The following is a 122,990-nucleotide window of genomic DNA, read 5'->3' as shown; positions in this document are numbered from 1 at the left end:
TTACTAAGTTAGCATATATTCCTTCACTTTTTCGTGTTTGGAAAATGCTGAGGGGACAAGATCTTGGAAGCATTGCAATAATTTCCTCTTCTTCTTCCTCTTCCACCACAACACCTAGAATGGTATCAGCATCCATGTTGTGAACTCACGTGCGTGTTCCTTTCACAGAGATGACTCACTGACTGGCGTGGCTGCTGCGGTCAGCAGTCTCAACGAAATACACAGGCAGTGACGGTCGGCAGTTAGGGCTGGCAGTTACTGTCCTTTAGAGGAGATTAGCCACAGGAGAGGACAGTACTTGGAGTACTTTTGATACAAAATTGTTAAGGCTTTTGTGACCACTTGTTGACAAAATGCCTGTTGGCTTCTGTCTCAGGTTCTTCTGCCGACGTTCATCTGATGATTTTTCTGACATTTCGCCAGCATGAATGGCTGGCATTGTTAAAGTTTAATCTTCCATTACTGGTGCTGGACTGGAACTGAGCTCGCGGCTGCGAACTATTTGTACCTGATGCATCATTGTCCAGAGGCTTCTCTGCGGTCATTTCCGGTGTGGTTCTCCTCTTGTTATCTGTGACGGTCGTTCGCTGCAGCTCAGGAAGCCAGGATGCGTTTACGTTGAGACTTTCTTCTTTCTTGTTGAAGCTATTTTCACGTTTGTGTATTTCTGTAGTTTCTCTGGACAAGCAGGTGTGATAGTTATTCTCTACAGCCAGAACTTCCGTGTCAGCGAATTTTATTATGTGGACGGTCTCACACAACGTGTGCTCTGCCACAACCGATTTCTTGACCTGTCCCAACCTGCAGTGTCGCTTACATTCTGTGATCACGATGTTGATTGATGGTCCAGTCATTCCAACATAAACTTTTCCGCATGTGCATGGTATGCAGTATATTCCTGACATTGTAAGTGGGTCCATTGCCAATCTGAGACACTGTTTGACTTTCTTTGTCAGTTTGTAAATAATCTTTACGCCGTGATTTCGCAATATACGGCCGATCTTGTCTGTCACTCTGGGAATGTGCGGCAGAAAGGCCATGCCCAACATTTCTGTTTCTGGCTTGTCACTTCGCTGAGTCTTTGGCTCTGTTATACCTTCAATATAACTTGTGGAGTACACGTTGTTCCTCGGAACACTTTCCAAGTGTTGTATTTGCATCTGAAGTGCAGTGGCTCACATATTCGTGTTGCTCTTGCGTATGTGAGCTGCAGCACCTCAAACGCAAAATATAAAAATCATCAGACAAACATCGGCCAAAGAACCCAAGACAGAAGCGAACAGGCAATTTGTCAGTACTTTTGATGAAACTTCCTGGCAGATTAAAACTGTGTGCCCGACTGAGACTCGAACTCGGGACCTTTGCCTTTCGCGGGCAAGTGCTCTACCATCTGAGCTACCGAAGCACGACTCACGCCCGGTACTCGCAGCTTTACTTCTGCCAGTATCTCGTCTCCTACCACAAACTTTACAGAAGCTCTCCTGTGAACCTTGCAGAACTGCAGTGTTAAGTGCATCCCCTGAGTCACTGCATACCCTCGCTGCTACTGCTGCCACCTGCTGTCTGTGAGTAGTTATTGAATGTTGACACTGAACATAGACAATAGTTCCATTAATGTGACTAGACCATGTACGAGGGCTGTCCACAAAGTACATTACGTCTCCATTTGTGTCTGTTAGGGGCGGGGCTAGCGCAGCCATCTTGGTGTCATGGCATTCCGCCACTCAGTCGGCATCCTGCCGTGCTAGTGAGAGGTTCGTGCTGTACTCCGTTGAGTTACTGTGACAGTTTGAAATGTCAGCGTTAATTGAAAATGCTGCGAAGTGTGAAGTGCGTGCTGTAATAAGGTTTCTGACTGCAAAAAACTGTACACCGATAGAAATCTATCGGCAGCTTTGTGATGTGTATGGGGACAACATAATCACTGAAGGTGGAGTGCGTCAATGGGTCATAAAATTTAAAAATGGCCGAACTATCGTTCATGACGAAGAGCGAAGTGGAAGACCCAGCATAGTGACTGCCGAACTTGTCGAAAAAGTCGATGCCGCGGTCCATGAAAACCGTAATTTCACAATAACGGAACTCTCTATGAGTTTTCCACAAATTTCACGAAGTTTGTTGCACGAAATCGTTACCGAAAAGCTTGGTTACCACAAGTTTTGTGCAAGATGGATACCAAAAATCTTGACAGAGATTCACAAAAATCAGCGAATGGCTGCAGCGTTAATGTTTTTGGATGGTTACGAGAAAGATGGCGACTCATTACTCGATCGCATTGTTACTGGTGACAAAACATGGGTTAAGCATGTGAACTGCAAGACAAAATTGCAGTCAATGCAGTGGGGACACACAAATTCCCCCCAAAAATCCAAGAAATGCATGCAGACAATGTCGGCAAGAAAGGTGATGGTGAGTGTCTTTTGGGACAGAAAAGGTGTGATTTTTGTGGATTTCCTGGAAAGAGGCACTACAATAAACTCTCAAAGGTATTGCCAAACTCTGCACAACCTCAGAAGAGCAATACAAAACAAGCGCAGGGGAAAGTTGGACTCAAAGATCTTGCTGATTCATGACAACACCTGGGCCCACACGGCAAATGCCACTCGTGAAGTTCTTGAATCTTTTAAGTGGGAGTTGTTTCCTCATCCACCGTACAGTCCCGACCTGGCACTGAGCGACTTCCACTTATTCCCAGCAATGAAGAAGTGGTTGGCTATGCAGCATTTTGATGACGACGCACAGCTTCAAGGAGAGGTAACCATGTGGTTGAAGGTGCAGGCGGCCGAATTTTACGATGAAGGAATTTCCAAGCTCGTCCATCGCTACAATAAGTACCTTAATTTAAATGGCAATATGTAGAAAAGTAGTATTTAAGTGTGGCTCTCATCTGTATATAATAAAAAAATTTTTAATACTTTATTTATTTTTAATTCCAAAACGTAATGTACTTTGTGGATAGCCCTCGTATTAACTCCAAGGCAGTAGCTGCAGATATTTGTATATTGTCTAAAATTACCATGTGTTCCCTGTATCTTTTGACACACAATCCAATTGACGTAGTTGCTCTTGAAGGCCTTGTTGATCAACTTCCCTACCCTTTCTCTTCCTTGGAGACTACACTGCCCATCACAAGCAGTGGGGCTCTACCTGCACCTTTCTCCAGGGTTACACAATTGAGAGTTTTCTCTTACATGGCAATGTCTATCTTCTTAACACAAGTAAGCCAACACACATCATCACAGCAACAGGATCATTCTCAGCCACTGATTCATCATTTACTTCTCCTTCCATAGCAAATGTAATGCAGTGGTGAGTAATATAAAACCTACATTTGAGTGACCTCTTTCCCAATTGACTTACCTAAAGCAAAGGGTACCACCCGAAATGAGTACTCCAAAATGTATATTCAACAGAACCAACTGGGCACTATTCAGCTAACTCATGGTCTTTGAAAAAGTAGACAGTGTCCAAGGCAAGATGGATCAAATCACTAGGACGAATTGGGCTATAGAAGCATCTATTCCAAAGTCATTCTGGAAGCATCTCCAGATGCAGAGTCCTAAGGTGGAATGAGGAGTGATATACAGCAGTTACGAAAAGATGAAAAGTTCTGTGCTGATTCCCCCAAACACCAACAAATGAAAACCTGACATCATCTCACGTGGCAAGAGCCAGATGTGTTATCAAGATCAGCAAAAGAAAGTCATGATAGGAGTTCTTGAAGCCCATTAATCATTCTACACCATTTGGAAAAATATGAGAGTCTAAAGAGATGGATTAGTGATAAAGGATGATGAATGCCTAAAACCGAGCTCTTCGTCCAGGCCATGAAGGCCCAAGGGATGTCTACTGGCCATCATGTCATCCTTTGCCCTGTGGTGTCAGAGAGATGCGGAGATGCGGTATGGAAGGGCATGTGGTCAACACAGTGCTCTCCCAGCCATTTTGCAGACTTTCCAGAGTGGAGCAGCTACTACTTGGCCAATTAACTCCTCAATTGGCATCACAAAACTGAATCCATCGCATACCAGGCCTCCCGCCAAAGAAAAATCCTTGGCATTACTGGGAATTGAATGTGGGTCCTCCAAATGTGAACATTAATGCATTACACTTTCGTCATCGAGAAATCCCATCTAATTTTAGTTCAGTAAATTTAGAGTAATACAATTGCCCCTTTCCCATGTGGGAGCTGTAGCATGTGTTGGCCGGCCGCTTTGGCTGAGCGGTTCTAGGCACTTCAATCTGGAACTGCATGACCGCTACGGTCACAGGTTCAAATCCTGCCTCGGGCATGGATGTGTGTGATTTCCTTAGGTTAGTTAGGTTTAAGTAGTTCTAAGTTCTAGGGGACTGATGACCTCAGATGTTAAGCCCCTTAGTACTAAGAGCCATTTGAACCATTTTTAGCATGCGTTGCCTGTAGCCCACAGTACCATACTAGGGCAGATGGTGTGTACTATGAAATATTAAAAAATTTCAACAAAACTTTAAAAGAAAATCTCCTCACCTTTTTCATCTAAATTTAGGCTGAAGAAAGACTGTACCAATCCCCATAGTCATTGAAATGGAGCTCTCACCCGCTGCATTGAGAAGACTGTTCAGCACATGATCAAACTGCTACTTAGTTTGGGTCCTTGAGTCTAGGAAGGTGCTAAGCCCTGCCCAGCGTGTTTCAGGAGACGTTGCTCACCACTCGATAACCTGATCTCGCCAGAAGTGACAAAACAAGAAGCCTTTGTCTCTAGGCAGCATTTAATGGACATATTCGTTCATACTGGAAAAAGGCCTATGGCACAACTTTATTGTGTAACTTCTTACAACAGGTACACAGTTAAGCAGCTCCAAATTATATTGCAATCATTCAGATTTGGAGTTGACAGTTCATTCTTGGACCTATACTCACAAGAATGTTGAGGTCCTCAGGGGAGTATACTAAGTGTCCCACTCTTTTCTGTAGCAACTGGCAGTATAGTACCAGAGAAAGAAGTCCTGTTAAAATCTGTCTATTTGTGGAAAAGTTTACAAACTTCAGTTCTGACTTCCCTCCCTTGGCCACTGCCTGTCAAATGCAAATGATACTGAGGAGACTAGAGGTTTTGGCAGAAACCACAAATTTTTATGTTTTCCCTTGAGAAAAGTATGTGTTAATTTGAACATACCCATCTTGTTTTTAATGTATTGTTGTTGCATGTAACAAACACTCCAACAAGTAAGTGCTTAGCCTTATGTTTGAGTAGAAACTTAGTTGGCTCCCATATGCAAAAGAGCTTAAAACAGGAGCTCTAAAGACCTTAAAATTTTTTAAATATCTGAGACAACTTAGGGAGCACACAGTTTTTTCCCTGTGTTATAAAGCTTTTCTTCAGTTCCAGCTAGACTATGTCTACATGATCTATGGATCAGCATGGCAACTGTGAAACAAGCCCACAGACCCTTACCAGCACATTTACTCTGCACCATTGCTTCTTGTCACACTGCTCACTTCAATCCTCACCAAGCAATCATATCAAGTTGGTTTGAGTTTCATACTGAAACCATTGTCTCTTGTCCTCAAAATTGAGCTGTGATTGGCTGCTTTGAGGTTACTCTAGCAGTGCCGTGTTTGACTGCTCCACATTTCTCACATTTTCTCGGGGCCTATATGCAGACAGTATTGTATGAGCAATGGAGACAATATCAATAGTGAGAACTATGAGTGATGATTTTAAACAGTTAATTATTCTGAACTATGGAAATTCCAGGTTGGAATATGAACAGTTATGGAAAGGACAGATTGCTACTCATCATGAAGATGACACATTGAGTTGCATACAGGCACAGCAAAATGACTGTTACACATTAAGCTTTCAGTAAAAGCCTTCCTCAGACAGAGAGAACATGCACACATTCACAAAAATAATAGCAGTAGGGCCATGGGCATGAGCTCATGAATGCTACCTCTCCCTATGCCCTTCAGACTCCAAACCCAATACCTCATTTCTCATACACCTTACTAACTATATCCTCACACACCATTAATTCTCCTCTGAAGGGATGGTACAAAAACAAATCTGCAGCACAGCCATTGGGACCCGTATGGCCCTCTTCTATGACCTGTTTATGGGCCATCTAAAGGAAACTATCCTAGCCCCCCCCCCCCCCCAAAACCCCAAACCCTTGATCTGGTTCAGGTTCATTGATGATATCTTCATGATCTGCATTCAGAACCAGGACACCCTGTCCTCATTCCTTCACAACCTCAGCACCTTCTCCAATCCACTTCACCTGGTCCTTTTCAACCCAGTGTTGATGTTGACCTGGATGTTGACCTCCTCCTTTCTGAGGGCTCCATCCACATCTCAGTTCACACTAAACTCACCAATCACCAACAGTACCTGCATTTTGACAGTCATCCCTTCCAAATCAAAGCATCCCTCCCATACTGCATAACCGCCCTGATACAGCATGTCTGCAGGGATGCCAGTTCTCTTGCCCAGTATTCTGAAGGTGTCACAAAGGCCTTCACAGACAGGCACTATCCACCAGACAAAGTCACAGACAGTTCTCCCATGTCATATCCCCACACCCCAAATCCTCCCACAACCCCCAAGAATTAGCTACAAAGGAGTGCCTCACTCGTCCCCTAGTACCACCCCAGACAGGAACAACTGAACCACAGCCTTTGTCAGGGTTTTAGTAATCTATCATCATACCCTGATATTAAGGAAATCCTGCCCAAGATCGTTCACCCACCCAACCTTTACAGTACTTTTGTCCATCCTTATACCACTTCCAATTCCAACCTCTTGCCACAAGGATCATATCCCTGTGGAAGATCCAGTTGCAAGACCTACTCAGTCCATGCACCCAGCACTGCCTATTCAAGCCCTGTCACAGGCTTATACTACCCAATGAGATGCTGGGACACCTTTGAAAGCAGCCATGTTTATGTACCGGCTCTGATGCAGTCATTGCTCAGCTTTTTATAGTGATATGACTTCCAACCAGCTATCCACCAGGATGAACGGCCACTGCCAAACTGAGGCCAAGAGCAAAGTGGACCATCCTGTTGCAGAACATGCAGCTGAACATAATAAGCTTGATTTCAATGGCTACTTTACAAGTTGGGCCATTTGGATCCTCCCTTCACCACCAACTTTTCTGAAATGCACCGGTGGAAGTTATCCTTACAACACACACTCTGCTCCCAAAATAATCCTGGCCTCAACCTGTGGTGACCCACTGTCCTCACAATCTCCACCCAACAGTTTCCACTGCCTCTGTCCTATCATGTCCTCCCAACTCACATTCTTTCATCCTCATTGTGCACTGCTCTTTGCCAATGCACCCACTGATCTAGTCTCTAGTCCTTGCACACTTTGCCAGAAAGCACTCACTGTCTCCTTTTCCCCCATCTGTACCCAGCTATCTCCTTCCCTACAATACATTTCAGTACAATACATTTCAGTTTCAGAATCTAGACAATTTGGGAACTGTCATTTCTTGTAAAACATATCAGCTATTCCTTTGAATTCTTCTGCCAGTGGCGGCTTCATATTTCATGGTTATAAGATTTGCCACAGGACTGGTGAAATCTGTTTGACAATCTGAGAAACAGTAGTTGTTCCTTCTCCAAAGTTTCCTGCTAAACTTGCATATGTGTTCCCTGCTGCCAAGAACCTGAAATTGAAATAAAATAAAATTCTGTTACTCTCAACTGTCTATTTATGTAAATGCTTCATCTACTTCATAGAAATGTTTTTTTTTTTATTTAATGTTACTACAAAGATATTTTTACACTCATTCCAGCAATCTGCAGTGTTAAGAAATAATGGAAAAGTCTTTAACAGCAGTCCCAAGAAAAGCTGAACATGCATTCTAGATATGCTTTAAGCACTGCTGGTCACACAGATCCAGTACAATGGGCATATTTCGAGGCTATGTTGTTCCTAAAAGATAATTTTGAACTTAGAGCACCTAGTGGGAACTGGGATGTGGTGGAATCCAGTGATAACAGTGAACAAATCAGTGATTATAATTCTGATTCTGGTGAAACAGCCAACCAACAGCACGTTTAGCATCTTCACTTCTCCATTCTCACCAGATCTACCTCAGCAGCAGCTGAATGTTCAGGCTGCAGCAAGAGACCACAATCTGTAGATCCAGTTGGCATTCCATTAACAGAAATTGGAAAGGAGAAGTTGTGTACATGCAAAGAAAGAGAGTTGCAGCTATCAGACAAAAACAATAAAGATGTTACATTTTTCACAGAGCTTCTTCCTCACATGAGATGCACGACTCCTTCCGACAAAATTTCATTCAGAATAGGTGTACAGGAGAATGTTATGGAATAAGTATACGGATCATTAGATCAGAATTACAGAAGGAATGATGCAGCTACTCAACAGTGTGCAGATATTTATCCTTCAACATGTGCAGTGAACATTAGTAATCACCATGTATCCAGCAATTTTGCACCAGAAACAGCACTTAGTCACCAACATTGTACAGATTTTGGTGGCAGGGACTCAAATCATGCAGATAAGACTGAAGCAAGTATCATGAATGACAAAGACTCAATTAGAACTGTCCTTAAAATGGGACTAAATAAACTTTTTTTTCTATATTTTAGTTCACTTCTGAAATGTTGTTAGAACTAATTAAAATAAACTATCATAAAACTATTTTATTGTTATTCATTGTTTGTAGAGGGCAAGGAAAATAAAAGTGCCCCAGAGAACAGAGTTCCACGGTACAAAGAAACACAGTAGAGGAAAGTACTAACGTGACTATAGCAGATGCTGAAAGTAGACTGAAACTGGACTGCTGGAAACCTTAGACTTGAGAGCTCCCCACAAAAAGTACTCGCACACTGACAGCTCACATGATCTGGGTGACCTGCTAGGGTCATGACCCGACTGATCTATGTTAACAAATCTGTCAGGTGTCAGGATTATGTAAAAGCGCTTCAAGGCTTAGCTGGCCGTATGGATAATTGCTCCATCTTGTTTGAAGTAACTGTAGGTCTTTTCCTCCTCTATTAATGTTGCCACAAATTCACGTCCAATCGCATCCACTCATTCAGGCCACTTTTACTTGCCTCACCCTGTATGATAGTTCTTAAAATCCCTGTAATACAAAATCTTCTCATAGGAAGAAGAGTTAAATAGGACCTGTCATTAATAATTAGGTGCAATATTGTTAGACATTAGCACCAATTTCATCTAATTTATTATTTTTGCTGTAAGTGCAAAAATCTACATGTCAAACAATGGAAAATCCAGGATGGAATGTAACAATACCAGAAAAGGAAAGTCGCTACTGACCATATGGCAGAGAGACTGAGCCGTGATAGGCACAACAAAAAGATTCACACAATTAAAGCTTTCGGCCATTAAGGCCTTTGTCAGCAGTAGACATACATACACACATGCGCACACTCACACACACACACACACACACACACACACACACACACACACACACACACACACACACACACAAACGCAACTTGCACACACGTCTGCGAAAGCTTTAATTGTGTGAATCTTTTTGTTGTACCTATCGCGACTCAGCATCTCCGCCATATGGTCAGTAGCAACATTCCTTCTCTGGTATTGTTACAAAAATCTACATGTGATAGATGTAGCACATAAAGGAAATATAATTAAAAACTGGTGAATTGTTACCTCAGAGTGAACACAAGTCACTCCACAACAGAAATTACATTAACAATGTCGGTCCAAATTTTTATCCATTTGGCTATTTCTGGTTCGATAACATTTAAAATATACTGGAAAGTTCATTGCAACATTCGTAACTGTTTGAAAAAGTGCCCTGGATATTTTTTAAGTTTTTGATAGAACTGTTGAAAGTATCTGCAGAATGAACTCTCAGCACTCATGAAACATATTCCATATCACTTCTTTTTCCTGCCAATATCCACATTTCTGCAGTGAACAAACCACAATCACCATTGTCAGATTGATGCAGGGAACATGTTTACACTTCACATCACAGTAGGTAATGCACTCTGAGTTGTGAACAGTTGCATGTTAAATACTCCCAGTGAGCAGCAACCAGTGATGTGCCAGCAGTGAGGCTGCAGCGTAAATGTAAAGAGGGTCTGGTGAGTAGCGAGGTGTGATGTGCAGGCAGTGAGCAGCAAGGTGCCAGCAGCAAAGCTGCCATTCTAAATGTACCCTTAGATCAGCTACAGAAGCCTACAGTTCAAGCCCCCACATAAAGCGCATGTGCCAAAGCTAGTAAGCTATCACTCGCCAACCAGCAAAGCTTCTTTAAGGTATGATGTTCTAAAAAAGATCAAGTTATTTTTCTAGTTGCTAATGTTTCATCTCATTGTTCAAACAACAATTGATCAGGTGCTTCTACACTCCTGGAAATGGAAAAAAGAACACATTGACACCGGTGTGTCAGACCCACCATACTTGCTCCGGACACTGCGAGAGGGCTGTACAAGCAATGATCACACGCACGGCACAGCGGACACACCAGGAACCGCGGTGTTGGCCGTCGAATGGCGCTAGCTGCGCAGCATTTGTGCACCGCCGCCGTCAGTGTCAGCCAGTTTGCCGTGGCATACGGAGCTCCATCGCAGTCTTTAACACTGGTAGCATGCCGCGACAGCGTGGACGTGAACCGTATGTGCAGTTGACGGACTTTGAGCGAGGGCGTATAGTGGGCATGCGGGAGGCCGGGTGGACGTACCGCCGAATTGCTCAACACGTGGGGTGTGAGGTCTCCACAGTACATCGATGTTGTCGCCAGTGGTCGGCGGAAGGTGCACGTGCCCCTCGACCTGGGACCGGACCGCAGCGACGCACGGATGCACGCCAAGACCGTAGGATCCTACGCAGTGCCGTAGGGGACCGCACCGCCACTTCCCAGCAAATTAGGGACACTGTTGCTCCTGGGGTATCGGCGAGGACCATTCGCAACCGTCTCCATGAAGCTGGGCTACGGTCCCGCACACCGTTAGGCCGTCTTCCGCTCACGCCCCAACATCGTGCAGCCCGCCTCCAGTGGTGTCGCGACAGGCGTGAATGGAGGGACGGATGGAGACGTGTCGTCTTCAGCGATGAGAGTCGCTTCTGCCTTGGTGCCAATGATGGTCGTATGCGTGTTTGGCGCCGTGCAGGTGAGCGCCACAATCAGGACTGCATACGACCGAGGCACACAGGGCCAACACCCGGCATCATGGTGTGGGGAGCGATCCCCTACACTGGCCGTACACCACTGGTGATCGTCGAGGGGACACTGAATAGTGCACGGTACATCCAAACCGTCATCGAACCCATCGTTCTACCATTCCTAGACCGGCAAGGGAACTTGCTGTTCCAACAGGACAATGCACGTCCGCATGTATGCTGTGCCACCCAACGTGCTCTAGAAGGTGTAAGTCAACTACCCTGGCCAGCAAGATCTCCGGATCTGTCCCCCATTGAGCATGTTTGGGACTGGATGAAGCGTCGTCTCACGCGGTCTGCACGTCCAGCACGAACGCTGGTCCAACTGAGGTGCCAGGTGGAAATGGCATGGCAAGCCGTTCCACAGGACTACATCCAGCATCTCTACGATCGTCTCCATGGGAAAATAGCAGCCTGCATTGCTGCAAAAGGTGGATATACACTGTACTAGTGCCGACATTGTGCATGCTCTGTTGCCTGTGTCCATGTGCCTGTGGTTCTGTCAGTGTGATCATGTGATGTATCTGACCCCAGGAATGTGTCAATAAAGTTTCCCCTTCCTGGGACAATGAATTCACGGTGTTCTTATTTCAATTTCCAGGAGTGTATATCATAGAGTGGTAATGAGAACTTTTGTGACTTGGGCACAGGAGCACCTCACAAAACTAACTATGGCAGGCACGAACATCCTAATCCAGTGTTGGAGTAAATATCCCCCATTGTTATTGTTAAAACCAAGACTCATACTTAAATTTGACAGAGTACAGGACATCTGACACTCCAGATGATGTTTCTAGACTTCATTTTAAGAACTTTTAAATTATCATTGTAATTTTAAATACTTTTTAAACTAGTGGCTCCAAACAATCACAGACACTCGGCTGTGTGCTGTCTTCCCACAGTGTTCACAAGGTTTGTCTGCCAAATCAGTTTACCGTCTTCAATTAGGAGCTCTACGCCATCTTCAAGGCACCAGTGCAAATGAGAAGGGATTGAGGCAAGGACTTCCTCCTATGCTCAGGTTCCCTTAGTGGCCTCAAGAAGGAAGGAAGATCAGAGTTTAACGTCCAGTTGACAGTGCGGTCATTAAAGATGGAGCACAATCTTGCATTACAGAAGGTTGGGGAAGGAAATCATCCATGTCCTTTTCAAAGGAACCATCATGTGAAACCAAATTTGGATCATGAAACAGGCACTTGAACCATCAAACCTCTGAATGAAAGTCCAGTGTGCTAACCACTGCGCCACCTCGCTCAGTGTGTCCTTCGGAGTATTTCCCAATTGCAATCTGTGAACAAACTGGTCCAGAATATTCAGTATAACCTGTTTCTACAGCATCACATCCAAGAGATATCAATCCATTTGGCCCCACAGCATTTGGGAACCAATGGGAATGAGGGAGCTGACAATGTGGCCAGGAAGAGCAGTGAGCGACACGTGAGAATTCAGTGTCACACACTATTACCTCACACTCTCAAACAAAGATCCTGTGTCAGCGGAAAGATGAATGGCTGGCAATACAAACTGATAAACTACACCATCATCCCAGACACTCAGATGGAAAGAAGCGGCACTCAAAACAACAAAGAATAGGGCATTTCCCTGTGATGTGCAGCCACCTCATGCTGGAAGGAGAATGCATCGTGATCTACCATCTAGTTTTGAGGACAATGGACTGATGTTCAAAAAGATGTGTTTTTCATGTGGACATAAACACAAAAACATAAAGAAATTCTGGAATATTTTAATAAGTTCCAGAGTGGCTGGTAATACTGTCTTTCTTACAAGGGAACATTCCCAAGTGTAAATGAAACTTGGCAGGTATGCAGATTGGTCAAAATAATTCAATGAGTATTTTTCATTTTTGCCCATTTTCATGCTCAAGGGGTAAAACATACCCTGAAAGCTAATATGGCATATTTGGTTTAGGGGGAATATTTTTGAAAGCATGATATATAAAAAATAGTGTTTTATATAGAAGGTGAAATGTAGTTAACATTCTTGAAAACTGTATAATAAACTTTTGTACTACTGTAATTTGAAATTTTGGAAAATACCTCTCCACCATTAACTAATTTTGAAAAATGGAAACTTTTGTTACAACTTAAATTAAAGAAGCTTTCATGTCACAGCCATCCATGTGTAATAAAACTGGTTTCTAAAATATTATTTTTGGAAAATAAGCTGTACACAATGTGCTGCTGGAGTATTTTCAGCATACCTAATTAAAATATCTAAGTGTTCATTATTATTCTAATTATTTGTTTTACTTATTTTTGTTTTATGTTTTAAATTGTTATTTTCCCATTTTAAACTCATGTTACTTTAGTTTACCATTTTAGACATGTGTATTTTGTTAGCTGAAAATAATAAGTAACTTATTATTATGATACAAAATCACTACAATAATGACAAAAGGAGGGTTAGGATTGCTCATTGATGTAGAAATCATTATTTCTGTTGCAAATCAATTTCAATCACTGCATGACCGTCATCAGTCCTAGTATTAAAGCCCTGTGTACTCACAAATACAAGCAGTAAAATTGCAATCTCTGCACGTGTCAATGAAGGTACAAATGCAGATCAATTGCAAATTGATTTGCAATGTAAAAAAAATTATGCTTCCATGACCAATGGTGACCCTCCTGCTTTTGTTAATACTGGTGTGGTGGTCGTGGTGCACCAACTTCTGATAGAAACTCCATTAAAAAAAAGGCAATAATGATTATCTCTAGAGAAATGCTTAAAACATTACATTTTTATACCATGTACATAAAATGAATGAAATTCTTCCACATAATACACATGTTTGACAACATAATATAATTTGTTTTATATTGTGCTGCCCATCGCAAGATTCTCAAATTATGGTGGGCAATCCTCTAAATATCCTGATTTGCACCAGACATAGTTTAGGACACTGGAAAACTTTGGTGAATGAATTGATCATCTACTAGTGACTGCATCTTGGTTATATTGTTTCTCAGGTGGGGATTGACACTGTAATCATTCGGCAGAACTAGATCTGAAAGTCTTCTCGCAAAGTTCTTCTAACTTCAAAAGCTGTATTTTTCCCATGGCTGTACCTGTGCCATTGAGCCCTTTGGGATCACCAGATGAACAAGATCCTTGTTTCCTGTATGATGATCAAATCAGTTCTTTCACTTTGTTCATCCCAAGAATCTAACAACAATACAAATGATTTCTCCACAGTGGTAATGGAAACTGCTGTAAGATATCTTTTGACATGGTCAGACATTAGTTTACCAGATTCTGATGCTGTCACAAGAACATTTGGGACTTCAAAAAGATATGATCATGTTCGGTTACACCATAATTGTGGTGAATGTCTGCTCAAAATATGCATTGAGCCAAGGGCGTAGGTTGGTGGGGGTGGTATTATGCTATGGGGGCTTTCAGGAGACATGTAGTAATTGGAGGCACCATGACAGCTGTAGACTATGTGAACATTGTTGCAGACCATGTACAATCCTTCATGCCTGATATCTCCCCAACAGCAATGGCATCTCCCAGAAGGCAAGTGCCCATGTCACAAGACCAGAACCATGCTACAATAAGAAACTTCCAGGAGTGCTACTTCTGCAATGTTCGCAGGACAGCTTCTGTGAAGTTGGGAAGGTAGGAGATGAGGTACTGGTGGAATTAAAGCTGTGAGGACGGGATATGAGTCATGTTTGGGTAGCTCAGTTGGTAGAGCACTTGCCCGCGAAAGTCAAAGGTCCTGAGTTCGAGTCTTGGTCTGGCACACAGTTTTAATCTGCCAGGAAGTTTCATATCAGTGCACACTCCACTGTAGAGTGAAAATTTCATTCTAGATACATCCCCCAGGCTGTGGCTAAGCCATGTCTCTGCAATATCCTTTCTTCCAGGAGTGCTAGTTCTGCAAGGTTTGCAGGAGAGCTACTGTGTAGTTTGGAAGGTAGGAGATGAGGTACTGGTGGAATTAAAGCTGTGAGGACGGGATATGAGTCGTGCTTGGGTAGCTCAGTTGGTAGAGCACTTGCCCGCGAAAGTCAAAGGTCCCAAGTTTGAGTCTCGGTCTGGCACACAGTTTTAATCTGCCAGGAAGTTTCATATCAGCGCACACTGCATTGTAGAGTGAAAATTTCATTCTAGAAACATGCTACAATAGTTTGAGGAGCACAATAGTGATCTTACATTGATGTCTTTGTCATCAAATTTGTTTGATCTGAATCCAGTAGAACACTATTGGGTGCCAACTCTGCACCCACAAACTGCTGGTCCGTAATTTACAGGAACTATCTGGCTTGTATGTAGACATATGGAATCACATATCTCCAGAAACCTACCGAGGATGTGTTGAATCCATGCTATTTATGTGTTCCACAGGTGGACCAAGTAGGTGGTCATAACGTTTTTGTTTATCAGTGTATTTACGTGTAATAGTTCTTTTTTAATCAGACACTTTGGACTATGCAGATAAAGAGTATTGTTAACTTTCACATGCAAGTAAATCTGGACGTGGAAAAGGATTCTGTTGCTGCTAATTCAAAATATACGCAAAATATTAGTTTTCATTAGATGAGTGTATAAAAGCAGTCTGTGGTAATTGTCTCATTTTATTGAAGAATTTCTGAATACATTAGATATTCCTTGGTGTTTCTTTTCAAGTCAAGATATAAGACCATCATAACTGAGTATATGTGAAATATGAAAAAAAGGGAGGTATGTGCTATAAGTAATACAGGCACAGAAATTCTGAACACTTATTGTTAGTGCAGCAGATCATACAGATACCTTCTGGATGAAAACAGAGGCATGGTGAGGTGAAGAAGAGATCCCCCATATATACGTAATCAATTTATTTGTATAAAACCCCTCTCTCCTTTGAGCTTGAGCATTGTTCATTGTTATTTCGAACAAAAACTTGATTGGGAATTGAAGTCACTTAAAAAGAATGGATAAATCAGTTGGAATCATTGGTATACAGGGTATGAGACAGACCTCTCCAGCTACTGAATCTGTGAGGATAACAGCTTCAGTGATGCTATTTTGCACAGCTGTAATGTGCTAAAGGATAGGATTACAAAGTTTTGGATGACTGAGATTCCATAGTAGTATTCTTATTTTAATACACACACCAAAAAAAGGTTTTGCGTCACCTCGGTTCTGAGAGTTCTCGAACCTGTACAGAAAATTGGTATAGAGATCAACATAAACATCATTTCCATCCTTTCTACTGCTCATGAAAACCACACATGGCATGTTATACCACCATACAGCAAGACCTCCAGAGGTGGTGGTCCAGATTGATGTACACACCGATACCTCTAATACCCAGCAGCACGTCCTCTTGCATTGATGCATGCCTATATCTGTCATGGCAAACTATCCACAAGTCCATCAAGCCACTGTTGGCCCAGATTGTCCCACTCCTCAACGGCGGTTCGATGTAGATCCCTCAGAGTGGTTGATGGGTCACGTTGACCATAAACAGCCCTTTTCAATCTGTCCCAGGCATGTTAGATAGGTTTCATGTCTGGAGAACATACTGGCTACTCTAGTCGAGCGATGTCATTATCCTGAAGGAAGTCATTCACATGATGTGCACAATGAGGGCGTGAATTGTCATCCATGAAGTTTAATGCCTCGCCAATATGCTGCCGATATGGTTGCACTATCAGTCGGAGGATGGCATTCATGTACTGTACGGTCGTTAGAGCGCCTTCTGTGACCACCAGTGGTGTACGTCAGCCCCACATAATGCCACCCCGAAACAGCAGAGAACATCCACCTTGCTGCACTTGCTGGACAGTGTGTCTAAGGCATTCAGCCTGACCAGATTGCCTCCAAACACATCTCTGATGACTGTCTGGTGGAAGGCATATGCGACACTCACTGGTGAAGAGAACGTGATGCCAATCCTGAGTGGTGCATTTGGCATGTTGTTGGGTCCATCTGCACCATGCTGTATGGTGTTGTGGTTGCAGAAATGGACCTCGCCATGGATGTCGGGAGTGAAGTTGCGCATCATGCAGTCTATTGCACACAGTTTGAGTCATAACATGACGTCCTGTGGCTGTGCGAAAAGCATTATTCAACATGGTGGCTTTGCTGTCAGGGTTCCTCTGAGCCATAATCCGTTGGCAGCGGTCATCCACTGCATTAGTAGCCCTTAGGCGGCCTGAGCAAGGCTTGTCATTGACAGTTCCTGTCTCTCTGTATCTTGTCCATGCCTGAACAACATCACTTTGGTTCACCCCAAGACACCTGGACACTTGCCTTGCTGGGAGCCCTTCCTGGCACAATGTAACAATGCGGACATGATCGAACCACAGTATTGACCATCTAGGCATGGTTGAACTACAGGCAACACGAGCCGTGCATCTCCTTCCTGGTGGAATGACTGGAACTGATCGGCTGTATGAGCCCCTCTATCTAATAGGCACTGCTCATGAATGGTTGTTTACATGTTTGTGTGGGTTTAGTGACATCTCTGAACAGTCAGAGGGACTGTGTCTGTGATACAATATCCTGCCAACATCTATCTTCAGGGGTTCTTGGAACTGGGGTGATGCAAAACTTTTTTTAACGTGTGTATTTGCACAGGTGTGACTATGCAATAGGTGCAGGTGCATCACAGGCTGACAGTGGCTCAATAATACTCAGAAAACAAGACCCTATGAGAGGAAACAAAAGCTCACCATGCTGGTCAATCTACAGGACGCAGAAAGTGTGAAACCACATAGAGAAGAGCACAGGGTAAACTTGGCACACCGTTGGTGCAGGGGGCTGAACACTCAGCAACAACAGTCGACATGAAGTGCAAGATGAGGTCTGCACTGGCTCAATGCAGGATAAGCCCTGCCCACCCAGCTTTCTACCATCTGCTGGCAAAAACTTCTATCAGCAAGTCTGCTCTCATGTCACGTGCACCTTCCGTGGGAGGTTTCTGCACTATTTCACCGTGCTGCCTGTGCCGTCTCTTCTTTTTCCATCACAATGCCTGCTAGCAGGGATTCTAAACTAATTTAGGCCAATACACCATAAATACAACTTTCCTACTTTATGTTAAAACCCAATGCAAGGAAGAAAACAAAACAGCACATTGATCTGTATACAATTCTTATTTAAAATTACATGTTACGAGAGAGAATACAGGTTGTCTAATGGTTTAAATCCTCAGCTATTGCACTTAAAATCAACTGCAAAAAAGAAAATACAGCCATACATTTTTACAGCAGAGCACACTACAGCATTTTCTTTCTCGCAGTCAGTTTTAATGAAAACCTGTAAATTGTTGTTTACAACAGATATGTAGCGTATGTCCATCTGAATGTTTATTAGAGTATCATGTAAAAATCTGAAGTAAATTGATCATTAACTTTTCGAGATTTTGGCAACATTTTGCCTCAATATAGTAGTGTAGCTGTATACTAAACAGTAAAATACAATGCTCTATCTTAAGAAAAATACTATAGTAAAAAGTTAAATTCAGTACTGGCTCTTAAAGTTACTGACATTGTTTCGCAAACACTGTGCTGGAAACAAGTTATTTTACAATCACAGAAAATAAAAGCAACAACCAACCACTGTTAATAAAGCTTTTTATTAAGAACAAATACTATTTTTGACAAAGCAGCATTTAGTTATTTTACTTGTGAAGTATTAACTTTATGAGCGAGAATTTCATGCTTCTACACAATCTACATATGGTTTCATACATATAGCCTCCTCTTTCTGACTTCACATATGCAGCTGATTATGTCTGTTTTCCTTTCCCCACTACTGTGTAATTTCCTAACATTGCTCAGTATGGACACAATCTACTTCAGTTACGCGTTAGAGAATTTTGCTGCCTGTATCAAGATTTACAGGATTTTTTGAGCATTAAATTTTAGCTGATACAGCAGCCTCAAAATGCTTTGCACTTAAGTAGGTTTCACAATTTATTATTTACATTTGCAGCTCAGAATTTTCCCAGCTAGCATTTCCCCTATATGCTAGTCTCAGGATACAGAAATTTTGTGGAATTAAATTTGGGATTTTTCCCTCTAGAGTCAGAGGTATTAAGATTTCTGTACTGTTATCATCTATAAATGACTAAATGTGTTGTAAATTAATTTTATGTTAAAAATTATGTCTTTCAAATGAAGTGCAGGTGCGCGTTTTCACGTGTATGACATAATGTGTTAGTGCAAGTATTTATTCTGGGTTGTATTGCTGTTTGTTTTCAGCCTGCCTTTAAACTAGTGTTCATCTCTCATTGATCTGAAGATCTGCCTGGAACGACATGTGGTTCAGGGTCCACATTGAACTGTAGGTCCTCTGTTCCCAGTAGGATTACTGGGGCAGTGAAGATGCAAGTCACCAAAGTGGCATCTAGTTGAAAGACTTGCATCACATCATTGAGCCACACAAAATAATAATAATAATAATAATAATAATTATTATTATTATTATTATTATTCATGTCATAACAAGTATGGCACAAAGTGACCAACACAACATGGAATGCTTATGGAGAGCCTGATGGTGGTTGATGTTAAGACTTGTCAGTCAACAACATTCATTAACAATGAATTAATTAATTTTTCTGTAAAGTATCTGCCAAATGTTTTAATGTTAATGGTATCCCCAGACTGAAACCACATCTTTAATGTTGAGGTAATGAATTTTTTTGGTCATATAAACCAGCTAAAAATCATTTCAAATGTTTGAAAGAATAGTTAACAAGTAATGCACTAAAATTAAATACATATTACAATTTCTGCTGTGAAGAACCCTCTTACTGTGTAACTGCCTCAATATGTTGTTTGTGTAGCTTTAATCTCTATAGTAAACTATACTAAAGGTGCCAGGACCAGATGAAACTACAAGCACCTATCCATAAATGTGAGTTCTTTGATTGCTCTGGGAGGTGGCTCATTGGAACTACAACATATGAAATATTAATTCACTTTATTACATGAACAATAAAAATATTTACTTTAACAGATAAAATCCTTTGCCACAGGAGTGCTTGATAATTTACAATTGCCATTGACTATTAAAGGATCAGTTGATTTCCTAATTAATACACTGCTCACTTGAAGTAAAGTGTTCAGCATTTACAAAAGTACATTTTCATCTGGGACTTGAGTAAGTCTTTAGTCATACACGGTGATGTTGACTGCTTCAGATGAGATTACGAACTGATGCAGAGCACTTCCATGCTCAGCTCTATATTGACCTACATGTGACGGTACTGCAATACTGAGAGAGATGTGATCTTCTGGAGCCCCTCCCATTCATTGTTGCGAATTGAAGCAAGACCTCACTAACATCTGCCGTACCGATGCGTATTGTTGACTTCGGTGTGGCACCGCTATCTCTAGACAGTGTCATAAAAGATTTGTAGCTGGCAGAGCATACAACAGTTATAACAGTTTCTGATATCCCTCAGAAACAGAAAACAAGAGCATATGTCTGTCCTTTATAAGCTGCCACAAATTTTGCATTTTTTCCCATGAATGTAAAGTGCACTTTTAAAACAGCAAGGAACTATGCAATGTAAAAACACTTTTTACTGCCCATATAACCTCTATTTTTTTTGTAAATGCACTGAATTCAAAGTGTAACCTTTAGTTTGGAACTGACAACACATATGGTATTGATAAATAAATTTAGGAAATCAGTGGCAAATATTTTGTGAAGCCACCTGCTCCCATAGCAGTGATGTGTGGATGATTTATGTAATGCCAATTACACTGAACATAAAATTAGGTGCTTCAACTCTTTATTCACAAATACTGGAAGTCTACAACTGTTAGAAACACACATAAAATAGTTCTTCACCAATTTGGGAGTTTTGGTCTTTTGATGAAAACTGTCTCATGCTGATTTGCACAGTTTGTCCTGTCAAAATTGTTTTATTCACTAATAATGCTAAACAAATCCATAAAAACTGTTGACCTGGCAGTGTTCGAGAAATTACTGGCACAATTTTGTATTAATTTTGCATTAACTTTGTCCTCGGCAGCAGTATTTTCTTCAGCACCAACACACATGGTCTAAGTGTCTGTATCCAGTACATAAAGAAAGCAATCGAGATGTGTGTGTTCTGCTGCATGGGTAGATGCTGAAGAATCCTGAGTATCTCCTTGGGAATCATAGTAGTCACCTGAGAAAATAAAATTTAATTTTGTTATGGTTTATAGTACACAATAAATATAGACAATAGCATCACACACACACACACACACACACACACACACACACACACACACACACACACACACACACACACAGGATTTGCTACAGCTGAACATCATGATATCTTCATCTAGGTGTTTTGCCTGTTTTTTAAAATATTTTACCAATATGTTACTCAAAAATATTCTCATCATACAACTACGGTAACACTACAGCATCCTTCTGAGCTCTATGTAAATGTCAGGCTTATAATCACTTGAAGCTACAGTTGCATAGCCTTAATCCTATATATTTTCTCTGGAAGAAAGAGTGGAGACAAAATACGTAGGAAAGAAGGGTAGTGTTTATGCTCCAATCTGTGATGTGATGTTATATGCTTTTCAAAACTCTGGCTTAAAGCTAAGCAACCTTTCAGTAACTCATATTACAAACTATAATACTGGCTCCAACTATTTTGGAACTTTCAAAAGAGGTAATACTTCTACAATATTACTTAGGACTGATACCCAGTTCTCTGGGGAAAAAAATGGGGTTGCCTTACAGTGGGGAAACACTTTGAGAATTCTCTTGTTTTTATTAGGCAATAAAAACTAACCACGAATCATGTCTACGAGTACCAAATGGTATATCAGGATAAACTGGAGCAAATTACAACCCTCTAGATGAACAAATGTGAAAAAATTATATTATATGGTGACTTAATAAACTTACTTGTCTACTAGTACATTATGTTTGTCAAACATGGTCAAGCTACATACAAGAGTTGATGCAATATTTATTAATCCTATCCCTACATCAGTACTGAGTTTACAAAATTTGCCCAACAGGCTTTCTGATCATGAAGGTTCTGTACTTAAAAAATAAAACAGGTGGACATGAGCAAAAACAAATCCTAATAATCAAAAAACATGTACAAGCCTTCATAAAAGGCTCTGGCAAGTTAATTTCATATATGTAACTTAAGAGAGAACAGGGTGCAAACAGATGTGGATGGTGGCCCATGTTTGAACTCTGAGATCACTCAGATCATTCCACTGACTTGTAGAAATGAAAAGATCAGTCTTGATTATGGGATTTCAATTAAACGAGCTGCAGCATTGTCCCCAGACCATTTAATAGTGCCCTGGTGGTGACACGAGTGGAAGCTTCAAACAGAGAGTGAAGATTCTGTAAAAAGTTAGAAAGTAACTTCCTAGACTTGTACCATAACATTGAGAATTGTAGGGTCCCCTTAAATGATCAAATGTACACTACACATCAGAGGCTACTACTAAGGTAACTGACTGAATATCAGATGCACATAATGGATTTTTTAATCACGAGACTCTCCATCCAGTCCAAATAACAATAGCAGTTAGAGACCCCCAAATACTAGAGTAAGATCCATAGAAATGCCCCGCCAGGTGAGAGTATTAAAATCTTAGTGATTAACTGCCAAAAAAATTGCAGCAAAGTGCCTAGGTTTCAAGTGCTCCTAAAAAGCTATCGACCTCACATAATACCAAGTACAGGAGGTTGATTAAAACCTACAACTGATATCAGTGAGATTTTTGAGTGAAATTTAAGTGAAAATTGGAAGAGTAGGGTAATGGGAAACAGAGGTGGAGTATTCATTACAGTACAGTCTCGGACCTGGAGATAAAAACTGAAGCAGCATATGACATCCTTTGGGCAAGACTTACCATCAATGGTGGACGTACACTGAGTATTGGCTGCTTCTGTTGCCTGCTTGACCCACTTCCAGATGTAACTAAAAAATTCGGTGGAAATCTCAACTTGCTAGTACACGTTCCAAAATCACGTTGTCATAAATGTCTCTACTATTTCCTTTACCCCTAAATCATATACATTCTGTCAGAACTTTCCAACCATATTGAAATGTATTAGTAATTTTTGCCATCTCCCCTGTGCCTTAATTTAATGATTATTAAGTGCATATATTTCCTTATGGTCGTATTTTCATAATGCCTTAAATTATCCTACCTTTTCTGCACACACAATAGTGGACATTTACCTGAGAAAGCGACATATCCTGTTAGCGAGGCACAAACTGTGCCCAGAATGTAGGAGCTGTCTCGATGACACCAGGAATGCTGCTGTCTGCCAGAGACACACCGTCTGACTTGATTGAAAAGTTCTGCAGGAGTGTTGAGAATGTGAGGAACAGGTTCTGCCTCGAAAAAGTCTCTCCAGCACACAGCCGCTTACCTGCAACATCCAGGGGAGCAGGTGTGCATACTCTTCTTCCATTATGTGCAAATGGCTAGAAAGTCTTGATGTTTTGCAGTAAGATACAGGCCAAACATTGGGGTGTCAATACAACATATTGTTCAGGCATGAACTTGAAGTACAGGTAAAATCAAATTCAACTGAGTAAGAAGTGAATTTATACTTTTATCCTGCATCTTTTTTTTACAAATTGAGTGATACATATACTTGCAAATATCAAAAACAACATAAATATGTTACATTAACTTCCATTGTTATCATTTATTATTTAGGTCCATCACAGTCCCACCAGCCTCAGACATGATATTTTTGTTTATACATTGTTTGCATTTACAGAATCACCGTATTCTGGATTTGCGCACAAAAAACATCTGCTCTCCTCTCTGTAACATCTTAACTGAACTCATGGCTATCCTGAGGACATGAGCAGCTGGTGCTGTCTGTTTTTGTTTTCATTAAGATGTTTACTAATACCTTTAATATCTTTAATTCTTCATACAGCCCATTACAATCCTGAACGTCACGAGTAGCATGAAGAATGTGGATACAATGTTTTAGACATATGGACTGCTGATAATGCTTTATTTTGTTTATATACACTAGGATGGGGCAGGAGGGGAAAACACACACACACACACACACACACACACACACACACACACACATTTGAGAATTCAAAAATACAATAAATTTCTTATTGAATTTTGAAGTACGAACAAACTTGTATTGATGTTTGCACTTACAAGCACACTAGAGAAGCAGTATCAACATCTACATCTATTCTCTGCAAACCACCATGAAATGTGTGGCAGAGGGCACATTCCATAGTACCAGTTATTAGGGACTTTTATCCTCTCCATTTGCATATGGAGCATGGGAAGAATGATTACTTAAATAACTCTGTGCCTGTTTTGTAATTAGTCTAATCTTGTACTAACGATTCCTATGTGAGCAATATGTAGGGTGTTGTAGTATATCCTCAAAACTGGTTCTTGAAACTCTTTATGTAGGCTTTTTCAGGATAGTTTATGCCTATCTTCAAGAGTCTGCCAATTCTGGTCTTTAAACATCTCTGTGACACTCTTCCATAGGTCAAACAAACCTGTGACCATTCACGCTGCCTTTCTCTGAACAATGAGGTGACACAAGCCATGGAATACCTCCTAAGATCATGTCTGACCTCCTTTTGCCCACCATAGTGCAGCAACTTGATGTGGCATGGACTCAGCATGTCACTCGAAGCCCCTGAAGAAATAATGAACCTTGCTGGCTCTACAGCCATCCATATATATTGAATTGTGATTTATTTGTCTCATAACATACATAACCTAAATCATTTGATTCAGGTGCAGGAGGCATGTTAAATTGTGGTAAAATTTCACCATAAACAAAGAACAGCTGATGTTAACGGACAACATAATAATCATAAGACAATACATACATACAATAAAATCTAACATTTAATTACACCTTGCTCAAATGATAATTGTGATATTAATGCCAGTGCAGGATTTTTGTGCAAAAATTGACCTCTCGATTATATTCCATAAATGTTTGATCGGATTCATGCTGGGTGACCTGGGTGGCCAAATCATTTGCTCTAAATGTTCAGAAAGTTCATTAAAACTATAATGAACAATACCAGAGAAGGAAAAGTTGCTACTCACCATATAGTGGAGATGCTGAGTCACGATAGGCACAATAAAAAGATTCACACAATTAAAGCTTTCGGCCATTAAGGCCTTTGTCAGCAGTAGACACACACACAAACACAACTTGCACACATGTCTGCAGTCTCAGAGAGCTGAGACCACACTGTGAACAGCAGCACCAGTGCATGATGGGAGTGGCGACTGGGTGGGGGTAAGGAGGAGGCTGGGGCGGGGAGGGGTAGGGATAGTAAGGTGGGAGTGGCGGACAGTCAAGTGTTGCAGTTTAGACGGAGGGCTGGAGAGAAGGTGTGGAGAGGGAAGTGGGGTAAGTAGCGGAAAGGAGAGAAATAAAAGAAATTAAAAGACTGGGTGTGCCGGTGAAATGACGGCTGTGTAGTGCTGGAATGGGAACAGGGAAGGGGCTGGATGGGTGAGGACAGTGACTAACGAAGGTTGAGGCCAGGAGAGTTACGGGAACGTAGGATATCATGAACAATTGTGTCATCCATAAAAACTGGGAATGTGAATCCCATGGATGGCTGCAAATGGTCTTCAAGCAGTCAAACATAACCATTTCCAGTCAATGATTGGTTCAGTTGCATCAGGGGACCAAATACATTCTATGCAAACATAGCCCACACCATTACGGAACCACCACTAGCTTGCACAGTGCCTTGTTGACAATTTTGGTCCGTGACTTAGTGTGGTTTGCACCACACTGTTCAGCTGGATCAGAGGATAAAATCCATTCCATGCAAACACAGCCCACACCATTATGGAGCCACCACTAGTTTGCACAGTGCTTTGTTGACAACTTCGGTCCATGGCTTCATACAGTCTGCACCACACTCAAACCTTACCATCAGCTCTTACTGACTGAAACCAGACTCTTTGGACCAGGCCATTCACCTAGGGTCCAGTTGACATGGTCATGAACACAGGAGAGGTGCTGAAAGCAGTATCATGCTATTAGCAAAGGCACTAACTTCGGTTGTCTGCTGCCACAGGCCATTAATGGCAAATTTTGCCACTCTGTCCTGACGAATATGTTCAGTGTGCATCCCACATTGTCACCTCAGTGCACACACTCAGTATCTGCTATTAGTCCTATTTGGTATGTGTCCCATGCACTTGAGCAATATTCTAGGATGTGTTACACAAGTGATTCCTAAGCAATCTATTTTGTAGGCTGAATGCATTGCCCCAGTATTCTAACAATAAACTGAAATATGCTACCTGACTTAACCACAACTGAGCCTAAGTCATCATTCCATTTCATTTCCCTACAAATTGTTACATACAGGTATCTGTATGAGTTTACCAATTCCAACTATAACTCACTGATACAGTAGTGACAGGATGCTATGTTTTTGATCAATTCTGTGTCTAGTTTATACTGTAGTCATAAGACACTATGTTTTTTGATTTTGTGAAGTGCACAGTTTTACACTTCTGAGCCTTTAAAGCATGTTGCCAATCTTTGCATCATTTTGAAATCTTATCAAGATGTGACTGAAGATTTGTGCAGCCTCTTTCAGACTGTACTTCATTACTGATAACTGCACCATCTGCAAAAAGTCTGAGGCTGATATTAATATTGTCCACACAGTCATTAACACAGGAACAGAAGTACAACTGCAGAGAGCCAAGATTGCTGTTATTGATTGTGATGGCTGGTGTCAGCAAACTACATTGCCATCATCAGATCTTCTGCAGTACATTACACTGAATCTTGACCAAATGCATCTTACATAACATATCACAGAACGATATTTCATGAACATGAGAATAACAGTATACCAGCAAAATGAGCCTGTATACTCAGTGCAATATGTATGTATGTATGTTTATTACACTTGACTCGCTGATATACTATTGAACGCATGTTCGTATAATATTGTTCTATGATAAGACATGATGTAAGATGCATTTGGTAAAGATTCAGTGAAATGTATTGCAGAAGACATGATGATGGCAATGTAATTTCCTGAAACCAATCATCACCATAAATGCAGTAAAACAATGATCCTGGCTGAAGTTGCACTTCTGTTTCTGCATTAATCTACATTGCCCCCTAACTTGACAAGTCAAGCACAGATGACACTCATTAATATACAACACAAACTGCAAGGGACCCAACACACTTCCCTGGGGTACAACTGAAGTTATTTCTACATCTGTTGATGACTCTCCATCCAAGTTAACTTGCTGTGACCTCACTACCAAAAATTCCTCAGCTCAGTCACAAATTTCACTTGATGCTTCATACGATAATACTTTTGACAATGAGTGTAAACATAGTAATCAGTCAAATGCTTTTTGGAAATTGAGAAATATTGCCTCTATCTGACTGCCTTGAGCTATGGCTTTCCATATGTCATGTGAGAAAAGTGCGAGTTGGGTCTCACATGATCAATGTTTTGAAATCCATGATGGTTAGCATGATGGAGGGCATTCAGTTTGAGATACCGAATGCTGGAGCTTCAAAACTATGGAAATTGCATAGGGAGAGATCAGGACTGTGTGGAGGATGTGCAAGGGTTTCCCAGCGAAACTTCTGCAGCGTGCTCAAAACAGCCTCGGCAACACGTGGGCTCTCTCGACAGCCAAATGCATTTTATCCGGCATCTCTCTATCTCCAGTCCTATTCTTTATTTTATACCTATTATGCAGTAATATTTTTAGATGCACATACCGGCTCCAAATGGCAGAGTAAAGTCTTTCTTGATGAGTTTTCCATCACTGTCTAAAAACCTCTCAGGTCTGAAGGTGTTTGGGTCACCCCATAGATCTCCATCCATGTGCATGCTATATAAGCATGTTATCACAATGGCACCCTGCAACACGAAAGGCACATGTTCAGTTTCTTCACACAGTGTATTCACTTATAGCTTGCATACAAGGAGGAAATTTTTATTTTGACACAAACATCACTCTCAAATGAAAGTGACGCACCATTCATTAGGATGTAGCATCAGGCTTTCGATATTCACTGGAGCTGAAGCCTGTAATGTAATCCCTTGAATCATGTTAGTTATTGTAAAAGAATGTTGTTCCAAAGATGACAGAAAGAGGCTCAAAATGAAAACAACAATACACACTGGTGTGCAGAACTTAACATTGAAAGTAGCTTTCACATGATGTGCCACAGCCAAATAGCATATCTGGATGAAACTTAGACTGTGGTATACACCACTTCTAACAAACACTGAACAACACGCTCCGGCCGCCAAATACTTCTCTGGGCAGCCCGCTGCTTCCATCGCTGGCCGTCTTCAGATGTACGCTCCCTTACGTGGCCGAGAAATACATTGCTCGCCGCACTTCTCCGGGCGGCTCGCGGCTACCATCACTGGCCGCCTTCGCGCGCACATGTTTGTCAGCACGCAGCAATTGGCTACGCCAGGAAACATTGCGACTGGTTTTCCCTGGAAAACAGCGACCTCAGCCGACGGCTCCATTAACTAGCAAGCCTTATATAAACCCGGTCACCACCGCAAATGACAGTTCTCATCGGGAAGTGCAGTACGCCGTGTTCCAGCTGCTTGTGGATGACTCGCAGCACCACTCGAGGTTACCTGGCTGCTCGGCGGAAATCTTGAGACTTCACTTGGAGAGACTGAACTTCACTGGACTTGGGAATAATTACGGGATGTGCACCCCACCATGCACATTTGGATATTGGTATAACCAAACTTTAATTATACATTACTTCTGAGTGTGAGCCTGGGTAGACGGTTGGCTAACATAATAGTTAAAAAGTGATTTGTGATTTAATAAACCAGACTGAAGAGGTTATTGTGTTATTCCTGGTTATAACATGGACCATAGTAAAAAGAACTGCTACAGCATAGTACACAAAGTAACTGAAAGAAATACACAATGAGACAGCAGAAATGACACTTTTATTCAAAGACAATAATGACACTGGTATCATTGCAATTTATGATGGTCCTCTTGGCATTACAAAAGGTAAGAGATTGTTCTTAATGGGGTGTGTGATCACCACAGACAGGAACACATTCTCTGCAACATGCTCCCATATTGGCTGCACAGCTGGTAAGGAGTTCTTGTGGTAAGGTGCTCCATTTCTTCACCAGCACAGCCGACAACAGTTGGATGTCTTTTGTTGCATGTGGATGTCCTACTTCATTTCAACACATTCCACACGTGCTCGATGAAATTTCAGTTGGGAGAATGGCCAGGCCAATCCACTCCCTGAATATTTTCTCATTACAGGAGCTCCTTCGCCTGTGCTCTCTGATGCAGTCACACTTTGTTATCCATACAAATGAAGTCAGGGCAGAACACAGCCCTGAAAAGGGAAGGAGTACTATATCACTGTAACACTGACTGGTATCTCTACCCTGTTCAAAGATCTGCAATGGTGCCAAGAGCAAAGGATTGGGCCAGTGTGAGATAGGGCCCTTGCTCTTCTCAGATGGCAGCAGATTTATTATGTGCTGGTCTTCCAATCTTTGAACACAGTACAGACACCAGTCAGTGTTATTGTGACACAGTACACTTCCCCATGCGCGTATTTTCAGGGGTGCGTTCTGCCCTGACTTCATTTTTATGTATGACAAAGTGTAACCACAACAAAGAGTGCAGGTTGAGGAGCTTTTGAAATGAGAAGATCCTGGCCATTCCTCCAACTTCAATCCCACTGAGCACATGTGTAATGCACTGGGAAGATGTATTGCAGCATGTTCACATGCATCAATAACCATCCAGCAGCTGCCATCTGCAATGGAGGAGGAATGGAAGTTCCCACCACGAGAACTCCTTACCAGCTTTGTCACCAATGTGGGCACAGGTTGCAGAGAATCCATTGCTGTCTGTGGTGATCACACACCCTATGAAGTACTATGTCCTGCATTTTGTAATCCATAATAAATGTGACTACAGTTTAATTATTGTCTTTGAATAGAAGGGTCATTTGTACTCATTTTACTAGTACAGAAATGTTACTATTCAGTAGAAGAATTCATACATGACAACCTGAAAATTTGAGCAGGAGAGAGCAAATACTTAGGACTGTTAATCTTAAAAGTTTGTTACTTTTGAAGAAAAATTATTAACTGCTTAATTAAGTAATTATTCAGTACTGTATATTATATTACTGGTATTATAAGGAAAACTGTAAACCATTTTTTGTGTTTTGACGAGTCTCCTATACTTTAAGTCAATGGCTTGAAATTGTATGTTACGAGACAATAAACTTCTATTTCTATTCCTTTAGTTAGCTATCTTCTGTACTATAATGTAGCACGTTCTTTCTACGTATGGTTAAAGTTTCATTGAGCTGTGTTACTTGGCAGTGACAAATTATGTGAAAGTTACTTTTGTCCTTAAGTTTTGCATACCAGTGTACAATCCTGTAAACATGAAACAGGATGCACAATCTAAACTAACACTTGTTAATCAAAACCACTTTATACTAATATTTATATAAATGAATGTTTCTTATCTGAAATATGAACAAGCAGGTATGTGAGGCCAACAAAAATCTGCAATTCTTACTGTTTATTGTCCATGACATAACTAATACTACAATAGAAGTAGTTTGTTTGGAAATAGTGGAAGATCTGGGATGGAATAACAATATGAATTACGACAGACTGATGCTCACTACACAGTGAAGTGGTTGAGCAGCAGACAGACACTTTTAAAAACAGTCTAAGCTAACGGACAGTACAAGCCAAACACACATGGAAACTGTAACCTCTGGACATTTGAGTTACAACTGCAGTGAGTAGCGATCTCACCTGGGGTGGATAATACAGTTACAGAAGTGGTCTGGGGTGTGACCCTGAGGTGACAGCTGCCATCTGTATGTGAATTATGCATGTATGAATGTGTGTGCATTTTTCTAAGTGTTAGTTATATAGTCCACAGATCATTTGAATGATTCTTTTATGGAAATAATGTGAAATGAGTGAGTCTGCAGAAGATGTATACAGGGTGGTCCATTGATCGTGATCGGGCCAAATATCTCAAGAAATAAGAATCAAACGAAAAAACTACAAAGAACGAAACTTGTCTAGCTTGAAGGGGGAAACCAGATCATGCTATGGTTGGCCTGCTAGATGGTGCTGTCATAGGTCAAACGGATATCAACTGCATTTTTAAAAATAGGAACCCCCATTTTTTATTACATATTCGTGGTGTACGTGAAGAAATATGAATGTTTTAGTTGGTCCACTTTTTTTGCTTCGTGATAGATAGCACTGCAATAGTCACAAACATATGGCTCACAATTTTAGACGAACAGTTGGTAACAGGTAGGTTTTTAAAATTAAAATACAGAACATAGGTACATTTTAACATTTTATTTCGGTTGTTCCAATGTGATACATGTACCTTTGTCAACTTATAATTTCTGAGAACGCATGTTGTTACAGCACGATTACCTGTGAATACCATATTAATGCAATAAATGCTCAAAATGATGTCTGTCTACCTCAATGCATGTGGCAATACATGTAACGACATTCCTCTCAACAAAGAGTAGTTCGCCTTTCGTAATGATCGCACATGCATTGACAATGCGCTGATGCATGTTGTCAGGTGTTGTCGGTGGATCACGATAGCAAATATCCTTCAACATTCCCCACAGAAAGAAATCCAGGGGCATCAGATCCGATGAAAGTGCAGGCCATGGTATGGTGCTTCGACAACCAATCCACCTGTCATGAAATATGCTATTCAATACAACTTCAACCGCACGTGAGCTATGTGCTGGACATCCACCATGTTGGAAGTACATCGCCACTCTGTCATGCAGTGAAACATCTTGTAGTAACATCGGTAGAACATTATGTAGGAAATCAGCATACATCGCACCATTTAGATTGCCATCGATAAAATGGGGGCCAATTATCCTTCCTCCCATAATGCTGCATCACACATTAACCCGCCAAGGTTGCTGATGTTCCACTTATCACAGCCATTGTGGATTTTCCGTTGCCCAATAGTGCAAATTATGCCGGTTTACATTACCGCTGTTGGTGAATGATGCTTCGTTGCTAAATAGAACGCGTGCAAAAAATCTCTCATTGGCCTATAATTTCTCTTGTGCCCAGTGGCAGAACTGTACGCGATGTTCAAAGTCTTTGCCATCCAATTCCTGGTGCATAGAAATATGGTACGGATGCAATCGATGTCGATGTAGCATTCTCGACACTGACGTTTCTGAGATTCCAGATTCTCTCTCAATTTGTCTGCTACTGATGTACGGATTAGCCGTGACAGCAGCTAAATCACCTACTTGGGCATCATCATGTGTTGCAGGTCATGGTTGATGTTTCACATGTAGCTGAACACTTCCTGTTTCTTTAAATGATGTAACTATCCAGTGAACAGTCCAGACACCTGGATGATGTCGTCCAGGATACTGAGCAGCATACATAGCACACGTCCATTGGGAATTTTGATCACAATAACCATACATCATCATGATATCGACCTTTTGCGCAATTGGTAAACGGTCCATTTTAACATGGGTAATGTATGACGAAGCAAATACCGTCCGCACTGGTGGAATGTTACGTGATACCACATACTTATACGTTTGTGACTATTACTGCGCCATCTATCACAAAGTGAAGAAAGTGGTCCAACTAAAACATTCATATTTCTTTATGTACTACACGAATATGAAATAAAAAATGGGGGTTCCTATTTAAAAAAAACGCAATTGATATCCGTTTGACCTATGGCAGCACCAAATAGTGGGCCAACCACAGCGCTATCTGGTTTCCCCCTTCAAGCTTGATGAGTTTTGGTCTTTGTAGTTTTTTCATTTGATGCTTATTTCATGAGATATTTGGCCTGGTCACTACCAATGGACCACTCTGTATATGACGTGATTAGTGCAAACACTTATTTTTTTTTTACAGTTTGCCAGTTTGTAAATGGAAATTGTCCAGCAGATATTATTTTAGGTTAGATTTAAAATTTCCTTTACTACCTGTCCAACATTTTATGTTTTGGAGCAAACAATTCAAGATTTTTCTTGCTGCACATTGAACTGCTTTTTGAGACATTGACGGATTTAATAATGGGTAATGAAGGTCTTTTTCCCTCTAGTGTTGTAGGTATGGCCTGTGCTTTTCAAACTGTGATAGATTATTTATGATGAATTTCATTAGTGTATATATGTTCTGTGATGGTGCAGTTAAAATGCCTAGTTGCTTGAAGACGTCAACACCAGATATTACTCTTACTGCACACTTTTGTGCAATCAATACTTCCGTTCTAAGTGATGAGTTACTCCAGAAAATTATTCCATAACAAACCTTGTGTACTCAAAAATCTGACACCACAAATAATTATTTGTTTTAGGACTGACTGACATCCTCATTTCATTCTTCATAAAGGAGAAGATCTTGTCTTACTTCAACCTTGCTTCAAGAAATTATGTCTTTATTTGAAGTTATTTGTGTGATAAGAAATCCAGAATTTTTTTAATTTTAAAATGTAACTATTTAAAAGATTCAGTTTTACTGTCCTGTTACCTTTTTTTTGTGTCCACAAATGTATCATTTTACTGCAAAATATTTTAGTTAGTGCAATATTTCAAATTCAGAATTTTTGTTTCCGGCAATTTCTTAATGGACAAGTAATCACAAACAGGGAGGAAAGTGTGCACCTCCAATATTTGCATATAAAAATAGAGCCCACAAAAAAGTCATTTAAAGAATATACTGCCACTTGTTAATTGAAATAGCTTCATGATCCCAAGTGTAAAGGTATTACTTAAAATTCCTATTTTTATGTTATTCAGTATGTACTAACTCTGTATTCTATATTTTGTTAAAACTTTCCTACAGCAACTTTTTAACTAGGCATGGTGCACAGTGCCACAGTCTGTTTTCATTTTGCTGTCAATTATAATATTTCAAAAAGTCAATCTCAATTAGAATCTATTTAGCATTCAGTTAAAAATATTTTGGAAAGTCAATGTCAGTTTAGCCTGCAATGAGTAATGACCTGTACAGTTAGTCAGTACAGTTGGTTAGTTATGAGAAGTTTTCAACAGCTGTTAATTTGTGAAGTCTATCTGTGTTAAAATGACACAGAATAAACCACAAATATCAATGGATTGTAAAGTAGGTGAATTCATTTTAATCCTAATTATCAGTACCTGTACACATGACCTGATAACCTGGACCTTGAAAAGGACAGTACTACTTGTAACAATGAGAATGGCTAAATTACATCAAGGCAATCCTTGAAAAGGTAACTGTATACTTTCTTATATTAGGATTGTACTACTTCTTTGTTGTTGTGGTCATCAATCCCAAGATTAGTTTGATGCACCTCACAATGCTAGTCTATCTAAGCCTCTTCATCTCTGTGTAACTGTTACAACTTATATGCACTTTAAAATGCATGGCTTTGTCCCTGTCCACAATTTTTACTCCCTATAATTCCCTCCATTACCAAACTATTCCTCAATGTCTCAGGATGTATCCTGTCAACAGATCCCTTCTTTTAGTTATGCTATGCCATAAATTTCTTTTTTCCGGAATCCTCACTAGTTAATCTATCCACCTAATCTTCAGCACCACTTGTCAAAAGCTTCAGTCTCTTTTTGTCTGAATTGCTTATTGCTTATGTTCCACTTCTGCACAAGTCTATTCTCCACACCAATACCTTCAGAAAAGACTTGCTAATGTTAAATTTATATTAGGTGTTGACAAATTCCTCTGTTTTAGAACCACTTATCTTGCTGTCACCAGTCTGCAGCTTTTATATCCTCTCTATTTTGGCCACCACCAGCTATTTTGCTCCCTACACAGCAACTTGTCTACCACTTTGTTGTCTCACTCACTAACCTAATTCCCCTGACATCACCTGATTTAATTTAACTGAATTCCATAAGTTTTACTTTTTTTGGTGTTCATCCTGTAACCTCTTTCCAAGATACTATCCTTTCTGTTCAACTGCTCTTCCAAGTCTTCTACCTCCTCTGACAGAATTACATGTCGTTGCAAGCCTCAAAGTTCTGATTTCTTCTCACTACACTTTAATCCCCTTTATGAATTTTATTACATTATAGCTGAATTAAGTCAACAATAAGCTGAATCCCTTAAGTGAAAAAGGATTTAGAAAAAATAATAGCAAATCTGAATAACTACTGATGGAGAAGTGTTTAGGGAAAAAGTATTGAATATGCAAAGATTCCAAGGTAGGAGAGTGAAAAAAACTGGCCTGAAGTGCTCAGAAGATGGGAAGGAAAAGTATCCTGAACAGACGAAAGAGTATGGGAAGAAAAGAGTAATGAACAATGGACTGAAAATAGAATGTTGACCTTAAGTGGCTCATTCAAGAAGAAAAAAGAAAGTTGAATGAAGCCCCCATCCTAGATTGCCACCTGAGCTGAACAATGAGTTGCACTAAATAGCTTTATGTTAGGGGAAAGTTCTGCCTTTAAATGAGGCTAATAAAAGAACAGTATTCCTGTCTACTTACAAATGACGATAGGTCAAACGAGAACCTACCATTGTATTATTAAACGTCAAACCAACATAGAACTAATTCTGGATTGTTATAGCACAATACTAAGTTAAGAGACAAGTATCAACACAAAAGGTGTATTTCAGATATACTCAAACTGTGTATTAGGTGAGCTAAGAGGATAAAATTTATTTGTAAAAGACCTTTCCTTAAAAAATCTGTTGCGACATTCTTCTTGCGGACTCGTATGTAAATAATCTCACAGTGCCTGAGCCACTGTACCACGTGAGCAGTCCAAAACATAAATTAATAAGTCATTTCTGAAAGCTATCCACTATTATACTTGCATGATATTTTAAAGCATTTTACACTACATTCATGTAAAATTTCAAGTGACATGTAAATTTTTTTATTCAATCTATTCACTACAGAAGAAAACAAACACATGAAAAAGACTCACTCTGGGCACACTGTAACCTTGGAGGGTAGTGTCTTCCGTGGCCTTATGGAAGACGGAGAGAGGAGTGAGGGTTCGGATCCTCATTGCCTCCCGCAGTGTTGCTTCTGTGTAGGGCAGGCTGCAGGATAAAATAAGCATAAGCACTCGTGTTTTCGTGTGACAACATTTAAAATGAATTTCAAATTTAGAAGCTGATGGCAGACTTAAAAAAAATATCAAATTCATTGAAATTACGGAGTACTGCAGCTCTGTATGGGACCCCTATCATTTACATCTGATTTGGGCATGGACTCGTAAGTTCTTGTATGAGTGGTTTGTGGGTGAATAGCTGGCATCCCAGATGTGTTCCATTGCGCCCAGATCAGAAGAAATGGATGGCCAGGACATCAACTGAAGATAACTCTGCTGCTCCTCAGATGTCTGTAGCATGATTCTGACCTTGTGACATGGCCAGTTATCACACTAGAAGATGCTGTCGCCACTGGGGAAATCTGAGCAACACAGTAATGTCACTGCTATGATAAAGGAGAATAAATGGAACTCAATGGAAAACTGAAAAAAGGTAAGTAACAAACAAAGGACTGTTGCAAGTTGCATTACATAGTATGGTATTAAAAATAAGTTGAATGTAAAAGGAATGGAGGATAAGCCAAACGTTAGACCATTACCACAAAATAAATGTACTACACTGCAACAAGTTTGGGGCAGTTTATGTAACAACAAAGACCATATTATGAAATTATAGTTTACTTTCTTTCTTATACAATAGTTAGCACAGTCTGACACAGCAGCTATTGGCAATCCTTACATCTGATGTCAAATAAATATATAAACAAGCCCATGAACAGATTTCTCTTCAGATAGGAAGGGGAAGGGGAGTGGAACAGTTTACTAAGAGAGGTCTCAAATCCCTGGCCTGGGATGCTGCTGCATTTCAGGAAAAAAATGTAATTGGTTCTACCAAAGGATTAAATGCATTTCAGCAATTGTATATATTAGAATAATTTGTATGGCAAAAAATGTATATTGCCACAGAAGCATGAAAGCTTAATTTTCTTGTTTATTCACGTCAAAAACATCTGACTTCAGCATACAAGACACATACATATACATACAATATAGCACATACAAACTAACTGCTGATTTAAAATTTGAAGACAATGGTACATCTCACAGGATAATGCCTACCCTGGTATAATATGCTGAACTTCACAGTGACAGTCACTCTCATAAACTAATGCTAATTTGGGATATGAAGACTACACAAAGAATGCCAAAACAAAAGAAATAAAGGCAAAGACGATAACCTTACTTTAGACTCAATCACTACAATTTCAGAGCTTTAAGACATCAGGTTATCTGGCAATCCTGAGATAGTCTACACTGGTGTAAGTGCTCTGTAGTCCACTGAACTCACGATCACAAAGGGTTGATTATGAGAAATAGACCCATTTCTGCAAACTGTCTTGTGGCTTTACAATCCATGCAGCCAGATTGTCTGATGGTGTCATCCAATGGTGTTCATACCACGCCTTCCCATACAGATAATCTGGTCTGCTGGATAGTGTTATCTGTTGCCATCATGAAACTTTTCCTGGGTGTCAGTCTTGAAGGAGCAGGACAGCGGCCACATAATGGGGTGTTCATTGGAGGCAGATACCTTTCTCTGCATGTAGCTACTCCATACATGATGTCAAGAGTGGAAATTCCAAATAAATAGTGCCATTTATACCGCAGTGTAGGTTTCATAAATCCAATAATGAGTCTACATGAGTCATTAAAATCAATAAACACTTGTTTAGTAAGGGCATAATTGTAATAAACAGGGGTAGTATATTTACCTGATGTGTAACCAAAAAATAAAGCTCCACTTTTAAATGGTTTTGCCGGTTGCAACCCAGGATGTACCCATAACTTTGCTGCTTGAAAGTCAATGCACAGCAAAAAGTGCCCCCAATGATATTTGGGCTGTAAACTGTGTTCCAACTGCACTCCTCTTCAAGTGGCTTGAAGTTTCCTGAGAACCTGTCTGTCCCTAGATGGGATGTCTGTCCAAATACGCTATTATTGAGTTGAATGACTGCTTGAAACATGCACAGCATCATGAATGCAGGCTAGGTGCGGCAGTATTAGATTATGGGGGTCATTCACCCAATGTCCATGGGATCTGTAGCAGTAATCTAAGGTATGATGATAGCTGTGGCCTAGGTGAACATTTACTGTTGACCACTTATATCCATTCTTCTTTGGCGATTTGCCCAGTGGCGATAGCATTTTCCAGTGTGATAACTGGCCATGTCACGAGGTCAGAATCATGCTACAGACATCTGAGGAGCAGCATAGTTATCTTCAGTTTATGTCCTGGTCATCCATTTCTTCTGGTCTGGGTGCAATGGAACACATCTGGGATGCCAGTTATTCACTCACAAATCACTCGTACAAGGACTTACGAGGTGCAACACTAAAGTAATGAGACTGATGTGAAAAAAAATGTTGCTTGCTGTTTTAGTCACATTTAGTGTTGTCTCCTTCAAAGTTGTTCCCTTCTGATTGCACACACTTTTTCCAGCACTTCTGCCACTGACGGCAACATTTCTGGTTCTCATCTTCTGTAATATCCTCCAAGACCCTCGTCACAGCTTTTTGGACATCTTGTGTTGTTTGAAAATGGTGTCCCTTGACCACCATTTTGACTCTTGCAAATAGAAAAAAGTCAAATGGAGTGATATCTGGTGGAGAAGGTGGCTGTGGTAGTACTGAAATTTGTTTTGAGGTTAAAAATTGCTGTACTGACAGAGGATTTTTGGGGACCATTTTTGCACAAATCTTTCTCATACCAAGATGTTCAGTTATTATTCGACGAACTGTTTCTCGATTGATGTTCAGTTCTTCTGCAATGATTTTCACAGATAATCTTTGATCAGATCGTATGAGTTCATGCACCCTGGTCAAGTTGACATCTGTCCATGAGGTTGATGGTCGTCCACTGCGGTCTTCATCTTCAACATTCGTTCTGCCTTCACTAAACATTTTACACCAACAAAAAACTTGAGCTCTTGACATAACCTCCTCTCCAAAAGCCTTCTGAAGCTTACCGTAAGTTGTCATTGCGTTTTCACCCAATATAACGCAAAAGAAATGGCATACCATTGCGCAATATTATGCTGTTCCATTTCCGTGATGAGAGACACAAACATGTGTTAACTTATTAAAGCACAACTTACGACTGAACAGTTGCATCGATGTGCCGCTTGGTCTAGAAGCAGCTTATAGACCAAGGTCAAAGATATTGTGCCTACACGAGCCTGCAGGGTTGCCACATCTTGCAAAGAAAATAAGTCTCATTACTTTATTGTCGCACCTTGTATCGCCACTTTTCCATTGATCCACAGTACAATTTCAATCCTGACATTGTCGTGGGTCAACGAGGGAACAAACAGATGTAGTCTGCTGTTGAGCTCCATGTTCAACAATGTATGCTGAAAAGTTATCTCTGAAAATATTTTGCATACACCAGCAATGTTCATTGTCATATCTGCTGCCTATCCTGCTATACAAGTTTGTGATGAGGCATGGATGTCAAGACCTTGTCACCTACTTGTGGAACCCGCTACAGTCTTCATTTCTTCCTGAACTGTCTCAGCAGCATTATGCCTTGTGCTCGGTTGGCCACTACGGGGTCTATCGTCTAAACAACCCGTGGCTTCAAACTTCGAAATCATTCTCGCCACAGCTGCATCTGTCAATGGACCTTTAACCGTTCGAATCCCCTTCCTATGGCGATAGGATCCTAATGCTGAACTAGCACATTCCCCATTCTGATAATACAGCTTCAGTAAAAGCACCTTTTCAGGTAACGTCAACATGCTGCAACTGCTGGCGCATCTGATTCTCTCTCTCATTACAGCTCCTTTCATACACGATTGTCATGCGCAGTCACTGACGTTTTGCTGTCCAGCGCCACCTGTCGGACATTTTGTGAACTTTTGTGTGCTAATAAAACCCCATGCCATTCCAAGCATGTCAACATACTGCGACTGTTGGCGCATCTGATTCTCTCTCTCATTACAGCTCCTTTCATACACGATTGTCATGCGCAGTCACTGACGTTTTGCTGTCCAGCGCCACCTGTCAGACATTTTGTGAACTTTTGTGTGCTAATAAAACCCCATGCCATTCCAAGCATGTGTGTCAATTTTTACCTCTCCATCTACATTATTCCATGGTTTATTAAGTTTTCAAATTTATACTGACTTTTCGCTCACCCGGTAGATACAATCTTGCGATGGGCAGCAGTCAAATTTTTTTGGCTCATCAGTAAATGTTTGGCTGTTTAATATGGAATGATCATCATACTAATAAGTATAAACATGAAGTGTGACGAGATGGGCGTAGTGTGCTCATCCTGACTCACTTGGGTCGGTCGTCCAGTGTGGGGAGCCTCCCGCGGCCCACGACTGCATCCAACTCATCCTGTACCTTCTCCTGCACCCCCAGGTGGCGAGATGTGAAGAGGAGGGCCCACGTCAGAGTGGCTGGCAGTGAGGAGGCCGCAGGGAAGAAGAAGTCCAGCAGAATTAGGGACAGCTGCTCTGCTGTAACAGTAATAGTATAATATTATAATACATTGAGACAAATAAGTATTATGTATGCATTTTTCTTGCCTTTGATGAAGTAAAGTAATCAATTACGTCACCAAAGTCGATCATTTCGAATTTTTCCTCTTTCCACACTTAAAAATGCTACGTCACAAGGCAATATTGTCCCACCGTTTATCGTAGACATGTGAAAATGTATTTCAATATGCTGAGTGAAAGTCCCCAGCTAGCAATTGATACTGATATCGTAAGGAATATTTGAAATACTATTCTCATTTCTCAGTTTGGAGAAACATCTCCTCTATACGAAATTTTAAAGGTAAGAAGCTCCGATGGAGTTTTAGGTTAAATGTCTTATCTACTGCGGAGAAACATCTTGAAGTCATATATTTCGACACAGAGGTATAGAGTTCTGTTCCATTAAAATCTGCATTATGAAATTCACCCAAATCTATAAGGTTCTATAAGGTTCTATAAGGTTTCATGACTGTTATCACACTAGCATTATTTAATAAATTTTCAACGGCCAGTAAAAACCCAAATATGGGATTAAGGACTGACAATCGTGTAAATCGTGTACTTATTTCTTGCTGCTTTTCATAACGCGAGAAATTTCACTTTCTGCAGAGGGGCCATCAGTAACCAGTTCTGCGGGTATTTCTAGGTTTCTTTAAGACAGACTGTATATCAGTATCCCATTTTTCAAACAAAGACTTTTGTTATTGCCTCTTTACAAATCTCGTCTCGAATTTTTGCAAGTTCAGTCGTTAATGATTCAAAATCCGGAAGACTGTACGTGATCAGTTCTGCGCAAAATTTAATGCCAGAAATGGACTAAAGTTATGAAATTCAAATTCAGTGTTTTTTGCAATAAAATTGTAGTTTCACTTCTGATGCCACTTTTGTAGTACTGCCCTCTGCTATTTTTTCTAATAGTACCACTAATTCTTCCAGCCCATCGACAATAAACCTAACCTAATAGCTTGTGACCTGGCACTCCACCATGTTTCAGATTCATGATTAACCGTGTTCTTTAAAGCATTTCTTTAAATAATTTCCATCATAATCTTGAACGTGAGAAAAAGGTGTATATATATACAGGGCTATTACAAATGATTGAAGCGATTTCATAAATTCACTGTAGCTCCATTCATTGACATATGGTCACGACACACTACAGATACGTAGAAAAACTCATAAAGTTTTGTTCGGCTGAAGCCGCACTTCAGGTTTCTGCCGCCAGAGCGCTCGAGAGCGCAGTGAGACAAAATGGCGACAGGAGCCGAGAAAGCGTATGTCGTGCTTGAAATGCACTCACATCAGTCAGTCATAACAGTGCAACGACACTTCAGGACGAAGTTCAACAAAGATCCACCAACTGCTAACTCCATTCAGCGATGGTATGCGCAGTTTAAAGCTTCTGGATGCCTCTGTAAGGGGAAATCAACGGGTCAGCCTGCAGTGAGCGAAGAAACAGTTGAACGCGTGCGGGCAAGTTTCACGCATAGTGATGTGAAAGATTCAGTGTTTAAACCTTCTCTACCAAGAAACGTGCCAGAACTGCGAGCTCACATCATTGATGGGGACATGCTGCACTGAGTGTGGGAGGAACTTGATTATCAGCTTGATGTCTGCCGAATCACTAAAGGGGCACATATCGAACATTTGTGAATGCCTAAAAAACTTTTTGAGTTTTTGTATATGTGTGCAAAGCATTGTGAAAATATCTCAAATAATAAAGTTATTGTAGAGCTGTGAAATCGCTTCAATTATTTGTAATAACCCTGTATATATATATATATATATATATATATATATATATATATATATATATATATATATATAGAAGGAAACATTCCACGAAGGAAAAATATACCTAAAAACAAAGATGATGTGACTTACCAAATGAAAGTGCTGGCAGGTCGACAGACACACAAACGAACACAAACATACACACAAAATTCAAGCTTTCGCAACAAACTGTTGCCTCATCAGGAAAGAGGGAAGGAGAGGGAAAGACGAAAGGATGTGGGTTTTAAGGGAGAGGGTAAGGAGTCATTCCAGTCCCGGGAGCGGAAAGACTTACCTTATGGGGAAAAAAAGGACGGGGATACACTCGCACACACATACATATCCATCCACACATATACCTGTCCTTTATATATATATATATATATATATATTTTTTTTTTTTTTTTGAGAATTTCTTAAAATGCATGTTAAAGATGCATCCTCAACTGGAAATACGATTTTTGAAAAATCAAATTCTGATCAGATTTCATTAAAAAAATTGTAGATCACAGTATTATGCTGTGATATATATATATATCACAGCAGCATATATATATATATATATATATATATATATATATATATTATGGCAGCATTGGCATAATACTGTGATCTACAATTTTTTTAATGAAATCTGATCAGAATTTGATTTTTCAAAAATCGTATTTCCAATTGAGGATGCATCTTTAACATGCATTTTAAGAAATTCTCAAAAATAATTATTTACAGAAACTTCTTTATTGATAAAATCAATACCTACATACCTAAAGACTTAAGAGATTCGATTTCAATGAGCGACATCAGGAGTCTAATCAAATAAGACTGTAATATTCTTTCTTTTTATGTCACTTATTAGCTGATTTCGAATTATGGATGCCAGAAAATGAGTAAATTCATTTTGAAGTACTAGTGATAGGTATGAGACGGTGTTTCCATGACATTTTTAAGATGATTTGTGAGTAGCGGGTCACACTGACCTACAAGTTTAAGTAAAGCTAATTGGTTACCGTCATCTTGAAGTGCTAGATTTTAACATGACCATGCAGAGGAAGATTTTGGATGATCAGGTACTTCATGAAAGCTAATATTCATTGGAATATTTGTTTCCAATAATGCATCGATTCTAGTTTTATTAATTAACATTCTTTCTGTTTCTTTCTAAGTTGTAAAGGACTTTCCATGATTTGGACTTCATTCCCAGTTAACCAATTCTTTTCCTGCATTTACTAAAACCATGTGTAATTGCGAAAAATGTTTATGAAGCGGAATTCATTATGAAAAACAGTAGGCAAAAGTGTGCTTCATTATTTTTCGGTGAATGTTATAACCAAAATCGGTTAATTTGAGTTCCTTCTTCATTACTTACCCGTCGAAAAACCCAAGATTTTCGCATTAGACAATTAGTTGATGTCGCTGCTGCTTTACACTGCACTCATTCTGAAATATGCGAGATCTACGAATAATCACTTCTGTGTGATGTTGGTTCGATATTACTGGAAGATTATTACTGAATTTTAAAGAAACAAAATTTTTATATTCTAGAACGTCTGGAAATTTTGTAGCATTTTCTGTACCGTACTTTTTGTTAGATTTTCTGTACCGTACTTTTTGTTAGATTTTCTGTACCGTACTTTTTGTTAGATATAGACATGGATTTGGATCTTCAGATATACTTGGGTCCGCATATTCATCGTTAGAGAAGTGAATGTAACGAAAAAAGTGTATTCGTTTGATAAAACCAACAGTGCTCGTTACAAATGTATCGTTACTGGTTACTTTCGAAACCGACGTTATCGTAAAACTTTTACCGAATACAGTCACATTCCCACATATTGGTACCATACTTTGAAATATTTTTTATTCCTGAATCCGTTTGAAACTGGTTTTATAATGAAATATAAACAAATAGCAGCAAGTTTAATTTATTTAATGTGGATATTAAAGATAGCCTTTTTACAAATTCAAGATATTACGTATGTATTTTGAATAACTGATAAGCGAAATGGCCGGTCGGTGAGCCCGAGCGGTTCTAGGCGCTTCAGTGTGGAACCGCGCGACCGCTGCCGTTGCAAGTTCGAATCCTGCCGCGGGCATGGATGTGTATGATGTTCGGTTAGTTAGGTTTAGGTAGTTCTAAGTTCTAGGGGGACTGATGACCTCACAAGTTAAGTCCCATAGTGCTCAGAGCCATTTGAACCATTTGGATAAGCAAAATGAAACTAATGTTGTCAATTCTTCAGTTAACTAAATAAATTAAAAAAGGCATTTTGTGCTTCATTTCAAAGTAGGATTCCAACTATGAATTTATATATAAAAGAAGCTATACCTTACGATCATGGTGTGGCGAATTCCGTATCCACGACTTTTACTTTGGTTACATGTGTAGGCTATATAACAACAGTCGGTCAGAAAATGTAATTTTTGCCACAGTTCTTTTTTCGGAAGTCTTGGGTTCAAGTTTAAAAATAAAATTTTTTCCATGCATTTCGACTTCGGGGAACTTCGCCTATCAGACAATATTTGATCCGATTTGGAGGGCGTCCTCTGGCGGCGCTGGAATAGCCATGAAAAGTATTTTTCTGCGAGGCATGACAGCCCAGGATAGAGTAGTGCTTGCGCCTGTCACCATTTTAAAGGACACTCTTACCTACTTACTAACTTTTCTTCCATATATTGCGTCACTGAAATTATCCTGGTAGCAGATAATGTCGTATAGCTTGGCGTTGCCTGTGCATCGCATTCTTTCCAAATTGAGTGCCCAATCAAAGGTTTGAAGCCAGCACCTTCATTCACAGAAAACGGTTGCAAATCTTTAACTACCATTTTAAAAATTATTTTCTCTTTTAGCACTTAAGGGTTTATTGATAAATGTAGCAATGGTTGTTTTTTGTTGTTGTGGCTGAGGTTTTAATGAAGGACCTACACATCTTGATGTAGACGCAACTGGCATTTCAGAAGGAAATTCTCGGACTTCTTGGGATCTGGTGGGCTCTAGCGGATCTGACGAAATTATAACTATGGTCTCGTATGACGATCGATATTTTTTACGAGATTTTTTGAAACCACCTATCACGAAACATAATGTATGGCAAAAATCACACTTTGCCTTATCACCGGCAACTCCGGTAAAAAAGTTCCAGTTTACTTCTTTCCTTGTCGATTGTAAATTGCACGGAAGAGAACAATACAAAACTATTAAACAGGGGTCATAAGTAGGGAAAACCAATCGGAACATTTAGTGACGATTGTCACCTGCTTCCCATTGCTGCCAGCGTGTCCGATCATAGTTGTAGCATTACATTTGCGAGCTGTACGACTGTTATGCTGTGTTTTGTGACATTAACATTTAAAATAATATCGATATGAGTGAAAAAGTATCGCATTTGAAGATAACAACTCTTTTATTCGCTTTATACAACTTTTTTATTCTAGATGAGATAAGAAAATGAATAATAACTGTTAAACCGAAACATTTACAAGTAAACAAAAAAAAACCGAGTGTTTGCATTAAAGGCGACCTGCAGATCATGGAGGATTAATCTGCAAACACAGACCAAGAAGTAAGATCTAAAATATCTTATAACGAATAATGACCATCTGAAACATAGAGCTATGCACTTAAAATGCGTCAAAAAGGTCTATATAAATTACTCATCACAGAATATTCCAATTCTAAATACAATATTTTAAACTAAATTAAATGCGCTCGCATCCTTAAATCTTCCGAAAACGGGCGACTAGAACCGAACGAGCCGAGCCGAACAATCAGAAAGATTCCCAAAAATCAATAATAAAACGATATTTATTAAATATGATGAAATACTTAATTTAAATGATGCTTCTTCTTGTGAAACGTCCAGCATAATTTGAAATTATTACTAGTCCTCTAAAATATTAAAGTCCTATCACTGTGCCCCTTAGTGATGCCAACGTAGAGTCCAGAGCTGGCCTACGATGCCCAAGTGTCGGAGACGTCGGACAAACACTGTAACTCGAAGACTCATAGGTAACTGGAGACTGTACACGACTCGGCGCGGCGCAACGAAGAGAACTGTCTGCTGTAGTTCAATGCTCCGGAATTTAACGAGTAGAGATGGGTCGAACTCATTCATTCCCGTAAACTACTCCATTCATTTCACTCTTTGCCGTGAAGCGTTCAAATGAAGTAGTTCATTCATGAATTACGGAAGCCTGGCGAAGTTGCCGAGTTCGCCGCTCAGCCGCGGCTACGCTCGCTTCGCCTCGCTCGTACAATAAAGCTTCGTAATACTTCATAATTTTACCAACAGATGGCCGAACTATGCAGTAACGTGCACACAACCTATTTACGCTCTTACAGGGTCTGAGTTAACTTACATAGAGTATGGGCGAAGGGGACAAAGGAAAGATAAACAGAGAAGCCTGTCACATATAAAGAAGGTATTACATTTAATCTTGCTCGACATTTTCTCATGAAACGCCCAAAAAAGTCTGTATCTGCCAAATGAAACATTATTTGTTGTATTCATGGACTGAAAACTAGGGCTACCAACGAAATGCAGTCCAACTTTATATTCCTTTAAAAATTTAATCCAAAATGGAATGAGTATGTTTACCACTGTCAGAAGTTTTCCTGTAGCTTTTTTTGTTGTTGACAATAATAACCCTCCAGATTCAAAATGTAAACTGTCACCTCTAGTCACTGGTATGATTTCAGGTAAAATCCCTCTTTCAGTGTTATTAACAAAGAGGGAGACCAAGAGATGAATACACTAAACAGATTCAGAAGTATGTAGGTTGCAGTAGGTACTGGGAGATGAAGAAGCTTGCACAGGATAGAGTAGCATGGAGAGCTGCATCAAACCAGTCTCAGGACTGAAGACCACAACAACAACAACAACAACAACAACAACAACAACAACAAACTTTTTATTTTCATGTTGGCTGTGCGTGCTCACATAGCCAGCCTCTTGATTTGTATCTTTAATATTCATTTGTCTGCAAGTGCTGCCAACGGTAGGCTACCCGTAGACGCGAACTTTAACTGCACAAATAGTCACGGGTAATGATGTCAGCACTGCAAGGAGCAGCTGACGCTGCATTCCCCTCGCCCCTCACCTCCACAACCCCTTAAAAACTGCAGGGAGCAGCTGACGCTGCATTCCCCTCTACCCTCACCTCCACAACCCCTTAAAAACCTATCGTTCCCTACAAACACCGCACGATTCGTTGACAGGCAGTAGATGGTGGACTAAAGTGAGGGGAGGATGAGTGGCGTAGTGCCGATGTAGTGGGAGAGGGAGAGGGGAAGAGAGTGAGTGAACTAGAAAAAAGTCTGGAGTGTGCTATCTGTGAAGAGTTTGAAGTACCAGTTCATTGAAATTGGGTGGTTAGCTCACACTTCACTGGAGTGAAGAGTTCATTTGAACGACTCATTCACGAGCTCCCCATCACTATTAACGAGGCATCGACCAATTGCTAATCTGACACTTTTCGGGTATTTAACGAAGCATTGACCAGTTGCTAACCACACACTTGATGCTCATGGGTTGTCAGCTGCGGCCCCTGTAGTTCAGTGCTCTGGTATTTAATGAGGCATTGACCAATTGCTAAACACACACTTGATGCTTTTGGGTTGGCAGCTGCGGCCCCTGTAGTTCAGTGCCCCAGTATTTAACGAGGCATCGACCAATCGCTAACCACACACTTGATGCTCATGGGTTGGCCGCTGTGGCCCATGTAATTCGGTGCACCGGTATTTAACTAGGCAACAACCAATCGCTAACAACACACTTGATGCTCATGGGTTGGCAGCTGCGGCCCCAGGTGGACCACGGTGTAGTTCATGCAGCCAACCCAGACAGCTGCTGCGCTACGAGTGTTTTGAGCGCACCTTATCGATTGTTGTGCGGTGCTCTCTGGAATCGTGAGTACGATCACCACAGCCTCATTTCAATACAGGGCTATTACAAATGATTGAAGCGATTTCATAAATTCACTGTAGCTCCATTCATTGACATATGGTCACGACACACTACAGATACGTAGAAAAACTCATAAAGTTTTGTTCGGCTGAAGCCGCACTTCAGGTTTCTGCCGCCAGAGTGCTCGAGAGCGCAGTGAGACAAAATGGCGACAGGAGCCGAGAAAGCGTATGTCGTGCTTGAAATGCACTCACATCAGTCAGTCATAACAGTGCAACGACACTTCAGGACGAAGTTCAACAAAGATCCACCAACTGCTAACTCCATTCGGCGATGGTATGCGCAGTTTAAAGCTTCTGGATGCCTCTGTAAGGGGAAATCAACGGGTCGGCCTGCAGTGAGCGAAGAAACGGTTGAACGCGTGCGGGCAAGTTTCACGTGTAGCCCGCGGAAGTCGACGAATAAAGCAAGCAGGGAGCTAAACGTACCACAGCCGACGGTTTGGAAAATCTTACGGGAAAGGCTAAAGCAGAAGCCTTACCGTTTACAATTGCTACAAGCCGTGACACCTGATGACAAAGTCAAACGCTTTGAATTTTCGGCGCGGTTGCAACAGCTCACGGAAGAGGATGCGTTCAGTGCGAAACTTGTTTTCAGTGGTGAAGCAACATTTTTTCTTAATGGTGAAGTGAACAGACACAACGTGCGAATCTGGGCGGTAGAGAATCCTCACGCATTCGTGCAGAAAATTCGCAATTCACCAAAAGTTAACGTGTTTTGTGCAATTTCACGGTTTAAAGTTTACGGCCCCTTTTTCTTCTGCGAAAAAAACGTTACAGGACACGTGTATCTGGACATGCTGGAAAATTGGCTCATGCCACAACTGGAGACCGACAGCGCCGACTTCATCTTTCAACAGGATGGTGCTCCATCGCACTTCCATCGTGATGTTCGGCATTTCTTAAACAGGAGATTGGAAAACCGATGGATCGGTCTTGGTGGAGATCATGATCAGCAGTTCATGTCATGGCCTCCACGCTATCCCGACTTAACCCCGTGCGATTTCTTTCTGTGGGGTTATGTGAAAGATTTAGTGTTTAAACCTCCTCTACCAAGAAACGTGCCAGAACTGCGAGCTTGCATCAACGATGCTTTCGAACTCATTGATGGGGACATGCTGCGCCGAGTGTGGGAGGAACTTGATTATCGGCTTGATGTCTGCCGAATCACTAAAGGGGCACATATTCAACAGTTGTGAATGCCTCAAAAAACTTTTTGAGTTTTTGTATGTGTGTGCAAAGCATAGTGAAAATATCTCAAATAATAATGTTATTGTAGAGCTGTGAAATCGCTTCAATCATTTGTAATAACCCTGTATAAGCATACTCCGTATTGGTGCCTGTTAACAGAGATCGTATCGATAATGCGCGTAAACAGAGTATATTTATGAGTAACGATTCAGTACTTCGAGTTAGGCAAAGTATTCGTTACTCAGTACAGAATATATACGGTGTGCTACAGGTCTGTTCATGATCTTCAAAGTCTCGGGTTTGTTGTGATGTGTTACCACATAAAAATTTAGCAGCAGCAATACTAAACTTGAATCCGATTCTGACTCTTGATTTTACTTCTTTATTCTTCCTGCCTTCAGCTTTTGTTTTTGCGATTTTTTTTACTAAATATGATTCCATTGCCATTCGGTCTTTCTGAGCCTCTGTTTCTTGCTTCAGTTTTCTTTTTCGATTCTGGGATCCGCTAAGTTTTTTTCCATGCTTTGATGTGGTCTAAATGAAAAAGTATTTTTATTATGTAAATTAAGGTATTTCTTTTTGGACTACACAACAACAATAAATAAAATACAAAAAGGAGAAATTAGTGCACTGAAAACTACAAAAAATATAGAAATAAAATTTGAATTTTTTCTATCTCTTCAATTATTTTATTAAACACGCAACAACATTACTTATATACTGTTCACTGAATAATAGATTCGTCGAGTTAATGTTAAAAAATGCACTGCACATGGGGAATGCAAATGCTGCATTTTTTAAAACTGCGGCCTCAGGGGCCAGAAACAGTAGTCGTGTGTGTGAGTTGTATTTCCGTGAATGTGTGTGTGTGTGTGTGTGTGTGTGTGTACTCCAGAAGAAGGAATTTCGGACGAAAGCTTATTTGATTAGCAGTCTGTTGTGTCCGTCTGCTTCTCAACATTCTGCTAACGGCTATGTGGCGTTTAGCAATCTGCCCTTTTCATAATGCTATCAACTTGTCTTACAACATGTTTGACGGAATCACGCTACGCTACACCAGACAATGCATTTATGACTGAATTTGCCTTGCTTAAATTATAGTCTAAATTAGTTGTCATAATAACTTCTACAATGTAGGAAAAGACAGATTGGTACTTACCATAAAGAAGACACGTTAAGTTGCAGACAGGCAGAATTAAAAGACACAAGTATGCGTCGTTATGGTAAATAGCAACCTGTCTGTTCCTACATTGTAGATATTTCTATCTGGAATTGTCACGTTCGCTCAACTTCTATGTATTTCTAAACAAGTGGAGCTAATAAGCTACTATTTATTGAGATGTCACCAAGCAGCATTATATCAAAACTGACCAACTTACAGGTAAACGTTGTCGGTTCTCCAGTTTTCCCCCGTTCCCCAATTTCCCGTAGGTAGGAGTCAATGAAGTCCCGCATGTAGTCATCGGAGTAAGTCTGCTTGTGCTCTTCGATATGTTGCTGCATAAAAATAAACATACAAATTACACATACGCCATAGTGAGAAAAATGGTAAAATAACACAGGCTCCATCACATGACAAAATATCGCAGATATGGAGTCAAAAATAAATATTCAAATATACTGAACAAACTAGTGATTCAACAATGGATAATTATTACCTGCATTTAAATAAAAGTCTGTTAGAGGAATGAATCTTTCATTATGCAGTGGAATGTGCTTTGTTTTGAAAGTTCCTAGCAGTATGATACTGTGAGCTTGACCAGAAGCCGAACCCAGAAGCTTGTCTTCCCGGCTGAGTTGGCTCTCAGTCATTACGTGCAAAAGGCAAGGCTGCAGGCTGGGTTACAGTTCTAGTCTGCTAAGGAGTTTCAAAAGTTAGTTAGCCACTCAAACGAATCACCAAAATTCTCTTACCACACTACTGGCCATTAAAATTGCTACACCAAGAAGAAATGCAGATGATAAACGGGTCTTCATTGGACAAATATATTATACTAGAACTGACATGTGATTACATTTTCACGCAATTTGGGTGCATAGATCGTGAGAAATCAGTACCCAGAACAGCCACCTCTGGCCGTAATAACGGTCTTGATACGCCTGGGCATTGAGTCAAACAGAGCTTGGATAGTGTATACAGGTGCAGCTGCCCATGCAGCTTCAATACGATACCACAGTTCATCAAGAGTGGTGACTGGCGTATTGCGACGAGCCAGTTGCTCGGCCACCATTGACCAGACATTTTCAGTTGGTGAGAGATCTAGAGATCATGCTGGCCAGGGCAGCTGTCGAACATTTTCTGTGTCCAAAAAGGCCCGCACAGGACCTGCAACATGCGGTCGTACATTATCCTGCTGAAATGTAGGGTTTCGCAAGGATCGAATGAAGGGTAGAGGCACGGGTCGTAACACATCTGAAATGTAACGTCCACTGTTCAAAGTGCCGTCAGTGCGAACATGAGGTGACCGAGACGTGTAACCAATGGCATTCCATACCATCACACCGGGTAATAAACCAGTATGGCGATGACGAATACACGCTTCCAATGTGCGTTCACCGCGATGTCGCCAAACACGAATGCGACCATCATGATGCTGTAAACAGAACCTGGATTCATCCGAAAAAATGACGTTTTGCGATTCGTGCACCCAGGTTCGTCGTTGAGTACACCATAGCAGGCGCTCCTGTCTGTGATGCAGCGTCAAGGGTAACCGCAGGCACTGTCTCCGAGCTGATAGTCCATGCTGCTGCAAACGTCGTCGAACTGTTCGTGCAGATGGCTGTTGTCTTGCAAACGTCCCCATCTGTTGACTCAGGGATCGAGTCGTGGCTGCACGACCCGTTACTGCCATGCGGATAAATGCCTGTCATCTCGACTGCTAGTGATATGAGGCCTTTGGGATCCAGCACGGCGTTCCGTATTACCCTCCTGAACCCACCGATTCCATATTCTGCTAACAGTCATTGGATCTCGACCAATGCGAGCAGCAATATCGCTATACGAAAAACCGCAATCGCGATAGGCTTCAATCCGACCTTTATCAAAGTCGGAAACGTGATGGTACGCATTTCTCCTCCTTACACGAGGCATCACAACAACGTTTCACCAGGCAACGCCGGTCAAGTTCTGTTTGTGTATGAGAAATCGGTTGGAAACTTTCCTCATGTCAGCACGTTGTAGATGTCGCCACCGGCGCCAACCTTGTGTGAATGCTCTGAAAAGCTAATCATTTGCATATCACAGCATCTTCCTCCTTCGGTTAAATTTCGCGTCTGTAGCACGTCATCTTCGTGGTGTAGCAATTTTAATGGTCAGTAGTGTAAATGCATCTCCTTAATTATTAAAACTCTTACAGGAATTTTTAAAAAAAGTTAACAATTTGAATTTCAGGTAAAGCACTGAAATTACCCTGAGATGTTTGCTATGCTCATAGCTACCTACGTTGAGAAGAGACTGTCAGTAATCACGTGGCATATATGGAAGGAGATCGGCGCTCCCCCATCCTGGAGAATTTTAAAAATTTGAAGCGTTATTTAGGCCTTTGAACATTGTATATCAGACATTTCCCGACCCTAAATATAAAATGTAATTTAGTTGATTATATATTTTTTCCCATATTGAAATTAGTCCAAATTGTCGTTTTCAGTAAAAAAAAGACTTCTTCAGCCTCACTGTTATTACACTTCCAATGAATGCGACAGGGATCTGCAGCCGATTATCTGACTGCCACTTTCATGTTTACTACTGACTGCTGCCTTCTTCATATATTCATTTTTGCCGCACAGGAATGGGCGCAAATTTTTGTGGTTGTCATCTCATGTATCTGGCTGACAAGTTTTTCCAGGGTCAGATAACGAATCCTGTTGTCGTTGTTCTTGCTGCGGTGGTGACAAATGAGATTTAACTTTTTATGTACGTCACTGCTGCTGGTGCAAAGCAACACAGCATTTTTTTAGGGAGTCATGCTTCTGTTTAATATTGTCATAACTATGACTTCGAACATTCCAAAGACACTCCTTTGCCTCATAGTGTGTGACAAGATCGTAAATCTCGCGTCTTGTCCATTTCGTAAAGGAATACATATAAAGACAAAGCACAATGCTACAGACAGACCAAATTAGAACACTAGCGCTGCGTTGCGGCATTTAGTGGTAGCAGGCCAGGAAAATGTACCTCTGATCTGTATCGACACAACCGGTGAACACTGGTTTTGTGTTACCAAGATACTGACAATATGTTGCGAACATCTTTCGTCCAATGCTATAGCCCACTCCACGTAAGACGCCGCTCCGTCGCATAGAGGTGGAGCAATAAGGAGGCGTGGAGGGGATGAGGTGTGCGCATGCGTGGCAGCAGAGAGCGGGCAAACGAAGTCCGTGTTGCTCAACTGTGGACAACAATCATGTTCCTTCGTCTTCAGTACATCATATTATACGAGGCGTGTTTTTTAAGTAAGTACCGTTTTGAAATTAAAAAAAAAGACATGCTAAGATATCTCAATAATTTTATTTTTACATGTACCTTAATCTACCTTTCTACATAATCTCCGTCAATACTGAGGCACTTGTCATAACGTTGTACCAGTTTTTGAATACCCTCATAGATCTTTGGTCTGATTCACCACATGCGGACGGACATTGTCTTGCAGCAAAACGATGCCCTTGCTCAAATTCCATGGACTGTTGCTTTGATTCTGGAGTGACGTAGGCCACCCATGTTTCATCGCCCGTAACAATTTGGCTTAAGAAATCATCACCGTCGTTGTGGTACTGCTCAAGGAAAGTCAATGCAATGTCTAAACGTTTGGTTTTGCGCACATCCCTCAACATTTTTGGTGCCCAACGTGCGGACAATTTTCAAAAATGGCTCTGAGCACTATGGGACTTAACATCTATGGTCATCAGTCCCCTATAACTTAGAACTACTAAAACCTAACTAACCTAAGGACATCACACAACACCCAGTCATCACGAAGCAGAGAAAATCCCTGACCCGGACAATTTTCGGTAATTCTAGTGCTCGGTCACAATGCCATACAAAACACTACGAGAAACATTAGGAAAGTCATCCTGCAAGGAGGAAATCGTAAAGCGTCTGTTTTCTCTCACCTTATTGTCCACTTCCTGCACCAAACTTTCATTAACGACCGAAGGACGCCCACTGCGTTATTCATCATGCACATTTGTGCGGCCATCTTTAAATGCTCTCACCCACTTACTTACCATTCCATCACTCATAATATTTTCTCCGTAAACTGCACAGGTCTCACGATGAATATCGATCGCTTTTAGGCCTTTAGCACTAAGAAATCTTATAACAGCCCGTACTTCACAGTCGGCGGGACTCACGATTATCGGAGGCATCTTAAACACTCAGTACACAACGTAAGCAAGGAAGAATCAGACTGTAATGGCCTCAGTGCGTAGATTAAGGTACAGGCTTTCATGTAAAAATAAAATTATTGGGATATATTAGCACGTCTTTTTTTAATTTGAAAAAGGTACTTACTTAAAAAACACGCCTCGTACGTTCAAATCTATGAGGGAATAATACATTTTAAAATCGATTTACTTTTGAGCCTTGAGGTTGTGTCCACAGCTCCACAGCAATTGTCTGTGTGATTTCGGAAGGCGAGAGCAACTGATACGGCTTTGTGAAGACATCAAGAACAATTTTTCTTAAAACTAGGATTTTTCTAACGACAAGATCGTCGAAATTAGTTGCAATAATTGCCATTTTTTTCGATTTGGACTGTATTATAAGTAAAAATGTAATACGTAACAAAATAAACTTCAAACTCAAACCAAAGTCATATTTGTTTGACAACTGCTTCTATTCCATATAATTTTGAAATGTGTATAACGTGCATATGCGGGAGTGTTTCACTGCTGTTCAGTGTAAATCACTATGCGTAAAAACGAATTACTGGTAGCAAACACTAGTGCAAAAGACTATCGTAGAAACTGTCAGTATATTATCATAGTTTTCGGTGTCAACAGGCATTATGAGTTTAATCTAACTCGTTCAACATTACAGTCGGAGAATACATTTATGATCCATTGAACAAACTAACAACCATCTTCTGTGAATAACTCGGCGGAATGCTGACCGATAACGTCGAAAACCACCGATATCTCGACAGGTAATCCTCCCTTTCATTTTAAGGCATTCTCAAATTCGTGCCACGAAAATGACAGGGGTTTGTGTGTCGAAATACTGGAGTTTTTGACGAATTTATCAAGCCGCATTCTCGCAGGTAATACAAGGGGCTGGGGAAAGCTTAACTTCTCCTTGGGCAATGTGTTGAACAGTATAGTCATAATACTTCACAGGCTACATATTCCTATTCAATAAAAGGAAATTCTCATGTACAGTGTACGCAAATGATATGTTGACAAAAATCTTTTTAAACCACGAGCCTTTAAAACCACGAAAGATCATTACTCTGTTTCAGAGTCAACATCGTAATGTCATCTACTGTCTGAGTCCATGCCAGAACCATCTGATGGTAAATTTGGGATGATACGTTCAAGGCTTTTATCAATCTTCACCTCCCTGTGAAACTCTTTATTTTTAAACTTTTCAGCGTGGCAAACTCAGTGTGCGCACGCTGAAGTGGAATGCTGTCCATTGCTGCAACCAAAAGCCGACCCGTGTCTGTTATCTTGTATGTTTTTTTTCCCACGTAGCTTGTAAGCTGAGAGTAAATTAATTCTATCGGGTTCTACTGACAGTAATGGACGGGTAAACTCAAAAACTGTATGACCACATTCGCTTGCAAGAAAGTAAAATTTCTATATTCTGTCGAATAACTTTTATTCATTAACGAGCTGCAGGAGTTCAGCACGAGTCTGGCTTATATTGTCCGGAATATTTTTATTTTTTAGCCAGAGCACAATATCCCCTTTCCTGGTGCTCGCACTTGGTCATTCCTCTATAACAGCTAAATGATAACTGGCACAGTATTTACAATGACTGACTTCGAAGCTAGGTATGGCATGAAGTGTGTAGTGATTCACTTCTTAAAAGTGGCAGCGTTCATTTCCGTATGGTAGTCACTACACTTTTCCTTACATATACACTACTGGTCATTAAAATTGCTACACTAAGAAGAAACGCAGATGATAAAAGGGTATTCAGTGGACAAATATATTATACTAGAACTGACATGTGATTACATTTTCACGCAATTTGGGTGCATAGATCCTGAGAAATCAGTACCCAGAAAAACCGACTCTGGCCATAATAACGGCCTTGATACGCCTGGGCATTGAGTCAAACAGAGCTTGGATGGCTTGTACAGGTACAGCTGAGCATGCAGCTTCAACAAGATACCACAGTTCATCAAGAGTACTGACTGGCGTATTGTGACGAGCCAGTTGCTCGGCCACCATTGACCAGACGTTTTCAATTGGTGAGAGATCTGGAGAAAGTGCTGGGCTGGGCTGCAGTCGAACATTTTCTGTATCCAGAAAGGCCCGTACAGGACCTGCAACATGCGGTCGTGCATTATCCTGCTAAAATCTAGGGTTTCGCAGGAATCGGATGAAGGGTAGAGGCACGGGTAGTAACACATCTGAAATGTAACGTCCTCTGTTCAAAGTGCCGTCAATGCGAACAAGAGGTGACAGAGACGTGTAACCAATGGCACCCCATACCATCACGTCGGGTTACGAATACACGCTTCCAACGTGCGTTCACAGCGATGTCGCAGAACACGGATGCGACCATCATGATGCTGTAAACAGAACCTGGATTCATCCGAAAAATGACGTTTCGCCATTCGTGCACCCAGGTTCCCCATTGAGTACACCATCGCAGGCGCTCCTGTCTGTGATGCAGCGTCACGGGTAACCCGCAGCCATGGTCTCCGAGCTGATAGTCCGTGCTGCTGTAAACGTCGTCGAACTGTGCGTGCAGATGGTTGTTGTCTTGCAAACGTCCCCATCTGTTGAATCAGGGATTGAGTCGTGGCTGCACGATCCGTTACAGCCATGCGGATAAGATGGCTGTCATCTCGACTGCTAGTGGTACGAGCCCGTTGGGATCCAGTACGGCGTTCCGTATCACCCTCCTGAACCCACCGATTCCATATTCTGCTAACAGTCACCGGATCTCGACCAACGCGAGCAGCAATGTCGCGATACGATAAACCGCAATCGCGGTAGTCTACAATCCGACCTTTATCAAAGTCGGAAACGTGATGGTACGCATTTCTCCTCCTTAGACGAGGCATCACAACAACGTTTCACTAGGCAACGCCGGTCAACTGCTGTTTGTGTATGAGAAATCGGTTGGAAACTTTCCTCATGTCAGCACTTGTAGGTGTCGCCACCGTCGCCAACCTTGTGTGAATGCTCTGAAAAGCTAATTATTTGCATATCACAACATCTTCTTCCTGTGGGTTAAATTTCGCGTTGTAGCACGTCATCTTCGTGGTGTAGCAATTTTAATGGCCAGTAATGTACATTTCAAACACGGAGCGCCTTAAAACGTTGTTGTCAAAACCATCTATTTGTGTTTCAACCTTCTTGCGACTTCGATGATTTTCATGTGACATGAAAACAAAATTTCCTGAGTTTTCTACAGCTCACACACTTGTTCACCATTCTGTGTACAGCTCCGACACTTTTGTTTACTATTCTTTGTACAGTTCTCTTGCCGATACTCGCTTCTGCAATTCTTCTTGAGTCTTGAATATGTCAAAAATAGAAGCATCGGTTTCAGCTTCAAATTTGAAGAAGTTATAAACCTCCTCGACTGCTTGTGAAGCATCTACATCTACATGACGAATCTGCAATTCACAATTAAATGCCTGGCTGAGCGTTCATAGAACCACCTTCAAGCTGTTTCTCTACCGTTCCCCTCTCGAACAGTGCGCAGTAAACACGAACGCTTGTATCTTTCGTTGTGAACTCTATTTTCTCTTATTTTATTATGATGAACATTCCTCCGTATGTAGGTGGACGCCAACAAAGTATTTTTACACTCTGAGGAGAAAGCTGGCGACTCAGATTTCATGAGAAAATCCTGCCCACAACGAAAAACGCCATTGTTTTGCCGCCCCAATTCGCGTGCGATATCCTTTTGCAGTCTTTCCCTTATTTCGCGAAAATACAAAACGAGCTGCCCTTCTTTGAACTTTTTCGATCAATTCTATCTGCTGTGGATCCCACACCTGACAGCAGTACTCCAGAAGAAGGCAGAAAAGCATAGTGTAACTAGTCCCTTTAGGGGACCTGCTCCATTTTCTAAGTGTTCTACCAATAAATCGCAGTCTTTGATTTGCTTTCCACACAACGTTATTCATGTGATAGTTGCATTTTAAGTTATTAGTAATTGTAATCCCTAAGCGTTAAGTTGTATTTACAGCCTTTAGAATCGTGTGTTTTATCCTGTAAACCGAATTTAGCGGATTCCTTTTAGTGATTATGCGGATGACTTCAGACTTTCCATTATTTAGAGACAATTGCCACTTTTGTCACCACACTGATATCTTCTGTAAGTGGTTCTTTAATTTGTTTTAATCTCCGGTGACTTTATAAGATGGTAAATCACAGCATCATCTGCAAACAGTGTAAGAGGGCTTCTCAGATTGTCTCCTAAATCGTTTATTAGATCAGCAACAGAGGAGTGCCTATAACACTTCCTCGCAAACGCCAGATATTGTTTCTGTCACTTCTGTTTTACTGGATGATTTTCCGTCGATTACTACATACATACATCTTTCTGACAGGAAATCACGACACCTGTCGCACGACTAATACGATACTCCTTAGGTACGCAATTTAATTAAAGTTGCTTGTGAGGAACTTCACGTTTATTGCCGTCACATGACATTTTGATTTGGAAATCACACAAAAGCGTTTACAGACACACATACACGGCTATACTGCTACAAGAAAGTAACATCGACATCTGAATGAATAATTCGGTCGCTCTGTGAATGAAACTGCGTTGTTGCAAAAATAAGGCAACAGCGCAGCACATGGGAGGGACATCTTCGCAGTCCAGTCTGTAACTCGCGGCTAGCCGCTCGGAAAGAGAATGAATGCTATTGGCTACTAGCAGTTAATTTTGGGGGACGCGCAGAATGGCTGAAAACAGGGCCACCTTCCAACATGACACATACTATAGCCGCAAACAATGTTGTGAAGAATGCTGCAGAACGTGTTTCGAACTCAATGTAAATACGCCTTTAGTATTTGGAGACAGGTTTACAATCTATAAAAGATTTTAGTACCGTATGATTAACGAAATGTAAAAAGTATCTTTTCGATTTTTTTAAAACATCAATTGTAAAATGTCTATTTCCATTAGTTTAGTGACTTCCTGTGACTCTGTAATTAAGGTGATGAATTCCATAATAATGACGATTTACAGACAGTCCGTAGTAGTTGGCAGCCATGTATGTTTATTACTGTAGGCATCTGCGACTATGGTGTGATTAAAATTATTTGATAGTTGACACATTACGTGCTGGACTAGTTTCCTCCAATCACAGCTCTCAATGTCACCTCCGAACTGTTTGCTGTTCGAAACTGTCACAACAGTTGGTCACTTCACTTCCACTTCCTTGTTCAGCATTCTTTCTTGATGTGTTTGGATTCCGAATCATGGGTCTGGCACTTTATTTCATATGTCGTCACACATGATAACTACACTAAACACAATACACACACACACAATAATGCTAATGAAATACATACTTTTCATACACAGAACTAATCGGACATTATTGCATACTGTAACATTACGAGTCAAGATAGCTGTAACGGAAATTGAATAGCGTAAAGTTATCATTAAAAACGCACGCCGCGCGATTTAATTGAATAGCGTAAAGTTATCATTAAAAACGCACGCCGCGCGATTTGTGACGATTTGGTTGGTCATAATAGTAGTAACATGCTTTTGAATACAATTAAAATATAACGGCGATACCTGTTTAGTGTTATTGGAAACAATATGTAGTAAATTAATGAGTAAGGTAGCCGATCCTATAAGAAGAGGTGAAATTGGGCATATTAAGGTGTTTTGCTTTATGTCGACTAAGCCCATGATAGGCGTCTTTTTTCCGTTTACTCTTAGAAAAAAAACAAATAAGTAACGAAGTGCTAATTGTGCGTTGTGAAAAATATAGAGGCGAATTTTAAATAGCTACAGTGTATAATCAGACTAACAAATGGACATTCAGTTACGCGAAATAGCGGACAGCGAAGTGTGGTCATTAAATTGAGTACACCTACAGGGCGGTCAATTCCGGGATAAGTCTATTCGCATCTCACGAGGGACGCGGTATTGAGACCGGTTTTTTTCTTATTATATCACGGAGAGCGGGCTTCAATTTATAAAAAGGAGAAAAGCTGTATCATTATCATTGACTGTTGGTGTTAAGCAACCAAAACTGTTCATCAAAGGGTTTCGGTGAATGAGTGGTGAATGCGAAATGAAACTGTGAACGAAGTTATGTTAAATAAAGCAGAAGAGACGAGACAGTTTGGTCGTATCTGTTATTATTCCATCAACCGTAACATTTCTTCTCGTTGTACGAAGCCTGTATAGACGATCGTTATGACAATTTGCTTTGAAGGGATCTCGTTACGAGTTAAGTTGTGGGGACCTGGTCAACAGAAGATAGTTCGTAGATCTTAACTACTGCAGCTATTCTGGAATCAGGTGCTACCGTAACCGTTGTGTGTTGTCAATGGCTTAAGGTCATCATATCTCATGCTCTAAGATCGACGCGCCTTTCCTCTTGGTATAACGGTGTCTCACGGTAACAACGACAACGCCGACGGCGAAGGAAGATACGGTAGAATACTTCCGCACAAGACGTGATATAGTGTTTCATACACAGTTATGATAATCAGAGCTCAGCTTACATTAAATACGCTTCTCATGTAATTATCGTCACACGTGATAACTACACCAAGCACAATACACACACACACACACACACAGACAACAATGCTAATGAAATACGGACCTTTCATACACAGAACTAATCAGACATTATTGGATACTTCCGCACAAGACGTGATACAGTGTTTCATACACAGTTACGATATTCACAGAGCTCAGCTTACATTAGATACGCTTCTCATGTAATTGTGTAAAGCCAAATTTTTGAAGGCTGCAGTTCATCATTCCGACTGCAGCACCACAGTGATAATTAATATAAGCGCTTCACGCAGTGTTGTGGCGTATCTCAGTTAACATGGTAACCTGAAGTGCAGTGGGTCATAGGTCTGAATCTCGTCAACTATGGCGATTTTTTATTTCCAAATCTAATCAAAAGAGTTTGATTATTATTTATATGCAGTTAATTGGTTTAAATGTAATTTTTTATTCTTTTCCACAACACTTTAATCATGATACTAACTTTTTATTTACTCCTATTTTTCTTCCTTTGATTCTTTTTTCAGAACCTTCAACATTGCAGCGCGTCAGCAATCGTTGGTTAATATATTAAAAAACTAAAAACCCGCCTTGATTGCGAAAAAAACACCTAGATTTCGACGTAGAGAACTACACCTTCTTCAGAACAACAATAAAACCCACAAGTGCCTAAGAAGACCTTTGTCAATGATTAAAAGAACACCATAGCTATACATTTATAAACGAAAAAGAAAAGGAAAACACAGACAGTACATATGTACAAAGTCAAAACCACTACTTAATGGCGTACACTCCACCTCACATCGGCCTATGTTCAATGGGCCATTGCCAGTGTTGTTCTGAAGAAGGTGTAGTTATCTACGCCGAAACCTAGGTTAACACTAGGTGCTTTTTTTGCAATCGAGGCGGGTTTTTAGTTTTTTAATAGATTCATTTTTCCTTTGGAATCTACCTATGTCGCCTATAACCTGCACCCATGCAGCACTGGTCATTGGTTGGTATCTTGGCAGTTTGTGTAGCTAGTGGGATAATAGGCCCAGGTAACCAATGACAGCGAGAAATTACAATTTGCTTTTCGTGCTGAAACTGAATTTTTCCTGTCTTGAGTTTGTCTGAGAGGTTAGCTTTAATCGCCATGAACAAAGCGGTCTTGATGTTAGTGCTGCTGCAGATTGTTGGCCACCGTTTTCTACCTAGGTTGTGGGTAACTTAGGACTTGCGTTTAAGTTCAGGGCTACAAAACTCGTCTGCTGCGGTTTAGTCACTGTTCTCTTAAAGTCAGCTGTCAAGAGAGGATCTCGCATTTCCGACATAACTCGCGGTTGCCGGCAACCGATGTGGCAACACTGTAGTAGCATGTGACAAACGTCAACTCTCAATTTTAATGGACTGTAATGTGCAACTTGGGTAAACTGCCCCTAGGAGAAGCCGTGCTCACCTCCAGGAAAAGGCGCATCTTCTCGGAGCCCTGGATATTGTCCTTGTAGCCGGAGAGTCGCGGTGCCAGCCACGCAAGCCAGGGATGCAGTGTGAGGAAGCCTCCTGTGGCATCGCTGGACCTCTGGAACTGCAGCGCTGCGTGCCCCAGACGGCGCACCGTAGCATCTGCGGAGCGCGGCAACCGCGCACCCGTGAACACCGACAACAGCGCGTTCACGAAGACCGGCAACAGGACGTCCGGCAGCAGCACGCTACGCGCTCCTGACGACGGCCGCACCACCACCTGCCGAAACATCACAGAGCGTCACTTGTACCATCGTGGGAGACACGCCCAGATTGTTTTGTCTGATATTAACACACATACGAAAGACTTTTCTGGGCGTCTAACATTAGCTGACATGGTCGTGCTGTGCTGGTACTTCGAACAGCCGAAAGCAAAGGGAAACTACAGCTGTTACTTTTCTCAAGGCCATGCAGCTCTACTGTATGGATTAATGATTCTGGAGGTAAAATAGTCCCCATTCATATCTCTTGTCGGGGGCTACTCAAGAGGGTTTCGTAGAAAAAAGATATCAACAACTGTAATTCTACCTGAAATTTTGATATTTAAGCAACCATCTGAATGCTGCATTAGCGTCATGTGTAGGTCCCGTCTGACATACACCTTCTAATAAAGCTGCTAGCAGTTGTTGTTGTCATTAACCTAAAATTAGGTTAATGAGAGCAACAACCACTATCAACAGATATGACTGCACCTGGCTGGGCACCCAGGAATGATAGACTCTGCAATCAACTTTATTATAAGGTGTATGTCAGAAGGGGCCTGAATAAGATGCTTATGAAGCAGCGAAACTGATTGCTTAACTAATAAAATTCTTATGAAGAATTATGGCTGTTGGTATCCTCTGTCTGTGTTACCGATCAGCCACAGTTCCACATCTATAAGATGGATCTACAAAAACTACTCAGGAAGATGTCATCATCAGGACAAGTGAAACTAGCACACTACAGGTTGGAGTGTGGAATGTTACCTTAATTGGGTAAGTATTTTAGAGAATTTGTAGAGGGAAACAGGTTAAAGTAACATTAGTGAAGTGCAGTGGCACGAAGAACAAAACTTCAACTTGGGTCAGTACTGGGTTATCAACATAAAAAATGAACAGCGTAGTGAGTGAATTATTGTAGCGAAAACACACATGAAGCCAACTCCTGACATAGCAGTACACGTTCATGTGCCGGCTAACTCTGAAGTTGAAGATGAGATTGAAAGAATGTATGCAGAGGTACAGGAAATTATCTAGATGGAGATGGAAATTTAATTGTGATGGGAGACTAGAATTCCATAGTAGGAAAAGGAGGAGAAACGAACGGTTTAGGAAGACATGGATTGAGGGAAAGGAATTAGAGAGAAACCCACGTGCTATAATATTGCGCAAGGTATAGTTTAATCATAACTAACAAAATGGCTCTGAGCGCTATGGGACTTAACATCTGAGGTCATCAGTCCCCTAGAACTTAGAACTGCTTAAACTAACCTAAAGACATCACACATATCCATGCCCGAGGCAGGATTCCAACATGCGACCATAGCGGTCGCGCGGTTCCGTACTGAAGCGCCTAGAACCGCTCGGCCACCGCGGCCGGCCATAACTAACGTGTGGTTAAAGAATCATGAAAGAAGGCTATAGACATGGAAGAAACCTGGAGATACGAGAAGGTTCCAGATTGATTATATAATGGTAAGATAAGAGACTTTGAAACCAGTTTTTAAACTGTAAGATATTTCCATGGGCAGATGTGGACTCTGACCATAATTTACTGCTTATGAACTACAGAGACTGGAAGAGGGTATGAATTTAAGGAGATGCGCCTTCGATGAACTGAAGGAAAGAGAGATTATTTAAGGTCTATGAAGGAGCATTAGGAAACGTTTGATTGAAACAAAGGAAGTGAGTACAGCAGAAGATTAACACAGCTTTTAGAGATGAAATAGTGGAGGCAGCAGAGGATCATATAGGTAAAATGACAAGGCTTAGTAGAAACATCCGGACAAAACAGAAAATATTAAATTTAATTGAAGGAGAAAATATAAAAATAAAGCAAATGCAGCAGGCGAGAGGGAATACAGACGCCCAAAGAAACGAGATTGGCAGAAAGTGGAATGCAAGAGGACAAATGCAAGGCTGTAGAAGCATGCATTACTAGGGGAAAGATAGATGCCACCTTCGGGAACATTAAAGAGACCTTTGGAGAAAAGAGAAGCAACTCTATGAATATCAAAATGCTTCAAATGGCTCTGAGCACTATGGGACTTAACATCTGGGGTCATCAGTCTCCTAGAACTTAAAACTACTTAAACCTAACTAACCTAAGGACATCACACACATCCATGCCCGAGGCAGGATTCGAAGCTGCGACCGTAGCGGTCATGCGGTTCCAGACTGAAGCGCCTAGAACCGCTCGGCCACACTTGCCGGCGAATATCAAGAGCTCAGATGGAAAGGCAGTACTAAGCAAAGAAGGTAAGGTTGAAAGGTGGAAAGGGTACACATTACTGTTTGCAAAATAATGAAACACTCAGAAGTACTGGTCTGCAACACTTGGGTAGCGTGCATGTAGGCCCAATAGCGGCCTCTTTTGTATGACCGGGCGGATCAGTGTTACGCAACACTCAATCGGTGAGCAGCCATCATACAAAGTGAAAACATTTAAGCAAGTGCAACTATTCTTCGTCGACAGGACAGCGTGGAATTTCGGCAAGTGAGAGCATTCAAATGGGGCAGAATGATTGGTGTATGGGGGATGGATCTGTCGTTATCATTGCGGCTCATACATGGCATGCTGCTTCAGCAATGTGGCGTACGTGGATTCAGTGAAGATAAGAGGGCGGTACACAGTGACGAAAGCGTACTGGATGTGACCACAGGGCGAAATAGCCGCCATCTTGTTCGCATGACTGTAAAGGATGGAACAGATTTGTGCACAGTGTTGACACCATGTTTGAATGCTGCAACAGGTGTGGACATGCCTGCATCGAATTTTCGACCTCGTCTTCTGTGGGTTGGACTGGTGGCACGCATGCCATTGTTTTGGCTTCCATTGACCAGAACTCACCAATGCTGCAGACTGCAATGGGCACTGAAGAAAAGTCCTTTGTCTTGCTGTGTGCGCCGCCATCTTGGCGGGTGACCTTGAACGGGACTTAGCCGCTGCACGAGGCGCCGCGGCGGATCGCGCTCTAGTTTTAACAGAGCGCGATCCGCTACAGAATTCAGCTTCTGGTCCGCCATTGCGCGCTGGGACTGCGCTACTTCCGCTGCCACGCCCAGAGTCTTAATTCTTACTGTGCTGTACCACATAGATTATATGGCATCCCTAACGTCCATAGAGGGTCTGTCCCGTTGAGGCGTATTGTTTCTAATATTGGTGCTCCGACATATCGTGTAGCTAAACATCTTGCTAGTTTGTTGAGCCCACTGGTAGGTAGGTGTGAACACCACATTAAGAACTCTGCAGATTTCTTATGTTGATTGCAGGGATTGAGTTTGAATGACTCTGATATTTTAGTCAGTTTTGATGTGGTTTCTCTTTTCACTTGCGTTCCTCTCTCTGATTGAGGTTAAGTTTGGTGTCGAGTTAGCAAATTTGTTTCGACATGTGCTGACTTCCACTTACTTTTTATTCAATGGTCAGTACTACGAACAGACTGATGGACCTCCAATGGGAAGCCCGTTGTCACCTATTGTGGCCAATTTGTTTATGGAAGGCTTTGAGGAACGTGCATTGGAGTCAGCGACCTTGAAAGCTCCATGTTTTTGCAGGTATGTAGACGATACTTCTGTTGTTTGGCCTCATGGTAGTGAGAATTTAAACCGGTTTTTGGAACACCTGTATTCAACCCACCGAAATATTCAGTTCACTATGGAGGTGGAAAAGAATGGATGCCTTCCCTTCCTTGATGTGTTGGTCAGAAGGAAGACTGATGGTACGTTGGGACATTCTGTTTATAGGAAGCCTACTCACACTGACTTATATCTGTGAACTGATAGTTGTCAACATCCAGCACCTTGGTTCACAGGGCCCACGTTATTTCAGACCCTGAAAGTTTGGCAGCTTGAGCTATCACATCTCGAAGTTACCTTTCGTCAGAACGGTTATAGTAAGAGGCAGATCAAACGTGCGTTGCGCTATCAGCCCTCTGTGCAACGGGTGAGTGACGATAGCAACGAAGGCACCTAAGTCTACGGCCTTTTTGGCTTACGCAGGAAGCATTTCCAACAGAATTGGCCGTATTTTGCGGAAATATGATGTGAAATGTGGTTTTCGACCGCCTTCTAAGATTAAGGCCCTGTTGGCGTCAGTAAAAGATGATCTTGGTTTGTGTAAGGCTTGGGTCTATCGTATTCCTTGCAGTTGTGGCACGTCATATATTGGTCTGACAATCAGGACTGTGGAAGATCGGTGTATTGAACATAAGCGTCACACACGCTTACAACAGCCGAGTAAATCCGCTATTGCAGAACATTGCCTTGACACCGGTTATCCTATGGAATACACCAACACGGAGATTCTGATTTGCACGTCCAGCTATTGGGAAGCTGTTGAAATCTGCTTGGAATCAGGCGCTCTCTCTCTCATTTAAAAACAGAGGGACAGAATTAGTGCTACCTCACCTGCTGATTAATAGTCACTTTCGATATTTCTGATGTTGGTTATCTTTGGTTGTGTGTTGACTCTACAGTTACAGGGCTATTACAAATGATTGAAGCGATTTCATAAATTCACTGTAGCTCCTTTCATTGACATATGGTCACGACACACTACAGATACGTAGAAAAACTCATAAAGTTTTGTTCGGTTGAAGCCGCACTTCAGGTTTCTGCCGCCAGAGCGCTCGAGAGCGCAGTGAGACAAAATGGCGACAGGAGCCGAGAAAGCTTATGTCGTGCTTGAAATGCACTCACATCAGTCAGTCATAACAGTGCAACGACACTTCAGGACGAAGTTCAACAAAGATCCACCAACTGCTAACTCCATTCGGCGATGGTATGCGCAGTTTAAAGCTTCTGGATGCATCTGTAAGGGGAAATCAACGGGTCGGCCTGCAGTGAGCGAAGAAACGGTTGAACGCGTGCGGGCAAGTTTCACGCGTAGCCCGCGGAAAATTGGCTCATGCCAGAACTGGAGACCGACAGCGCCGACTTCATCTTTCAACAGGATGGTGCTCCACTGCACTTCCATCATGATGTTCGGCATTTTTTAAACAGGAGATTGGAAAACCGACGGATCGGTCGTGGTGGAGATCATGAACAGCAATTCATGTCATGGCCTCCCGACTTAACCCCATGCGATTTCTTTCTGTGGGGTTATGTGAAAGATTCAGTGTTTAAACCTCCTCTACCAAGAAACGTGCCAGAACTGCGAGCCCGCATCAACGATGCTTTCGAACTCATTGATGGGGACATGCTGCGCCGAGTGTGGGAGGAACTCGATTATCGGCTTGATGTCTGCCGAATCACTAAAGGAGCACATATCGGACATTTGTGAATGCCTAAAAAAACTTTTTGAGTTTTTGTATGTGTGTGCAAAGCATTGTGAAAATATCTCAAATAATAAAGTTATTGTAGAGCTGTGAAATCGCTTCAATCATTTGTAATAACCCTGTACTTGTGCTGTGTGTGGTATCTTCCTTGTTTCTCCTCTGTGAACCGAGGAATTAAATTCCCTTGCACATTGCTTCTTCCTTGCAGTTGTCCCCATGAGAATGGCAGGGTGTGCTCCTGTCGAAATATCGGCGGTGGTCGACGACGTCACCCGGCAGCAAACTCGTAAGTTATTTGAACATTCAATTCGCCGGGAAAAGTTAAGGTCCAACATGAAATACTTTGGGCTTCAACTAGAGTCGCAGCAGATGGGCCCAGCTGAGTACCTGGGCAGCTAGACAGGCAGACAGCCAGTATAGACAGACGCACCTGGTCCTCGCGGCCTCCACGGATCAGCTCCACCAGGTCTCGCAGCTCCGCCGCGATCTCCGCCTCCAGCCTCTCAGAGCGGCGGCCGAACCCGAAGTCCCGCATGTTCCTTAGCGTGAAGCGCTTCTGCTCCAACCAGTGGGGGCCCTCCGTGAAGAAGATGCCTGCGGAAGAACGGGCAGACTGTTTCTTGCAGGCTAGTTGCTACGCACTCGTTCTCAGTAAAAAGAAAAGGCCTTTGCACACTTTAGGCGGATGGTTTCGATTCGTAAGTTACAAGTTATAAGTTACAAGAATCGAACGAGAGGAAAGAAGTAGCTTAGAAGGTAGAGAGCCACGGTCATACCGCAACCCCAACGTAATTCAAGCCGTTTGAGCAACGAGTAACAGAAACCACACAGAAATTTGGAAAGAAGGACAAGAAGTTAAAACTGAGTTTTTCGATGACATTGTAACTAGGTCAGAGACGGGAAGGAGCTGGAAGTCACTTGAACGAACTGTAATTGTGTCCTGAAAACAAATTATGAGATGAAAAGCAACAAAAGTAAAGAATACTAATGAAATGTAACTGAATCAAATGAGGTGATGTTCAGAGAAATAGTGTAGTAAATGAGACAGTGAAAATTGTATATGAATTTCGTTATTATTAACACACTCTAAGACAATAAATGACGGCCTCTAAAGAATTATCCAAAATCGACGGAAATCGGTAGATGTACATGTACAGAAACACAAATGATTACAATTCCAGAAAAAATGGATAATTTATTCAAGAGAAAGAGTTTCACGAATTGAGCAAGTCAGTAATGCGTTGATTCACCTCTGGCCCCTATACAATCAGTTATTCGGCTTGGCACTGATTGAAAGAGATGCTGGATGTCCTCCCGAGGGATATTATCCGAAATTCTGTCCAGTTGGGGCGTTAGGTCGTCAAAATTCCGAGGTGGCTTGAGGACTCTGCACATAATGCTCCAAAAATTCGCAACTGAGGAGAGATCCGGCGATCTTGCTGGTCAAGATACTGTTTGACAAGCGAGAAGACGACCAGTAGAAGCACTCGCCAGCCCAGGATATCTTGACATGAAGGGCAACAAAACGGGACATAGATTATTGTAGACATACCACTGTGCTGCATGGGTACCGCAGGTGACAACCGAAGGGTCCTGCTATGACAAGAAATGGAACTCAAGACCGTTGCTACTGATTGTCGGGCCGTATGGTGAGCGAAAGTCAAGTTGGTACCACACCGCTGTCTGGTGTGTCTCCAGACACGACTTCAGCTTGCAATCGTATTCACTGTAGGAGAGTTCTCTTCAGTGATGAGTCCCGCTGGGAACTGATCCCCGATGACCAGCGAAGTCGTGTGTGAAGACCTCCCAAAGAGACACGACTTCGGCCTGGAATCATATTCACTGCAGGACTGTTCTCTTCAACGATGAGTCCCGCTGGGAACTTAGCTCCGATGAGCAGCAAAGATGGGTTGTGGAGACCTCCCAGAGAGACACGACTTTGGCCTGGAATCATATTGACTGTAGGAGAGTGCTCTTCAGTGATGAGTCCCACTGGGAACTGATCCCCGATGACCAGCGAAGACGTGAAGACCTCCCAGAGAGACACGACTTCGGCCTGGAATCGTATTCACTGCAGGACTGTTCTCTTCAACGATGAGTCCCGCTGGGAACTTAGCTCTGATGAGCAGCGAAGGCGCAAACTTTGCCTTAACAGAACTTTACCGACCATAACATAGCACAACTGAACACGCTTATAAATGGCCACAACAAACATTTTAAAAATTTCACAAAGGTTCAAGATTCGAAAGAAACAAATATGAGCTGTCAGTACAACAGGTTCGTCCCCGGCGGTATGACGTGGAACAGAACCTGTAGCTCTCGTAGGAACACAATTCCTCGCGTGGTTTAGAATTATTCTGTTACCTGTCCTAGCAGTCTTCTCAGCTTGTGCGAACTGGTGAACTGCAATCGTTTATTTTTATTTTTATGCCCGGTTAGTTCCGTGATGAAATAAAATCTTGATTCTTGATTTCATCACTACGGTCGTTTTTCACATCGTGCATAGCGAGGATGAAATTGTGCTGTCAACTTACACTACTGGCCATTAAAATTGCTGCACCAAGAAGAAATGCAGATGATAAACGGATATTCATTGGACAAATATATTATACTAGAACTGACATGTGACTACATTTTCACGCAGTTTAGGTGCATGGATCCTGAGAAATCAGTACCCAGAACAACCACCTTTGGCCGTAATAACCGTCTTGATACGCCTGAGCATTGAGTCAAACAGAGCTTGGATGGCGTGTACAGGTACAGCTGCCCATGAAGCTTCAACGCGATACCACAGTTCATCAAGGGTACTGACTGGCGTATTGTGACGAGCCAGTTGCTCGGCCACCATTGACCAGACGTTTTCAATTGGTGAGAGATCTGGAGAATGTGCTGGGCAGGGCTGCAGTCGAACATTTTCTGCATCCAGAAAGGCCCGTACAGGACCTGCAACATGCGGTCGTGCATTATCCTGCTAAAATCTAGGGTTTCACAGGAATCGGATGAAGGGAAGAGGCACGGGTAGTAACACATCTGAAATGTAACGTCCACTGTTCAAAGTGCCGTCAATGCGAACAAGAGGTGACAGAGACGTGTAACCAATAGCACCCCCATACCATCACGGCGGGTTACGAATACACGCTTCCAATGTGCGTTCACAGCGATGTCGCAGAACACGGATGTGACCATCATGATGCTGTAAACAGAACCTGGATTCATCCGAAAAATGACGTTTTGCCATTCGTGCACCCAGGTTCGCCATTGAGTACACCATCGCAGGCGCTCCAGTCTGTGATGCAGCGTCATGGGTAACCGCAGCCATGGTCTCGGAGCTGATAGTCTGTGCTGCTGTAATCGTCGTCGAACTGTTCGTGCAGATAGTTGTTGTCTTGCAAACGTCCCCATCTGTTGAATCATGTATTGAGACGTGGCTGCACGATCCGGTACAGCCACGCGGGTAAGATGGCTGTCATCTCGACTGCTAGTGGTACGAGCCCGTTGGGATCCAGTACGGCGTTCCGTATTACCCGCCTGAACCCACCGATTCCATATTCTGCTAACAGTCATTGGATCTCGACCAACGCGAGCAGCAATGTCGCGATACGATAAACCGCAATCGCGATAGGCTACAATCCGACCTTTATCAAAGTAGGAAACGTGACAGTACGCATTTCTCCTCCTTACACGAGGCATCACAACAACGTTTCACCAGGCAACGCCGGTCAACTGCTGTTTGTGTATGAGAAATCGGTTGGAATCTTTCCTCATGTCAGGACGTTGTAGGTGTCGGCACCGGCGCCAACCTTGTGTGAATGCTCTGAAAAGCTATACATTTGCATATGACAACATTTTCTTCGTGTCGGTTAAATTTCGCGTCTGTAGCACGTCATCTTCGTGGTGTAGCAATTTTGTGGCCAGTAGTGTATGTTGGAGTTAATGTTTTTTATTTTTTAAATATTTTTATACGCCGTAATACTGGTTTAAACTAATCACTTTTCACTGTCCATTATTCATGTAACCGCTTAGTCACTTAAAATGTTTAAAGAGTCAATCAACTTGCGTTAATACACATTGTATTGTCCGTTTAATGAGTCAGGCGACGCGTAAGATTTATCTTTTGATTCAGATTTTATTGTTCTTTCCGTAATTAATTGTTTGTCCCTACAACACACGCACACCGATATATCATTCAAGATTAACTTCAGTTCGGTAACCGTGACGCTGACGACAACTTTTGACTAATCGGCGTACTCGTCTTTCTTCCCGTCTTCGTTTTTTTGTGTCCTACTCAAGACTACGAATTGTTTCTCTGTCGTTGATCCATTGCTCTTAAGGTTTGTAACTGTTCATCAGTACGAAGGCTAAGTCCGATAAACCAGTATCAGTCAATTGAAGTCAAACGCTCGTCTTACTATACCGTCGCGCTGAGAACAGTAAAGATAAACTTTCATCAGTCGAATACTGAGCAGTGCTTCAGTCTCCACCTCAAGAATTATCAAACTTCCGAAACTGAAACAATCTAATAGTGTTTGCATCCAGACAACTATCGCAAAAGTACTCTAGAGCGACTCAAGAGCAACTAACTAACTGACCATTTCCATATCGGAGTTGCATTGTAGTCGCATTGAATTTCCTTTTCGATGCGGCTACAACTCTCTTCCATTGTAAATGTTATCTTTGACTTAATTACTTTCTTAGATTTAACCCTCGCTCATATGATTTTGAATTTATTCTATAGATGAAACTTCCTGGCAGATTAAAACTGTGTGCCCGACCGAGACTCGAACTCGGGACCTTTGCCTTTCACGGGCAAGTGCTCTACCATCTGAGCTACCGAAGCACGACTCACGCCCGGTCCTCACAGCTTCACTTCTGCAAGTATCTCGTCTCCTACCTTCCAAACTTTACAGAAGCTCTCCTGCGAACCTGTAAAGTTTGGAAGGTAGGAGACGAGATACTTGCAGAAGTGAAGCTGTGAGGACCGGGCGTGAGTCGTGCTTCGGTAGCTCAGATGGTGCCGACACGGTAACTCAGCGTGTTCGGTCAGAGGGTTAGCTGCCTCTGTAATAAAAAAAACTGAGTTAATGGATCAACGATGAACTGAAACGGGTGTCTTGCGACGTCCGCCCCGAACAGATACGACGAACGAAAACGAACAAAATGAGATTAAAAAAAATGGTAGCGCACTTGCCCGTGAAAGGCAAAGGTCCCGAGTTCGAGTCTCGGTCGGGCACACAGTTTTAATCTGCCAGGAAGTTTCATATCAGCGCACACTCCGCTGCAGAGTGAAAATCTCATTCTGTATTCTATAGATGTTTGGTAAAGAATCTATGATAATCCTTTCCTTTTATCTCCCTTTTTTGTATGCTATTTTCAGTATTCGAATGATATAGGTATTAATCAAAATATTACCCGTGTAGATTTTATCGTCAATAGTTGCCGTCACTGTCAAGATGACTCGCTTCCCTACTTTAAGTTTCCACCAAGTTTGTTAATTGGGGTTTTCCGTCCTTGGGGCGTTACACAACATAATGTGAACACACGTGGGATGACCGTCATCATGCCCACTTGCCCGTAACGGACAGAACAGCTTCGTCCAGAGTGTTGGCGCGACGTTGGAGTACTACAACGAGAGTGGACATGTCTGCGTCGACGGTTCGACGCTGTCTTCTGTGAACTGGACTAGTGGCATGCCATTGCGTCGGCTTCCATTGACCAGAACCCAACAACGCCGCGGACTGCAATATGCACGTGAACGCCGACAGTGGCGTGCTGCGTGGCAAAATTGTCCTAGAGTGATGGCCGCATAAGCGTTCGACGCCTCCGTGGTGAACACAAGCGGCTAGACTAAACGAGGGTACTACGAAAGTTTTTCAGTACAGCTTTATTTATTTAATTTTTTCGAAGTTATTTCCGCCACACCGAATACACCTCTCCATCCTCCGAATTCAGCCCCTAAACTAGTTCTCGCAAGTTTCTGTAGGGAATAAGACACACTCGTTGTCACAAGCCCTCAGGAGGTCCTCATCACTTGAAAACTGCACTCCTTTCATATCCGGGAACAGGACAAACTCACAAGGAGAAAGGTCTGGAGTGTAAGGAGGGTGCTCAAGAAGTTTCAGTACTGCGCCCCTCAAATATTCGGTGCATGCTTTGGCACAGTGAGCTGGAGCGTTGTCGTGATGGAGGACCCAAGCGTCCATTCTTGACTTCGATCGCAGGTCCTTTAAAGATTGGATGACTTTGGGCACGCATCGCTCAGTGTAACACAGCTGTGACTGTCATCTACATCTATACTCCGCAAGCCACCTGACGGTGTGTGGCGGAGGGTACCTTGAGTACCTCTATCTGTTCTCCCTTCTATTCCAATCTCGTATTGTTCGTGGAAAGAAAGATTGTCGGTATGCCTCTGTGTGGGCTCTAATCTCTGATTTTATCCTCGTGGTCTTTTCGCGAGATACACGTGGGAGGGAGCAATATACTACTTGACTCCTCGGTGTTCTCGAAACTTTCATCAGAAGCCCTTACCGAGCTACTGAGCGTCTCTCCTGCAGAGTCTTCCACTGGAGTTTATCTACCATCTCCGTAAAGCTTTCGCGATTACTAAATGATCCTGTAACGAAACGCGCTGCTCTCCGTTGGATCTTCTCTACCTCTTCTACCAACACTATCTGGTATGGATCCCACACCGATGAGCAGTGCTCAAGCAGTGGGCGAACAAGTGTACTGTAACCTACTTCCTTTGTTTTCGGATTGCATTTCCTTAGGATTCTTCCAATGAATCTCAATCTGGCTTCTGCTTTACCGACGATTAATTTTATATGGTCATTCCATTTTAAGTCACTCCTAATCCCAACTCCCAGATAATTTATGGAATTAACTGCTTCCAGTTGCTGTCCTGCTATATTGTAGCTAAATGATAAGGGATCTTACTTTCTAGGTATTCGCAGCACATCACCCTTGTCTACATTGAAATTCAATTGCCATTCCCTGCACCATGCGTCAATTCGTTGCAGATCCTCCTGCATTTCAGTACAATTTTCCATTGTTACAACCTCTCGATATACCACAGCATCATCCGCAAAAAGCCTCAGTGAACTTCCGATGTCATACACAAGGTAATTTATGTATATTGTGAATAGCAACGGTCCTACGACACTCCCCTGCGGCACACCTGAAATCACTCTTACTTCCGAAGACTTCTCTCCATTGAGAATGACATGCTGCGTTCTGTTATCTAGGAAATCTTCAATCCAATCACATAATTGGTCTGATAGTCCATATGCTCTTACTTTGTTCAGTAAACGACTGTGGGGAACTGTATCAAACGCCTTGCGGAAGAAACACGGGATCTACCTGGAAACCCGTGTCTATGGCCCTCTGAGTCTCTTGTATCCAAAACAACACGCTCCACAGTTCCACTCGATTTGGAAAGAACAGCTATCATTTTCTTCTTTACTGATCGGGATTTATGACAGCTACGGATGTGTCGTCATCTTCAAAGACCCAAATTTTGTTTTGAGTCTTATTCGGCACGTCACAATAGTACAGCCAAGTCTCTTCAGCTATCTTGATGTTATTTACATACTGAGATTGTCCCTTGTAAAATTTCTTTAACATCTCCCGGTACCAAGTCGCACGTCGCGTCATCTGCTCTTCCGTCAAACTGTGCGGCACCCACAGACGACAAAGTTTCTTTACTGGCAAATGATCATGCAGAATCGAACGAATTGCTGGCGCATTTAGCTCTAAGGTATCCTCTATCTGCTAATAGGTCACTCGCCTGTCTTCGTGTAGCATTTTCCTCACAGCATCAATGTTTTCCTACGTAACTGACGATCGTGGCCATCCCGTTCTCTCAGCATCTTCCAGAGTGAAATTTCCTCTTTCGAATTCTCTGTACCACCTGAATATATACTTGTACGATGTGGACACATCACCGAGTCATTTCTTCAAAGCACTGTTCTATGTTTAAACCACGTGTGAAGTTGTACCGTAGGACTGCCCGGATCTCACTTCGTGACCATGATGCACTTAAGCACTTAAAAATAATCCTGTTAGTAGAACGTAGTTTATTCCTCTCATAACGTACAGTTACAATTCAAAGATTTTTGTTCTGGAAACACGTCAAAATACTTAAAAAAGGTTATAATAATTAGCATATTTCAGCAGGAATTTCTGCGTTTTCACACATGAACAATTTAACAAGAACATATACAGGGTGGTCCATTGATCGTGACCGGGCCAAATATATCACGAAATAAGCGTCAAACGAAAAAACTACAAAGAACGAAATTTGTCTAGCTTGAAGGGGGAAACCAGATGGCGCTATGGTTGGCCCTTCTAGATGGCGCTGCCATAGGTCAAACGGATATCAGGTGCGTTTTTTTAAAATAGGAACCCCCATTTTTTGTTACATATTCTTGTAGTACGTAAAGAAATATGAATATTTTAGTTGGACCACTTTTTTCGCTTTGTGGTAGATGGCGCTGTAGTAGTCACAAACATATTGCTCACAATTTTAGACGAACAGTTGGTAACAGGTAGGTTTTTAAAATTAAAATACAGAACGTAGGAACGTTTGAACATTTTATTTCGGTTGTTCCAATGTGATACATGTACCTTTGTGAACTTATCAGTTCTGAGAACGGATGCTGTTACAGCGTGACTACCTGTAAATACCACATTAATGCAATAAAAGACGTTGGTCCGACGACTACCGTAGGTCTCGAGAAAATGATTCGGAAATTCGAAAAGACGGGTGCTTTTGGTGTGCGACCCGGTAGAGGGAGGAAACGAATTGATTCGACGTCAGTGGAAGCGGTGGCCACAGAAATGCAGGAGACAATGTAGCGTCACCCATCCACCAGTGTCAGCCCAGTTTGCAGGTGAATATACTTGTTTAATTTAGTTTTGTTTATGTATTTTTTGTAATATTTGTAATGGTTGTGAATTGTCTAAAGTTTTTGTATTTTTTTTTATGTTTCATGTACGGAGAGGGCGGCGCAACGAACGGAGACAGCATCTTCACTGCCGGGACCAGAGAGAAAATTGCTGGCCACTATACGTCGCGGGTCGACAGCCAAAGAGCAACAGAAGATCCTGAAACCGAGTTGTTCCGTCGTGCTTCTAAAAAATGGAAAAAAATAAGAATTTGTAATGTTTGTACAACAATGACGTCATAGAAAGTTAATCGTGTTGTAAATGTTAGTTCTGTCTCGTCAAGGCTCCGGTTCACGTCTATATGTAGTAAGATAATAAATTAGTGGATGCTACTAAAGTTGAAATACGTGTTCCGAGAATTTATTTATGAAGAATTATGTGAATGAATTAATAATATATTTGACAAGATTATTAATTTTTGACAACGTTCATCGCGAGTTTGAATCTCGAAAGTTTATTCAATGTGGTTGTAATATTTATTAAATCAGATAACGTGCATTAATATAATTTCTGAGGAGAAACAGACGACGTCTAAATTGAAAAAGTTTACGCAAACCAATTGGACTGAGTGACGTAATTCTGCGCATACGACTCAAATGATGTTTTACAGTTTCGTTCAAGAACCATTCTGAGACAATTTAAAAAGAATATAAATAATTTTGAAGTGTGTTGTAACTGACGTAGGTGACGAAGTCTACACATGGTCATATGGCCCGCATCTCGTGGTCGTGCGGTAGCGTTCTCGCTTCCCACGCCCGGGTTCCCGGGTTCGATTCCCGGCGGGGTCAGGGATTTTCTCTGCCTCGTGATGGCTGGGTGTTGTGTGCTGTCCTTAGGTTAGTTAGGTTTAAGTAGTTCTAAGTTCTAGGGGACTTATGACCACAGCAGTTGAGTCCCATAGTGCTCAGAGCCATGGTCATATGTCAAAAGAAAAATCATTTATAAAAAACTTACGTCGTTACACTACAACAAGTAGTGGTGTGCAAACGAGTACTGCACGGAGAATTGCCAGAACATTGGACATACCCGTAAGCACGATGCGTAAAATCCTACGAAACATCCTTCTTTGCTATTCATTCAAAATTACCCATGTGCACGAGTTGCTTCCTGTTGACCTGCCAGCAAGAGATACCTTTGCTTTAGAATTTCTTGCTCACGTTGAAGTGGACAATGATTGGCCGTGGCAGATTTTGTGGACAGACGAAGCCCACTTCCATCTGACAGGATATTTCAATACACAGAATTGTCGGATATAGGCAACAGAAGCTCCACACGCAAATCAACCAGTACCACTTGTGATATTCGCTATTTTTGACTTCATTAAAACAGCAAATACGAGTAGTTAATGCTTTCAGCCAGAAGGCAAATACTTGTTTATAAATAATGAATAATGTATAATGAGGCGTTGCATGGCGACGGTGGAATTTTCTAAATAATGTAATTCGTCGTCTTTGGGCGGCAATATAAACAGAAAAATACGGATAGATATGCGATCCTTCACTATTTTCTTCGCTGGAGAACAAATGAAGCCTTGAGCGCAAAAGACTTGTACTGTTTTTCTCAAGTAAGACGGACGCAGATTTGTGGCAGTCTGATCTAATTTTTACTAAATGTATAAAAACGTGTTATGTCTAAGTTTGAGTGAAGTGTAAAGAACTGTTATAACTTACCGTGACGACGCACGAGCGACTCAAAGAAGACAATGGCTATATAAAAGAGAGCTCAATGGACATGATACGGACATAAAAATCTACCGTCATTGTGGTACTAAGCTTAAGGTACGATACAGGTTTTACTTATAATAAATATTTGTTCTGGGAATACTGAATCATTTAGCAGTGCTCATTCCTATTATCTCCTCAGTATTATTTTCATTTTAATTATGCATTTTGCTAATATTACAGACACCAAGATCAGCAGTCCAATGTGCGTGTTACATTGATAAAAAGAAAACTGTTTTATCGTCTTCTTGTTTCAGCTTTAATATTGAATTTCCCTTTTGTGTGATGTTACAGTTGTTTTTGCGCCCTTAAGAACTTTCTGGTCCCTTAGGAAATTGTTTTGTCATAACAATAACTTCACAACCGGGTATGATCTTATCTACGATCATGAAGTAATTAGAAGGACGATAACGCAACTTTTTAATCAATAGCACGCTAGTTGTGACTGCCTCAAGCCACGCGAAACTGCAAGTAAAAACTAATCACATCTCATAATGCAATATTTTATGACAATGGTCAATCCATGATTCTTACGCCAATTGTGATTGATAAAACAGTAAGCTAAATCTCAATTTCCAACTTTCCATTGAATAACAACATCACTTTTATTTTGTAACATCACACACTTCATCCTGAAAAGGTCACTGTGTGGTGCGGGTTTACGGCATCATTTATCATAGGGCCATATTTTTTCGAAGAGACAGGTGCTTCCGGTCCTGTTACCTGTACCGTCACCGGTAAGCGCTATGAGTGTCTTTTGGGCAGCCACGTCATTCCAGCTCTCGAACAGCGCGGATGTGTGGCTGTGATCATTTTTATGCAAGATGGCGCACCTCCGTACATTGCAAATCCAGTTAAGCAGCTGCTAAAGCGCCTTTTCGGAAATGCTAGAATTATCAGTCGCCATTTCCCTACAGCCTGGCCGTCCTAATCATCTGACTTCGGGCTGTGGGGCTATCTGAAAAGATGTTGCCTTCAGTGTCCCGATGGCAAACTTAGCTGCATTGGAGGCACACAGTGCGCGACACATTCTGAACGTGACCCCAGAAACACTTCGATGAGTTGTATAACATGCTGTTTCTCGATTTCAACTTGTTGCAGAAAACGGTGGACAGCATATTGAACATGTTTTACGCCAGTCACACGGACATTAATAAACCGATTTGATTTTGACTGATGCTTTTTATGCGTTTTTGACCTCAGGACAATTAAAAACCGATGTTATTTATGCTTTTTATACGGTTTTTTGATGATGGTCGAAGTAGAGAGGATATAAAATGTAGACTGGCAATGGCAAGGAAAGCGTTTCTGAAGAAGAGAAATTTGTTAACATCGAGTATAGATTTAAGTGTCAGGAAGTCATTTCTGAAAGTATTTGTATGGAGTGTAGCCATGTATGGAAGTGAAACATGGACGGTAAATAGTTTGGACAAGAAGAGAATAGAAGCTTATGAAATGTGGTGCTACAGAAGAATGCTGAAGATTAGATGGGTAGATCACATAACTAATGAGGAAGTATTGAATAGGATTGGGGAGAAGAGAAGTTTGTGGCACAACAAGGGATCGGTTGGTAGGACATGTTCTCAGGGCATCAAGGGATCACCAATTTAGTATTGGAAGGCAGCGTGGAGGGTAAAAATCGTAGGGGGAGACCAAGAGATGAATACGCTAAGCAGATTCAGAAGGATGTAGGTTGCAGAAGGTACTGGGAGATGAAGAAGCTTGCACAGGATAGAGTAGCATGGAGAGCTGCATCAAACCAGTCTCAGGACTGAAGACAACAACAACAACAATACGGTTTTTGGCTTCGGGACAATTTAAAACCGACGTGAGCGATGCTTTTTAAACGATTTTTGGCCTCACGACAATTAAAAACCGATTTTTCCCGTCCGATGTGATATGACCTGGCCGTGTGTGAGTAACTAACAGTATCACACCCGTACACCCATGCACACTGAGTAGTACAGTTTGTTTAACGTCAGACGTACACCTTGGGCATTGTTGTATGATTCATTTGTCATTTGTAGTCGACCACTATTAAATTATGGTGCTAACAGTTCCATCTATTGGTACATTTTGTAACTATTTATTTTTCTTCTGCCATACGTTTTCCCCCTTCTCCGATAATATTCCGCTGCAATTTGACGTCATTCTGACCACTGGTGTTACTTCCACAGTGGTTTGAAAGCTTAACTTCCATTATAATCACCCCGTACATCAACAAAAGGCAAGCAAGTCATAGAAACACAGTATGCGTATTATTTCAACATATTTCTTAAGCTACGTTCACAGTGGCAACAGTCGCCAAAGGCCGTTGCCAGAGGTTGCCTGACAATATCGGCCGACAGATGGACACAATGCATCCGAACTTCTTTTTTTTGGCGGGATCGATTATAGGATCTAATCTGTGTAGGAGGTTGTATTTTAACCTCCTTGGGTGGGTTTGATGACACGACCCTCTGTGCTTGGAGACAAGTGTGGCATTGGGCGTTTGCTATTAATAAGACGTCAACTGCATGTGAATGAGCTACATCTGTCTCTAAAAGAACGTGGCGAATACTTTACACTCCGTTCTTGGAATAACTAGACTAGTTTCACGAACATACGAGATGAGGCGAGAAACATTCTATTTCATACTCGACGTGATTACTGATGACACTGAAAAGCAAGATTACAAACACACTGCATGATTTCAAACCAATTCAGCAAAACAGAAATATGTCAGTTGATCTTCAATGACTGTCATTCAGCATATGTGTGAAAGAGAAATGTAAATTAGAATAATATACTCTGAACACTTTTTTTTTTTTTTTTTTGGTCATCAGTCTACTGACTGGTTTGATGCGGCCCGCCACGAATTCCTTTCCTGTGCTAACCTCTTCACCTCAGAGTAGCACTTGCAACATACGTCCTCAATTATTTGCTTGACGTATTCCAATCTCTGTCTTCCTCTACAGTTTTTGCCCTCTACAGCTCCCTCTAGTACCATGGAAGTCATTCCCTCATGTCTTAGCAGATGTCCTATCATCCTGTCCCTTCTCCTTATCAGTGTTTTCCACATATTCCTTTCCTCTCCGATTCTGCGTAGAACCTCCTCATTCCTTACCTTACCAGTCCACCTAATTTTCAACATTCGTCTATAGCACCACATCTCAAATACTTCGATTCTCTTCTGTTCCGGTTTTCTCACAGTCCATGTTTCACTACCATACAATGCTGTACTCTAGACGTACATCCTCAGAAATTTCTTCCTCAAATTAAGGCCGGTATCTGATATTAGTAGACTTCTCTTGGCCAGAAATGCCTTTTTTTCCAAAGCGAGTCAGCTTTTGATGTCCTCCTTGCTCCGTCCGTCATTGGTTATTTTACTGCCCGGTAGCAGAATTCCTTAACTTCATTGACTTCGTGACCATCAATCCTGATGTTAAGTTTTCGCTGTTCTCATTTCTACTACTTCTCATTACCTTCGTCTTTCTTCGATTTATTCTCAAACCATAATGTTTACTCATTAGACAGTTCATTCCGTTCAGCAGATCATTTAATTCTTCTTCACTTTCACTCAGGATAGCAATGTCATCAGCGAATCGTTTCATTGATATCCTTTTACCTTGTATTTTAATTCCACTCCTGAACCTTTCTTTTATTTCCATCATTGCTTCCTCGATGTACAGATCGAAGAGTAGGGGCGAAAGGCTACAGCCTTGTCTTACACCCTTCTTAATACGAGCACTTCGTTCTTGATCGTCCACTCATATTATTCCCTCTTGGTTGTTGTACATATTGTATATGATCCGTCTCTCCCTATAGCTTACCCCTACTTTTTTCAGAATCTCGAACAGCATGCACCATTTTATATTGTCGAACGCTTTTTCCAGGTCGACAAATCCTATGAAAGTGTCTTGATTTTTCTTTAGCCTTGCTTCCATTATTAGCCGTAACGTCAGAATTGCCTCTCTCGTCCCTATACTTTTCCTAAAGCCAAACTGATCGTCACCTAGCGCATTCTCAATTTTCTTTTCCATTCTTCTGTATATTATTCTTGTAAGCAGCTTCGATGCATGAGCTGTTAAGCTGATTGTGCGGTAATTCTCGCACTTGTCAGCTCTTGCCGTCTTCGGAATTGTGTGGATGATGCTTTTCCGAAAGTCAGATGGTATATCGCCAGACTCATATATTCTACACACCAACGTGAATAGTCGTTTTGTTGCCACTTCCCCCAATGATTTTAGAAATTCTGATGGAATGTTATCTATCCCTTCTGCCTTATTTGACTGTAAGTCCTCAAAAGCTCTTTTAAATTCCGATTCTAATACTAGATCCCCTATCTCTTCTAAATCGGCTCCTGTTTCTTCTTCTATCACATTAGAGAAATCTTCACCCTCATAGAGGCTTTCAATGTATTCTTTCCACCTATCTACTCTCTCCTCTGCATTTAACAGTGGAATTCCCGTTGCACTCTTAATGTTACCACCGTTGCTTTTAATGTCACCAAAGGTTGTTTTGACTTTCCTGTATGCTGAGTCTGTCCTTCCGACAATCATATCTTCTTCGATGTCTTCACATTTTTCCTGCAGCCATTTCGTCTTAGCTTCCCTGCACTTCCTATTTATTTCATTCCTCAGCGACTTGTATTTCTGTGTTCCTGATTTTCCCGGAACATTTTTGTACTTCCTCCTTTCATCAATCAACTGAAGTATTTCTTCTGTTAGCCATGGTTTCTTCGCAGCTACCTTCTTTGTACCTATGTTTTCCTTCCCAAGTTCTGTGATGGCCCTTTTTAGAGATGTCCATTCCTCTTCAACTGTACTGCCTACTGCGCTATTCCTTATTGATGTATCTATAGCGTTAGAGAACTTCAAACGTATCCGGTCATTCCTTAGTACTTCCGTAACCCACTTCTTTGTGTATTGATTCTTCCTGACTAATGTCTTGAACTTCAGCCTACTCTTCATCACTATTATATTGTGATCTGAGTCTAGATCTGCTCCTGGGTACGCCTTACAATCCAGTATCTGATTTCGGAATCTCTGTCTGACCATGATGTAATCTAATTGAAATCTTCCCGTATCTCCCGGCCTTTTCCAAGTATACCTCCTCCTCTTGTGATTCTTGAACAGGGTATTCGCTATTACTAGCTGAAACTTGTTACAGAACTCAATTAGTCTTTCTCCTCTTTCATTCCTTGTCCCAAGCCCATATTCTCCTGTAGCCTTTTCTTCTACTCCTTCCCCTACAACTGCATTCCAGTCGCCCATGACTATTAGATTTTCGTCCCCCTTTACATACTGCATTACCCTTTCAATATCCTCATACACTTTCTCTATCTGTTCATCTTCAGCTTGCGACGTCGGCATGTATACCTGAACTATCGTTGTCGGTGTTGGTCTGCTGTCGATTCTGATTAGAACAACCCGGTCACTGAACTGTTCACAGTTCACCTTCCTATTCATAACGAATCCTACACCTGTTATACCATTTTCTGCTGCTGTTGATATTACCCAATACTCATCTGGCCAGAAATCCTTGTCTTCCTTCCACTTCACTTCACTGGCCCCTACTGTATCTAGATTGAGCCTTTGCATTTCCCTTTTCAGATTTTTTAGTTTCCCTACCACGTTCAAGCTTCTGACATTCCACGCCCTGAGTCGTAGAACGTTATCCTTTCGTTGATTATTCAATCTTTTTCTCATGGTAACCTCCCCCTTGGCAGTCCCCTCCTGGAGATCCGAATGGGGAACTTTTCCGGAATCTTTTGCCAATGGAGAGATCATCATGACACTTCTTCAATTACAGGCCACATGTCCTGTGGATACATGTTACGTGTCTTTAATGCAGTGGTTTCCATTGCTTCTGCATCCTCATGTCGTTGATCATTGCTGATTCTTCCGCCTTTAGGGGCAATTTCCCACCCCTAGGACAAGAGAGTGCCCTGAACCTCTATCCGCTCCTCCGCCCTCTTTGACAAGGCCGTTGGCAGAATGAGGCTGACTTCTTATGCCGGAAGTCTTCGGCCGCCAGTGCTGATTATTTATCGAAATTTAGGCAGTGGCGGGGATCGAACCCGGGACCAAAGACGTTTTGATTATGAATCAAAGACGCTACCCCTAGACCACGGGGTACATTCTGAACACCTGTTGCACTGAAAAGTGGAAAAACGTACACCACATTTGCAAACATACATTGTCCATTCACAGTAAGACAGTGGTTCCCATTCTTTCTGAGATCAGTACCCTCGAGTGCAATCAGATATCAGATGTTAGCTAGTACGTCCCCCCCCCCCCCCCCCGTTCGTTCCACCATTGTCAACAATGGATTTTCTTTGTACCCTTTCATTTTTAAAATGACGAAAGATAATTGATATTTAGTTTTTGTAGGTGTTTTTCTTAAACTACCAACTAATGATTCAGTGAGTTAATTGATACTGCTTATTTGTGCAAATGTGTGTGAATTCCTAAGAGACCAAACTGCTTAGGTCATCGGTCCCTAGACTTACACACTACGAGGCCTATCCACTGTACCAACTTATAACTAAATCTGAGGAGGGTGCGATGGGGAGGTTCCCTTGTAAGAACAACACACACACACCCATGCCCGAGGGAGGACTCGAACCTCCAGCGGGAGGGGCCGCGCAGTCCGTGACATGATGCCTCAAACCGCGCGGCCACTTCGCGCGCCTTACTGGTTATTTCCAACCACCTGTTTCATAGAATAACGTCTCACTTCTCAATGCAATTTGACGTCATTCTGACCAGTGGTGTTATTTCTACAGAGTTTTGAAAGTTTGATAATAATCACCGTGTGTACCTCGACTTGTTACCTATCCCCTGGAGATTCTTCTTCTCGAAGGGATCTACAGAACGTGATGAATGAGAAGTTTTGCCTTCAGCAGGAAGAGAGGGAGTGTGAACCTGTGATTACCGAGCTCCTTGTTGAGCATGCGGTGCTTGAGAGCGATGTTGACAGGGCGCCCCTGCAGGTGCGGGTTGCTGAGCACCTCCTTCACCGACTGGTAGTCACAGGCCACGATGGCAGGCGATTCCCCAAGGAAGAAGCCGATCACTTTGCTCTTGTAGATGCGCGTCATCAGGTCCAGCATCTTGTACGGGTGCTTGTAGTTGACCAGCAGCATCTGCACGTAGTTGCCCCATATCGGCATCGGGGGCGGCCCTGGAACAGAAGGTAAGCATTGCCACGCACTCCCATCTTAGTAAATCGTCCGAAGGCCTCCAACACATCTCACAGGCCTTAAGGGGACCACACCGTGGTTCAGGTCGAAAAAAATCGATTTTCGGTTTTCATTATACGAGGGCAGTTCAATAAGTAATGCAACACATTTTTTTTCTCGGCCAATTTTGGTTGAAAAAACTGGAAATTTCTTGTGGAATGTTTTCAAACATTCCCGCTTCGTCTCGTATAGTTTCATTGACTTCCGACAGGTGGCAGCGCTGTACGGAGCTGTTAAAATGGCGTCTGTAACGGATGTGCGTTGCAAACAACGGGCAGTGATCGAGTTTCTTTTGGCGGAAAACCAGGGCATCTCAGATATTCATAGGCGCTTGCAGAATGTCTACGGTGATCTGGCAGTGGACAAAAGCACGGTGAGTCGTTGGGCAAAGCGTGTGTCATCATCGCCGCAAGGTCAAGCAAGACTGTCTGATCTCCCGCGTGCGGGCCGGCCGTGCACAGCTGTGACTCCTGCAATGGCGGAGCGTGCGAACACACTCGTTCGAGATGATCGACGGATCACCATCAAACAACTCAGTGCTCAACTTGACATTTCTGTTGGTAGTGCTGTCACAATTGTTCACCAGTTGGGATATTCAAAGGTTTGTTCCCGCTGGGTCCCTCGTTGTCTAACCGAACACCATAAAGAGCAAAGGAGAACCATATCTGCGGAATTGCTTGCTCGTCATGTGGCTGAGGGTGACAATTTCTTGTCAAAGATTGTTACAGGCGATGAAACATGGGTTCATCACTTCGAACCTGAAACAAAACGGCAACCAATGGAGTGGCGCCACACCCACTCCCCTACCAAGAAAAAGTTTAAAGCCATACCCTCAGCCGGTAAAGTCATGGTTACAGTCTTCTGGGACGCTGAAGGGGTTACTCTGTTCGATGTCCTTCCCCATGGTCAAACGATCAACTCTGAAGTGTATTGTGCTACTCTTCAGAAATTGAAGAAACGACTTCAGCGTGTTCGTAGGCACAAAAATCTGAACGAACTTCTCCTTCTTCATGACAACGCACAAGTCTTCGCACCCGAGAGGAGCTCACAAAACTTCAGTGGACTGTTCTTCCTCATGCACCCTACAGCCCCGATCTCGCACCGTCGGATTTCCATATGTTTGGCCCAATGAAGGACGCAATCTGTGGGAGGCACTACGCGGATGATGAAGAAGTTATTGATGCAGTACGACGTTGGCTCCGACATCGACCAGTGGAATGGTACCGTGCAGGCATACAGGCCCTCATTTCAAGGTGGCGTAAGGCCGTAGCATTGAATGGAGATTACGTTGAAGAATAGTATTGTGTAGCTAAAAGATTGGGGAATAACCTGGTGTATGCTGAATAAAACAACCCCTGTTTCAGAAAAAAAATGTGTAGCATTACTTATCGAACTGCCCTCGTATTTCGATAGATTAATGTTTTATTTAAGTAGTCTGAAAAGGAATTCGCTGAAAAAATTTTTTTTCGAGCATTTAAACATAATTTTCCTACCACGTGCGTTGATGTGCCTTGCCTTCCGTCACCCACTTTTCTGCATATATTTTAGATCCATGTCCCCTACATTGCACGTTAGGGATTTTTGGATTTTTTTTTTACCCCCGAGTGTGTTGGCTATTCTTGAAATGCAACGGTCGGTATTCTTTTGTTTCTGCTGTTTGTAAACAACACGCTTTCAAACACGCTGTTAGTTTTGTTCACGTGTGAGTCTGAGTAGTTGTTATAGAAAACTTGCAGGTATACTATGGGCAGACAATTAGGAGAAATAAAGAAAATCTGGAGGCAGTGAAGAGAGATGTTTGGGCCATATTCTCCCGTAAGTCCTCTGCTGATGATAAGCCATGCCATGGGTTGTGTCCGTCAGGAGAAAATTCGTGGTGCAAATACAATAGGGCTCAGGCAACTGGAGAATCTTATTCTCACCAGCATTCTCTTCCTGCTGCTGTTATTATAGTAATTAAACCTATTTTCAGAGACTTGGCTCATCCTGACCTTCTAAGGAAATGTCTGCATGGGCTGACACAGAACCCAAATGAATGTTTCAGCAGCATAATTTGGAACCGCCTTGGTAACACTGTATTTGTGGGCATGCATACAATGAAACTAGGAGTGCATGATGCTGTCATTACATTCAGTTGTGGTAATATTGGAAAGTGTTGGGTACTGAAAAAAACTGGGAATTAATCCTGGTGAAGATATGATCACTGGGCCGCAACATTGCGATAAAATGAGGATAGCCGATGCAGACAGGTCTGCATCTAATATGGCCAAGAAAGCAAGACAAACACCCAGGAAGGTGAAGAAGAAGCTTGAAGACCTGCTAGAGGCCAAAGAAGGGCAATCATATGCAACAGGACAGTTTTAATTAACTGTGAGTAACAAATTTCCCACAAACTAAAATTTTCAGTACATATGCCCCATTATATCAGAAACTATCAGAGTCTCTGCATAACATAAAAAGCCACCTCTGGTACTACATTCATTAATATTCCCCCATTAGGAAGTTCACAAAAAAATGTTTTCTGCAGAAAAACTTAATATTTTTTTTTAATAAATTTAAAAAAGTATTTCTTAAAAACTATAAAATGTATAAAATAGATTTTAGTACAGTTGGCTCTATTAGCATCATGTAACATACAGTAAAAATATTAAGGTCCTGCATCAAATAGTTTTTTCAGTCATGGGTCGAATCCTTGCCTAAAGTAACATGGGTTAGATAGGCAGGGTGTGGTTCCCTTAATAGTAGCTGGTATCCATATTGTCCGAGAGAGTTATTCAGTATAGTGTATTGTAATTATATGGAACAGCTCAATTAACAGATTGTTAAACTAATGTCCTTTAATTCATTTATTTATGAGGCTCCATGAGAACATCCAATCCAAAGCTATTTGGTCATGGAAAGAGCTAGTACAGTTTGCAGAATGCTGATTGAAAATTCATTAACAAAAGGAAGTAAAAAAATAATAAACGTAATCAGCGCTCATGGCTATGCGTAAGAACACAAAGAAAGACGGTTATCTGCGTACGAAGTCTCCACATTGTCCGGAGCGGCTATACGCGCCTATGGTTTACAGAGACAACGTTGGTTTGCCTGCTAGTTAAGATGCAGCGACACCATTACGAGTAGAACGTCACGCGCATTATTTCTCACACGATTTTACAGAAACTATTCGGTAAAAAAATTCAGATTTTGCACTACTTGTAGCTTTATATGTCAGCTTCCTGGTGAAGTGCCCAACGTCTTACTTATTGTGGTATTCTGCATTTAACTAAGACACTGCGCGAAATTTCAAAGTTTGCAATTAAAATGTGGATGGTTATAATTTTACGTTTGGTGTATATTACACTACTGGCCATTAAAATTGCTAAACCACGAAGATGACGTGCTACAGACGCGAAATTTAACCGACAGGAAGAAGACGCTGTGATATGCAAATGATTAGCTTTTCAGAGCATTCATACAAGGTTGGCGCCGGTGGCGACACCTGCGACGTGCTGACATGAGCAAAGTTTCAAACCGATTTCTCATACACAAACAGCAGTTGACCGGCGTTGCCTGGTGAAACGTTGTTGTGATGCCTCGTGTAAGGAGGAGAAATGCGTACCATCACGTTTCCGACTTTGATAAAGGTCGGATTGTAGTCTATCGCGGTTGTGGTTTATCGTATCGCGACATTGCTGCTCGCGTTGGTCGAGATCCAATGCCATTGGTTACACGTCTCGTTCACCTCTTGTTCGCATTGACGGCACTTTGAACAGTGGACGTTACATTTCAGATGTATTACGACCCGTGGCTCTACCGTCCATTCGATCCCTGCGGAACCCTGCATTACAGCAGGATAATGCACGACCGCATGTTGCAGGTCCTGTACGGGCCTTTCTGGATACAGAAAATGTTCGACTGCTGCCCTGGCCAGCACATTCTCCAGATATCTCACCAATTGAAAACGTCTGGTCAATGGTGGCCGAGCAACTGTCTCGTCACAATACGCCAGTCACTACTATTGATGAACTGTGGTATCGTGTTGAAGCTGCATGGGCAGCTGTACCTGTACACGCCATCCAAGCTCTGTTTGACGCCTTGCCCAGGCGTGTCAGTGCCGTTATTACGGCCAGAGGTGGTTGTTCTGGGTACTGATTTCTCAGGATCTATGCGTGAAAATTTAATCACTTGTCAGTTCTAGTATAATACACTCCTGGAAATTGAAATAAGAACACCGTGAATTCATTGTCCCAGGAAGGGGAAACTTTATTGACACATTCCTGGGCTCAGATACATCACATGATCACACTGACAGAACCACAGGCACATAGACACAGGCAACAGAGCATGCACAATGTCGGCACTAGTATAGTGTATATCCACCTTTCGCAGCAATGCAGGCTGCTATTCTCCCATGGAGACGATCGTAGAGATGCTGGATGTAGTCCTGTGGAACGGCTTGCCATGCCATTTCCACCTGGCGCCTCAGTTGGACCAGCGTTCATGCTGGACGTGCAGACCGCGTGAGACGACGCTTCATCCAGTCCCAAACATGCTCAATGGGGGACAGATCCGGAGATCTTGCTGGCCAGGGTAGTTGACTTACACCTTCTAGAGCACGTTGGGTGGCACGGGATACATGCAGACGTGCATTGTCCTGTTGGAACAGCAAGTTCCCTTGCCGGTCTAGGAATGGTAGAACGATGGGTTCGATGACGGTTTGGATGTACCGTGCACTATTCAGTGTCCCCTCGATGATCACCAGTGGTGTACGGCCAGTGTAGGAGATCGCTCCCCACACCATGATGCCGGGTGTTGGCCCTGTGTGCCTCGGTCGTATGCAGTCCTGATTGTGGCGCTCACCTGCACGGCGCCAAACACGCATACGACCATCATTGGCACCAAGGCAGAAGCGACTCTCATCGCTGAAGGCGACACGTCTCCATTCGTCCCTTCATTCACGCCTGTCGCGACACCACTGGAGGCGGGCTGCACGATGTTGGGGCGTGAGCGGAAGACGGCCTAACGGTGTGCGGGACCGTAGCCCAGCTTCATGGAGACGGTTGCGAATGGTCCTCGCCGATACCCCAGGAGCAACAGTGTCCCTAATTTGCTGGGAAGTGGCGGTGCGGTCCCCTACGGCACTGCGTAGGATCCTACGGTCTTGGCGTGCATCCGTGCGTCGCTGCGGTCCGGTCCCAGGTCGACGGGCACGTGCACCTTCCGCCGACCACTGGCGACAACATCGATGTACTGTGGAGACCTCACGCCCCACGTGTTGAGCAATTCGGCGGTACGTCCACCCGGCCTCCCGCATGCCCACTATACGCCCTCGCTCAAAGTCCGTCAACTGCACATACGGTTCACGTCCACGCTGTCGCGGCATGCTACCAGTGTTAAAGACTGCGATGGAGCTCCTTATGCCACGGCAAACTGGCTGACACTGACGGCGGCGGTGCACAAATGCTGCGCAGCTAGCGCCATTCGACGGCCAACACCGCGGTTCCTGGTGTGTCCGCTGTGCCGTGCGTGTGATCATTGCTTGTACAGCCCTCTCGCAGTGTCCGGAGCAAGTATGGTGGGTCTGACACACCGGTGTCAATGTGTTCTTTTTTCCATTTCCAGGAGTGTATATTTGTCCAATGAATACCCGTTTATCATATGCATTTCTTCTTGGTGTAGCAATTTTAGTGGCCAGTAGTGTACATCATATGTTGCTGCATGTGAAATTTAGCTAACATACTGCATTTTTCTTTAGAGTTTGGAGGAGGTCTCTGTTACCAATCTCGACAAAACTGATCTTATGTAACAAACTAATTTTCCGATTATACTCGCCAGTGACAAATCCAGAATCAAATATTCGAACACCCCTGACATCTCACATACGTTCTGAGATTTTGACACGAAATTTCGACAAATGGTAACACACAAAGAATAGAATATTTTGCAACATGCTTAATATGTGAAACTTCATCATATACTGAGTTTTTAAATGGACACACCCCGGTTTGACTGTATTGTTGTTCATTTAATTCGACCCAGGTTTCGGCCTTTTATGCCATCTTCAAGTGATTAAGTTTATGTCATTAACATATATTTCAGGAAATCAAGTTCAAAAATGGCCATAAATTAAGAAAAATATTCGCTTCCCATATTTCTTAATTTATGGTCCATTTTGAGCTTGATGTCCTGCAATATATTTTTTGTTTATTTACACGTTTAGTTCCGTATGACGAAACTGAGGAGCAAATCTTCAAGTTCACGAAACGTCTCAGTACATGAAATTACAACATAAAAATAATAACAGATAAAATAAAATGTTTATGAACCCAAAAAAGTGAAGCCATAACTTTAAGCAAACGCAATCAACAATATAACATAAGAATCAGCTTAATTTTTCAAGGAACGTCTCAACAGAATAGAAGGAGTGACCCATGAGGTAATTCTTCAGTTTCAATTTGAAAGCCCGTGGATTACTGCTAAGATTTTTGAATTCTCGTGGTAGTTTAATGAAAATGGACGCAGCAGTATACTGCACACCTTTCAGCACAAGAGTTAAGGAAATGCGATTCAAATGCAGATTGGATTTCTGCCTAGTATTAATTGAGTGAAAACTGCAAATTGTTGGGAGTAAGCTGATATTATTAACAAGAAACGACAGTAAAGGATATATATATTGAGAGGCCAATGTCAAAATACCTAGACTAATCAACAGGGGGTCACAAGAGGTTGGCAAACTTATACCACTTATTGCCCGAACTGCCCCTTTTTTGAGACAAAAATATCCTTTTAGAATGTGAAGAGTTATAACAAAATATAATACCATACGACATAATAGAATGAAAATAAGCAAAGTAGGCTAATTTTCGTGTTGAACTTACTTCAGATACCGTTCGAATAGTAAAAATGGCAGCATTAAGCCTTTAGACAAGATCCTGAATGTGGGCTTTCCACGACAGTTTACTATTACCGTGTGCTGCCAGAAGGAATCACATAAAAAAGAAGAGGTTAAAAAAATGGTTCAAATGCCTCTGAGCATTATGGGACTCAACTGCCGTGGTCATAAGTCCCCTAGAACTTAGAACTACTTAAACCTAACTAACCTAAGGACAGCACACAACACCCAGCCATCACGAGGCAGAGAAAATCCCTGACCCCGCCGGGAATCGAACCCGGGAACCCGGGCGTGGGAAGCGAGAACGCTACCGCACGACCACGAGATGCGGGCGAAGAGGTTAAAAAATAAGAGCAAAGCAGACATCTTTTAACTGTGAGACTCGCAATGAAATATAAATACACATGTCACTTGGAAATTATGTCAGTCCCCCAACAAACTATTTGGCTGTACTACCTAAATATAAAATTTTATTTCCCTTCTTCCACAACTTTCCGGAGCAGTGAAGCCTTGGGAAGTATTTGTGACTGTTTCCCTTTCCATGTTTATTTATTCTCTGTATTGAGTGAATGCTCCTTCAACCTCTTAAAGGCCAGTTTTTAATTAGATTTTTCCTTTATCCCTCAACAAAAAATAAATGTAATCGCACATCAGCATTTAAACAGAACTGCCTGGTTATCTAGGTTATCTACATCTACATCGGTACTCGGTAGATTAGATTTAAGTGCTTCACAGAGGGTTCATTGAACCATCTTCACAATTCCTATTATTCCAATCTCTTACAATGCGCGGCAAGAACGAACACCTATCTCTTTCCGTACGAGCTCTGATTTCCCTTATTTTATCACGGTAATCGTTTCTCCCTATGTAGGTCGGTGTCAACAAAATATTTTCGCATTCGGAGGAGAAAGTTGGTGCTTGGAATTTCGTGAGGAGATCCCTCCGCAACGAAAAACGCCTTTATTTTAATTATGTCCATTCCAAATCCTGTATCATTTCAGTGACTCTCTCCCCCCTATTTCGCGTTAATACAAAACGTGCTGCCTTTCTTTGAACTTTTCGATTTACTTCGTCAATCCTATCTGGTAAGGATCCCACACCGCGCAGCAGTATTCTAAAAGAGGACGGACAAGCGTAGTGTAGGCAGTCTCCTCACTAGGCCTGTTGTATTTTCTAAGTGTCCTGCCAATAAAACACAGTCTTTGGTTAGCCTTCCCCCACAACATTTTCTGCGTGTTCCTTCTGATTTAAGTTGTTCGTAATGGTAATTCCCAGGTATTTAGGCCTTTAGATTTGACTGATTTATCGTGTAACCGAAGTTTAACGGTTTCCTTTTAGCACTCATGTGGATGATCTCACACTTTTATTTAGGGTCGATTGGCAATTTTCGCGCCATAGAGAGATCTTTTCTAAATCGTTTTGCAATTTTGGATCTTCTGATGACTTCACAAGTCGATAAATATCAGCGTCATCTGAAACTTCCTGGCAGATTAAAACTGTGTGCCGGACCGTACTCGAACTCGGGACCTTTGCCTTTCGCGGGCAAGTGCTCTACCATCTGAGCTACCCAAGCACGACTCACGATCCGTCCCCACAGCTTCAATTCTGCCAGTGCCTCGTCTCCTACCTTCCCAACTTCACAGAAGTACATTCTGGATCAGCGTCATCTGGAAACAACCTAAGGCGGCTGCTCAGATTTTCTCCCAAATCATTTATATAGTAAGGAACACTTTATTGGGGAACGCCAGAAATAACTTCTGTTTTACTCGACGACTTTCCATAAATTACTCCAAACTGTGACCTCTCTGACAGGAAATCACGATACCACTCACGTAACTGAGACGATACTCCATATGCACGCAATTTCACTACGAGTACAAGCCGCTTGTGTGGTACAGTGTCAAAAGCCTTTCGGAAATCCAGAAATGCGGAATCAGTCTGAAATCCCTCGTCAATAGCACTCAACACTTCATGCGAGTAAGGAGCTAGTTGTGTTTCACAAGAGCGATGTTTTCTAAATCCATGTTGGCTGTGTGTCAGTAGACCTGTTTCTGGTTATGAAGAACTTTCTCTGCACCTATGGCTTGTGAACACTTCAGTGCCATTCTGTGCGATAAAAAGACAGTTACTAGAACGCTGGGAGTGTGCAGGTCCGCAGCAGACAATCAAGTGAGGTGTCCACCCCTTCAGAACAACCATTTGGACTTGCGCAGTGCGAGGGTGCGAATGCGTTTCTGCGCATGTGTCATGTTATTTTACACCAGCTCTGCAGAACTACATTAACTGGGTACACCTCTTGCAAGATGGCAGCATGGAAACATTTGCCATCTCAGATTTTCACTATGACACGGCAAACAAATGAAGTGCTGAGTACCATAAGGGCCTAAGCACACTGTCATCGATTTTGATATTGCAGCATGTATGCCAACTAGCTCTGCAGATGACGAAGAAATTGAAGAAATGTATGATGATATAAAAGAAATTATTCAGATAGTGAAGGGAGACAAAAATTTAATAGTCATGGGTGACTGGAATTCGAGTGTAGGAAAAGGGAGAGAAGGAAACGTAGTAGGTGAATATGGATTGGGGCTAAGAAATGAAAGAGGAAGCCGCCTGGTAGAATTTTGCACAGAGCACAACTTAATCATAGCTAAAACTTGGTTTAAGAATCATGATAGAAGGTTGTATACATGGAAGAACCCTGGTGATACTAAAAGGTATGAGATAGATTATACACTCCTGGAAATTGAAATAAGAACACCGTGAATTCATTGTCCCAAGAAGGGGAAACTTTATTGACACATTCCTGGGGTCAGATACATCACATGATCACACTGACAGAACCACAGGCACATAGACACAGGCAACAGAGCATGCACAATGTCGGCACTAGTACAGTGTATATCCACCTTTCGCAGCAATGCAGGCTGCTATTCTCCCATGGAGACGATCGTAGAGATGCTGGATGTAGTCCTGTGGAACGGCTTGCCATGCCATTTCCACCTGGCGCCTCAGTTGGACCAGCGTTCGTGCTGGACGTGCAGACCGCGTGAGACGACGCTTCATCCAGTCCCAAACATGCTCAATGGGGGACAGATCCGGAGATCTTGCTGGCCAGGGTAGTTGACTTACACATTCTAGAGCACGTTGGGTGGCATGGGATACATGCGGACGTGCATTGCCCTGTTGGAACAGCAAGTTCCCTTGCCGGTCTAGGAATGGTAGAACGATGGGTTAGATGACGGTTTGGATGTACCGTGCACTATTCAGTGTCCCCTCGACGATCACCAGTGGTGTACGGCCAGTGTAGGAGATCGCTCCCCACACCATGATGCCGGGTGTTGGCCCTGTGTGCCTCGGTCGTATGCAGTCCTGATTGTGGCGCTCACCTGCACGGCGCCAAACACGTATACGACCATCATTGGCACCAAGGCAGAAGCGACTCTCATCGCTGAAGACGACACGTCTCCATTCGTCCCTCCATTCACGCCTGTCGCGACACCACTGGAGGCGGGCTGCACGATGTTGGGGCGTGAGCGGAAGACGGCCTAACGGTGTGCGGGACCGTAGCCCAGCTTCATGGAGACGGTTGCGAATGGTCCTCGCCGATACCCCAGGAGCAACAGTGTCCCTAATTTGCTGGGAAGTGGCGGTGCGGTCCCCTACGGCACTGCGTAGGATCCTACGGTCTTGGCGTGCATCCGTGCGTCGCTGCGGTCCGGTCCCAGGTCGACGGGCACGTGCACCTTCCGCCGACCACTGGCGACAACATCGATGTACTGTGGAGACCTCACGCCCCACGTGTTGAGCAATTCGGCGGTACGTCCACCCGGCCTCCCGCATGCCCACTATACGCCCTCGCTCAAAGTCCGTCAACTGCACATACGGTTCACGTCCACGCTGTCGCGGCATGCTACCAGTGTTAAAGACTGCGATGGAGCTCCGTATGCCACGGCAAACTGGCTGACACTGACGGCGGCGGTGCACAAATGCTGCGCAGCTAGCGCCATTCGACGGCCAACACCGCGGTTCCTGGTGTGTCCGCTGTGCCGTGCGTGTGATCATTGCTTGTACAGCCCTCTCGCAGTGTCCGGAGCAAGTATGGTGGGTCTGACACACCGGTGTCAATGTGTTCTTTTTTCCATTTCCAGGAGTGTATAATGGTAAGACAGAGATTTAGGAACCAGGTTTGAAATTGTAAGACATTTCCAGGGGCAGATGTGGGCTCTGACCACAATCTATTGGTTATTACCCGTAGATTAAAACTGAAGAAACTGCAAAAAGGTGGGAATTTAAGGAGATGGGACCTGGATAAACTGAACGAATCAGAGGTTGTACAGAGTTTCAGGGAGAGCATAAGGGAACAATTGACAGGAATGGGGGAAAGAAATACGGTAGACGAAGAATGGGTAGCTTTGAGGGATGAAGTAGTGAAGGCAGCAAAGGATCAAGGAGGTAAAAAGACGAGTGCTAGTAGAAATCTTTGGGTAACAGAAGAAATATTGAATTTAATTGATGAAAGGAGAAAATATAAAAATGCAGTAAATGAAGCAGGCAAAAAGGAATACAAACGTCTCAAAAATGAGATCGACAGGAAGTGCAAAATGGCTAAGCAGGGATGGCTAGAGGACAAATGTAAGGATGTAGAGGCTTATCTCACTAGGGGTAAGATAGATACTGCCTACAGGAAAATTAAAGAGACCTTTGGAGATAAGAGAACCACTTGTATGAACATCAAGAGCTCAGATGGAAACCCAGTTCAAAGCAAAGAAGGGAAAGCAGAAAAAAAAATGTTCCAAATGGCTCTGAGCACTATGGGACTCAACTGCTGTGGTCATAAGTCCCCTAGAACTTAGAACTACTTAAACATAACTAACCTAAGGACAGCACATAGCACCCAGCCATCACGAGGCAGAGAAAATCCCTGACCCCGCCGGGAATCGAACCCGGGAACCCGGGCGTGGGAAGCGAGAACGCTACCGCACGACCACGAGATGCGGGCAGGAAAGCAGAAAGGTGGAAGGAGTATATAGATGGTCTATACAAGGGCTATTTACTTGAGGACAATATTATGGAAATGGAAGAGGATGTAGATGAAGATGAAATGGGAGATACGATACTGCGTGAAGAGTTTGACAGAGCACTGAAAGACCTGAGCCGAAACAAGGTCCCCGGAGTAGACAACATTCCATTGGAACTACTGACGGCCTTGGGAGAGCCAGTCCTGACAAAACTCTACCATCTGGTGAGCAAGATGTATGAGACAGGCGAAATACCCTCAGACTTCAAGAAGAATATAAGAATTCCAATCCCAAAGAAAGCAGGTGTTGACAGATGTGAAAATTACCGAACAATCAGTTTAATAAGCCACAGCTGCAAAATACTAACACGAATTCTTTACAGACGAATTGAAAAACTAGTAGAAGCCGACCTCGGGGAAGATCAGTTTGGATTCTGTAGAAATGTTGGAACACATGAGGCAATACTGACCTTACGATTTATCTTAGATGAAAGATTAAGAAAAGGCAAACCTACGTTTCTAGCATTTGTAGACTTAGAGAAAGCTTTTGACAATGTTGACTGGAATACTCTCTTTTAAATTCTAAAGGTGGCAGGGGTAAAATACAGGGAGCGAAAGGCTATTTACAATTTGTACAGAAACCAGATGACAGTTATAAGAGTCGAGGGACATGAAAGGGAAGCAGTGGTTAAGAAGGGAGTAAGACAGGGTTGTAGCCTCTCCCCGATGTTATTCAGTCTGTATATTGAGCAAGCAGTAAAGGAAACAAAAGAAAAATTGGGAATATGTATTAAAATCCATGGAGAAGAAATAAAAACTTTGAGGTTCGCCGATGACATCGTAATTCTGTCAGAGACAGCAAAGGACTTGGAAGAGAGTTGAACGGAATGGACAGTGTCTTGAAGGGAGGATATAAGATGAACACCAACAAAAGCAAAACGAGGATAATGGAATGTAGTCGAATTAAGTCTCGAATTAAGTCCAGTGATGCTGAGGGAATTAGATTAGGAAATGAGACACTTAAAGTAGTAAATGAGTTTTGCTATTTGGGGAGCAAAATAACTGATGATGGTCGAAGTAGAGAGGATATAAAATGTAGACTGGCAATGTCAAGGAAAGCGTTTCAGAAGAAGAGAAATTTGTTAACATTGAGTATAGATTTAAGTGTCAGGAAGTCATTTCTGAAAGTATTTGTATGGAGTGTAGCCATGTATGGAAGTGAAACATGGACAGTAAATAGTTTGGACAAGAAGAGAATAGAAGCTTTCGAAATGTGGTGCTACAGAAGAATGCTGAAGATTAGATGGGTAGATCACATAACTAATGAGAAAGTATTGAATAGGATTGGGGAGAAGAGAAGTTTGTGGCACAACTTGACCAGAAGAAGGGATCGGTTGGTAGGACATGTTCTGAGGCATCATGGGATCACCACTTTAGTATTGGAGGGCAGCGTGGTGGGTAAAAATCGTAGGGGGAGACTAAGAGATGAATACACTAAGCAGATTCAGAAGGATGTAGGTTGCAGTAGGTACTGGGAGATGAAGAAGCTTGCACAGGATAGAGTAGCATAGAGAGCTGCATCAAGCCAGTCTCAGGACTGAAGACCACAACAACAACAACAACAACAACAACAACATCATGTATGAATTCACCTGACGTCTGCTGCTCTTATAATGAACCAGCTTTATCTGTCTCTGTAACTCCACACTGTATATATATCAACAGTCACGAAATGCAATCTCACTGATTTCTCGGATATTCATTTCCATTAGGGTTCAAAGTACAAAGCGTAATTTTGTTACTCTACGTTGCTCAGTTGTTGTCTGGGGTTCACAACGTACTTTAGTTTCTCCATGATGTACATAATAGTAGTGCTACATAATCAGAGGTATCGGCAGTTTTATCTGAACCTCAAACTACAGAATGTGCTTAATGAAAATGATATTACCGAGGACTGTGATTGTTGGAATAGATCATAATTGTGTTTGTGATGAATTTAGTATTTGTTCTTTATTAGTAATTTTTGAGAACATTTCTCGTGGAGAATGTTCTAATCCTAATTTCACTTTAATTATAAACTTTACGACATCCAAAAGACACTATTGTCCCTGACCTATGTATGGAAATTCATGTAACATTAATGGTGTATATAATCTTAAATATTAATTAAGCTTCATAACAAAGTGTGTATATTATTTTTGCAAGGGAAATATAGCATGTTGGGACTTGGTTAAATAACAGTTTAAACCTATGAAACAGATAGTTTTTCTATAAATTTGATTTTCACAAACATGTATTTTTCTCCAAACTTTGTTTGTGTCTTTGAGCCCCTTCGTAGTGCCTCAAATGTGGTTTGGTACTCGAATGTGGCCTACGCCAAAACTGTACTACTGTACAGAATACAAACCAAAAACGGACAGCCCCGGGTGCAATTGAAGTTTTTTAAATGGAGAGAGTGTTCGATTCATTTTATTCAAACAGTCATGCAGTTGATACCACCGCGGCAGAAAGCGTTACCACATCCACAGATTATTGAAGTTATTCTGGCAACCGAATGCATCAAGGTGTGAGTGGACTGTCCTCAGATGACATATGGGAGTCAAACGTACATCGCCTATTGAAGTGTAATTCACGCCGTCTGATATTGTGGCGAGCCGATATGGACATATCATATAAGTGCGAAACTTTGTTTGATATCGGAGTAATGTCGCAAAAATGTTGCGTGATGGCTTAGGTTGATAAGCAAAGCAGGAACAACATAACATTCTACGCCTGCCGCTGTATTCACTGCTTGCGTTATGAGCTCCGAAAAAAGAGGTGCAAAAAGTACTGGAATTGCCGTTGGCTGTTTTCAGGTTGGTTGTTTGATTTGGGGGAGGGGACCAAACAGCAAGGTCATCGGTCTCATAGGATGAGGGAAGTATGGGGAAGGAAGTCGGATGTGCCCTTTTCAAAGGAACCATCCCGGCATTTGCCTGTAGCGGCTTAGGGAGATCACGGAGAACCTAAATGAAGATGGCCAGATGCGAGTTTAAACCGTCGTCCTCGCGAATGCGAGTCTAGTGTGCTAACCACTGCGCCACCTCGCTCGGTGCGATTTTTAGCATCTGCATCTATGCTGCGCAAAGCATCGTGAAGTGCAGTGTAGATAGTGCTTTCTATTGCACCTCGTGTTAGGGTTATTTATCGTTCCATTTGTATAGAGAGTGCGGGAAGTATGAATGGTTATACGCCTCTGCCTGCGCAGTAATAACTCCATTATGCATTGAGGGAAAAGAAATCGCAACATAAAAAAGTTAATGTGCAGTTATGCGATTTCGGGCATACATTTGTTTGGGTAACATATTTAAATAATTGACATTCCAAGATCACTGATTAATGTAACTGCGTGGCAATCTGTTGCAAACACGTGATGCAGATACATTAACAGTGTAACCGCCAGATTGTTGATTGAAAGCATGCCAACGTGCATGTATAGTGCAGGTGTCGGATGTCAGACTGTGGTATGGAGTTCCATGCCTGTTGCGCTTGGTCGGTCGAGACAGGAACCGTTAACGCTGTTTGTGGATGGCGCTGGATTTGTCGTCCGAAGTTGTCCCCTATGTGCTATGATCTGGTGATCGAACAGGCCACGGCATCACGTCAAAACACCGTAGAGCATGTTGGCTTGCAACAGCCTTGTGCGGACGAGCGTTATCCTGCTGGAAAACACTGCCTGGAATGCTCTTCATGAATGGCAGTACACAGGTGGTACATACAAATTTTCAGTCAGGTTGAGTGGGATAAACGCCAGAGTGTTCATACTGTCATGCGAAATCGCTCTCCAGACCATAACTATAGGTGTCAGTCCAATGTGTCTAACACGCAGACAGGTTGGTTGCAGACCTTCTTCTAACCAACACACGGCCGTCACTGGCACCGAGGCAGATCCAGCTCTCATCAGAAAATACTTCACCTTACCTTCCAATGTGCTCTCGCTTGACATCGCTGAAGTCGCAAATAGCAGTGGTCTGGAATCAGCGGAATGCTCACTACAGGGCTGAGTCACCCTTGAAATAATCGAATTGTTACAGTTCGTTGTGTCACTGTGGTAACAACTGCTGCACGAATTGCTCATGCAGACCCAGCACGATGCGCCAGAGCCATACGCCGAACAGCCGGCCGGAGTGACCGAGCGGTTCTAGGCGCTACAGTCTGGAACCGCGCGACCGCTACGGTCGCAGGTTCGAATCCTGCCTCGGGCATGGATGTGTGTGATGTCCTTAGGTTAGTAGGTTTCAGTAGTTTAAGTTCTAGGGGACTGATGACCTCAGAAGTTACGTCCCATAGTGCTCAGAGCCATTTGAACCATACGCCGAACACACTACTCTTCCTTATCGGCAATGGCCGTCCGAGTCCGATCTTCTTGCGACTGTACATTCTCGTGACCACCGCTGTTAGCACTCATGTACAATGGCTACATTCCTGCCAAGTCTTTCTGCAGTACCGAAGAAGGAAAATCCAGCTTGTGGTAGCGCTGCCGCGCGTGATAGCCGCTTGGTCTAAAGGCCCGTCCACACGCAACGATCTGTCTGCGCAAATGTCTGCGCACATCACATCTGCGCAGACAGATCGTTGCGTGTGGACAGAATATTTGCACCAACCTGAGGTGTGTGCAAACCTGGAAGTTGGAGTTGGAGGTTTGAGCGAAACCTCTCAAATCTGTGGGTTCAAACCACATCTGCGCAGACAAGTTGGAGCGTGTGGACAGGAGATCGCCGCAAATCTGGCACGAAACAGCTGTTTGCTCAGTCTAGTGTTTGTATTTGTGCGCATAGGGCACTAAAATGACTGATACTCGTCAGTGTTCTAAAGAGTTTGTAAGTGAATTCATTGAAATATATAGAAACTACCCATGTTTGTGGAAGATTAAAAGTAAAGAATATAGTGCCCAAGACAAAAAGACAGCAGCATACAATGCTCTAATTGAAAAATTGCGGACAGTTGACGCCTCGGCAAACAGAGAAACGGTAATAAAAAAAAATTCGTTGCGAACTGGCGAAATTATTTGCAGATGGATGTCGAAACTTATAATTATCTCTTAAAGCTTGTAACCCCTCATTATGAGAAAAAAAATACTTGTATGAGAAGGGCAATTTCTCCTCATAAACGGCTGGCGTAACATCAAGATTCCTAGCAACAGGAAGGAGCTACAAGGATTTGGAATTTTCAAGTTCAATATCGAAACAAGCGTTGAGTAAAATAATACCCAACACATGTGAAGCTATTTACGCTGTCCTGAAGAATGAGTTCATGAAGGCAAGTCAAGTAAATTAAGTCTGTCAGCGAACTGTTTACCGAAAAGAGTTATCCAAAGTTCAGAAATCTAGATGATCTGGTGTAAGAGTAGATCAAGTATACCAGCCAACGTTATGGTATTTTGATCTGCTTGGCTTTCTTAGTGATCAAGAAACGCCAAGACCAAGCAGGAGTACAACTGAAGATGAAATTGGAGTGTCAGTGTGCGAGGAAATGGAACACGAGGTAATGTAAAACAAAACAGGTTCGCCCTGCAACTCTCGCAGTAAATGTACGTGAGAAAACTGCTTTCGCTTTAGCAGCCACTGTCCACACCAATTTTGACCGCCTTCTCTGTTTCCTGCGGTTGGTCTGAATGTTTTTTTTGCAACACAAGCTGCGGACACAGAGAACAACAGAACTTCCTCCATTTCTATATTTCAAAATAACTGAATTATGTTTTTGACGTCTACGGGGAGCGTAGTCGCTTGCCACTGATATTCCTTTTCTACACCGACAGATGGCGGGCGAGTAGTAGATTGAGGTTTGTGCTTCAGGGTTTGTGTCGTGTGAACACACCACATTAGCAGCGATCTTTTGCATGTACAGACATCTGCGCCAATGTCTGCGCAGACGGATCGTTGCTTAACAAGAGTGATAGGGCGCAAATCGCAGAATATCTGAGTGACCACCATCAAACGTTCATTTCTGAGGAAGAGGATGTGGAACAAAAATGGAAAAAATTCAGAAACATCGTCCAGTACGCCTTAGATAAGTTCGTACCGACTAAGGTCCAAAGCTAGGGGAAAGATCCACCGTGGTATAACAATCATGTACGAAAGGTACTACGGAAACAAAGAAAGCTTCATCATAGGTTTAAGAGTAGTCGAATCATAGCTGATAAGGAAAAGCTGAACGAAGCGAAAAAGAGCGTAAAGAGAGCAATGAGAGAAGCATTCAACGAATTCGAACATAAAACATTGGCAAACAATCTAAACAAGAACCCTAAAAAGTTTTGGTCATATGTAAAATCGGTAAGCGGATCTAAATCCCCTATTCAGTCACTCGTTGACCACGATGGCACCGAAACAGAGGACGACCGAAGAAAGGCAGAAATACTGAATTCAGTGTTCCGAAACTGTTTCACTGCGGAAAATCGTAACACGGTCCCTGACTTCAGCCGTCGCACGGACGCCAAAATGGAAAATATTGAAATAAACGATATCGGAATTGAAAAACAACTGCTATCACTTAGTAGCGGAAAAGCATCCGGACCAGACGAGATACCCTTAAGATTCTACAGTGATTATGCTAAAGAACTTGCCCCCTTTCTATCAGCAATTTATCGTAGATCGCTGGAAGAACGTAAAGTACCTAGCGACTGGAAGAAAGCGCAGGTCGTTCCCATTTTCAAGAAGGGTCATAAATCAGATGCGAATAATTATAGGCCTATTTCGCTTACGTCAATCTGTTGTAGAATAATGGAACATGTTTTGTGTTCTCGTATTATGACGTTCTTAGATAATACAAATCTCCTTCATCATAACCAACATGGATTCCGCAAACAGAGATCATGTGAAACTCAGCTCGCCCTATTTGCCCAAGAAATTCACAGTGCCGTAGACACTGGCGAGCAGATTGATGCCGTATTCCTGGACTTCAGGAAGGCATTTGATACGGTTCCGCACTTACGTTTAGTGAAAAAAAATACGAGCTTACGGAATATCGGACCAGGTTTGTGATTGGATTCAGGATTTCCTAGAAGAAAGAACACAACATGTCATTCTTAACGGTTCAAAATCTGCAGATGTAGAGGTAATTTCGGGAGTACCGCAAGGAAGCGTGATAGGACCTTTATTGTTTACAATATACATAAATGACTTAGTTGACAACATCGGTAGCTCCGTGAGGCTATTTGCAGATGAAACGGTTGTCTACAAGAAAGTAGTAACATCAGAAGACTCGTACGTACTCCAGGAAGACCTGCAGAGGATTAATGCATGGTGCGACAGCTGGCAGCTTTCCCTAAACGTAGATAAATGTAATATAATGCGCATACATAGGGGCAGAAATCCATTCCAGTACGATTATGCCATAGGTGGTAAATCATTGGAAGCGGTAACGACCGTAAAATACTTAGGAGTTACTATCCGGAGCGATCTGAAGTGGAATGATCACATAAAACAAATAGTGGGAAAAGCAGGCGCCAGGTTGAGATTCATAGGAAGAATTCTAAGAAAATGTGACTCATCGACGAAAGAAGTAGCTTACAAAACGCTTGTTCGTCCGATTCTTGAGTATTGCTCATCAGTATGGGACCCTTACCAGGTTGGATTAATAGAAGAGATAGACATGATCCAGCGAAAAGCAGCGCGATTCGTCATGGGGACATTTAGTCAGCGCGAGAGCGTTACGGAGATGCTGAACAAGCTCCATTGGCGGACACTTCAAGAAAGGCGTTACGCAATACGGAGAGGTTTATTATCGAAATTACGAGAGAGCACATTCCGGGAAGAGATGGGCAACATATTACTACCGCCCACATATATCTCGCGTAATGATCACAACGAAAAGATCCGAGAAATTAGAGCAAATACGGAGACTTACAAGCAGTCGTTCTTCCCACGCACAATTCGTGAATGGAACAGGGAAGGGGGGATCAGATAGTGGTACAATAAGTACCCTCCGCCACACACCGTAAGGTGGCTCGCGGAGTATAGATGTAGATGTAGATGTAGATGTGGACCGGGCTTAAGGCGCTTTGTACGTTTTGCGCGGCTCGCCCCGTAGGAGGTTAGAGTCCTCCCTCGGGCATGTGTGTGTGTGTGTGTGTGTGTGTTGTTCTCTGCGTAAGTTAGTTTAAGTTGGACTAAGTACTGTGTAAGTCCCGATGACCGCAACTATTTGGTCCCTTAGCAACATTCCACAAAATAAAATAAAAATTTGTAGTAGCGCTATTACACGTCCTCGTTTATATTCAGTGAGGTATTGATAACGGCGTCTTTGTCGCCTTAAGGGCATTCTGCACTAACATCAACTGACCACGTCGAATCGCAAAGGTAGCCAACACTCACGACCATTATAGCGTTTGTTTAAAGCAACCCTGATTTGCATCTTCATAGTGGCGCTGTTTAGACGTGATCTTTCAGATGCAGAAACACGCCTTCCAACTTTCGTTTATGTCGTTTTGCTTATTTTTTCATAGTTCCACACAACTTCTTCCTGTTTTCTCGATTGATCTGTGTTCAGTTTTTCGAGGCCTATCCACTGTGCCAACGTATAACTAAATCTGAGGGGGGTGCGATGGGGAGGTTCCCTTGTAAGGAACCAAACTACTGAGGGCATCAGTCCCTAGACTTACACACTACTTAAACTAACTAATGCTAAGAACCACCAACCGACCCACCCACCCACCCACCCACACACACACACACACACACCACATGCCAGAGGGAGCACTCGAACCTAAGACGGCGGGGGGGGGGGGGGGGGGCGCAAACCGTGGCAAGGCGCCTGAGACAGCGCGACTGCCTCGGGCGCCCGGTATCGAAGGGTTTCAATCATGTTTCCACATTTTTGTCCAAACCCTGAATGCAGAGAACCAAAGACAGTAAAAAAAAGAGTAGGAAAAATGCTCTGATAGCTTTACAGTGTGACTGTGAAGAAAAATGCTAAATGTGAACTCGACTGATAGGATGGTGAATGGAAAGCAGTTCTAAGATTAGATTAGATTAAATTAGATTAGTACTTTTTCCATAGATCATGAATACGACACTTCGTAATGATGTGAAACGTGTCTATACAATATATTACATTACACAAAATATTACATGACACTTAATATTTTTTGTGGAGGTTAGGGAAATAACCCACTTACTATATCCAAAAATTCATCTAGTGAGTAGGAGTTGCCATTAAAAAATTCTTTTAATTTCCTTTTAAATGCTATATGGCTATCTGTCAGACTTTTGATGATATTAGGTAAGTGACCAAAGACTTTTGTGGCAACTTATTTACCGTCTTCTGAGACAAAGTTAGATTTAACCTTGAGTAGTGCAGATCATCCTTTCTCCTAGTGTTGTAGCTATGTACACTGCTATTATTTTTGAATTTGTTCCGATTGTAATAACAAATTTCATAAGCGAATATATATATTGTGAGGCTACAGTGAAGATCTCTAGCTCTTTAAATGTCTGCAGAATGATCTTGGATGAGCTCCAGCAATTATCCTGATTACACGCTTTTGTGCAATGAACACCCTTTTACTCAATGATGAGTTACCCCAGAATATGCCATACGAAAGTAGAGAATGAAAATAGGCGTGGTAAGCTAATTTACTGACAAGGGAACTCCCCATCGCACCCCCCCTCAGATTTAGCTATGAGTTGGCACAGTGGATAGGCCTTGAGAAACTGAACACAGATCGATCGAGAAAACAGGAAGAAGTTGTGTGAAACTATGAAAAAAATAAGCAAAATATTCAAACTGAGTAGTCCATGCCCAAAATATATAACATTAAGGATGATACTACCTCAGTAGCGCCGTGGTCCTTTGGTTAGCGTGAGCAGCTGTCGAACCAGAGGTCCTTGGTTCGAATCTTCCCCCGAGTGAAAATTTTAATTTTTTTATTGTCATACAATTATCAAAGTTCAGGCGCACACACACACAATCAACTTCGTTCTCCAAAATTCCAGGACATGTTCAGATTTGCTTGGACATATGAAGGATTTGACGGTCTACACACGGAAAAATTTGAAAACGTTAAAAACATATGTTTTTTACAGAGCACAGGGAAAACTGTGCGACTGTTGCAGTCATTTGTTGCAGTTTATGTGCCCATCTCTTCCCGGAATGTGCTCTCTCGTAATTTCGATAATAAACCTCTCCGTATTGCGTAACGCCTTTCTTGAAGTGTCCGCCAATGGAGCTTGTTCAGCATCTCCGTAACGCTCTCGCGCTGACTAAATGTCCCCATGACGAATCGCGCTGCTTTTCGCTGGATCATGTCTATCTCTTCTATTAATCCAACCTGGTAAGGGTCCCATACTGATGAGCAATACTCAAGAATCGGACGAACAAGCGTTTTGTAAGCTACTTCTTTCGTCGATGAGTCACATTTTCTTAGAATTCTTCCTATGAATCTCAACCTGGCGCCTGCTTTTCCCACTATTTGTTTTATGTGATCATTCCACTTCAGATCGCTCCGGATAGTAACTCCTAAGTATTTTACGGTCGTTACCGCTTCCAATGATTTACCACCTATGGCATAATCGTACTGGAATGGATTTCTGCCCCTATGTATGCGCATTATATTACATTTATCTACGTTTAGGGAAAGCTGCCAGCTGTCGCACCATGCATTAATCCTCTGCAGGTCTTCCTGGAGTACGAACGAGTCTTCTGATGTTGCTACTTTCTTGTAGACAACCGTTTCATCTGCAAATAGCCTCACGGAGCTACCGATGTTGTCAACTAAGTCATTTATGTATATTGTAAACAATAAAGGTCCTATCACGCTTCCTTGCGGTACTCCCGAAATTACCTCTACATCTGCAGATTTTGAACCGTTAAGAATGACATGTTGTGTTCTTTCTTCTAGGAAATCCTGAATCCAATCACAAACCTGGTCCGATATTCCGTAAGCTCGTATTTTTTTTCACTAAACGTAAGTGCGGAACCGTATCAAATGCCTTCCTGAAGTCCAGGAATACGGCATCAATCTGCTCGCCAGTGTCTACGGCACTGTGAATTTCTTGGGCAAATAGGGCGAGCTGAGTTTCACATGATCTCTGTTTGCGGAATCCATGTTGGTTATGATGAAGGAGATTTGTATTATCTAAGAACGTCATAATACGAGAACACAAAACATGTTCCATTATTCTACAACAGATTGACGTAAGCGAAATAGGCCTATAATTATTCGCATCTGATTTATGACCCTTCTTGAAAATGGGAACGACCTGCGCTTTCTTCCAGTCGCTAGGTACTTTACGTTCTTCCAGCGATCTACGATAAATTGCTGATAGAAAGGGGGCAAGTTCTTTAGCATAATCACTGTAGAATCTTAAGGGTATCTCGTCTGGTCCGGATGCTTTTCCGCTACTAAGTGATAGCAGTTGTTTTTCAATTCCGATATCGTTTATTTCAATATTTTCATACTGTCCTTGATGTTGCTTATTTTGCGCATGGACTACTCAGTTTGTATATTTTGCTTATTTTTTTCATAGTTCCACACAACTTCTTTCCGTTTTCTTGATTGATCTGTGTTCAGTTTTTCAAGGCCTATCCACTGTGCCAACTTATAACTAAAGCTGAGGGGGGTGTGATGGGGAGGTTCCCTTGTGAGATGTATATCGGCAAAATTTGCAATGACCCTAATAGCATAATTAGCTGAACTCAAACGTTTCAGCAGATCTTCAGTGTGTTTTTTCCAGTTCAATCCCTCATAAATGCATACACCTAGAAATTCTGAATATTCTACCTTATCTACCGATTTATGATCGAAGTCTATATTTATTAATGGAAAGGAAATAAACTGGTGAAAATGACAGGAACGAAGCAAATATCTCGCTTTTGGGACAAAACCGCACAAAACCGCGAATAAATTGCCTGCGACGAAGAGTTAGATGGAATGATTGCAGGGAAGACAGCTAGAGGATGGCGACCACTTGGAATACTGCATGACGTTAAAATCTTAGACGTTAGCAGCGGGTAAGGGAAGAGACAGCAGATGAAAGTCGGGAGCGCCCCAGTCTCTACCCTGTCGTAACACAGGTACACCAAACAAGAAACGTGTTGTTGTCAGGGATGCGAGATATGGGGAATGTGAAACCCAATGGTTTCAAACGCGTGCGGCGGACACGCAATGTAAACAACGTGTTATGTGGTGCGAGATTTGCCGCCACTGACGTCACAGGCGGTAGCGTTGCTATCTGAGGTCGAGGTCTTCGACCGCAATGTAGTGCGAGTGAATAGGAAAAAATGTAATTCCGTGGTCAGGCTTTGAAGCCAGCGCGATATCGGCCAGCTGCCTCGTCATACCGTGCCTTAAGGAGTCATTAGGGTGCGATATGAAGGGGCAAGGGGTTAGCGGGCCGCTCTCTAGGCCGACGTTGGCTTCTCAGACGCTGGAGCAGCTATTTAGAAGCTCCTCAGTTGACGTCGTGAGGGTGAGTGCTCCCAGTTCCAGCCGTCACAGCAAAAAAAAAACCTCCGTTCCCAGGAACGGAACCAGGGTCATTCGCATAGCACTCAGGTAGGCTGACAGGCGGTTCAGACAGATGGAGCAAGTTACGTAAATTGGTTCCCATTCTAGCAGCATCGTAGGTCTCTGAAGCATTGATCGAAAAAATGGTCAATAATATTGTGCAATTTTTTCCGGACACTCAATAACGTGTAGGGGTGAGATTAAAAGATTGCGTAGAAATATTGAGCCCGTGAAAAACGTATGAAATACACTGGGCGCTGCACTCGGCAACGCCTATATGAGACAACAAGTGTCTGGCGCAGTTGTTAGGCCGTTTACTGCTGCTACAATGACAGGTTATCAAGATTTAACTGAGTTTGAACGTAGCGTTATTGTCGATGCACGATCGATTGGACACAGCATCTCCGAGGTAGCGATGAAGTTGGGATTTTCCCGTACGACCATTTCACGAGTGTAGTGTGGATATCAGGAACCTGGTAAAACATCAAATCTGCAACATCGCTGCGGCCAGAGAAAGATCCTACAAGAATGGGACCAACGACGACTGATGAGAATCGCTCAACGTGACAGAAGCGCAGCCCTTCGGCAAATTGCTGCAGATTTCAAAAAATGGTTCAAATGGCTCTGAGCACTATGCGACTTAACTTCTGAGGTCATTAGTCGCCTAGAACTTGGAACTAATTAAACCTAACTAACCTAAGGACATCACACACATCCATGCCCGAGGAAGGGTTCGAACCTGCGACCGTAGCGGTCGCCCGGCTCCAGACTGTAGCGCCTAGAACCGCACGGGCACTCCGGCCGGCTGCAGATTTCAATGCTGGGCCATCAGCGAGTGTCAGCTTGCGAAACGAAACATAATCGATGTGGGCTTTCAGAGCCAAAGACCCACTCGTGTGCCCTTGATGACCCCACGACACAAAGCTTTACGCCTCGCCTGGGCCCGTCAACACCGACTTTGGACTATTGATAACTGGAAACATGCTGCCTGGTTGGACGAATCTCGTTTCATCGAGCGGATGGACGTGTACGCGTATGGAGACAACCTCGTGAATCCATGGACCCTGCATGTCAGCAGGGGACTGTTCAGGCTGGTGGAGGCTCCGTAGTGGTGTGGGGCGTGTGCAGTTGGAGTGGTATGGGGCCACTGACACGTCTAGATACGACTCTGACAGGTGACACGTACGCAAGCATCCTGTCTGATCACGTGCATCTATTCATGTCCATTGTGCATTCCGACGGATTTGGGCTATTCCAGTAGGACAATGCGACACCACACACGTCCAAAATGGCTCCACGAGCACTCTTCTGAGTTTAAACACCCCCGCTGGCCACCAAACTCCCCATACATGAACATTATTGACCATACGTGGCATGCCTTGCAATGTGCTGTTCAGAAGAGATCTCCACCACCTCGTACTCTTACAGATTTATGGACAGCCCTGCAGGATTAATGGTGTCAGTTCCCTCCAGCACTACTTCAGACGTTAGTCGAGTCCATGCCACGTCGTGTTGCGGCAGTTTGCGTGCTCGCGTGGGCCCTACACAACATTAGGCAGGTGTACCAGTTTCTTTACCTCTTCAGTGTATATTACGCTGCCTGGAAATACCGCGCTTCATGTGGACAGTATTGGCAATATCTTTTTCAGCCTCTCACGTGCTACAGCCTCCGCACAACCTTGAGTGCGTTGTTCGTTGTTGTCTTCGTGCTGAAAATGAGTTCCAAACAAGATCAAATAGCGTACTTATCAGAGAGCATCTAAAGGTATAAAACACTGTTGAATGTTAGGGCAGATGAATAGAAAAACGGAGATGGAATGAGTCATATGATTTGCTGTTCAGAAAATGTAGGGGATAGTACCCCATAGCCAGGAAGGAAGATACTTTTATTACGCGAAGTTTTGAGCAAAAGTATGTACAGGGTGGAAAGAAACAGTCTAAAAAGCTTGTAAGGAGAAAGAAACAGTCTAAAAAGGTTGTAAGGATATCACGGGATAGGTTGCGCTGAGAAACAACTATACAGAAAAAAAATTGATACGTTGCGCCGTTTCCGAGTTAATTAGCTTTGAAGTTAATCTAATCAGGCTGTTGGGAGGCGGCGCGCCAGAAACGGTGTCGCCAAACGTGTGTGATTTCGTAAAACCGAAGAAGAGCGACGTAAAAACTGCAAATGGGACGTTAGTAAGGATCTAACCCGAGCCAAAGGTCGAGCGGTCTAGTGCGCTGTCATCTACGCTTTGAGAACATCTGAACTAATTGTTTCTGGCGGGAGGCTTGAATCTGCACGCGCAACGGTTTGATTGGCAGACTTCAAAGCTAATTAACTCGGAAACTGTGCAACGTATGGAATTTTTTTCTTAACAGTTATTGTTCATCACACCCTACCCTGCAACACCCTTAGAAGCTTTTCAGACTTTTTCTGACCACCCTATATAGACAATTCTGTGTGTGCATACATTACTTACCCGAATATAATCCTTTGATGCACTTATTATTGCGTGACACGTTCCCGTAACTATGACTCATATACTTTGACGTCAAACTGAACTCGTCAGTTTCAAATCTTCGAAAGAATTGCCTGTAGCACGGCATCGTAGGCAAGATACACTGAAGAGCCAAGGAAACTGATACACCTGCCTAATATCGTGTAGGCCCCCCGCGAGCACGCAGAAGTACGGCAACACGACGTCGCATGTGTAACGTCTCTTGCAGCGGTCTCTCCGCGATATTTTCAGAAATTTTATAAATTATATAACTCATTACATATCTCGAAATATCTCTTCTTATCTTACTGATTATCAATGCAAAGTAGTTTCAAGCCCAATTATTCCTTGGAGCGTCCATTTACTCCATGGAATAGCTTCTCTGCTATCTGTGTTTTCTCTTATGAAAAGAATGAAGGAATTCTTGCGGATCAGTCGTGAAAGGAGGATGTATATGTATGTATTGTTGAGCAAGTCGCTATCTTGATGAGATTCTGTATGAGAAGGAATTTAATACATGAACTAAACTAAAGTAAGTGTGTTCGCGTATTATTTAACTGATTATTATTGACAGCGTTTGCTTACTACGCTGTGTTGCACGGGATCAGTGGGGAACGTCTGATTTACACTGGACGAACCTGCCGTTTTGTATGCTCAAGATATCCAGTTACTTCAAATAAATAGGCTAACACGGTCTTACCAGCAGATCTCCGGTCTTCCCCATGTGATCACCGAAAGTTAATAATTATTACAAATGTTTCCAGGAGATCGACTGACAATTTTCGTCGCACCGAGACTTCGAAATTGCTTCACTGCCTTATGGAATTTAAGTTAAGCTCAATTTAATCAGGATAGAACAGTATTGAACTGTGTGAATGTGATAAGCCTGCTTTGTGAATGAAAATTCCCTTAACATACGCATGTTTTTTTACTATCCTGATCAGTGAAGCTAAATCAGGCCGGTGTGAGAGAGATTTTTAAATTTAAGATCCCACAAAAAAAAAATATTAAACATGGACTCTACTAATATATGAAGTAGTGCTGGAGGGAATCGACATCAAGGATACTGCAGGGCTGCCCTTTGATACGTAAGAGTACAAGGGGCGGAGATCTCTTCTAAACAGCACGTTACAAGGCACCCCAGATATGCTCAATCACGTTCATGTATCGAGAGTTTTGTGCCCAGCGGAAATGTTTAGAAGAGTGTTCCTGGAGCCACTCTGTAGCAATTCTGGACGTGTGGGGTGTCACACTGTTGTGCTGGAAATGCCCAAGTCCGTCGGAATGCTCAATGGACATGAATGGATGCAGGTGATCAGACAGGATGCTTACGTACGTGTCACCTGTCAGAGTCGTATCTAGACGTGTCAGTGGTCCCATATTACTCCAACTGCACACTCCCCACACCATTATCAATCAGTTTGAACAGTCCGTCCTGACATACAGGGTCCATGGTTCATGAGGTTATCTCCATTCCCGTACACGTCGATCCGCTCGATACAATCTGAAACGAGAACTCGTCCGACCAGGCAGCATGTTTCCAGCCATCAACAGTCCAATGTCGGTGTTGATGGACCCAGGCCATGCGTAATGTTTTGTGTCGTGCAGTCATCAAGGGTACACGAGTGGACCTTCGGCTCCGAAAGCCCATATCGATGACGTTTCGTTGAATGGTTCGCACGCTGGCACTCGTTGATGGTCCAGCATTACAATCTGCAGCAATTTGCGAAAGGGTTGCACTTCTGTCACGTTGAACGATTTTCTTCAGTCGTCGTTGGTCCCGTTCTTTCTGGAATTTTTTCCGGCCGCAGCGATGTTGCAGATTTGACGTTTTACCAGATTCCTGGTGTTCACGGTACACTCGTGAAATGGTTGTACGGGAAGATCCCCACTTCATCGCCACTTCCGAGATGCTGTGTCACATCGCTCGTGCTCCGGCTATAACACAACGTTCAGACTCACTTAAATCTTGATAACCTGCCAGTGTAGCAGCAGTGACCGATCTAACAACTGCGCCATACACTTATTTCCTGTTTACACATCTCTTTATTTGTATACTCATACCTATACCAGTTTCTTTGGCATTTCAGTGAAGTTTAAGCCCTGCCCTGATGGAATTACACCTCTCATTGTAGTATTTTCTTTTTTGATCATAAGGCCGGCCGGGGTGGCCGAGCGGTTCTAGGCGCTACAGTCTGGAACCGCGCGCCCGCTACAGTCGCAGGTTCGAATCCTGCCTCGGGCATGGATGTGTGTGATGTCTTTAGGTTAGTTAGGTTTAATTAGTTCTAAGTTCTTGGGGACTGATGACCTTAGAAATTAAGTCCCATAGTGCTCAGAGCCATTTGAACCATATTTGATCATAAGGATATGGGCGTCCTCAGAAGTTAATGCAGCGGGCGGGGACGGGGCGAAGAAACGGAAAGACTCTAAAATTACAATTTTTTAAAAAATAAATGAGTTGGTCAGTTTCGAGAGGGTCATTGCCAGAAGAACTAAATTTTACAGGCGACGCAAAAAAGTTATTATATCCCAGAAAATTTATGGTTAACCACTCAGTATTGGGGTTACTTTGATACTTACAACCAACAAACAAACGTAGGTTATCCTCTAACTGCTAAAGCCAAAGTACTGTCTCACTGCTGTCACCCACGCAGCGTTAAATTTCGCTAAACGAGAGGTTTAGCAGACTCATGGGAAATGATTTCTAGTGGTGTACGAGTATGAGAATTTTGTAATTTAGCGACTCGGCAGTCGTATGATAACTGGCGGAATGTTTGTGTGCTTAAGCAAGCAGTATTAATTTGCATTTATCTGTTGTTTATTAATACGCACTGCAGTTATAATTATGATGACACGATGCCAGTACATTACGTCACATCTCTCTCTCTCTCTCTCTATCTGAGGCAGCTACTGGAGGCCATCCCAGATATTGCTGGAACAAGTAAATAACATTCTATTCATAATTGGGGGTGATTAGATGGATGTTCTGTTGGCGCAACGTTCATTTGAGAGCGGTATTCAAACCAGTGCCCATTTTCCAGCATGCACAAATCGATGTCCCGTCTAAACGACCTGCGGACGAAATATAAAGTTTCTGTAGTTACATGTTGTGTATGTGGAATGGGACTGTGGCTGTCGTTACAGGTGTGGAGAATCCAAGTCTACAGAAAAGTTTTGGAAACCTACGGAAGACAGTTGAAATTAGTGATCTTTTTAATAGCACAGACGTTTAGGTGAGTTTTCTAGCTACGTGTCGAGTGGCCTGTAGATGAGGTACCGAAACTGGTATTCAAATGAAATAATTCATAAAATTACGACTGTAGGTATTATTTTCTTCAAGATGTAAAGCTTGCATAGTGCGGCGTTTGAAGTCAAACGCGGTTGTGAGTTTGGTTACATAAACACGAGTCTTTAGATATCTTCACAAAAAGAAATCCATTGGGGTTAAACTGCGCGACTGTATGAGCCATTCCTAAGAACCATGGGATACTAACCGTCCTCTGGGGAAAATTTACGTAGCTGAACTGCAAAAAGAGTGTAATATCACTAAATCTACAGCTACAAATAATGGATGCAGTCTCTCTATGATACAAAAACTATCACAAGAAATTAAATCAGCAACAGATAACAAAGCTTCGCACCAGACTACCATGCAAACACCTTTAGAGACACTAGAAAATGTCTCGCTTCCCGCGCCCGGGTTCCCGGGTTCGATTCCCGGCGGGGTCAGGGATTTTCTCTGCCTCGTGATGACTGGGTGTTGTGTGATGTCCTTAGGGTAGTTAGGTTTAAGTAGTTCTAAGTTCTAGGGGACTGATGACCATAGAAGTTAAGTCACATAGTGCTCAGAGCCATTTGAACCACTAGAAAATGTTGCCACTTTTTTGAGGTAGTTTGTCTTAGAAAATAAACAACAGCTTTTGCACAAACGTGGCTCCCGTCAGAGTTTCGAGTCCTCCCTCGGGCATGCGCGTGTGTGTGTTGCTCTTAGCGTAAGTTAGTTTAAGTAGATTAAGTAGTGTGTAAGTTCAAAATGGCTCAAATGGCTCTGAGCACTATGGGACTTAATTTCTGAGGTCACCAGTCCCCTAGAACTTAGAACTACTTAAACCTAACTAACCTAAGGACATCACACACATCCACGCCCGAGGCACCGAGCGAGGTGGCGCAATGGGTAACACACTGGCTTCGCATTCGGTAGAACGGCGGTTCAATCCCGCGTCCGGCCATCCTGATTTAGGTTTTCCGTGATTTCCCTAAATCGCTCCAGGCAAATGCCGGGATGGTTCCTTTGAAAGGGCACGGTCGACTTCCTTCCCCGTCCTTCCATAACCCGACGAGTCCGATGACCTCGCTGTCTGGTCTCTTCCCCCCAAAACAACCCAACCCATGCCCGAGGCAGGATTCGGAGCTGCGACCGTAGCAGCATCGCGGTTCCAGACTGAAGCGCCTGGAACGGCTCGGCCACAACGGCCGGCAGTGGGTAAGCCTAGGGAGCGATGACCCCAGCAGCTTGGTCCCACAGGAACTTACCACAAATTTAAAAAAAAGTAAGAGTATAGGTCGTGGACGCATGGCTGACGAAATGTTGAAGTTTGGGCGTGACTGTGAGTTACCAAATAGCAAGGCGACAGCTCGCGATAAGTGGGAAACACGGGTTCGAGATCTTGTCCGACACAAGTATTTATCGACGTCAATCCATTCTACAGCTGATGGTAGTCCTTATTCGCAATTACGAATTCATTTGGTGTAATCCGATGTAAAGTGTGGGCGGAAAATCGGAAAATATATTCGTCTGCCTTCTAGGGACACTTGATGGCCAAAGCGCTGTTGTTACGTACGGATAGATATCCGAGGATCATTGTCTGTCCCCTCAGACAGTAGCAGTCAGGCACCCTGTTAGGCAGAGATCATTGGATGTCGCTGTCGCTTGCACCTTTCCTAAAGCCAGTACATACTTTTCGTAACGTCACGTCAAAACATTCCACAATGCATTTCAAATGGCGGCAATCACATAGGCAGTCAAAGTACTGCGACGTGACATGAAGGTTTCTCAGGAAAAAAAGTTTTGACGGTGTTGGCGTTCTATTTTCGACGCCCTAACTCATATTATAGTAGTGTATATTGTGTTTTTGTGTCTTCGTAATCTTAATTTTATTATGTACTTCGTTTTCTGTCGCTGATTGCAAAATTTTTCATAGCGGCTTCGATATTTTTCGTCAAAATGCAAAAAGAAACACAATTTTATGAATAGTTTTTGGCAGAGCACTTATTCATTTCCCGCGTATCACCAATGCTTCGCAGAACATAGTTTGGGAAACCAACGTCAATTGTGAATCGGCCGCGCGACTCACCTGGCGGGAAGTTGTCAGGCCTGGAGAATGCGACGAGCATCATGTAGAGCAGCAGGCCCATTGCCAGGGCTGCCAACAGAACCCCGACGAGAGCCATAGTGAGCTTTCGGTGGCACAGTGCGAGCGGCTCTGGTTGTCTTCGCCGTGTGCGGAGCTCTTTAGGGGATTCCCCCACCACCACCTCCCGCCCCCACCAGCAACCGGGACAGGGGCTGCGTCCCCTACTCGGCTGTTCTACATAACTGGGACCTGCGCTTTGATAAGCGGCGCCTTCTGTTACGATCGGAAACATCTGAAGCCTCCTTTGCAGCGGAGCATTCGCAGAGGTTGCACCAGTGTTCGCTACCATTTGCTTGTACATATGAACATGAGCTTGCACTGGGAGGGAATGCAGACAGAACTTCGATATTCAGAGAGTATTATCTCTATGGTGTGCATACTGTTTTTGATGACGTAAGCAAAATGGCATAGGAACGGATGTATGTACGTTAAGCAGTGGCGGATACATTTGGGCGGCGCGGGCTCCCTCCCCCCCACCCCATTTCTTACGGGGCCGCCCGCATTGACACCCGCGCCACCCACGCGTCAGCCCGCACGCTATTCGTGCGTTTCTTTCGTCAGTCGACTCGACTGAATCGACTTATCGAGTACAGTTTGTAAACTTTTAGATGGCAGACCTCTCCCTAGTCCTGAATCGGTAGAAGTCGGTAAACGCCGGGAGGCTTCGGTAGGCACGCAGTTTCGACTGCTGCCAACATTATGTAGCTGACTGTGTTGTACAAGGTAGCCATTGTCGTCTGCTTTGTTATTGTTTTGCGCTGTACTGTTCTGCGTGTTTTTATTGTGCAGTTGTGCTAAACATTATCAAAATAAGTGAAGAGGCAGTTGCTGGCCCATCTCTGGAGTCGCCAACAACCCCTACCGGTAGGCCTACGGTTAGAAGGAAATCAGTATTACGTAGCGATGCTCGCAAAATTATATTGCGTGTGATTTAAAGGGAAAAGGAGCAGAAAAAAATTGCTTCACCCCATTTAAAATTCTTCAGTGAGAGCTGCTGCATGTACAGGACAAAGCATGCGTAGCATTCGAAGATTAAAACAGTTTTCCAAGAATCATCCTGGCGTATCACTACAAACGCCTGGAAAGAAAAGGTGAGTTACCATTTCAAATATTTTGTTCGCGATCACTTTGAAGGAGCCCCTATTTCTTCCGAATTACCTTATATTTCATTTTTCCTTGCTACCGTATTGCTTTGTATGGAAACACCACTGGTTACTGTATTATTTCGAAACACATTCATATTACAGTACATTTCCAAATTCAAAAAAATACATGCAGTGCAGAAGGCTTTTTCCTATAAATCTTTCTCTCTCTTTTAACTTAAGAAATGAAGTGGAGAAATCGAAATTCGCGACACGATAGCGGAATTTTATTCATTGCGGAAGACTGTGCCGAGCCTGCGAACACTGCTTTCAGTTTTGCACGACAAAATAGGCTGGAAGTGGAGTATTGTCTCGCTGAGAAAAGTACTTTTGTCTATCGGATTCATATGGCGTAAGGTGGAAAACAAGAGAAATGTGCTGTTAGAACGTCCAGACATTGTGCACTGGCGATCTCGTTTCATGGTTTGTGAGCACGTAGAAGACAAATATATATATATATTAATGTACATGACTATTTCAGTTTCGTTTAAGAACAGCATTTAAAGCGAGTTTTACTTCCAAGCCTTTCGTCTGCTTTCGTGTAAGCATGACGCGCAATTTGTGTAGTGCCAGCACTGCAACTGGTAGGCATACCTTGTCCCTCCCCAACGGCTCCTCTCCCCTCCCCTCGCCATCCAATGCTTGCTACCTCCTCTCCCCGCACCACCCACCCAACTTTGCCGTCTTACAGTTAACACACTGTAGTTGTACTTTCCTATGTAGCACGCGCGTCCGCGTATTTTATACGTTTCTGTCTGCCACGTAGATCGCTAAGACATACCTACAAGAAAAGTACGGCTACTCTAGTGACCTCGATACGCTATTGTGTATGGCATTTGTTGGAGAGAAGACGCGAATATTCTACTGTTTTCATGTACAGAGAATCTTCGATACGTAGCATTATCAATACCGACTACTCGCCGAATGGGAAGCTAGTTGACATTCAGAAGCAGAAATATTAAGACTGAAGAATGAATAAGTAAAAAGTCCTAGTTGTAGCAAGTGTGAAGATGTCAAGAGTGTATGTATGTATAATCAGATTAAATAAAACTTTCTTAAACTTTGCGTGTGACTTGACTCGCTAAGTACAGTGCAGCAACTGCACATGGCATGGACTCAGCAAGTCGCTGGAAGTCCCCTGGAGAAACATCGAGCCATGCTACCTCCATAGCCGTCCATAATTGCAACAGTGTTGACAGTGCACGAACTGAGCTCTCGATTACGTCCCATAATTGTTCGATGGCAACCATGCCGGGCGATCTGGGTGGCCAATCATAAGCCCGAATTGTCCAGAATGTTCTTTTAGCAATCGCCAACAGTAGTGGGCCGGTGACATGGTGCATTATTATCCATTACAATTCCATTGTTATTTGGGAACATGAAGTCCATGAATGGCTGCCGATGGTCCCTAGGTAGCCGAACATAACCATTTTCAGTCAATGAAGGACCCAGTCCATTCCATGTAAACACGGACGACACCATTGTGGAGCCACCATCAGTTTGCACAGTGCCTTTGTTGGCAGCCTGGATCAATGACTCTGTGGGGTATGTGTCACACTCGAACCCTTACATCAGCTCTTACTAATTGAAATCGGGACTCATCTGACCAGGCTACGGTTTTCCAGCTGTCTAGATGCAAACGTGAGTGAAGACCATCTGAGGATGTAGCGAGTTAAAAATTTTCAACTACGCACGTGAACCTCGTCCACAGTACATTCAAAGACGATAAAAATTAGACGAGATCACTGAAAACGTCTCACTTCTTAAATTAATCACTTCATATAACTATTTTTCATTCAGCAATCGGTTTGACGAGCAACATGGGCCTAGCGCGCTTTATTGCCGATGTTTTTGTTAATCATTTAGATTTTCATCATCTTTCACGGTACTGTGGACGAAGTCCCGTGTCTAGTTGGCGATTCTAACTCGGTACGCCTTCAGATGGCCTTCACTCACGAAATAATGGATGACAAGACAACAAGATTATTAATTACTTAGATCTACAATTACACCTAGAGGAACGTAGTGTCAAATTTGAAATCTTTCGCAAACCAACAACAAGCGACTCCATTATTCATTCCTTTTCTTGTCATTCAAATGGTTCAAATGGCTCTGAGCACTATGGGACTTAACTTCTGAGGTCATCAGTCCCCTACAACTTAGAACTACTTAAACCTAACTAACCTAAGGACGTCGCACACATCCATATCCGAGGCAGGATTCGAACCTGCGACCGTAGCGGTCGCGCGGCTCCAGACTGAAGCGCCTAGAACCGCTCGGCCACTCCGGTCGGCCTCTTGTCATTCATACGGTCAGAAGAAGAGTTTCGTCAAATCACTGATTCACCGCATTGCCCTAAGTCAGTCTCCCATCGAGAAAAAACTAGCTAATATTAAGCATCTACATCTACAGCTACGTGATTACTCTGCTATTCACAATAAAGTGCATGGCAGAGGGTTCAATGAACCACCTTCCAGCTGTCTCTCTACCGTTCCTCTCTCGAACGGCACGCGGGAAAAACGAGCACTTAAATTTTTCTGTGCGAGCCCCGATTTCTCTTATTTTATCGTGATGATCATTTCTCTCTATGTAGGTGGGTGCCAACAGAATGTTTTCGCAATCGGAGGAGAAAACCGGTGACTGAAATTTCATGAGAAGATCCCGTCACAATGAAAAACGCCTTTGTTTTAATGATTGCCACTCCAATTCACGTATCATGTCTGTGACACTGTCTCCCCTATTTCACGATAATACAAAACGAGCTGCCCTTCTTTGTACTTTTTCGATGTCATCCGTCAGTCCCACCTGATGCGAATCCCACACCGCACAGCAATACTCATGAATTGGGCGGACAAGCGTAGTGGCGCGACTGCTACGGTCGCAGGTTCGAATCCTGCCTCGGGCATGGATGTGTGTGATGTCCTTAGGTTAGTTAGGTTTAAGTAGTTCTATGTTCTAGGGGACTGATGACCACAGATGTTAAGTCCCATAGTGCTCAGAGTCATTTGAACCATTTTTGAACAAGCGTAGTGTATGCAGTCTCTTTAGTAGACCTGTTGCACCTTCTAAGTGTTCTGCCAATGAATCGCAG

General features: G+C 42.5%; 1 protein-coding gene across 1 annotated transcript; it reads right to left on the bottom strand.

The window, feature by feature from the left end:
* Window positions 1-20,929: 20,929 nt before the first annotated feature.
* LOC126109566 (probable cytochrome P450 304a1) lies at window positions 20,930-118,814 on the bottom strand. Its single transcript, XM_049914588.1, has 10 exons — window positions 118,698-118,814; window positions 86,170-86,418; window positions 69,021-69,184; window positions 63,047-63,331; window positions 51,089-51,206; window positions 40,582-40,762; window positions 36,168-36,285; window positions 27,939-28,080; window positions 23,377-23,570; window positions 20,930-21,330 (listed from the first exon to the last, which is right to left on the bottom strand). The coding sequence occupies exons 1-9, from the start codon at window positions 118,792-118,794 to the stop codon at window positions 23,398-23,400; spliced, it is 1,527 nt and encodes a 508-aa protein (XP_049770545.1). The 5' UTR covers window positions 118,795-118,814; the 3' UTR covers window positions 20,930-21,330; window positions 23,377-23,397.
* Between the last annotated feature and the right edge of the window lie 4,176 nt (window positions 118,815-122,990).

The sequence above is a fragment of the Schistocerca cancellata genome, chromosome 12, assembly GCF_023864275.1.
Source record: "Schistocerca cancellata isolate TAMUIC-IGC-003103 chromosome 12, iqSchCanc2.1, whole genome shotgun sequence".
Classification (NCBI taxonomy): Eukaryota; Metazoa; Arthropoda; class Insecta; order Orthoptera; family Acrididae; genus Schistocerca; species Schistocerca cancellata.
Note: the sequence above shows the minus strand (reverse complement) of the source record. Positions and strands in the feature narration are given on the sequence as shown.

Bases quoted from the DNA above. Each gene is read 5' to 3' on its own strand.
- LOC126109566 (XM_049914588.1), bottom strand. From the start codon at position 118,794: ATGGCTCTCGTCGGGGTTCTGTTGGCAGCCCTGGCAATGGGCCTGCTG. The intron at 86,419-118,697 runs GTGAGTCGCGCG...CTTCTGTTCCAG, and splicing joins GCCTGACAACTTCCCGCCAG to GGCCGCCCCCGATGCCGATA. The intron at 23,571-27,938 runs GTATGTGCATCT...TGGATGTTGCAG, and splicing joins TACTCTGCCATTTGGAGCCG to GTAAGCGGCTGTGTGCTGGA.